Source organism: Suncus etruscus, chromosome 2 (genome assembly GCF_024139225.1).
Source record: "Suncus etruscus isolate mSunEtr1 chromosome 2, mSunEtr1.pri.cur, whole genome shotgun sequence".
NCBI lineage: Eukaryota > Metazoa > Chordata > Mammalia > Eulipotyphla > Soricidae > Suncus > Suncus etruscus.
The window spans coordinates 35,292,565-35,436,743 of NC_064849.1; the positions used below are offsets into that span (position 1 = coordinate 35,292,565).

Consider the following 144,179-nt stretch of genomic DNA (forward strand, 5'->3'; position numbering starts at 1 on the left):
ATGGGCGGGTCTCAGGTAGGTACACCTAAATCCAGGGTGGAGTTACACTAGTCCATATAATATGGAACATAATAATACCACACACAGTATATGATACACAGTAAACATCACATACACAGTATAAACTACACAATATACACCTCTTAGCCTTGCGTGGTATGAGGGGTGTGTTGTAAGGGGAAAGTCCAGTTTTTCCACCCTCTTGAAAAGCAAAACCGGTATCTCCAAAGAATTCACTTTCACCCACTACCTGGGCCAACACCCTGAGGGTGGCTCCTCCTCAGTCCCTCCATCAAGGTCAGTAAAGAGGTCAGCAGTCAGTGCCTGGGCTCTTGGATTCCTCAAAACAGGTTAATCATGAAAGGGAAAAAGAGAAAATAAGTCTTAAAGCTCAGCTAAACTGAAATTAGACTGGTCAGAGAGCAAGGATTCAGGAACTGCTGTTAGTCCTGGAGGGATGGACTGCTCTTGGCTCTAGAATCCTGCAATCAGTATGGAAGCGAGGGGCCAATTCAATAGGCCAGGTCAGACTTTGATCCCTAGTACTGCATGATCCCTGAGATCTACAGGATTGAGTTTTGAGCACTGAGCAGGAAGCAGGAAGTAACACCTGGGATCCATTGGATGTGGCGTGGTCCCCAAACTAAAGATATTTATTTATTTAGGTTTTGGGGCCACATCTGGTATAGCTCAGGGGTTACTCCTGGCTCTGTGCTCAGAAATTGTTTCTGGCAGGCTCAAGGGACCATGTGAGATGCCGGGAATCAATCATCAACTGATGAATTGATGCCGGGAATCAATCATCTTGGGTTGGCCACATCCAAGACAAATGCCCTACTGTTATGCTATTGTTCTGCCCTCCCCCAAACTAAAGATATATAAAATACCAGGAGATTTCCAAAAGTAAATGCTTCCAGGTGGCAGATTGGCAGGACCTGGGGATGAGTACAAGGTCAAAACCCTCTAAAAGAAGGTGCATTTCTGTATTGGGGGTAAAATTTAAAGATTGGAAGGGCCCAGAAAAATAGTTGAGCAAGTAGAATGCTTGCCTTGCATGCCGCCAACTGGGTTCAATCCCTGGCATCCCCAAGCACTGCAAGAAGTATTTCCTGAGAGAAGAGCCAGGAGTAACCCCCAAGCATCGCCAAGTATGCTCCCAATCCCATAGAACAAATAAACTAGGTGGATGTTGCCAGGAAGAACATGGAGACAGGCAGCTGGAACCATTCGAGCATGTTCTTCAGGCAGCAGGCTGCAAGACAGGCTTGGAGAGAGGAGATGGAGATAAGAGGAAAGCTGAGAGAGAAAAACATGTGAGTGTAGCGCAGAAGGTTCCAATGACAGCCAAAGACAGAGTACAGTAGGTAGAGCACTTGCCTTGCAGGTGACCAACATAGGTTCAATCCCCAAAACCTCATATTATGGTCCCTAAGTCTTGCCAGGAGTGATCCTTGAGCCCAGAGTCAGAAACACACGCTGAGCATTGCCAGTTGTGCCCCCCCCAAATAGAAAAAATAATTTGAGCCGAAGTGATAGCACCGTGGTAGGGAGTTTGCCTTGCACATGGCCGACCAGAGACAGACTTCGGTTCGATCCCCCGCATCCCATATCCCAAGCCTGCCAGGATTGACTTCTGAGCATAGACCTGAGCATAGTCCAAAAACAAAAATTCAAGTAAACTGCAGTCTGTGGACCACTTACGGTAGCAAGGATGAAGGACCCCAAAAGAGGCCTGACTGGATTTTCCATCAGCTCAACTATAAAACTTGGGCTCCAGAAGCTTTCTGGCCACATATTAATATTTAAATCCCATAATTCATTGAAATGGTGAATATTTTAGCACTGAGAGGAATAGAGAATAGTTGGCCATGTATTTGAAGATAGTGCAAATTATGAGTAAACTTTTCTTTTTTCAGCAAAAAAATTATCTCATGAATTTTTGAAATACAAAACAATTTTCAGGGTTTGTATCCATAGCTAGCAGGACACTTACTTGCCTTGCATGTAGCCGATCTGGGTTTGACCCCTGGCACCCCATACTGTCCTCTGAGTACCACCAGTTGTGCCCTGAGTACAAAGCCAGGAGTAAGTCTTGACTAAAGCTGGGTGTGGCCCTACCCTTCAACCCAACATAATAAAATATTTTCTCTCTGATTCTTATCACAGAGTGCCCTGGTCCCAGGTCAGGACCATGCTGTTTCCAACCAAACCCCTCCTATGAAGGACCCCATTTCCATTCATATTCCTGTGGAGAGAGGGGATAACCCCATCATGGTCTGAATTTCCCGCACATATGCAGAGCAGACACTTGTGTTCACTGCACCCACCCTCCTGGGGTGATGTGAAAAGTATGTGAAAAGTATGACTGAATGCAGTCTCTCAACTCCTCCAGGCAGAGGACAGGCCAGAGCAGGCCTGGAAGAAGTTGGGAGGGTGGTTTAGGAATGCCTACAGCCCCTAGATTTATGGTTTCGTGCCCTGTCATGTTCAGTGTGAATGTGCCCGAGGCCTCAGGCAAGTCACATGCAGGAATGGACAGAGGCCTCCTTGTCCATCATGCTCTCTGTAGCTCCCCTCACCTCACCAACAGGCAGAGATCTCTATGGGAACCTCGGAGACAACCTTCCTCTTCTCACATTGACAGGAGTCAGTGACTTAACTGCTCAAGTCTGGGCCTGCCCCCCACCCTGCCCCTCTGGTTGCATAGACCCTTTGGGTAGGCCCCATTTGTCTCCCATTGCTTCCCCATGGGCTGAGTTGCAGAGAACAGATTTTGCTTTGGGGGCCTAAGTTCCTTTCTTTAGAGATGCTGCTGCTGGTTGTCCTGCTTTGTAAAGAGACAGGAGAGATCTGCAATAGGGAAACTTACTTTTGGTTTCTGGCTACCAGATAGATATATCAGCTTGGGCTCTAGACAGCTTCCAAAATCCCCTGGACACGTGGAGGGTCCCTTAGGTATATGGGCTGCTCCAAGTGCATTTGTGGTCATGCTTTACCTACGTGGCCAAATGATCAGGTAGAAACTTGTTTCAAGTAGAAACTATTCTCTGTGATCACCAAGGCTCTGTGATCAAACAGGGGAAGCTATGCTTTCAGTATAGGTCTTACTGCTTCCCAAGCCTAGAGAGCTTCCAAAACCTGGACAAGATGACTGAGCTGGGTTTCTGGATGGGGGCAGAAGGAGGTTATTTAGACAAATATCTTAGACAAGAAAAATCTGTCAAAGTACTGGCTTGAGCAATCAACCTTATGTCCTTCCCCAAGAGCACAATTTTTCATGAACCATTTAATTCTAGCTGAGATTTCTTTTCCCTCCTGGGACTAATTTTCCCCATCTGCCAGCTTCAGATTTATAAAAGTGAGGGCTAGAGAGTTAGCTTTAAAAGTTGAGGTGAGGGGCTAAAGCAATAGTACAATGGGTAGGGTCTTTGCTTTGCATGCAACTGACCCAGCTTCAATCTCCAGCATCTCATATGGTCTCTCAAGCCTGCCAGGAGTGATTTCTGAGCACAGTGCCAGAAATAACCTCGGAATGCTGCTGGGTGTGGCCCATAAAAAAAACAAGTTGAGGGATATGTTCTAAGAGGTCTGGGCTTGATGGCTTGATCCCCAACACCACTGTGAGAAACTCCTTAGCACTGAATTGAGCACTACAGGTGTGGCCCCCAAACAAAAAACAAACAAAAAAAGATAAGAAAAGATGGTGATGAGGAAGGGAATGAGGATGGATGAAAAATTGCAAGGCCTTTTGGGGAAACAGGTAACTCGCCAATTGACCTTAGTGAGAGCTAAGAAGGAGGTAAAGGAACCTAAGAAGGGCTAAGAAGGAGAATGAAAGTGTGCTTTTCAAGAGTTAACCTTGTGAGCAGATTCTCCAGTAGCAGTAAATATCCAGAACCCCAACGGTCAGTTTCTGTCATCATTCTCTAGAAAAATTAATCAGCTCCTTGGAATTAATTTTCTACCCCAATGTTTAGAATTGGGGTAGGAAATAAAGAACTAGGAGTATTCTGTAATAACAGAAAATGCGAAAATACTCAGAAATTAAAACTATTATTTTAAAAATCCTAATTTGAGAAGCACATGCAAAGTCACATGAAAGTTGAAAGAGTTGTCACTGAAGAAAGCTGGGGAAATCTATGTGTTGGGAATGTAGCTGAGTGGAAAGCACTTGCTTTGCACATACAGGGTCTGGGGTTGAATCCACAGTGCTGAACAATAAAGTAAAAGAGGTAGCAATGATTTTGAAGCCAAGTCTAAAACAGATAGCCATAGCGTTTATTGGTTTTAATATATGCTATAAATTACAATATTACATAAATACACAAACAAATTAATAAATGGAAAAGAAGAGCTCTAGCTCACGTAAGCAGTTCACAAATGATTTATATACTTCTCTCTCAAGGAGGAGAACATAACCCATTCCTTTGTGTGGGTTGCGCAGAATAATTTTCTTCCAAAACTGGGGTCAGCAAGGATGGCTCAAAGGCTAGAGCACACACTTTGCTTGTAGGACTCCTAGGTATGAACATGAGCACTGCAGAGTTCCTTTAGAACTACCAGGCAAAAGAACTAATGGAAATAGGTGCTGCAGAGCTTGCTATGTCCTTAAACCTCTTCCCTTTCTCACAAGGGTGCCAACTCTCTTGATAGGGTTCCCCCCCCATCCTGATGACCTCATTTAATTGCCCAGTCCTTCACAGAACCCTGTCTAACAGATGAACTGTGGGAAGACACAAATGTTTAGTCCATAACACTACATATACACAAATGCAATGGCATACTAATATCTTATGGACTGAAAAATAAAGTCACAAAAGAAAAGAAAAAAAAAAGCCTGCCTCGAATACAGGTGTGGGTGAGGTGGGGAGGAGGGAGATTTGGGACATTGGTGGTGGAAATGTTGCACTGGTGAAGGGAGGTGCTCTTTACATGACTGAAACCATGCAACTACAATCATATTTGTAATCACGGTGTTTAAATAAAGATAATAAAAAAACTGTACTATCCACAGTCTTAAATAGAGAAGAAACTCACAGTTTCCCACTAACTTCATGTCCTCATGAAACCATGACAGTGGGGTCTGCAGAAGACAGAGACTTGTCATCCATTTGTTTGCTCCTTTCGTAGTTCTAAGCTACCCCAGGAGACCCACATAGAATAACTTTCAACTGTGTTATCGATGAGCTGTAGTTTTCAATTTCTATTGAGATATTTTAATTTATGAAATTGATGATGCCTTATGATTCTGGGGCATTTTAATCTCTGTGTCTCTGTGACAGCTGCAGAATACGAAAACCTTTATAAGTGAAACAAAATAGTTTTTGTTAAAAGAAATGTATAGAAATGTGAAGGGAGAGAACATGCATCAAAGTGAGAACCAGGGCTTCTTCAGAGGAGATAAAAAACTCAAGGGATACTTTAAGTGTCCCATTTAAGTTAAGTTTAATAATGAAAGTGACACTGAAGACTGAATTTAACAACAAAACCATATAATTAAATTTGGATCTTGCAGTTTCTTTTGTGTGTGCCACCCACCCACTCCCTGCCTCTAAGACTAAGTTTCTAGGCTCTAGCACAGATCTTCAGTAACAATTCCTGGGAGCGAAGTCACATCCCCCAGCCAACATCCTCTGTGAAGACCAATCCTCAAATGAATGTAAGAAAGGGGTTCACTTTCTTTGCAAGTGGCTAACCAGTTCTGCCAGCACCACTTGTTGAAGAGATTTTCCCTGTTCCACTTAGAATTTCTTGCTCCTTTGTCAAAAATTAGATAATTGTATGTCTGGGGAACATTCTCTGAGAACTCAAGCCTATTCCACTGATCTGAGGGTCTGTCTTTATTCCAATACCATGCTATTTTGATAACTATTGCTTTGTAGTACAGTTTAAAGTTGGGGAAAGAAATGCCTCCCATTTTCCTTTTCCCTAGGAGTGCTTTAGCTATTTGAGGGTGTTTATTGTTCCAGATGAACTTCATAAGTATTTGATCCACTTCTTTGAAGAATGTCATGGGTCTTTTTAAGGGGATCACATTAAATCTGTATAATGTTTTGGGAAGTATTGTCATTTTAATGATGTTAATCCTGCCAATCCATGAGCACAGTATGTGTTTCCATTTCCATGTGTCCTCTCTTATTTCTTGGAGAAGGGCTTTATAGTTTTCTTTGTATAGGTCCTTCACGTCTTTGGTCAAGTTGACTCCAAGATATTTGAGTTTGTGTGGCACTATTGTGAATGGGATTGCCTTCCTGACTTCCATCTCTTCCCTATCATTATCGGTGTATAAAAAGGCCATTGATTTCTGTAGGTTGATTTTGTAGCCTGCCACCTTGCTATATGAATCTATTGTGTCTAGAAGCTTTTTGGTTGAGTCTTTAGGGCTTTCTAAGTAGAGTATCATGTCGTCTGCAAACAATGAGAGCTTGACTTTTTTCTTTCCTATCTGGATTCCCTTGATATCTTTTTCTTGCCTGATCGCTATAGCAAGAACTTCCAGTACTACGTTGAAGAGGAGTGGTGAGAGCAGACAGCCTTGTCTTGTACCAGAATTTAGAGGAAAGGCTTTTAGTTTTTCTCCATTGAGGATAATATTTGCCATTGGCTTGTGGTAGATGGCTTCAACTAGAATGAGAAAGGTTCCTTCCATTTCCATCTTGCTGAGAGTTTTGATCAAGAATGGGTGTTGGGGGGCCGGGCAGTGGCGCTAAAGGTAAGGTGCCTGCCTTGCCTGCGCTAGCCTTGGACGGACCGCGGTTCAATCCCCTGGTGTCCCATATGGTCCCCCAAGCCAGGAGCAACTTCTGAGCACATAGCCAGGAGTAACTCCTGAGCATTACCGGGTGTGGCCCAAAAAAAAAAAAAAAAAAAAAAGAATGGGTGTTGGACCTTATCAAATGCTTTCTCTGAATCTATTGCCAGTTAACATCATGTACGAAGGTAAAATCCAAATGAATTAAAGACCTTGATATCAGACCTGATACCATAAGGTATATAGAACAACACATCAGTAAAACACTCCATGACATTGAGACTAAAGGCATCTTCAAGGAGGAAACTGCACTTTCCAAACAAGTAGAAGCAGAGATCAACAGATGGGAATACATTAAACTGAGAAGCTTCTGCACCTCAAAAGAAATAGTGCCCAGGATACAAGAGTCACCCACCGAGTGGGAGAAACTATTCACCCAATACCCATCAGATAAGGGGCTAATCTCCAAAATATACAAGGCACTGACAGAACTTTACAAGAAAAAAACATCTAATCCCATCAAAAAATGGGGAGAAGAAATGAAGAGACACTTTGATAAAAAAAGAAATACATGGCCAAAAGGCACATGAAAAAATGCTCCTCGTCACTAATCATCAGGGAGATGCAAATCAAAACAACAATGAGATACCACCTCACACGGCAGAGATTGGCGCACATCACAAAGAATGAGAACAATCAGTGCTGGCAGGGATGTGGAGAGAAAGGAACTCTTATCCTCTGCTGGTGGGAATGCTGTCTAGTCCAACCTCTATGGAAAGTGATATGAAGATTCCTCCAAAATCTGTAAATTGAGCTCCCATTCGACCCAGCTATTCCACTCCTAGGGATATACCCTAAGAACACAAGAATACAATACAAAAACCCCTTCCTCACACCTATATTTATTGCAGCACTATTCACAATAGCCAGGCTCTGGAAACAACCAAGATGCCCTTCAACAGATGAATGGCTAAAGAAACTATGGTACATATACACAATGAAATATTATGCAGCCATCAGGAGAGATGAAGTCATGAAATTTTCCTATACATGGATGTACATGGAATCTATCATGCTGAGTGAAATAAGTCAGAGGGAGAGAGAGAGAAAGAGAGAGAGAGAGAGAGAGACAGACAGAAAGAGAGAGAGAGAGACGAAGAATAGTCTCACTCATCAATGGGTTTTAAGAAAAATAAAAGTCATTTTTGTAACAATCCTCAGAGACAATGAGAGGAAGGCTGGAACTTCCAGCTAGCTCACTGCATGAAGCTCACCACAAAGAGTGGTGAATACGCTATAGAAATCACTACACAGAGAACTACCATAATCATGTGAATGAATGAATGAGGGAACTGGAAAGCCTGTCTGGAGTACAGGTGGGGGTGGGGTGGGATGGAGGGAGATTTGGGACATTGGTGGTGGGAATGTTGCACTGGTGAAGGAGGGTTTCTTTACATGACTGAAACCTAATCACAATCATTTATGTAATCAAGATGTTTAAATAAAGAAAAAATGAAAAAAAGGGGGTTCACACATAGTTGGTCAGAAAGCAATCCCCGCCCCACCGCCCTGCCCCTTCACACAGAGGCTGTTGATCTATGGAAAGGATAGGAGGAGATGGGAAGAACCATAATTCCCCTCAGGCTCACCACCAGGCCCTGAAATAACTTGCAGCACAAGGTGGAAATTTGCTGTCTCAGAATCTCCTGTTAGCCCTACTGGCACTCCTTAAATCACCAAGACTCCGAGTATCATTTGCCTTCCAAGTTTCCCCAGAAAAATTCACCATTGAGCAAATTAAATAGGACAGAGTGGTGCTTCTCAGGCCTGAGCAGCAGGAGCAATTTCTGAGTGCATAGCCAGAAGTAACCCCTGAGCGTCACTAGGTGTGGCCCAAAAACTGGAAGAAAAAAAAAAAGTAAGCTCTGGAGTGGAAGTTGTGGCTCTCCAGGTCTTCTTTTACAATAACAAAGCATGATGCCCCACTCCATGACTGTTCTCTAGCAGCCCCATTTTTGAATGTGAGTCCACTTGAAGGAGGGGGGTGAGAAAGCACTGTGGAGTGAAGATTCTGGGGTGAAAATAAACATACCAATAGAAGTGAGTCATGTCATTCAGCCAGCTGAATGACCAAACTGCAGAGTCCCTGATACAGTCACAGCATCTTCCTTTTAAAAGGGGCCCAAGGGAATACTGCAAGAGAAGACATTCTCAGGGCCAGAGAGATAGCATGGAGGTAAGGTGTTTGCCTTGCATGCAGAAGGACGGTGGTTCGAATCCCGGCATCCCATACGGTCCCCTGTGCCCACCAGGGACAATTTTTGAGCATAGAGCCAAGAATAACCCCTGAGTGCTGCTGAGTGTGGCCAAAAAAAAACAAAGAGAGAGAGAGAGAGAGAGAGAGAGAGAGAGAGAGAGAGAGAGAGAGAGAGATTCTCTTTGGCTTACAAACAGTAGTGGCCCAGGGGCTTGATGCATTGCATCTTCTGCATTTGCTTACAGGATACAGCAGACTCTTCTACTCTTCAATTTCAGACAAAACCCAGGAAACTGAGCCACAAAACAGGCTTTGCATTTATTCTTCCATGGTATGTACAACTGTAGATGAGTTACTCACCTACCACATGCACTTAGTCACTTATTTGCTATCCTGGTTCAGGGCTTCACCTGAGGGACCCAGGTGGTTCTATACAACAATGACACCAATTCCAAGGTAGACTATCAGGCTACTTTCTCATGGCAGGGTCTTTGTTAAATAATTCCCTTTGGTGTCCTAAATCTCAGAGAAAGTCTCTGAAATACTATTATCATCTTACAGAAGGCTGATACATATAAATTATTTGCATGCCATAGGTCCAGGTTTCATCTCTGGTACTTCATGGCCCTCCAAACACCAAACCATGTGTAGCCCAGCCAAAACAAAAATGAAAGAATCCTTCAGGATGTTTGCTCCATAGTCTTTTCTTTTCTTAAAAGAGATGGAAATTGTGAAAAAAAAAAAAAAAAAACATGAGTATACTGACCCATGCAGTGGAAAGCTGGCAATCTCAGGAAGAGAAGGCAGGCCAAACCCCTCCCCTGCTGAAGTCATACCTGCTGCATCTATCACCCAGAATCTCTGCTTTGCCTATGACCCTTCCTCACAACACCTCAACGATTCTCTTCAGGGACATCAATCTAACTAAACTTTAGGAACATGACTATTTGGGCTGATATCACTAAGGCTTTTTGGAGCACCCTTCCCACTGCATCCTCCTTCTTCTGTGAGACCTGGCAACTGAGAATACACTCCGAAAAGTTGCAGTATCATATCCTTTGGATTTCTGGACAACTTCATTTGTTTGATGTTGTCATCCCTATAGGAAGACAACAATTTAACAGAATGGACAGCTAACAAAGCTTACTAAACCTTCTGCCACTGTACTAATGAATTATTTGGAAAGACAATAACTTTCAAATGTTCTTACTACTTCATTTTTAAAATTTTCTTTCTTCCCTCCCTTTTCTTTTTTTATTTTTTTCTTTGTATTCTTTTTCAGATAACTTTGCTCTTGCTTATCTGGAAACAAATGTATTAGTTCAACTATGACAACTATGTGATGCATTTTTTTAAAATAAAGTTTTAAAAAAAGAAACTTTCAGGAACTGGAGCAATAGTATTGCAGGCAGGCATTGCCTTGGCAGCCAACTGTGGTTTATTCCCCAGCACCATTTATGGACCTCCAGCAATACCAGCAGTGATTCCTGAGTGCAGAACCAGAAGTTAGTCCTAAGAACCACCATGTGTGGTCCCAAAACAAAATGAAACCTCAAATTAAAAGAGACTTTATCAATTGTCTCTTGTGCAATTCCCCAGTATAAAATTTGCATGGCATCTCTAGCACTTGTACTTTCTCACTTCTTTTATAACCATAGTCTACCTAGGAAGCAAAAGGGCCATATCTTTATATTTTACTCCACATATGGGAAGATTTGAGACTAATAGAAGTGGAGGGACTTGATTTAAGTCATTCACTATAAGCATTTAGAGAGCATTGCAATTCTCAGTCCATTTTCTAAAGACAACAGCTATCTCCTACCAGGAGATGCTATAATACTTCAAGGTCACAAAGAGGAAGGGGAGGGAGGGATCCTTTGGATCCTCTTATCAAGCCAACAAACATCTCTCTGGGATTTTCCCTAATGACTGAAATTAGTAATTTCTTCCAATCAAGCCTCCCCTAATGGGGCTGGAGAGATAGCACAGCGGTAGGGCATTTGCCTCGCACACAGCTGATCCAGGACTCACTGTGGTTCAAATCCTGGCATCCCATATGATCCCCCATGCCTGCTAGGGGAGATTTTTTTTTTTTTTTTTGGTTTTTGGGTCATACCCAGCGGTGCTCAGGGGTTACTCCTGGCTGTCTGCTCAGAAATAGCTCCTGGCAGGCACAGGGGACCATATGGGACACCAGGATTCGAACCAACCACCTTTGGTCCTGGATCGGCTGCTTGCAAGGCAAATGCCGCTGTGCATTTCCCAGCACTGCCAGGTATGACCCCCTCCCAAAAAATTTCCCTAAATCCTTTGTTCCTTTAGTTATGCAGTTCTCCCCTCTCCCAATCTGATCTTATGCTCAGAGCACAAGCCCCCAGTGGAATAAACATTTCAGCCACTAGAGGGCCAGAGAGATAGCACAGCGGTAGGGCATTTGCCTTGCACGTGGCCAACCCTGGGGGAACCCTGGTTCAATTCCTGGCATCCCACATGGTCCCCTGAGCCTGCCAGGAGGGATTTCTGAGTGCAAGCCAGGAGTAACCCCTTAGCACTGATGAGTACAACTCAAAAGCCAAAAAGTAAAAAATGAAAATAAAAAACAACTTGATTTAAAAAAAAAAAGAAACCCACACATTTCAGCCCACCAATTCCTTAATATTAACAGAGTTCAGAGGTCTTTGGGGACTGAAAGGAAATGGGTTAAGCAAAGATCAGTTAGGTGAGGGCACAGTAAGACAGCTTCATCATTTTGCCAAGATCAGTCCAGCCAACTGCAAGTCACTGACCAGGGCCTGGAAGGCCATCTCCTTCTTCTGACCTTTGCTTCAATCTTCTCTTCTGGTTTCTCTCCCTTAGGTTCACCTGGTATATCTCATTCTTCTGGACTTAGCAATAAGAAAGGGTGCCAGGGATCAAGGGAGGCTAGGCGATCAAGGAGTATGTGGAACTTTCTTGAAGGAGTGAGTTCCTTGCCAGAGGCAATCTGGCTATAAATAAAGCCTTTGTTCCTTCAGGACCCTAGAATGAAAGGTGTAGGAGCAAAGCTTGAATTCTCACAGATATCCCTCTTATTCAGCCAGGCTCATTTACCAGCTCCTTTATGTGACCTTGTAAGTTGCCTGCTCTCTCCCAATTCATTTTCCTACATTGCAAAACGTGGCTAGGAACAGAAACCACCTCCAGGGTGTTGGGAAAAGATCAAACAGAACAGACCGAGCACTTTGTCAACTCTAAGCTAACAGAATGGCCCCTAGTCTTCATTCACTCATCACCTTTCACCCTTATTGGCTGCTGTACACACAGAGTGAGTCTCAGATTTTTCCATGAAATTATTTTGTTGGGAAAGATAAAAGGACACACATGCACACATACACACACACACACACACACACACACACACACACAAGCATACACATACAGAAAATCTAAGAGAGCAGGCTTGGAGAGTCAGTCCCAGAATGAAGGTCATGGTCAGAACCTCAAGAGAGACATAACAGATTCTCTGATCTTTGTACCACACTTCAAAGGGCATCAACCCCTGGCTTATAGGTAACACAAATATTTTTTTACTATCCAATGTATTTCTTTGTTCAATACACCCATCCCACATTTCCTTGGTGCTCCTTACATTTATCAATATTATGTCTCCCTTTTAAGCAACAACTCTCTAATTTCAAAAAAAAAAATAACATAGGCACTTTTTAAAATGCCTGTTTTTGGGTGACACACCAAGATAATTTGGAACATGCATTCTAAGTGCACATAATAGATCAGCTCAGATACTCACTCAAGACCCTGCTTTCCAATCATCTGCTTTCATTTAGTTCAATCCCCAAGGCACAAAAGTATCACTGCACTTCTTGGCACATCAGGAATGCTCAACTCTCAGAAAAGTTGCTTGCTGAGACACGAGAAAGATGTTAGTCTGAGCACTGACCTGTGTTTGCTTTTGTTTGGAGGCCACACCCAGCAGGGCTTGGGGCTTACTCCTAGCTCTGCATTCAGAGATCACTCCTGACAGGTCTCAGGGGACTGTATGTTGGGGATCTAATCTATGTAAACCATGTGCAAGGCAGCCTAGCACTGTACTCTATGTGGCCCCTGAACACTGACTGCTTTTTTTTTTTGGTTTTTGGTTTTTGGGCCACACCCGGCGATGCTCAGGGGTTACTCCTGGCTGTCTGCTCAGAAGTAGCTCCTGGCAGGCACGGGGGACCCTATGGGACACCGGGATTCGAACCAACCACCTTTGGTCCTGGATCGCCTGCTTGCAAGGCAAACTCCGCTGTGCTATCTCTCCGGGCCCACACTTACTTCTTAAAGACATTAATCCCAACATTCTTTCACAGCTTTCACCAGCTGCAAGACTCCACCCCTTCTTTCTTGTGTGTTAGGGGTGGATGGGGCTGGGATATTAGGCTACTTCAGGAAGTGCTTGGAGCTATTCCTTGCTCTGCACTCTGCAGTGCTCTGGAAACCATATGCAGTGCCAGGGATTAAAACTAGGGACCTGTGGGATGCACCTTACCTCTAGCGCCACCTTCCTGGCCCCTGATTCTACTTCTTAAGAATAAAGACGTCTGGAAGAAAATGACAAGCTGAGATTGGTTCTTGAAAAATGGAGACTTTTGGGGCCGGGCGGTGGCGCTAAAGGTAAGGTGCCTGCCTTGCCTGCGCTAGCCTTGGACGGACCGCGGTTCGATCCCCCGGTGTCCCATATGGTCCCCCAAGCCAGGAGCAACTTCTGAGCACATAGCCAGGAGTAACCCCTGAGCGTTACCGGGTGTGGCCCAAAAACCAAAAAAAAAAAAAGAAAAACGGAGACTTTCACCTCAACCAGGGTTTGTGGTTTTTGTGAAAGTGTTTCATGAAATGGGCATGGCTGGATAGTATAAAGGTTAAAAGTGCTTGTTTAGCATATGGCTATTGCCTCAACCCTGACTCGAACCTCAGTATTGCAAATAGTTCCCTAAGTATAGAACCAGATGTGACCCTGAGCATCACTAGGTGTGAGATTAAAAAGGAAGCATTAATAGCTACCTTTTCTAGGACCAGAGATAATACAGCAAATTGGGCTTGAAGCCAACCTTGGTTCAAACTCTAGCACCACCTATGGTCTCCCAAACCCCATCAGGAGTGATCCCTGTGTTGATCCCTTCAGTTCTACTTCTCTCTCTTTTCCTTCCTTTCTTCCTTCCTTCTTTCCTTCCTTCCTTCCTACTTTCCTTCCTTCCTTGTTGCCTTCCTTCAGAGCAAAGCACAAAGCTAAGAGTAAGCCTGAGAACTGCTAGGTATCACACACACACACACAGACACACAGACACACACACACACACACAACCAAAATAATAACCAAAATAATAATAAATGGGCATTAATAGTTCCCCATTGTAATGCAGAAAAGGGTCTTTAGCTTTTTGTACCCATGTTGACATTTAGGGGTAGGTGTTTTTCCATGGGCTCATGACCAAAGATTTCTCATTCTGGAATATCTTTGTACAGCAAATTGCCATACAAGGCATTGCTCCTCACCACTATCCAGGCATCTCCAGTAAGGAATCACGCTCACCCACATTGTTGAACTCCCCTACAGCCATGTGGTTTGCTTTGGCTCAGAAGTGTGGACAAAAATTACATTGTGGACACCACTTCCCAGCAGATGTCATGAGAGATTTGTTTGGGGCTACCTGGGTTCAGGATAGGAAACCCCAGGCTGCAGAGAGCCTCAAGCTAACTCACAGTAAGTGCATAGCTATTTCTGCTCTAAACTCAAGTACTTAGGAGTTGTTCCTGTAACCTCATTTGGGCTTGTATCCAGATGATCATACATCTTTTGTTTAATGGATAGATGTGTTCACACACAAGACTGGTTTTGTGATGTTAGAAAGGGGCCTGTGAGATAGTATAGTGTGTAGGTAAGGTACTTCTTGCCTTGCATGTAGCTTATCTAGGTTCAATCCCCAGCATCCCATATGGTCTTCTGAGCACTGCTAGAAGTAATTCCAGAGTGCTGAGCCAGGAGAAACCCCTGAACACTGGCTGCTGTGCCCCAAAACCTAACAGAAAAAGGCCTCCACAGCCTCACAAACCCATGAATAATTATAAAATAGAGAGAAAGAAAAAGAGAAGGAAGGAAGGAAGGAAAGAAAGAAAGAAAGAAAGAAAGAAGAAAGAAAGAAAGGAAGAGAAAGAAGAGAGAAATAAAGATAGAAAAAGAAAGAAAGAAAAAGAAAGAAAGAAAGAAGAAAGAAAGAATGAAAGAAAGAAAGAAAGAAAGAAAGAAGAAAGAAAGAAAGAAAGAAGAAAGAAAGAGAAAGAAAAAAGAAAGAAAGAAAGAAAGTAAGAAAGAAAAAGAAAGAAGAGAGAAAGAAAGAAGAAGAAGGAAGGAGGAAGGAAGGAAGGAAGGAAGGAAGGAAGGAAGGAAGGAGGAAGGAAGGAAGGAAGGAAGGGAGGGAGGGAGGGAGGGAGGGAGGGAGGGAGGGAGGGAGGGAGAGAGGGAGGGAGAGAGGAAGGAAGGGAAGTAGAACTGAAGGGGTCAGCACAACAGTACATTCTATATATATTGCTTGCCTTGCATATGCCCCACCCAGGTTTGGTCCCTGGCACCAAATCTCTGCCCTGAGTGCAGTCAGAAATATGTCCTGAGCACAGCCAGGTGGGGCCCAAAACCAACAAAATAAATAAAAGCAGACTTGATGCATGAGAAGGACAAGACTGATTTTTCCCCAGGGCACCAAACAATGTGCTGTGTCCTCTTGTATTTTTCCAAAAGTATCCCACCCTTCCAAAAGTATCCCACCTACAGCTCCGCACCCTGCTTCAGGGTGTTCCCCAACCCTCCACTCAACTCCCTACCAGGCCACTAAATTCTTATTCCTTCTCCAGTGTCTCTCCCCAGCTGATCTTGGCCCTTGCTCAGTGCTGCTGACTCAACAAAGAAAAGCAGACCCCTCGGGCAGTGAAGCTTGGCACTGGGCCAGAGCCTGCAGGAGTGGGAGGGAGGGTAAAGGAGGTGGGGGGGCATCAATCAGTCTGTCACCAGGTCTTTGCTGAGTCCCCATTACCTCCCCTCCCTGGGACTTGGCCCCAGGCCAAGCTGAGCTTCATGGTGGGGTCCCCGAAAAGGCCAGGGAGAAGACAGGAGTCTTTGAATTAAAGCTGTTAAGTTGAAGGTCTTTCATTGAGGGGTTCCTCAGAAGACTATTGTTTAGCCCTCCCAGCCCCCTCTAAAGAAGGAGGTTTGAATGTCAGCAGGTAGAGGTTCCAACCATGGTTGAGCTGGAGGTTAGGAAGAAGTTGGTGGGGATGGGGAGTGTCTTATTCTAGATTTGCAAGGTTTTGGAGGGTGGATTAAGATGTCAGTTGTTGGGGCCGGGCGGTGGCGCTGAAGGTAAGGTGCCTGCCTTGCCTGCGCTAGCCTTGGACGGACCACGGTTCGATCCCCCGGTGTCCCATATGGTCCCCCAAGCCAGGAGCAACTTCTGAGCACATAGCCAGGAGTAACCCCTGAGCATTACCGGGTGTGGCCCAAACCCCCCCCCCAAAAAAAAAAAAAGATGTCAGTTGTTTAAAGAAAGGCAGAATTTAATGGAAATTAAGGAAGTTAAAGCCCTGAATTTAAACTCTTGGCTCTGCTGTGGCCAGCAGTCCAGCACGTGCTTTTTCCACAGGCTTGCTTGGCTGTCCACCTCCTTTGCTTTTATGCATATATTTTTTGAATTGTTCCTGCCCCACAATGCACTTACAGAATGGGTAACAGAGATCTTTCAAGGAGGTAGGGGTAGACTGGAGAGAGAGAGAGAGAGAGAGAGAGAGAGAGAGAGAGAGAGAGAGAGAGAGAGAGAGAGAGAGAGAGAGTGATAGAGAGAGAGAGAGAGAGAGAGAGAGAGAGAGAGAGAGAGAAGCAGTAGTAGTAGTAGTAGGAAACTAGTCTTGCATGCAACTGACCTGGATTCAATCCCTGGCATTCCACATGGTTTCCCAAGTTCTTCAGGAGGGATCCCTAAGTGCAAAGCCAGTAATTAATAACCCCTGAGCATCACTGGATGTGGCCCCAAAACAAAAACAAAAGAAATATGACATTCGGGTAAGGGGGGAGTGTTGTATTTCAAAATCCAGAACCCTAAAAACAGAGACCCTGACCCCAACACGGTCTCATTCCAGCAGCAGTTTCGTTGGTGCCATGCAGAGAACAAGTGCTAGGACTTCCGTGGTGAAGAAAAGGGCGGAAAAAAAACAAACTATGTGAGGGAAGCAGAGGAAAAGGTCATAAATTCTGGGTCCAGAGTAACGAATAAACGTTGTCCAATACTCCCTCTGCTGGCCATTTGCTGTACAACCCTCCTGTCTGGGTTCCCCAGGATGACTCCAACTGGAGGCAAGTGTCTGCTTTCCATGATGAGCATCCTATTGGCGCTCCACTCATACTGGCTCTTGAAAGCATTCTTGCTTCCCCCTTCTATTTTCTCTACCCTCCTTTCAATCCAAACGCTTCTCATTTCTCCAAATCCTCCAGGGTGACTACTTTCAGGAAACCAGTCTCTTAACCTGGAGAAAAATAAGATCAAATAAACTTTCTCTGGGTTCACACTCACAAAAGAAAGCCAAACCACAGAACTTTTGGGTCCAAAGCTCCTCCTTTCTCCACACTGCTACTACCTTAAAGCTCTAAGGTGTGTCTCTAAGCTGCTGTTTTCTGGGCCATGAAATGGGGATATGTTCCTAACCTTGAGTGAGATGTAAGGAGGAGCAGAGACAATGAAGAAAGATGAAAGTAAGAAAATCTGCATGCTGGGAGCACAGTGTTCATATCACAGAGAGGCTGGTGGGGAGAGGAAGCAAGCACTCCCTCTTATGTGTCCAGTCAGTCTGATCAGCAGGAGTAAGACTATGAAGGCCTGACATGAGGGGCCAGTGATTTGAGACAGGTTGAACTTCCTTTGGTCACAGCCCAGCTCATAGCCAGGCCTGTGCTTTAGGTATTCCTAATAAAACCTTCCCACAGCTAATCAGGACTTAAAGAAAAAGCAGGAAAGTGTCCCAGAAATGAATCAGAGGGAGAGGAACAGACATACAGTGATCACATTCATTTGTGTAATATAAAGAAACACACAGTGTAATACCAAAATACAATAGAAATGAAGGCCAGGGGCTGGAGAGATAGCATGGAGGTAAGGCATTTGCCTTTCATGCAGAAGGTCATCGGTTCGAATCCCAGCATTCCATATGGTCCCCCGTGCCTGCCAGGAACAATTTCTGAGCCTGGAGCCAGAAATAACCCCTGAGCACTGCCGGGTGTGACCCAAAAAACCACAAAAAAAAAAAAAAAAATGAAGGCCAGGATGTTTCTTAGTAGGAAGCTTGCATTATCAGAGAGAGGGTATTTAGATTAGATAAGGGACCATTATGACAATGACAGTAGGAAGAGATCACTCTGGATAAGAACTGGATGCTGAAAGGAGGTAAAGATACCCCTTTAGTAACAATAATACAGACTATGGTGCCCAATAGGGAAAAAGAAGTGTCTGTCAGAGGCATGCTGGGTGGGGGCAGTTGGGAAAACTGGGAACACTAGTAGAGGAAAGTGAACACAAGTGAAGGGATCAGTACTTAAATAGACTGAAACTCAATCATGAACAGCTTTGGAACTTCATACCTTATGAAAATTTAATACATTGTTTAAATGGGGAGGTGGCCTTCTCGTTTCTTTCTTGTTTGATTTTTGCTCCCCACCTTTTTTTTTCTCTTTCTTTTTTCTTCCCCTCCAAACAGAACTACATAACTGAACCATCTTATTCTGCCTCACAAATTGAGGAGGAAATAATGGAGGGTACCAAGACCAAACAGGTGTATGAACATTGAGCAGAAATAAAAAATGCTCAGACTTAAACACCAAATCTAAAGCCAATGACAATAGAATCAAAACCCAATCTGCAACAAGCTAAACACAAAGGGGACCACTTACACTAAAAGCATGGGGGTCAAAGGAGGGGAATATGGGATGCATGCTGGGAACATGGGTGGAGGGAGAACAACACTGGTGGTGGGAATGCCCCTGATTCAATGTCATGATGTACCTAAAATATTACTGTATAAGATTTGTAATTTACTTTGGTCAAAATAAAAATTATTTAATTAATTAAAAAGGATGTTTTATAATTTGGTGAATAATTTCTGAAGCATTAAAATAAAGTGTTAATGGTGTTTGCCTTGCAAGCAGCCGATCCAGGACCAAAGGTGGTTGGTTCGAATCCCGGTGTCCCATATGGTCCCCTGTGCCTGCCAGGAGCTATTTCTGAGCAGACAGCCAGGAGTAACCCCTGAGCATCGCCAGGTGTGGCCCAAACACCAAAAAAAATAAATAAAATAATAATAATAATAATAATAATAATAATAATAATAAATAAAGTGTTGGGCCCGGAGAGATAGCACAGCGGCGTTTGCCTTGCAAGCAGCCAATCCAGGACCAAAGGTGATTGGTTCGAATCCCGGTGTCCCATATGGTCCCCCGTGCCTGCCAGGAGCTATTTCTGAGCAGACAGCTAGGAGTAACCCCTGAGCATCGCTGGGTGTGGCCCAAAAACCAAAAAAATAAAATAAAATAAAGTGTTAATATTAAAAGAAAAAGGGAGGTGGAAGAATTGTTACTTGAGGACCAGAGGGATATTATAAGAATAAAGGCTCTTGTCTTGTATCCCTCTGTAACCCCTGTTGGAATCTCCAGTACAATGGATGGTCCCCTGAGGACCACCAGATGTCACTTCTGAGCACAGAGCTAGGACCAGCCCAGGCACTGTGAGATGCAACCCAGCTTCCCTCTTCTCGGCTCCATGATAGTTGAAGGAAACTAGAGTCCTAGAGAAAGACATCAGGGAGGAAGTGCAGTCACCAGAAATCAAAGCCAGGAGAACAAACATGTGCTCTAACACAGATCAGTGCTGTCAACGTGTGTGGGTGCTACAGCACCACCCTATCCTACTGGCTACCTTTTCTTTTTTTTCTTTTTTTTTTTTTTTTTGGTTTTTGGGCCACACCCGGTGACGCTCAGGGGTTACTCCTGGCTATGCGCTCAGAAGTCGCTCCTGGCTTGGGGGACCATATGGGACGCCGGGGGATCGAACCGTGGTCCGTCCTAGGGTAGCGCAGGTAAGGCAGGCACCTTACCTTTAGCGCCACCGCCCGGCCCCAAAACTAAGTCTATATTCTTTTTTTTTTTTTTTTTTTTTTTTTTGGTTTTTGGGCCACACCCTGTGACGCTCAGGGGTTACTCCTGGCTATGCGCTCAGAAGTTGCTCCTGGCTTCTTGGGGGACCATATGGGACGCCGGGGGATCGAACCGCGGTCCGTCCTAGGCTGGCGCAGGCAAGGCAGGCACCTTACCTCCAGCGCCACCACCCGGCCCACTGTACCTTTTCAATCCAACTTGAACTAACCACCCTATTGGTTCTGCTCATTGGTGTCACCATTAGGGAGTTTCCTTGCATTTGTGTAAAGTTGTGATCTATTTTTTACAGGGTGGGTGTGTCATGGTCTCATTTAGTTCCCCACATTGGAGCTATCTCTATTGATTCAATGGCAGTTGGACTTGGATGTGCCCATTGGATAACCCCACTATAGTGACAGTTAAACCTGGATATGCCCCCTTGTCATGGAGGGTATAAAAAGAAAAACTTGAATCAATGGGGGGAGGTGATCTAGGATAGTGACCAGAGCAGTGCCTTCTAGTCAGAGGGAGGGGGAGATAAAGCATCAGCAAGATGCTGCCTCTATATTTATCCCTCTATCTTTCTTTCTTTTTTATTTTATTTTATTTTTGGTTTTTGGGCCACACCCGGCAGTGCTCAGGGGTTATTCCTGGCTGTCTGCTCAGAAATAGCTCCTGGCAGTCCTCACTGGATATTTGAAATGTCTTTTGGTGCTGGTGGAGTGTTCCACCTTCCCTTTCTCCTCCATCCCCCAAATCGATGATGAGAGCCTCTGGAAGGACTCGCCCATTTTCGGGGTATTAGACTCTTACCCCAGTTTATTACTTTTCTCTTTTTCAGGCAAAACCACGCAACTTGAAATAGCTAGTACTGCCTCCAGTTAGAGGGGGAAATAAGGGAGGCGTCAAGTCCAAACAGGTCCAAGACTACTAAGTAGTAGGTTAGATACAGAGGGGACCACATACTCTAGCCACCCTGGGGGTGAGGGAAGAAGAAATGGGAGGGAAAACAAAAACGGAGGAATAGGGAGGACAATTTGGTGATGGGAATCCCCCCTGATTTTATGTAAATATGTACCTAAAATATTATTGTCAACAATATGTAAGCCACTGTGATCAAAATAAAAATTATATTTAAAAAAAAAAAAAGAAAAAAGAAATAGCTCCTGGCAGGCACAGGGGACCATATGGGACACCAGGATTCGAACCAACCACCTTTGGTCCTGGATCGGTTGCTTGCAAGGCAAAAGCCACTGGGCCCTATCTTTCTTGAACCCTGGACTCCCCTGGCTACCTCTGGCCAATGGCTCTCTCTCTCTCTCTCTCTCTCTCTCTCTCTCTCTCTCTCTCTCTCTCTCTCTCTCTCTCTTTTCTCTCCCTCTCTCTCTCTTTCTCTCCCTCCCTCTCTCTCCCTCACTCTCTCTCTCCCCCTCTCTCTCTCTCTCTCTCTCTCTCTCTCTCTCTCTCTCTCTCTCTCTCTCTCTCTCTCATTCTCTCCTCTTGTTAGGTTACACCTTATTTTACCTAAAACAGGTGTCTCAAACTCAATTTACCTGGGGGCCGCAGGAGGCAAAGTCGGGGTGATCCTTGAGTGCAAAGTCAGTAGTAAGCCTTGAACTTTGGGGGATGTGAGCCAAACAACTAAAACAAAACAAAACAAAAAGATTCCTCTAGGGCAGGGCCACAAAATGTTGTAGGAAGGCCGCAAACAGCCCGAGGGGCACAAGTTTGTGTCCCCTGACCTAAAACAAAGATCATTCCTGGTTTCTTTGTTTACAAATTGGATTTACCCAAAACAGACTATCTTACTTGTAAATCTGGGTGGGTCTGGCTCAGGTTAACCTGAGCTATCTGTTCTTACACTGTCCTTACTGCCCCACCTAGGGGTGGTCTCTTTACTCAATAAAAAATGGCAGTTCTGGCAGGCAGCTGGCTCTCAATACGAGGTAGAAGACTGCCAGACAACATGTGTTTCATTCTCAGCCTGGTCTGGATTATTTCTTGCATGACCCTGATTCAGATTCATTCAACTGGGTGTAAAGTAACCTGTTCTTGTTGTTGTTTATTTATTTGTTTGTTTGGAGCCATATTCAGGGACGCTCAGAGGTGACTCCTGGCTCTGAACCTCTAGATATTATTCCTGGCAGGCTTTGGGAGACCTTATGGAATGCTGGGGATCGAAACCGGGTTGGCTGCATGCAAGGCAAAAAAAAAAAAAAAAAGCCCTATCCTGTGTGCTATGGCTCTGGGCCCCCAGAGAGAAAGGAGCAGAGAAAGGAACTCACTGTCCTTCAGAGCAGCAACCACATCCTTTCTAACTGTGGGCTTGGCAGAGCGCACCAGAATTTGAACTGGAGGGTAAGCAATTCAAACTCACACTCCTTGGCCCTGCTGCCTTCACTGCTCCCCTGCACATGACTCCTTGGACAGCTAGAGATTGTGCCGTGCTTCTGAATCCTATGGCAGAACAACTAGTAGTTTACAGTCACTGCAAAATATTTACAAAAGAGGGCCAAGAAGGTGGCGCTAGATGTAAGGTGTCTACCTTGCAAGTGCTAGCGTAGGACGAACCACGGTTCGATCCCCCCGCGTCCCATATGGTCCCCCCAAGCCAGGGGCGATTTCTGAGCGCATAGCCAGGAGTAACCCCTGAGCGTCAAATGGGTGTGGCCCCAAAACCAAAAATAAATAAATAAATAATAAAAAATATTTACAAAAGAAAAGTTGGGTCATGGTACCTAAACTTCCAATGTCTCAAGTCTTTTCTGGACTCCAGGACATTGTTAATTTGTACATTTCTAGAGGAATAATGTGAGTGGGACATACTATTCTAGAATTGATAGAAAAACAAAAAAAATACAGGGGCCGGGCAGTGGCGCTAAAGGTAAGGTGCCTGCCTTGCCTGCGCTAGCCTTGGACGGACCGCGGTTCGATCCCCCGGTGTCCCATATGGTCCCCCAAGCCAGGAGCAACTTCTGAGCACATAGCCAGGAGTAACCCCTGAGCATTACCGGGTGTGGCCCAAAAACCAAAAAAAAAAATACAGTTTCTTTTTTTTTTTTTTTTTTTTTTTTTTTTTTGTGGTTTTTAGGTCACACCCGGCAGTGCTCAGGGGTTACTCCTGGTTTCATGCTCAGAAATTGCTCCTGGCAGGCACGGGGAACCATATGGGACGCCGGGATTCGAACTGATGACCTTCTGCATGAAAGGCAAATGCCTTACCTCCATGCTATCTCTCCGCCCCCAAAAAAATACAGTTTCTAATGCACATGATCCCCCACTTGTGCTCGGTGTTAATTTAATCCTCGAGCAATTGGCTCTAAGTGACAGATACTAAGGGGTCATTTTATGTAAAAAAATATTTATTTATGTATTTATTTTGGTTTGGGGCACACCTGGAGGTGCTCAGGGGTTACTTCTGGCTCTGCACTCACATATCGCTCCTGGCAGGCTCAGGGGACACTCACTTTTCAACTGTGCTATATCTCTGGCTCCCAAGGGGTCATTTTAAAAGGACAGACCCATTTTATGGCAGTTATGGCAGTGTGACCCAAGAAGTATCATGAAATATTTTTGTGGATAATGATGGAGGAATATGTCCATTGCCTAATGAGATTACCTCATGAGCCGAAATTGCCCTCCAATGAACCTTGGACTTGCTTACCCCAGACTGGCAAAGGGGGTATTAAGTATATTTCTTTACATGTATTTCTTGGGGGATTCCTATGTATCAGGGATCATAGAAAATAAGATTTAACTGAGGAATAAATACTACAACCTAGCAATAGTTCTCTGGTGCCCCAAATAGTACTTGGTGGTAATATCTCTTTCTCCTTTTTTGCATAGATCCAGTAAAATGGGATATCTTTTTTTTTTTTGTTTTTGTTTTTGTTTTTGGGTCACACCCAGCAGTGGTCAGGGGTTACTCCTGGCTGTCTGCTCAGAAATAGCTCCTGGCAGGCACGGGGGGGGGGGGGGGGGGGGGAGGCATATGGGACACCGGGATTCGAACCAACCACCTTTGGTCCTGGATCGGCTGCTTGCAAGGCAAACACCGCTGTGCTATCTCTCCGGGCCCTAAAATGGGATATCTTACTGAAAATAAAAGAAAGGATTTCCCATCTAGTAGACCTAAGAACTCCAAAAGTTGAAAGTTCAGATGGGTCAGACCTAAACCCTGAACATTTGTCATATTGGCTTGACTTAAGCTTCAATTGCTCTGAGTTTGGTTATACACCCCAAAATATAGTCCCACAGAGGGCCTTAGATAGAACTGGGGCAGGCTATGTGTCGCTCTGGTAATGTCTTAAAACTTGAGAGAGCCCAAGAGCTCAAGTCTGATGTCTTATAACAGCCACCAACTAGAAGAACCCTCTGGAGTTAGGCTAACTAAAGACTGGCCTAAAGTCTACAGTTTTAAGTTGAGACAAAATGCTTCCTGGGAAAGGTCACCCTGCTGTAAATCTATCTAGGTTAAATGTTTTTAATCCCAGCTTTTAGTGTGCCTATGCAAAATAACAGCCACTTTTTCCACTTTGCTTTAAGCTCTGATCGGGGGTTCCTGGGGTCTAGTAGGGATGTGCAGCATTGACACTTTAGTTGTTGGCTCACTGCTGCTCCCGTGTGGTCATACAGCCCCTACCATCATTTACTAAAGCCATTCTCATCTATCCCATGGTTAGGAAATAAAAATCCTATGAGATGTGGCTGGGACTGGATCCCCTAGCTCCTAAAACTCAACTTGTAACTCCCAGAATAATCAGAGTCTAATACAGAGTCTCCAGTAGCTAGAAATATCATACATTACAATATGTATTTTATTAAGGATTCAAATTGAAATAATTTTTGTTTTCTGCCAAACACACTTCATTCTGATCAGAGCATCTTATGCATTGCCTAAACTATGGTCAGATATCTTGGAAGGCAAGTGCCATCACCTCGGTGCTATGTGTCTGGTCTTTAATATTTATAAACATATTATTTAAAATTGAAGGGTCCTCCAATAATATAATATTAGAATTCTTAACTATTTAGAGATACCATATTCTTTGATTAATTATATTTTTTTCATATGCCAAGAATCTAGGTTTGCTTCATGGACCTTCCCCTTTATGTTCAACTATTTATCCATAAAATGGAAATAACTGTACCTGTGTCATGACATTTGACGAATTAAAGGCTTAGAACACAGCCTTGCCTATAGTAACAATTGTAAGTTTGACCTCTCCAAGGGGAGATGAAGTCTTGGCAAGATGAAGATGTAAGGAGTCCTCAGATAGAAGATGTTTGTCTTCACTTGCTCATCCTGCTGCTTTGGTCTAGCTCCTCGAGGAAAATTTTTTATCTAAAAACCTCAAGTCATGCCTTAGGGTGAGTAGGGTAAAGTAGTGGTGGGATGGAGTAGATGAAGTGGAAAGTAGAGAGGCACAACCTTGAGGATATCTAGGGCTATTTCCCTTGTTTTTATCAAGTAAAGCCAAGTCAGTCCTTGACCTTACCCATACCTATTCAGGAAACATTTTCAAGAGGACATGAGAGTTTAATTAGTATTAGGTTTTCTTTGCAAATTCTGAAGAAGGTCTGAGAGAGGAGAGAGGAGCAGAGAGAGAGAGAGAGAGAGAGAGATAGAGAGAGAGAGAGAGAGAGAGAATGTGTGAGCTTCTCAAAGTCAGATAGCCAGTACACAATCCAGTATTAAAAAATAAATTTAGGGGCCGGGGAGGTGGCGCTAGAGGTAAGGTGTCTGCCTTGCAAGCGCTAGCAAGGAAGGACTTCGGTTCGATCCCCCTGGCGTCCCATATGGTCCCCCCAAGCCAGGGGCAATTTCTGAGCACTTAGCCAGGAGTAACCCCTGAGCATCAAACGGGTGTGGCCAAAAAAACCACAAAAAATAAAAAATAAAAATAAATAAATTTAGAGGGGCCGGAGTGGTGATGCAAGCAGTAAGGTGTTTGCTTTGCATGTGCTAACCTAGGACAGACCACAGTTTGATCCCACCCCACCCCCGCATCCCATATGATCCCCCAAAGCAGGAGTGATTTCTGAGTGCATAGCCAAGAGTAACTCCTGAGTGTCACTGGGTGTGGCCCAACAAGCAAAAAAAAATGGATTTACAAAAGTCCATCTCTCAAGAGGGGATTTGAACCACCATCCTTCTGCATGCAAGGCAAATGCCTTACCTCCATGCTATCTTTCTGGCAAGGCTACCACTCTTAAAGGGCACAATATCCTCAGGTTGTAATGGCCACATAGTACTCCTGTCAAAAGGAAAAAACATAACTTCAAAGCCTCTGACTTAAAGAAGGAACACACCATGGTCTGCTTGACCTTTTGACTAGATTCAGAATGGATCAACAAGGACTCAGATTTATACAAGAAAAGATTTGTGGAATCACAGATGGTCAAATAATCATATATTTAAATATACATCTCATTTCCTGATTGAGTGATGAGAATCCAACCAAATGCTTGACACATCCACTTTCTATAACCAACTAAAGTTAAGTGATAAGGACAAAGAAGCCAATGTGCACTACACTGGCATTTTACAGAAGACCCTGTAACCATGACTGTAAGAATAAATTTGAACATCCAGCCCAGGGGATATAAATTTGAACTTAGACACCAATGGCTATAAGACAGCAATGGCACTTGCTTATAAGACCCCTAATGATGACATTTAGCAGGAGTGAGAAGTGACCAGGAAACAAAGAAAAATTAGTGGCTACAACAATCATCTTAAAAACAGAAGTGCACTAGAATCATGGGACATCAGAATACAAGGTTAAGATAATTTCTTTCTTGTTCACATCCTGTGAAGACTGAGCAGTGGAAAGCACAGGAGCATTGAGGCATTTTAGTACAATATAGAATTTAAACATGCTAAAGTTTTACAAGAACCTCAGAATTCAGGCTGAAGAATGTGGAGGGAGAGGTCAGGAGAGCAGAGGAAAAAGAACCTTTCAAGGGGCCGGGCAGTGGCGCTAAAGGTAAGGTGCCTGCCTTGCCTGTGCTAGCCTTGGACGGACCGCGGTTCGATCCCCCGGTGTCCCATATGGTCCCCCAAGCCAGGAGCAACTTCTGAGCACATAGCCAGGTGTAACCCCTGAGCATTACCGGGTGTGGCCCAAAAAAAAAAAAAAAAAAAGAACCTTTCAGAATTCAATCCCTGTTCATCACTGGGGCTGTGTGGGAAGTGAACAAATGAGAAGTTTCCTAAGATGGAAACCACACATTTTAAATATCCTGAACACCAATGTGGACAGAACTCAAACCTGGTAGTAATACTACAATGTCAAAGGGTGGCTCACAGGCCTACTGAGGGGAATTAAGTATGAAGCATTCACTACCGTGTCTAAGGATATCACTCATGCACATGCCATTGCTATATGAATATCAACAAAGAGGCAAACACTCTATCACTGTGCTATCGCTCTGACTCAATGCCCATTTTTAATTTCCGTACATTACTCATTGTTTCCACATCTATGTATGTGTCATTTGACCTTTTTATCAGTCCAACCCTGTGAATAATGACGATGGAATGAAATCTGTACACCATTATCCCATGGTGTACCTACTTTGAGTCTATCACCAGTGCTCATTGTTGGGAGTTATTTACCTCCTCTTTTCCATTTGTGCTCTGGGCCTGAGAAATGCATGGGATTCTGTTAGTTACTACAAGTGTCATGTGTCCAAATCATGAGACCAGGGCTCTTCTATTTTAGTGATGTTTGGAAATGCCAGGGCCACAATGGTATGCTGGATTGTGCGCATGATATTGTTGGTATATCATTATGTGCCCATTTCATATAGGAAGTCTCCATGCATGAATTTTAATTATGCATTGACTGTAGTCTCTATTGTGTAGTGGAGGCAGCCATTACTCCAAACGGATTTAGTCATTTAACTGACTCACTATATGTGATTTTAGAGAATGAAGTTCATCTGTATAGATTTTTATCATCTATTGCTTGTGTTAATGAATTCTGGTGTCATGATTTGCCACTTTCACATGCATGTTAAAATTGTCCCTCTTCAACAACTTTGGGTTTGCTGTACTATGCTTTCATTCTCACTGCATTGTGTAGGTATAGTGGCATGCTTTTTACTTTGCTTGGAGTATTAGTAAACTGTGTCCATGTTAGGGTTTTGATCAGTAAATCCTCCATTAATGCTTGTTTTTCATTTCACTAAATGCCAGCTTCCTGGAACATCTGAAAACTCATTCCTTAGGATGGATGTTTATAGTTTATATGGGTTGCCTGATAGTTGGTTGATTATTCTTGCCACAAAAACAAATCTCCTTGCATTTTCAAGAATTTTAATTATTTCTTTCTGTTTGTAACAATCCATGCCAAATGCTAACTATGATGAAGGTTCTTTCGCTTTTTTTCTTTGACAAGATTACCATATCAGAATATGTATAAAGGAATATCTAGTTTACCATCACTGGTCGTTGATGATTTGTGTTTTTCCCATTTATATGTTGTATGAATTCTGCTGCTATGGAGATTTATGTTCTTTGAATATTATCTCTGATTGCTACAGGGTGCATTACATTGTTTGATTGTATGTGTTTCTTTATATGTCTGTAGTACTTTTACACAATGAAGCTCTAAATTTCAATAAGCATCCCATAAGATTCTCCATTCTTAGCTATCACAATGACAGATGCATAGCCTGCATTGTTCTCCTTTTTTTCTAATCGATGATCAGGATGCCCTCTTATTTGGCTAGTTTATTACCCTCATTAATTTTAGGGATAGCATTAAGACTGTAGTGAGCGGGGCCGGGTGGTGGCGCTAGAGGTAAGGTGCCTGCCTTGCCTGCGCTAGCCTTGGATAGACCTCGGTTCGATCCCCCGGTGTCCCATATGGTCCCCCAAGCCAGAAGCGACTTCTGAGCGCATAGCCAGGAGTAACCCCTGAGCATCACCGGGTGTGGCCCAAAAAAAAAAAAAAAAAAAAAAAAAAAAAGACTGTAGTGAGCATTGCCTTAAATTTGTAATTCAGTTCTTTTTTAAATGGTGTGACATGCATGTCTAATGTTTTTGTTTTGGGTGGGTATTTTTGTTTTGGTTTTTTTTTTTTTTTTTTTTTTGGCTTTTGGTTTTGGTTTGGGGGCCACAACTGGCTATACTTAGGTTGGGCTGTACTGGATGGGGCCTTCTCAGGCCAGTCCTCTAACTGCCCAAAGGTGGATTCTCCACTTGGTGATCCTCCACTCACACTTCTCTGATTTCAGATGTGCAGTGTTAAGCCTGGAAGATAGCTGCTCACTTTTCTATCATGATGTTTATAGGAGTTTCTTAAAAAGAAAGAAGAGGAAGCAGAAAAGAAGACATGGAATGATGCCTTTCTACCCAGAGTTCATAGACCCTCTATCTCCTCGGGTGCATCTGGACTTTCTCCACACTTGTACCTTGTTCTGATTTTTCTCCTGCTGCAGTCAGTCCTGCTGTGTCTGTCTTAGGGAGTAACTGAAAAGTTCCCACGTTTTGTGTGTGTGTGTGTGTGTGTGTGTGTGTGTGTGTGTGTGTGTGTGTGTGTGGTTGGCCAAGAGAATGCTTTCTTTTGCTCAAGAGACTGTGACTTTTTTCTGAAGGTACACATACCAGAATGATGGTAGAAAGGAGGAAAAGTAGCTGGGGCATAAGATTGAGAGGCATTTTTCACTCCAATTTATTTCCTAAGGCCTTGTTTATGGGGGTAGCAGTGGCCATTTCCTCTCCTGACCTTTTTTTTTTGGATTTGCTTGATAGGCTGGACAGGCATTTTGTCCCAGGGAGATATGAAGTGCAGTATTAGATGACAGTTCTGCCTAGTTTGGGGTATATCTGTCCCCAAGTTGCAATGATTGGAAAACACTTCTGTTCCCCATATCATGGTGCCTTTAAGAGTTGATGTTTCTGCCACCATAATCAAGGTAGTAAATTTGGGGGACATTTATTTCTTTTTTTTCTTTTTTATTATTTTTTATTTCATTTTATTTTATTTTTTATTTTTGGGGGGTTTTTTGGGTCACACCTGGCAGTGCTCAGGGGTTACTCCTGGCTCCACACTCAGAAATCGCTCCTGGCAGGCTCGGGGGACCGTATGGGATGCAGGGATTCGAACCAATGACCTTCTGCATGAAAGACAACCACCTTACCTCCATGTTATCTCTCTGGCTGGGGGACATTTACCCCAGATTACCATGTCTAGTTTTGGGATAATTTTTGTCTCCATATTAATACTGAGTTTGAGTGACATTTTGGTGCCCTTGATTGAACATTCTCTGCCTGCCTCGGAAAGATATTTTTTTAATTATCTTTATTTAAACACCGTGATTACAAACATGATTGCAGTTGCATGATTACAGTCATGTAAAGAATACCCCCCTTCACCAGTGCAAGATTCCCACCACCAATTTCCCAGATCTCCCTCCTCCCCACCCCACCCACACCTGTACTCAAGACAGGCTTTCTACTTCCCTCAATCATTCACATTGTTATGATAGTTCTCCGTGTAGTTATTTCTCTAACTGCACTCATCACTCTATGTGGTGAGCTTCATGTCATGAGCTGCACCTACCAGCCCTCATCTCTCTTGTCTCTGAGATACTGCTAAAAATGTCTTTCATTTTTCTTAAAACCCCACAGATGAGTGAAACTATTCTGCATCTTTCTCTCTCCCTCTGACTTATTTCACTCAGAATAATAAATTCCATGTACATCCATGTATAGGAAAAATTCATGACTTCATCTCTCCTGACAACTGCATAATTTTCTGCCTCTCTGATTCAAGATGACTCTTTTAGGATATATTTCTGCCCCCTTCATCAACTTATCAAACTTGTGGCTCCATCACCACCTCCCAAAATAAAACAAACTGAGATCACAGTTAACTTGCTCTCAGGTCACTTGTAATCTGTTGCTAAAGTCTCTTCTTGGGCAAAAACAGCATGTTCATGTGCTCAATGTTGTGGTCTCTCTGGATCTGCAATTGCTTTAGTCATGTCTTTTGTGACAAGAAAATTCTCTCATCATTTGGTATGAGGCAAACTGAAGCCAAATCCTTTCCTCTTCTTCTCACAGCCTTTGGTCTTTATATCTTTCCTGTTAAACTTTGTGTGTGTGTGTGTGGTTTTTGGGTCACACCCGGCAGTGCTCAGGGCTTATTCCTGGCTCCATGCTCAGAAATTGCTCCTGGCAGGCACGGGAGACCATTTGGGACGCCGGGATTTGAACTGATGACCTTCTGCATGAAAGGCAAATGCCTTACCTCCATGTTATCTCTCCAGCCCCTATCTTTATATGTTTCCTTTAGCCATTTCTCATGGCATGCCTTGGTGACCTGTAGTCACTCTAGACAGATCCCCACCTTACAGTTGTCTCTAGAGACATCGGGAGTCAGGAAATGACATCCTTGGGGTTAAATGAATGCTATTTTGAGTAAATCTTCAGCTAATCAACTGAAATAAGGAAAACAAGTTGAACATGATAGGAAGCCTGTCATAGCTTTTCTTTCAAGATCACATTTTCTCCTGAGTGACAGTCTGTATCTTGATGGCAGAAACCACAACTTCTTGTTCCAACCAGAATTGAGATTAGTTCCAAATCTTCCTAGACACTGATTCTCTGCTTTCTCTTCTTCCTACTGGGTCTCAGTCTCTGCTAAAACTCTGTGCAGAATTCTAGCTGGGGTAAGATGCCAGATAGGGTGAGCTTATGGTGATTGCCTTAAGGAGGATACACACTTCTGGGCCCCTAACTGAGTACATGGGCTTGAAAGAATGTGGGGCCCAGGAGGTAGGAGGCCCATTGACTGGAGGGAAAGGTAGTTGGAGGTTGAGATAATTACAGGAGTTAAACCAAGATACACGATGTGGCACCCACGGAACACAGAAAGACTGTTTGGCTCACCACTTTCTCTTTGGTGTCCAGGTCACCTGGCCAATTCAGCTTTCTTTTTTTTTTTTTTTTTTTTTTTTCTCTTTTTGTTTTTTGGGTCACACCTGGCAGTGCTCAGGGGTTATTCCTGGCTCTATGCTCAGAAATTGCCACTGGCAGGCACAGGGGACCATATGGGATACTAGGATTCGAACCACCAACCTTCTTCATGAAAGGCAAACGCCTTACCTCCATGCTATCTCTCTGGCCCCTAGGCCTTTTTTTTCAATTCAGCTTTCTTGATGCTCATTCTACCTTTCCCACCTTTCTCACCGTTTCTACTTCTTCCTCCATAACAATCTCATTTGCTGCTGTGGAGCCCCAGAGATCAGACAACTAAGGAAGGTGGAGCAGTGTTCAGCAGGGATGTTTGGTGCCTATACTCAGAAACCTCCAAAGTAAATTCTCCATCCAGAAGACCAGAAGCTCACTCTTCATGGGAATGAATATTGTGTTTACCCAAACCTGGAGCATTTGATTGTCCTCTTTGGTGGTTCTGCAGCACCATCTGCTGGTCCAGCTGCTCCTTCTCAGAGCTCAAGCTGCAGGGAGGTGGCCAGGGGGGCCACTGGAGGGTGATTAAATACTGGAGAATATTGTATTGCTCTGTTATTTTCCTCATATTATGTGACACAACACAATGCTTCAGAACTTCTACCTGTGATCACAAGGATGGGAGTAGCACAGGCCACAGGGACCTCAGGATCCCAGCCCTGAGATACAGGGGGTCTAGCACAGACTCCCACTACCCACCTGGTGCCATCTGTTCCCTAAATGTCCCTTACATTGAGCCAAGACTCCTTCACTATAGCCTCTCCTGTATTAGGGATTTCCTTTCTGGCTTTAAGTCTCCCAAACTCAGCGCCAGGGATGAACAGTGAGTGAGTAGTGAAGCTCAGGTCCAGCCCCAGATCTCAGAACCACCACCCCCCACACACACTATTTCTTGTTATCTTAGATCAAGAATTCTCACACTTTTTAAACAGGGACTTAGTTCACTGTTCCTCAGACAGTTGGAGAAATATAGTTTTTAAAAAACCATGAACAAATTTCTATGAACACTGAACATATTTTATTTTGAAGTTAAAAAAAATGGAACAGGGGCCAGAGCAGTGGCACAGAGCGGTAAGGCATCTGCATTGCAGATACTAGCCTAGGATAGACTGCAGTTCGATCCCCCGATCTCCCGAAAAAAAAAAAGGAACAAATACAATATTTAAAATGAAGAACAAGTGAAGTTAAATGGACAAATTTACCAGTGTTTTAATGAACTATCGAACTGCTTTTGGATAATGAGATGGCCAATGTCTGGTACCATATTTGTCACTGCTAGTTGGAACAAGTGATACAAGTGTGCATCAGTTAGTCTAGATCTGGTTGGAGAGTTCAGATATTTCATTCTGAAAAAAGTCTGTTCACAGACATAAGTATTGCCTAAGATGGTTGCCATCTTGAGTGCATGGTTCCTGAGATTAGGTATCTGGGTGATGGTGAAGGAATGACCCACAGGCAATCTGGTGAAGTCAGGAGACATGAAGCTTTATTTAGGCCCTAACCGCCATGTGCATATATCTCTCTCGTGGCTTCTAAGCTAAGCAGCCTCTGAATCCATGCTATCTCTCCTCTCTCCTCTCTCTCTCTCTCTCTCTCTCTCTCTCTCTCTCTCTCTCTCTCTCTCTCTCCCCCTCTCCCTCTCCCTCTCTCTTTCTCTCCCTCTCCCCCTCTCCCTCTCTCTTTCTCTCCCTCTCCCTCTCTCCCCCTCTCCCTCTCCCTCTCTCTTTCTCTCCCTCTCTCCCTCTCCCTCTCTCTTTCTCTCCCTCTCCCCCTCTCCCTCTCTCTTTCTCTCCCTCTCCCTCTCTCCCTCTCTCCCTCTCCCTCTCTCCCTCTCTCCCCTTCTCTCTCCCTCTCTCCTCCTCTCTCTCTCTCTCTCTCCAGCATCCTCTTCTCACTCCTACTGTTGCTGAATCTCTCTCTCACCCTTTCCCCAGGCGACCCCTTAAATTACCGACCAGACCTCTCCCAGCTATGGAGGGTCTCCCTCTCTGAGATAGAAGGAAGTTGGGGGAGGGGTTACAGTCTTGGTTGTGATCAGTTCTTATATATTGATTTCATTTGGGTGCCCCCAAATCCTGTTCACATTTTTCACTCCTTAGAAGTGACCGAGCATTCTGGGGCTTCATCTTGAACTGATGGATATAATTGCTGAAAGTCTGCTGAGGTAACTCAGAGCATACATTGGATCTGAATAAGATGATTCCATTAGTGATTTTACTTTTGGGGGGGTTCAGAGGATCAAATGTGTGTGGCTCACATTTAAGGCAAGAGCTCTACCTGCTTTACTATCTCTGCAATCCCTCAGATTTTTTTTTTTCCAGATTTCTTTATAAAAAGACAAAACACGCTGCCGGTTATTTTTCAAGTATCATGAGCTCAAGTTTGATAAGCTGATTCAGGAGGAGTTGATTAAAAGTAAATGACACAGCTGTCAGTGGAGTAAATGCTCCCAGCATTCTTTTGGATCAATAGGGCCCCTAAAAGCCTAAAAGTATGTGGACTCTTGGGGGAAAATTGCTGTTAAGGGTGTGGGGTGGAGTGAATTTTCATTTTAATTTCAAGTAAAATTCAATTATCATCAATGCATTGCCTGGTTAAAAAAATATTTGTTTGGGGGGGCCAGTGAGATAGCATGGAGGTAAGGCGTTTATCTTCCATGCAGAAGGACAGTGGTTCGAATTCCAGCATCCCATATGATCCCCCATACCTGCCAGGGGCGATTTCTGAGCCTAGAGCCAGGAGTAACCCCTGAGCGCTGCCGGGTGTGACCCAAAAACCAAAACCAAAAAAAAAATGTGTTTTGGGCCCGGAGAGATAGCACAGCAGTGTTTGCCTTGCAAGCAGCCGATCCAGGACCTAAGGTGGTTGGTTTGAATCCCGGTGTCCCATATGGTCCCCGTGCCTGCCAGGAGCTATTTCTGAGCAGACAGCCAGGAGTAACCCCTGAGCACCGCCAGGTGTGCCCCCCACAAAAAAATGTGTTTTTCTCAAGAAGCAGCAATCCATTTCAATACCTGAGAGTTGGAGCTAGAGTGGTAGCATGGTAGTGTGTTTGTCTTGTAGATGGCTGACCCAGGTTCCATCCCGAAATCCCATATGGTTCCTTGAGTCTGCCAGAGTTGAGTTCTGAGTTCAGAGCCAGGTGTAACCCCTGAGTACCATTAGGTGTGGCCAAAAACTAAAAATAAATAAAGAAATAAAAGAAACAGAGTATTCATGTCCCATAAATGGTCAAAGAGAAAGTCAGACAATTACATCACCCCACCCCCAAGTTTAGCTGCAACCCAGCAGCTTCCTGGAAAAGCAGCCAAATCAAGAGAGTGAGAAAACAAGTGACTTGGGCCAGGTCAGCAGAGAGTGGGTGAGCTCACAGACTTTTGCTAGTGCCAGGCAGAAGCTGAGACCCTGGGGCCTAGTCCGAATCTCCCAGACCACTCACTCTTCTCTGGCTGTGAGTACAGACCCTGGGACCCTACCAGGGATTTCCATATCCTGTTTGTGCCCCCAAGGAAGCCTGTTGTGAGAGCAGCAGCTGCAGGACCTGGGATTTCTGAGATCCTTTATTCACCACGAGGAAGAACAGCCTGAACCACTTCCCTTCAATAGGGACCTCTTATCCATGGGGTGCAGGGACACCTTCAAATTAAGTCTAGCCGCTTCTCTTGGAACACGACATGGTCATTTCTCCTCCATTTCCAGTGTGAGAGCATCCACCACACTAACCCTGTGTTACTCACAGTTTCGAGATTCCTCATAGCAGGCTGACTCCTTCCCTTTTGGTGGTGGAAAGAGTTGGGCCACATCCCACGGTGCTCTAGGCTCACTCCTGCCTCTCTGCTCCGAGAGCCATCATCCTGATAGTGCTGAGGGACCATATAGTGCCGGTTATTGAACCTGAGTAAGCAGCTACATGTTAGGTTAGTGAGCACCTCACCAGCCTTGCTCTGGCTCCCACTCTCCTCCTTTGGGGTGGGTGCTGCCCAATATTTTGCCCATTTGTGAAATGACTTGCTGGTCCTCATTGAATCATTTCAGTAGCCTTGTCGAAAATCAGTCGTCCATAAGTGTTTCTATTTCTGGGATTTCACTTCTGTCAATCGATGTTTGGCCCTGAACCTATGCCACGCTGACTTGACCTTGGCTTTGTAGAAAGCTTCAAGAAGGCAGGTAGGACTCCTTCAGCGGATACAGTTCAGTATGGCCCTTGCTGGCTTCCAGTTTTGGGGATTCTTCTGTCTTCATGGCCATCCTCTCCCCTGATTGGATCTTAGTGAGCTAAGGAACATTCAGTACTTAAATTTTTATTTTCTAGAAACAAAATCTCATTTTGCAGTTTGCACTCAGGTCTAGAATCTCTTGGGACTGTGTGTCTCCTGCAAAATGTGGTGTGAGGGAGGAGATGTCTGCTTTTTCCAGATGCTTGTTCCAGCACTGTTTTGTTTTTTGTTTTTTTTTGTTGTTTTTGGGCCACACCCGGTGACGCTCAGGGGTTACTCCTGGCTATGCGCTCAGAAGTCGCTCCTGGCTTGGGGGACCATATGGGACGCCGGGGGATCGAACCGCGGTCCGTCCTAGGCTAGCGCAGGTAAGGCAGGCACCTTACCTTTAGCACCACCGCCCGGCCCGTTCCAGCACTGTTTTCCTATTGTTTTCAGTACGAATTTTATTATTTAATGCCAATACTTTCATTCTTTACTTTTTGTTGTTGTTGTTGTGTTTTGTTTTTGGTCCACACATATTGGTGCTCAGGGGTTACTCCTGTTTCTATACTCGGCGTCATTCCTGGTGAAATTCTAGGAACCATATGGGATTCCAGGTATAAAAACCATGTCAGCTGTGTTCAGGCAAATGCCCAATCCACTATACTATAGCACTGGCCCACATTTTATTTTATAATGAGAATACTCACATTCTCTTTTATTTATTTATTTATTTATTTATTTATTTATTTATTTATTTATTTATTTATTTTGGTTTTTGGGTCACATCTGTCAGCGCTCAGGGGTTCCTCCTGGCTCTATGCTCAGAAATTGCTCCTAGCAGGCTCAGGGAACCATGTGGGATGCCGGGATTTGAACCACCATCCTTCTGTATGCAAGGCAAATGCCTTACCTCCATGCTATCTCTCCAGCCCACATTCTCTACTTTTGAAAGATTTTTTTTTCTTTTTTGCCTGTATGATTGAAGGAATCTCTATCTGTCTGAGAGAAAAACTACTTCTCCAACCCAACCTGCTCTAGAGATTCGGTTACCCTCTTCATGTATGAGGAGAACCCTCCTGCCCGGTGCCAGCACTGACTTGGTGTATGTGGACTTGGGGATGTGCTGATTGATAGACCATTTTGGGGCAGAGCTGCTGGATCAGGGCCATGGCAGTTTTGCAGTAAGGGCCAGAGTCGCCAGCACAATGGGCACTTACAGAAGGCAGATATCCTAATGCCCATACCCACCCCGGCCTTCCTCCCACAGCAGTGCTATCTGGGCAGCGACCAAAGTAGCTTTTACAATGCAGCCAAGGGTCTATTGTCTCTGTACAGAACCATGCTCTGATCTTTGAGAAAGATTTTTGGGTGCCAGTGCACTCAGGTGATTGAGGGTAGGGGATAAGGAGCGTCTTCACCATTGAACTTAGCTGTCAGCCTACCTACTTTCCTTTGTTCTTTCATTTGTTTTTTCCTTTTCTTCCCTCCACCCATCCCTTCATCCATCTTTCCTTCATTCCTCACTTCCTTCCCTCTTTTCTTTCTTTGTACCTTTCCTTCCATTTTTCCTTCCTTCCCTCTTTCTTTCCTCTCACCCTATTTCCCTCCCTCCTTTCCTCCTTCTTTCCTTCCTTCTTTCCTTCCTATCTTTTTTCTTTCCCTCTTTCCCTCCATTCCTCAATACTTCATTTGTTCCTTTCCTCCTTCCTTCCCTTCCTCTCTCCTGCCCTCCTTCTAGCCTACCTCACTTCCTTCTTCTTCCTTCCCTTCTTCTTTTCTCCTCTTTCCTCCTACCTCACTTCCTTCTTTCTTTCCTTCTCTTCTTCCATCCTTTCCTACTTTATTTCTTCCTTCCTTTACCTTCCTCCCTTTCCTCTCTCCTTCCCTCCTCTCCTCCTTCCTCCCACCTTCCCTCCCCTCTTTCCTTTTCTCCTTTCCATTTTCCCTCACAACTCCCTCCATCTACCCTTACTTCCTTACCTCCTTCCCTTCCTTCCTTTCTTCCTTCTTCCTTCCTTCCTTTCTTCCTTCCTTCCTTTCTTTCTTCCTTTCTTCCTTTTTTCCTTCCTGCCTGCCTGCCTGCCTTCCTGTCCCATAGTGCATAGGGGTCAGTCCCGGCTGCATTTTGGGGATTATATGTGGTATTGGAAATTGAATTTGTGTCTCACATGTGCAGGCCAAGAATCCTGCCCACTATTTATATTTCCAGCCCATCTTCCTGTCATTTGATTGTACTTTCAGCTTCATTTTATAGTCTGCCCATTGCCTTGAGGCCCTCCTGATTCAGTGCCTTGTTTCCAGCAAGTGGCCAATATGATGATCAGGATGGAGAGAGTTTACAGGAAAGTAGTATTCAATACTTTCTGTTTTCGATAATCTCCTATTGCTGGATCAAAATTTGGATAGCCCCTCACCACTCAGCTGACATAGGAAAGACTCATTGATGAGTCTCAGATAGCACTCAGAATAGAAAGTAAAGCGATGTGATTTCACTTACAGTGCATCTAATTTAAAATGTTCAGAAGCAATTGTTTTTGAAGAGGCAGACTTGTTGTGCCTGTCAAAGAATCTCTGAACATATCCAAACATTGCCCTGCAGCCTAGAGGTTACTGCCCTTGTGAGTTGGGGTGGCCCTTGTCAAGGTTTAGGTCTCAGGAAGCAGAGATTGATGGCTCTGGACAAACAGCCATGGGGTGAGTTTACAGACAGAAACACACAGACATACCCACAGATACATTCATGAGAGAGATGGTGCCCATTTGGTGGGTTGAGGCTGGATCATGCAGGAGTTGGATATGGGACCCAGTATGTCTGGAGGCGACGAGGCCCATGTAACCCTAGAGGCTTTCCACATTCTGATTTCTGTCTTCTCTTCAGAAATCCCTGGAACCCCAGAACTTAGTCCCTGGGCCAGAGCACAGGAGAGTAAACCTGTCTCCTTCCCAGCATGCACCTCTTGGACAGCTATCCTAAGATTCATTTCATTGGTGCAGGAGGACCCTGAGCCTGGTGCTAAGGACTCCCCCAATTCATGGTGGTTCTGTGAGACCCCTGGGAGACCTTAGCACAGTTTTGGGACAGGAAAGTACTAGGGACTTCTCCAGGAGGAGGAGAGGATTTGCGGGAACTTGTGGCTTCTTCATAGCATACATTTTTCTAAACCAGACATTTATTAGGGATATTGAAAAGGGGACATTGAGCTTTCTGTGACCCTCAGCTATGCTCAGGGGCTCACCAGGGTTCATGTGGGGCTCTGAAGAGAAAATCAGCCATTCAACAGTGGGCCGCCCCTCTGTTTTGAGGTGCTGTCATGTGGGGTTTTTCTGATCTTGCACTTTTATTGCTCCACTCAGACCCACAGTGTTAGAACTCTGTTAGTAAAGATGTTTCGGGGCCGAAGAGATAGCATGGAGGTAAGGCATTTGCCTTTCATGCAGAAGGTCATCGGTTTGAATCCCGGCGTCCCATATGGTCCCCCATGCCTGCCAGGAGCAATTTCTGAGCATGAAGCCAGGAATAACCCCTGAGCACTGCCGGGTGTGACCCAAAAACCACAAAAAAAAAAAAAAGATGTTTCCAGGACAGTGGTTCAGGCTGTATGCTTGGAGATTCTGAGGTTTTTTGAAACTTCTGAAAAGCATTTTCTTGCCAGGATCACTTTCTTTCCCCACATTCTGTGATGAGTTCTTTGTTCTTTTTTTCTCTTTTCTCTATTTTTGCCAAGCCTCACATTGCTCAGACTTATTCCTGGCTTGACACTCGGGAATCATCCCCTCCTAGTGCTTGGGAGACCATGAGATGATGGGAATCGAACTTAGGTTGGCCACATGCAATGCAAACACCCTCCCTATTGTACCATCGCCCCTGATGCAGGAGCTTTTGTTAAACTTAAGATTTTTAGCACATATCCCATTGCTGGGAGTCAGGCTAGGCAGCACATGGAACCTGAAGGTGCCGGAACTGAACCCAGAGCTCCCACACAGCCAGTACATCCTCAACACTTTGGCCCATCTGTCTGGACCCACAGCAGTAGATTTGACAGCAGGATCCAACGTTTACCATACTGACAGGCATTTGTGTTAAAACGAACAAATGGTGCTTCAAAAACAACCAGATTGGGGCTGGAGAGAGAGCACAGCGCTAGAGTGCTTTCCTTGCACATGATCGACCTTGGTTTAGTTCCTGGTGCAACATCTGGCCTCCAAGTCCCATCAAAGAACAGAGCCAGCAATAAGCCCTGAACATCACTGGGAGTGGTCCCTAAAACAGGAAAAAAAAAGAAGGAAAGCCAGCTCCACATCACTTATTGACGCTTCCTGTGCCGAAGTGTTTCTAGTCTCCTGTCTGGAGGCTCTTGTCCTTGCTCGAGCACAGGGCAGACCTTGGGACGAGCCTGGGGAGTGGGTTTTTGTTTTGATTTGATTGGGGTTTGGGGCTACACCAGGTAGTCTTCAGGGGTCACTCCTGGCTCTTTGTTCAAGAATCACCCTTTACTAAGCTAGCACCCTAAGGGGTACAGGGATTGAACCCTGGGTCAGCCGTGTGTAAGGCAAGCAGCCTCCCTACTGTCCTCTTGCTCCAGCCCTGTGTTCAGAGTCACTTCTGGCTCCACAACCTGGACTCGCTCCTAGCAGGACTCAGAGTCCCTCTCATGTGCTCCAGGAATGAGCCTCAAGATGAGACCAGTGGCTGGCATGACATTGGCAAGATGTTTCCCGAGGCAAACCCAAAACCACAACATCAACTCCTTCATTTTCTGGGTACAGTCACTTACACAGGCGCCAAGGGCTCCAAATCAGGGGAGCCTGTTCATATCCTGCAGGGAGCAGGCAGGTCTTCTGGCCACAGCTACTGGGCTGTTTGCTAAGCAGTTTTGCTAGTAAGTAAGGCCAGTGAGGATCCCTAGCCAGACTCCAAATGCACGACATCGCAGGAGCCTTCTCCTTCAAGAGGGCTCCCTTGTCCCTGCGAAGGTCCTGTGTTCAAAGCCTCTCCCCCATTCTAACCTCCAACTGCCATTTCTAGCTCTTTGGGAGACTGGGAGAGTCCTAACTCCAAGCTCCTCCCGGTAGGGATGTCTTTCATAGTGTTTTAACTGTATTTTTCAGTTTATAAGTGGTTTTTAATTTTTAGTTGGTCTTAAAGTTTTGTTGATTTATAGTAATTTGTTTCTCTCTCTCCTTTCTCTCTTCTTTCTCCTCTCACCACTCTTTCCCTTCTCCTCTCTCCTTTTCTCTCTCTCCTCTCTTTTTTCCTTTCTCTCTCCTCTCTCTTCTCCCCTCTTTTCTCTCCCTCTCTTCTTCTCTTCTCTCTGCTCTCTTCTCTCCTCTCTTTCTAGATCTCCTCTCATCTCTCGCTCCTCTCACTCCTCTCTCTTCTCTCCTCTCTCTCTTTCTCTCTCTCTCCTTCTCTCCCTCCCTTCCCACCCAAGGGCTCAAGGCCTCCCACCAAGATCCTCAAACTCCAGATCTCAGGGGGGCCTGTGGTAGGTATAGGGAGCTTGGGTTCTGGGTGGGTTATCCTGAGAATTTCCTATCTTGACCATCAGTCCCTTCACGTGCTAGGAACTCCCAAATCGCACCCTTTTAAAAGTCTTTCTCATGAAGGGTTTGCCTATCAGTGATGGCTAACCTTTTTGAGCCCGAGTGCCCAAACTGCCACACAAAAACTTTGAGGAAATCCTCAAAGTGCCAGCACGTCAATTAAACCTTAATAACAAGATTTTAGTACTTAAAAACTCTTTATACATTTTATAAATTTATTGATTGTGGGCCTTCTCATTTACCAGCTGCAAGGCCTTCACATGCCACAGCTGGCACGCATGCCATAGGTTCACCATCGCAGGTAGGGCATGTGCCCCCTTCCCACATTGTCTCTGCAGGGGTTTCCATACAACATTTTGTGGCCCTGCCCTACAGGAATCTTTTTTTGTTTTGTTTTGTTTTAGTTGTTTGGGTCACACTCCCCAATGTTCAAGCCTTACTACTGACTTTGCACTCAAGGATCACCCCGACTTTGCCTCCTGCGGCCCCCAGGTAAATTGAGTTTGAGACCCCTGCTCTAGAGGGAGTTTGGGTGAGCGCCATCATATCTCCTGTTCACAGGAGCCCCCACATTTGACGTGCTGGGGTGAGGGTCATATGTGTATGTGAGTATGTATATAAATGTGCATAGCGAAATTATGGGAGTGTTTGAGTGTATCAGTGTGAATTGTGTGGCCACATGTGTGTGCATATGTGAGTATTTGATTGTGCGAGTGTGGGTGTATAGAAGTGTGTCTATGGGAAAGTGTATGCGAATGATTATGAATGTGATGATGTGGGTGGGTATATGATTATATTAAGGCGTATGAATGATTGTGAGAAGGAGAATGTGGATCTGTGAGTCTAAGTGTATATAGTGAAAATATGTGAATGCGTTTGAGTGTTAAGTGTGAATATGTGTGGAAACCTGAGCACCTGAGTGTGGGTGTCCGAAGCATGTGTGTATGTGAGTGGATGAGAAAGTGTTTGTATGTGAGTGAATCTGAGTGTGAGAATGTGGGTATGTCTGTGTGTATGTGAACACAGGTGAAAGTGTGACTACCAATGTGGATATGGATGAGCATGTTTATATCTGTTGGTATGTGAGTGAGACTGTGGGCATATGTCTTAACTGTATGTGACAATATGTGGGGGGTATGTTGGAAAATGTGTGAACGTGTAAATGCATGTGAGAGTATGTGAATGTTAGAGGTGTGGGTGTGTCTTTGTGAATCTGTGTGTCTTTGTGTGGGTCAGAGACTGGGAGTCACAGAACTCAGTTGGGCCTCTGAGCCACAGTCACTCTCCATGTCAGGAGGGGTATTTGATCACTGTCCTCGTTCTTCTTGTCCAAAGATACTTTTCCTGCCAACTCAAGTATGGTGTGTTTTCCCCTGAGCACAGTCACCAAAATTAGCTTTCTGTACATGATGGCAACCGACCCTGCCATGCAGCCTGTCCACCTCCTCCCTCAGCTCTGTGGGCTCATCTGTGAACAACAAAGTCAACAACACAGGACTGACTGGGGCCAGGGTCTCTCCCATGGGAAGGGTAGGGAAGGGATGAGGGTTGAGGAGGGTGACAGGAAGTTGGAGCCAGGTGACTGGAGCAGGGAAGGGCTTTTTCTTCAGAGGCTGGGTCAGGGTGTCGGGACCCTACACAGCTTTAGGAGAACAGATGAGGGCCCAAAGGGGTTCTTGAGCCATAGCGTGCCACCTCTGGTGGGTCTGGACTTTGCTTTCCTTTCAAGAACTTGGAGATGTTCTGAGTGAAACATCAGCAGGGGTGGCGACCAAGTTTGACACAGAGAGCCAAAATTTTAAACTGTGAGTGAGAGTCAGAGAGCCACACCACGCAGTGACCTGCCAAAACAGACACTCACACAAAAGCATATAATTTTAACAATAATATATGAAACACATATTGCATTTTGCCATTTTGAGTGAGGGTCAAAATCCTTCAGTGATGGTGAGGGTGTGCTGTGTCCTCCACACTAAGAACTAATGGCAAGATGTGACCCAACATGTGCCACACGGGTCCCCCACTCACTGGCCCGTGCAGTTGTTTCCGAGGGATGGGAGACAAGATGCCGCAGCCTGGGGGCGGGACTATGCGCTCTGAGATCTCTCCTCAGAGGTCCCTCCTCAGAAGCAGCAGAACAAAATCCAAACTCGGCAAAGAGCCACAGTATACAAAATAATGATAAGAGGCAAAGAGCTGCATTCATTTTGGCTGGGAGCCGCATGCTCCAGGTGGAGCTCAGGTTACTCCTGGCTCTTCACTCAGAAATCATTCCTGGCCAGTGTTAGGGCAACTAGCATAACTGTCTGGGTCATGCTGGTGATGGTCACCCCCACCCTGCAGCAGTGTGACTGACACTGACACCTTCTGTCCTGCCTCACGCCTTCTCCCTCTCTAGTGAAGCTCACACCCCGCACCTCCCCATCTTCTGTCCAGGGCACACCTGTACCTCCTATCCTTGGGTCCCTTCGCTGGGCACAGTGTCTTTGTTGCTTGCTGCTCTGTGCCGGCCCATTCCGCTACTCTGTTGTTCTCTTCCTTTTCCTCTCACTGACTAGCACAGACCTAACTGGAACGAGGCCACATGAAAGGAGCTCAAATAGAGCCTTCTCTGGCTCTGAGCCCCAGAACATGGCAGTTCCCATCAGAATTAGCCTGCAACCAGTCAAGATGCCCATCCACACCCCTAACAAAGTTGCAGGTGCTTGAGGGGGAAAAGAAGTGAATTCAGACAGGGACTGATGGCTTCAGTCAGATATCATCCTTTTAGAAATCTGGCTTTGGGGAATAAATTTTTATTCTAATGCCTTCTTTTTCTCTTTAGTTTTTTGGCCACATCTAGCAGTGCTTAGGTCTTATTTCTGGCTCTGCCCTTAGGGTTCACTCCTGGCAGTGATCAAAGGACCATGTGAGTTGTTGGGGATCGTACCAGATCAGCTGTGTGCCTGGCAAGCTCCTTCGCTCCTCAATTGTTGTACTTTCTTTCTGGTCTTGCCCACACACTACTCCAGAATGTTCTGATGATTCTTGGCAACTGAACTAGCAGTTCCATGCAAGGATTCTTCAAGGTACGGCTTGACCCTATGGTTCAATGGATTGCCCATGCCAGCACAGTGGTGCTCAGGTCTCTCCAGGGCTGCGCACGGCAATGCTAAAAATCCTGGTGGTGCCAGGGCTCAGAGCGGACAATCTCATGTAAGGCATTGCACCTTACCCTGTACACTCTCTCCAGTACAATACTGAAATATGAAGTGCTTTTGAGTGGGAGTATTTATGGTGTCCAAGGTTGGGTTTTTGTTTTGTTTTATTTGGGCCACACCCACCCAGTGATGCTCAGGGATTACTTCTGGCTCTGCACTCAGGGATCACTCCTGGATGAGCTCAGACTGTTGGGATGCCATGGATCAAACCCAGGTCAGAAACTTTTGATGATGTCATGTGGCTGGTGAACTTCAGGAGTTAGGAGTTCTGTGCATTTTAACCGTTCATGTGTGTGTTTTTCTAAGAACATGAAGTGGAGAAAATGTTTACACTCAAAGGAGGCATTTATCAACAATATATATTTATATATATATTGATATATTTATCAAAAATATACTTTGTTTTGTCAGCCCCAGGCTTGAAAGTATAGACAGAATTGCTGAAAACATGCTGAGGGAACTCAGAGCTTAGGTTGGTCCCAATAAGATGATCCCACTCACTGTTTTAGTCCTCTTTATTCCTTTTGCAAGTGCTATAGAACATGGACAGAAATGGAAGTGTGTCAGAAAAAAATGAGAAACTGGAGTGCAAGAAGGATCAGGTTAAGGGGGTTATATGTAAACCCCTTCTTTTGGGACAGCAAAATGTTGGCAGTAGAAGGACACAAATTTGTTTTGTTTTGTTTTGGGGCCACACCTGACAATGCTCAGAACTTATTCCTTCTCTGCACTCAGGGATCAATCCTGGTGATTCTCAGGGGATCATATGGAATGCCAGAAATTCTGCATCTTAGAGAATTTTGAGGAACAGGAGTAAAGGTGTCATCTCCAGAAAGAGAAAGGAGTTTTTAGGACCTCACAGCCTCTTCATAGCATATTTCTCTAAGTCAAACATTTATGAAGGAGCATTGAGCTTTTCCATGACCCTCAACTGCGCCAGGGCTCACATGGGGCCCTGAAGAGAGAATTGGCCCTTGGACAATTGGCCGCCCCTCTGTTTTGAGGTGGTGCACTGTGGAGTTTTCCTGACATTGCATTTTTTTTCTTTGCTCTGCTCAGACCCACAGTGCTAGACCCCAGGGCTGTGTGCAGACCGTAGCTCTGTCTGCTAGGTTGAAAGTTCTGATTTTGAAACCTCTGACAAGCATTTTCTTTTTTTTTTTTTTTTTTTTTTTTTTTTTGTTTACAAGCATTTTCTTGCCAGGATCACTTTCTCTCCCCACATTCTCTGATGAGGAGGTCTTTATTCTTTTTTTTTTTTCTATTTTTATTTTATTTTATTTTCCACACTTGTCAGTGCTCAGGGCTTACTCTGATTCTTCTCTCAGGAATCCCTCCTATTAGTGCTTAACAGACCGTATAAGACATTGGGGATTGAATCTGAGCTGGCTGAATGCAAGGCAAACACAATGTCCTGCTCTGGCCCCCAATGCAGGAGCTTTTATTGAGCTTTAATTTTTAGCATTAAAGTGCCAGGGGTCACGCGGGGCCACGCACACGGGACTGGAAAGTGCCAAGACTGAACCCAGAGCTCCCACCCACTTAATATCCCCTCAGCCCTTTAACCTGTCTGTCTGGACTCCTCAGCAGTAGATTTGATGGCAGGATCCAGCATGTGCCTAGGCTTATAGGCATTTGTGTTGAAACTGGAGCAAATGTTTCTTTGAAAAGAACCAGCTAAGGGGCCGGAGAGATAGTATGGAGGTAAGGCATTTACCTTGCATGTAAAAGAACGGTAGTTCAAATCCTGGTATCCCATATGGTCCCCCGTGCCTGCCAGGAGCAATTTCTGAGCGTAGAACCAGGCCTCTGAGTGCCGCCGAGTGTGACCCAAAAACAAAAACAAAAAAAAAAAAAAAAAAGAATGAGAAAGAAAAGAAAGAAAGAAAGAAAGAAAGAAAGAAAGAAAGAAAGAAAGAAAGAAAGAAAGAAAGAAAGAAAGAAAGAAAGAAAGAAAGAAAGAAAGAAAGAAAGAAAGAAAGAAAGAAAGAGAGAGAGAGAGAAAGAGAAAGAGAGAGAAAGAAAGAAGAAAGAAAGAGAGAAAGAGAAAGAGAGAGAAAGAAAGAAGAAAGAAAGAAAGAAAGAAAGAAAGAAAGAAAGAAAGAAAGAAAGAAAGAAAGAAAGAAAGAAAGAAAGAAAGAAAGAAAGAAAGAAAGAAAGAAAGAAAGAAAGAAAGAAAGAAAGAAAGAAAGAAAAGAAAGAAAGAAAGAAGAAAGAAAGAAAGAAAGAAAGAAAGAAAGAAAGAAAGAAAGAAAGAAAGAAAGAAAGAAAGAAAGAAAGAAAGAAAGAAAGAAAGAAAGAAAGAAAGAAAGAAAGAAAGAAAGAAAGAAAGAAAAGAAAAGAAAAGAAAAGAAAAGAAAAGAAAAGAAGGGCCCGGAGAGATAGCACAGCGGTGTTTGCCTTGCAAGCAGCCGATCCAGGACCAAAGGTGGTTGGTTCAAATCCCGGTGTCCCATATGGTCCCCCGTGCCTGCCAGGAGCTATTTCTGAGCAGACAGCCAGGAGTAACCCCTGAGCACCGCTGGGTGTGGCCCAAAAACCAAAAAAAAAAAAAAAAAGAAAGAAAGAAAAGAAAAGAAAAGAGCCAGCTAGGGGACTGGAGAGAGGGCACAGCACTAGGGTACTTGTCTTCTACATGACTGACCTTGGTCTGGTCCCTGGTACCACATCTTGTCCCCTGAGACCCACCTGAGCACAGATTCATCAGTAAGCCCTGAGCACCACTGGGAGTCAGACCCCCCCACCCCACCCCCCAAAAAAAAAAGGAGAAAAGAGAAGTTGTGTGACCGTACAATCCTGAAAGAATAAGACCTAGCCTTGAAGAGGGACATTTCTATCTGGGAAGCCAAGATTAGAGCCCGCCAGAAGTTACACTGTATAAGTTAAAGAAAACCAAACGGTGATGCATCTGGTCAGAAAACCCTAATGCTACATTTGCTTTGTACCTTGGCTTTGCTTTAGATAAGGTAGGAATGTGGCCTTGTCTTCCCCATCCTGTGCAAGGAAAGTTGATAATGTATGTAGAAAAACTTCTTGAGGCTCTTAGAGTCTCTTTGACACAGGTCCTCAGTGCTGGCTCTCAGAATTCCTTTGGCTCCAGGGTCCTCAGTACTGAAGTCTAATACACTTTCTTTACTTTCACCCATTTCTGTTTCTGGAGTCTTTGTTGAGTGATGGCCTAACAAAGGAAAGAGCCAGCTCCCCCCACCCCCAAATTCTCACACTTCCTGTGACAAAGTGTTTCTGGTCTCCTGCCTGGGGGCTCTTGTCCCCAATGCTCATGTTAATCTGTTTGTAGAGACTGGGCAGCCCTGGAACCAACCTTGTGAGTGGGTTTTTTGTCTTGTTTTCATTTGGTCTTTGAGTCACACCAGGTGGCGCTCAGGGGTTACTCCTGGCTCTTCTTCACTCAGGATTCACTCCTGGCTATTGTCCGGGAAACATGGGATGCAGGGCTCGAACCTGGGTCAGCTATGTGTAAGGCAGCGCCCTCCCCGCTGTCCTCTTGCTCTGGCCCTGCACTCAGGTCACTCCTGGCTTCACAATCAGGACTTGCTCTTGGCAGTGCTCAGGGTTCAGACATTGGTAGTTCCTGGCTCAGAGTTTGAAGATCAGGATGTCAGGTCCTGAATCCTCCACTGAACCCAAGTTAATCCATGGTGGCCACATTTGGGGTAATATGTGGGATTAAACTCAGTGAGAGGTCCCAAAAGGTATTGGGGTGCTGGTGACTCTGCCAGGGGAACTGGTGCAGGGGTGAATAAATTCTTACCAATATAGCTGCAGAGCTTGTGCAATAGCTTAAATCTGTTTTTCAGCTTGGGTTGACCTCCTGGGGGCCCAGGGCTTCAAGGACCACCTTGTTGGCACAGAAAGGCCAGACTAGGAAAGAGGGTGAAAAAAAACATCTTTTTGTTGTTATTGTTGTTGTTGGTTTTTGGGTCAAACCCAGCAGCTCTCAAGGGTTACTCCTGGCTCTATGCTCAGAAATCACTCCTGGCAGGCTCGGGGGACCATATGGGATGCCGGGATTTGAACCACCGACCTTCTGCACGCAAGGCAAACGCCTTACCACCATGCTATCTTTCTGGCCCCTGAAAAACCATCTTAAATTACATCTTCATTTATGGCAAGTACAGCTGTTTAGCCTGATATACTACAGATAGTATTGAAGTTATTTCTTGTTTGTTTTGTTTTGGGGCCACTCCTGACAGCACTCAGGGTTTATTCCTGGCTCTACCCTCAAAGGTCATTCCTGGCAGGCTTGGGGGACTATATGCAATGTTGGCGTCAACTGTGTGCAAAGATGTGCTGATTGCTTTGGTACTTCACTTGTTACTTTAAATGGAATTCATTTTAAATGTCTCAGATTTAATGGTAGTGATTCAGTGTTTTTGCCTAGTTTGGTGTGAGGATGTTACTGACTTATAGACTAAACGTAGGTATATTTCCTCTTCCTGTTTTCCAAGTTTAGGTGGAATCACCAGTATTTATTTTTAAAAATGTTTATTAAATCGCATGAATCAGAATTACAGAGTTACTCATGAGTGACTTTCAGGTGTACAATGTTCCAGCACCAATCCTTTCACCAGTGCCCTCTTCCCTCTTTAAACTTTTAGATCTGACTACCATGTAATTGGTTTTCTCTTAGGTAATTTTTGGCATTTTCAGAGGTCACCGGATTTGTCTATAGCACATCCGGGAACTATTGTGGGTTTCAGTTTCCGAACATCATAACCCAGTGGCTATCCCATAAAGTGATAAAAAAATTGTTTTCCATTTCCCAGCACATAGAAGAGTTGTTGTTGCCCATGGCTGGTGGGAAGCATGTTTCTGAGCCCCACATGCAGCTCGATGTTGGGTCCTGTCAGTGGCAGTACTCAGGCTGTCACTGGAGCCATGGTTCCTGGTCTCCTGCGACTGACCAGCTCTTCTGCAACCCGCAGAGGCTCCTGAGCTCTGAGACAAGGAAGTGAAGGAGTGGGAGAAGCAGCTGCTGTCATGGACCACCAGGTGGCACTGCAGCCCGAAGACCTGCAGGATACTGGAGAAAGGCTTCATCTGGGGAAGGGTGGCCCATCCTGGGCTCAGCTGGCTCCGGAGATTCGGAGATTCGGGGTGGTGTGAATTGGGGTTAGCACTGCACATTAGAATCACCTGGAGAGCCGATCCCAGAACACTGCAGGGAGGGCGCTTGCCTTGCACGCAGATGACTCAAAATAAGTTAATTTTAAAAAGTCTCAAGTTTCATCTACACTGCTAGTAACTAGTAGTGTCAGCTGTCAGTCCTCCCCGGGTATCCCCGTCCTCAGTCCTCATGCCCTCTCAGAACCATCAGCCCCATAGGGACCACCACAGAAAAGATGGGAGGGGGTTGTCTCTAGGTTGACACCTGCCCCAAAAGTTGCCATAATAGTGTGGGGGGCTTCTAGGGGCTGCCCTAGGGCTCCTGGACAGGAATGACCCCTGTGCCCTTCTCCCTGATCCCCTACCCCAGCCTGGTACAGGGGAATCCAGAGGTGGTCGTGGACTGTACAATGCACCTGAGTAAGCACAGCAGGGTGGCAGAGTGGGCCCCGGTCACACCACCTGCCCACATTGGAAAACCCAGCTTCCACCTGACCCTAACACTCTGGCCATTCCCAGGATCACCCGTGAGACAAACACAGTAGGCTGCTGACCCCCACCAGCCAAGACTTGGGGGATTTGGTTTAAAAGGATACGGAAAAAATCGTGGGCCTTTGGGCAAGGCTGCTGAACCCAGAGTCCTGGTCAATAAAAGCTCCCTTAGGGCCTTCTCTAGCATAAATAGCTCTTCTCCCTGAGAAGCTCCTTTGGCTCAGTCTGGTGACAGCTGCATCCCTTGTCACTTCCTTCCGCCCTGCAGCACCTCCCTTGATCTAGGTGGTAGGCTTCTTTGGTAACACCTGAGCCCTGTGAGGGTTCCATTAGCAGAGATGCTTTTCTGGACTGGCCTCCATGTCCTGAGTGTTCTTAGTCTTTTTTGGTGGATCTTCCTCCCTGTCCCTGAGAACGACTGACCCCCTGCAGGGCTAATTCTGGCTGAATTAGCGCCTCCAACCTACTCTTCGGGGCATCCCCAACCAGGATACTTCCCCCATCAGAGGGAATCTGAGTCATCCAGCTCACACCCTGACCCACTAGTGGCTTTGACCCACTAGCACCCAGTCATGACCCAAAGGGTTAGAACTCTCCATTCCTGAGCAATGGATCATGAGAAACACCCACTATTTGCACTGCCAAGTCTTTGCTACATGTCTACCTGCCAGCCTCAGCTCTGCAGGCAGTACCATCTGTAGGCCTAGATCTGTGCCTTCATACCTACCTGCATCCAACCAGCAATGAAGGAGAGAGCCAGGCGAATGCTTTTAAGGATGGGCCATCTGAGGGTACCAGATGTCATGTCAGTTTGGAGACCCACAAGATTGTCTCTTCAAGCTGGGATGCGAAGAGTATCTGGGTGTTTGGAAAGCCGGTGAAAGCTTTGGTCATTACTGGGATGTGGGAGGTGGGGAGGTGGCATGTGGGAGGTGGGGAGGTGGCATTTTGCTGCTTGTTCCATCCAGGCAGGAGGCAGGAAGGAAGGATTCATGCTGCTGGAACAGTGTGTGTCCCCTGTTCGGGGAGGCCTTTCTGAGCAATGACTATTCACGACCCAGGAATGGGTCTACAGAGAAACCAGGAATGGGTCTACAGAGAAACCTACCAAGAAATTTTGGAAAGAAGCATGTTGACCTGGACTTTTTAATCACCTCGCCCCGAAAGCAGGCAGCCATCCTAGACATTCTCATGGTTCTCCCACCTGTAGAGACAAGGTTCTGAACTGAGTTCCAGCCCAAAGGCCTTGTGTATGTGGAGGGGTGGGGATCCAATCATGACCCACATAGGCTGTCAACAACCTGACCATGGGTTTGGGCTAATGGGTCATGTTTTTTCTCTCAGGAGTTAGTCAAACAAGCCCAGAGGGATCTGCAGCAATGGAACTAGAACCAACAAAGTCTCTGTGGCTGGAGGCAGGTAGGCAGTTGAGGCTCAAGGAAGGGATGCCTGCATGGTGGCCCCGATCATCCCTAACCCTAATCCTAACTTAATCTTAACCCTAACCCAACCCTAAATAGGCATTTCCTTTTTGGGTTTTTTGTTTATTTGTTCTTGGGCCACACCCAGCAGTGCTCAGGGGTTACTCCTGACTCTTCACTCAGAAGTCATTCCTGGCACGCTTGGGGGACCAAATGGGATGCCAGGAGTCAAACTCAGGTCTGTCCCAGGTCATCCACATGCAAGGCAAATGCCCTACCACTGTGTTATCACTCCAGTCCCCAGACATTTCAATATAATGAAGTTACAAGTAAGATAAATACAGAATAGTATCACACATGTATGGTATTTAGAATAACTGCATGAAGGGCCCAGAGAGATAGCACAGCGGCGTTTGCCTTGCAAGCAGCCGATCCAGGACCAAAGGTGATTGGTTCGAATCCCGGTGTCCCACATGGTCCCCCATGCCTGCCAGGAGCTATTTCTGAGGAGACAGCCAGGAGTAACCCCTGAGCACCGCCGGGTGTGACCCAAAAACCAAAAACCAAAAAAAAAAAAAAGAATAACTGCATGAAGAAATGCAATGGTTTAAATAGGATTTGTAAAAGCACTCTAACCCCAAACACAGTCAGAGCTGCCTTCAAGGTCTTCCCTCAGCCTCCTTCTGGGTTTTATCACCAGCCTGGTTGCCAGCCTCTCACAGCTCTTGCAGGCCTGTGTCTGGGTACAGAAAGAGACCCTCTTGTCCCTCCCATCAACCCTCCTTTTCCCAAACTATGTGGACACTAGCTCAGCAGGGTGAGTAAATCATATCAGTGATTTAATTTTTTACAGGCAGGAGTGAGTAATGGGGGGAGTGTAAAAATGCAATCAGATGAGTCCTTTAAAAAGAAGCATAAGTGACTCACCAGCTAAAGCATCTCACCAAGATAAGATTGAGTTTGGGGCGGGGCAAAAAAAAAAAAAAAGACTAAATCTGATCCTTGATGTCACTTGCTCCAAGCACAGCCCCAACAGCTCTGTTGTGGGGACTTTCAGTGCCACAAGAGTGTGATCTCGGGGCCGGGAAGGTGGCGCTGGAGATAAGGTGTCTGCCTTGTAAGCGCTACCAAGGAACAGACCGCGGTTCGATCCCCCGGCGTCCCATATGGTCCCCCCAAGCCAGGGGCGATTTCTGAGCACATAGCCAGGAGTAACCCCTGAGCGTCAAACGGGTGTGGCCCAAAAACCAAAAAAAAAAAAAAAAGAGTGTGATCTCAAGCCTTCCTCCAGCTATGAGAACCACAGCTACAAAATGTCTGAGCCTCTTGGGCACCACAACTAAAAGCTATGAGCACTGTATCCAGGAGTGCTAGTCCCCTGTGAGATTTGTGTGAACAAGACGACCCTGAGCCAGAGCTACAGTCAGAATTCACAAGCATCACAAACAACTGAGCATGTTGGCATCTCAATGTAGTAGCAGCAGCAATAGGACTGGGGAGAAACTGGCAAAAGGCCTATGACGATACCAGGTACATGCTAAAGAATGGGCTGAGAGCCAGTTGAGTGAAAGGTCAGGTTGATTAGGTGTAAGTGGTAGAGCCATGAATACCTCCTGATTAAATCCAGTTATTCATTAAATTACTCGAGGTAATTTGCGTGTGACCTGTAAACATTGGCTGTGTGTCTGCCAAAGACACCTGGATTTTGATGAGATCTTTCTGCTCTTCAGCAGTTTGTTCCCTTCATATTAAAGACTTTTCCAGAAGATCTTTCTACAGCTTTATGTGGTCTGATCCTTCAACTGGGAGACCAGCATCACGTAGGAATTTGGATTGTTTTTGTTTGTTTGTTTGTTTGTTTGTTTGTTTTTTGGTTACTCCTGGCTCTACGCTTAGAAATCACTCCTGGCGGGCTCGGGAGACCATATGGGATTCCGGGATTCGAACCACCGTCCTTCTGAAAGCAAGGCAAACACCCTACCTCCATGCTATCTCCCCAGCCCCATCACCTGGAAATTCATTAGAAGCAAGTGTGTTCAAGATCACACATTTTGAATCCTGGTCCTCATTTTACATATATACACTTAGTATTTAAAAAGCATTGCTCTACAGCAGCACTGAATAATGAGAGTAATGTGGTTTTAAGGTGTTTTGTTTGCTTGTTTTTAGGTACTGAGGAAGGGGAAGGGAGAAGATAGAAAAAGAGTAATGTGCTTAATCTTCAGTTTTAGGATTTCCAAAAATAACACTGAAAAATAAAAGGGCCAGAGAGAAAGTATCTGGGTAGGGAATTTGCCTATCACATGGTAAACCTAGGTTTGTGCTCACATAAGTTTCCTAAGCACCACCAGGAATGAGACCTGAGCACAGCTGAGTGTGGGCACACACACACACACACACACACACACACACACACACACACACACAAAATAATAAGGGCTAAATAAGAACTGGAGAAATAGCTCAAAGAGAGCACATGTCTAGCTTGCATAAGTACCTGTGCTTGAGAGCACAGAACAGGCCTCCAGAGCTGGCTATGGATTGCCAGAAGTGCACACACGCGCACACACACACAGTGAAAATAGATCGTACTTATTTTTGAAGCCAGAAACTGAACCCAGGGCCTCATACATGTGAATTATTTGCTCTTCCATTGAACTGGCCCAAGTATAATATCTAACTCAATATATCCCCAAGCTTAGCTTCCACATGACATCAGTATGAAAACAGGGAAATGGAGGGCAGGAAAGGAGGAGTTCCTGGAGGGTCCTACTTGAATTCAGGCCTTTGACCAAGGTAATATAATGGAGCAACTTTTAACAAACTAATACATTCCCTACAAGAAACTAGTAAGACCTCTTTGAATGTGCTCATTTAAGGTGTTACAGCAGTTTTCTATTAAGACCCTACCCAAGCAGCTTCTGTCTACATGAGAGAAGCAGGCTGAGGGGCTTAAAGCCCAGACAGCAATGGTAATAGACAAATTCATATTTGCATGCTGGGACAGCCAAGATGCCATTTGTGCGAAGTTAAGTCCTGCAAGGCTAGAATTGGAGGAGCTGTGCCTCCAGCAGGAACCCTCCGCCCAGCTGGCCTTATCTGTTTGTCCAGAGGTGGCTGGGTGAATGAGGCAGGAGTCTGTGAGCTCAATCCCTAGGACAGGATTATTGAGGGAAGGCCTGGCTTCACCCCTACCCTCCCACAGTACCTTGGTGGGACCTCTGACCTGAAGAGACAGTAGTCGCCCAATAGAACAGTTTTGCTTATGTTTGACCAATTGGCAAGTGATTGAATTTGGCAATCGCAGAAGTACACCAGCCAGCCTCTTTGTATAACTTAATATTTGAGGTTTCAGTACATTTTTATGGCAAACTTTTAATGTCAGCTGGGCTTGAAGGAACATAGGGAAAGAATTCAAATTGTACAGATGATTCTGCCCCATGGAGTAGGAGGTGGATCTGCCAGTCCCCAAGACTCATGCTTGGCACCAGCCTTTCCCACCACTGCACATTACTTATATTGTGCTGGGAAGGGGGTGGGGACCATGGTTTGGGGCCACAGCCTGTTGTTTGTTCAAAGGGCGTTGTATGTAGTGTTCTACCCACTAAAGTCTGCAGGCTCAGCCACCTTTATTCAAAAGGCATTTTAGATGAGTTCTGAAGCAAATGTGTTTTGAGGCCTGCTGTCTGAATTCTGAGGGGGAGGCTTTCTAAAGAGCTGGAGCAGAGCCACTCACAGGGGCAGTTGCAGCTGAGGCAGCCACCGACTTTAGGGACAAGAACAAACGAACCATCAGATAGGGGTGTTGCTTAGCGGTGGCTTTGCCCTAACAAGTCAGGTCTGAATTCACTGGATGTCACCCAGAGAAATGTCTGCTCTTCCCATGTGGGAGTGCAGCCCCTGGTGATAACTATCATCTCAGAATAAGGCAAGTGGCAAGAGAGAATGCATGTGTCCCCAGCTCAGAAATGGTAACACCAGTTTTTCTGGTCAAGGGAGCAGACACCACCAACTTTTCCGAGTGCCAGCACTATTTGTGTCATGAGATTCCTGATAGGCAGAAAATAGGTAATGAGTGCTTGGTGCAGTCTATGGGTTATAGAAAGGGCTTTGGCGGAGGCTGGGTTTGCTCGTTTCTAAAAGCAGGTGGTGGGATGGAGAATGAACAATCTGTCGAGTGGAGGAGGAATGAAAGTAATTAAAGCTACAGGATATGCCTGGGAAGTCACAGAAGACTGTCCAAGGTCAGATCAAAACTGTTGCCATTTTTGTTGAGGCCTCCCTAGAATTTGTCCAGCTATCACCCATAAGCCCCTTGCTGTCAGCAATCTCAAAGCAGTAATAGGGTCCTGATAGCAGATGCCATTTTCAGAGACAGCTGTCAGCCAAACTCCATGGCTGCTACGGAGGCGTCCTTAACTAACACCACTCCCACAGGACCAGCTGTGACAAGAGGGAAAAGTTCGCCTACATCCTCTGCCTCAGCCTTTCAGATTTCTTATGATTTAATGCAAAATTTCAGGAAGGCCCATGGCTTACTCTCAGAACCTCCTGCACCTCTCATGGGACAGCATTCACTGGCAAGGGTTAGGCTCAGTGGCCAAGGGTATGTGGAGAGTACAACTGGCCCACAATGAAATAGGTCAGAGATCCATACGCCAAATGGGCAAGTGGTGGCATCATGGAATAAACAATGGCATAGAGTGGCACCCCAAAGTTGATGCCTTGTAAGCAGTGACAAATGTGCCCCCAGGGGCTGGAGCCATTTTTCTGTTTTTGTTTTTTTCACCAACTACTGATTTCCCATTGGTTCATAATACTGTGAGTTTCAGGACCAGAGCTTCCACTTCTGTATCTTCTATGCCTCAGGGTGTGATCCATACTGAACTATCAGTTGAGATATTGGCAGATACCAGGGGAAAAAGCTGATGTGGGGGTGGGAGTAGAGGTTGGAAGGGTTTCTCTTTCTGGGCGGGAGGGCAAAGCTCCACCTAGGCCCCTGGTGTCAGTGCCAGCACCTGAAGCAAAGCAAGAAGGCTGAGCTCTTTTCTGCAGAAATGAATGAGGCTGGTTTCCCCAGCTTGGCACTAGGGGGCACAGTCTCTTTCTTCTAAGAGAAAAGCTTTAGTTCAGACAAATGTAGAGCAGGAAGAGGTGGCACCCACTGAAATCCTCTCTTATCACCCACAGCTCTAGGTACTGCTTCCTGCCAGAGTGCAAAAAGGACTCTCTGATTTCTGAGTGGCTTGTGGTATTCTCAGCTTGTTCCACCTGAAAACCTACTAATCTGAATAGGTTGCCTAGGGAACACCAGCCAGGAGAGTGAGTTGCTTATCAAAGGCGACTGTAGAGAAAGGAGCACCCAAGGGCAAAGCACTTTTCAGCAGTCAAGTGATAAGGAAGGACTCTGATGGGCTCAGGGCTATCATGGATGAATCCATGAGCCTGGGGGCTTGAGCCTAGCACATAGAGAGATCTCACATGTGCTATGAGGGCAGAAAAGTTCAGCAGTGACACTTCACTCTTATGGCCCCTTTTCAGATAGCAACCCCTCCAAGTCCAGTGACATCCCCAGGCCTCTCAAGGAAGCACTGCTCCTGTGGCTGACCTGCTGAAGCTATTTGGTCCCCACCCCCAAATTTCCCTTTAATGTCTTCCCCTGAAGTAACTGTCACAGGTTCATCAAACTCAAAGACTAAACTCAAAGCTTAGAATGATTGAAAGGTTTTTGGTTCTACACCATTACCACTTTTCTGAGGGCCTAAGCCTCCCAGCCTCACCAAACATTACATTCACACAAACCTGAAAATGTATTCAGAAATTTTTGAATGATAAATGATGCCTGGACAAGTCATAAGAATATGCTAAATCAGAGATTCCTAAATTCACCTGACCATGCACATCAGAAAAAAAAATTAAAACTCAGGGCTGATCCCTTGAAACATACCTTCTTACAAGCAAACAGAAACCACCTCCAACAGCTGTATGCAGTTGTCACTGTACACCATTTCGAATAATACCTCCCACTTTGGTAAAAAAAAAAAAAAACTGTCCTCGATGCTACCACATCCAACAGGAAATGGTGCTGCACAGACAAGGAACTCAAAATATGCTAAAGTTGCAAAGATAAAAGCTTAAATGAGGAAAGTCTTTTCCATGACCAAAGAAAAAACTTCCAACCCAAAACATTTGAAATTCTTCTAATTCATAACATCTTTCACTATTACCTCGTAAAAAGAGGTGAAAAAATTAGCAAAACTCGGATCCCATTTAAGATGCATTTTATTGGTTAAAAAATTATAACCAGACAATAGACAAGAATGTTATAATCTGAATATATATATATACTATTCTCTCATTCCTTTGTTTTGTTTTGGGCCACACCCCATGGTGCTCAGGGGTTACTCCTGGTTCTGCACTTACTGACAGTCCTCAGGGTATCATATGTGGTATTGGAGATGGAACCCAGGTCAGCTTTGTGTAAGGTGAGTCCCCTAGCCACTATACAATCACTTTGGCCCCAGTAGTATTCTCTCGTTCTTGGTGGATCACTAAAATAGAATAAAGGATTCTTCTCTAAGCGAATTTAAAAGTTGTCCAGCTTAACCATTATTTGGTATTCTCTCAATAGATTTTTTTATTTTTTATTTTTTTGGTGTTTTCTGGGCCACACCTGGAGGTGCTCAGTGTTATACTTCTGCCTCTATGCATAGAAATCACTCCTGGAGGGCTTGGGAACCATATGGGATGCCAAGAATAGAACCCAGGTTAGTCTGCACTTGTGCAAGGCAAGCATCCTACCCTCTGTACTATCTACTCGGGCCCTCAATAGGTTAACTTGCTTAACTATTTTAGAGTTTCTTCTCAGAAACATTCATATATTATACAGGAAACATTCATAGTTTATTTGGGAAACATTCATATTTTATACAGGATGTACAAATTTAAGACAATAAAAAAACACAATTGTAGCCGCAACACTATCCTAGCTGCATTGTGGAGATTATGATGTTCAATCAGCTATCCATTATATACAACTTGGATTTAATAGTGTCATATACAGAGGGGCCAAAAGCACTCATCTAAGGTAAAGGCGCTCAGGGTTTAATGTGCACTTTCATAGCCCTATGAAACACAACCATTATATACACTGTAAACACCACAGGGCATGAACTCCATCTCCAACCACAAACATCAATCTCACAGGATCAAGCATACAAGGTTTAAAGTAAGGTGCCTGCTTTTCCTTTTTAAGCATATTTTTCTCCTAAGAGCATTGCTTTTTTTCCCCCCACAGAACACTCTTTACTTGTATCAAATATGGTGCCAGTGCTCAAAACGTTTCTGAAGCCCCATTTTTGGGGACCGCCTGCACAGTCTGCCATGAATCCTTCTGAATGTCTTATGATGGTGGCAATTGCATCTTTGTTTCTTTGAGGATGAATTCAATTTGGGAAAACAGGCATAAATTCACAGCCAAGTGAGTCAAATTAGAAAACCACCCTGGATCAAATGTGAGGCGTCACTGTACAACAAGAGCCATTTTCTTGTACAGCTTGCAAATTAAGTTAATAAAAATAATGTATAAGCAATAGCAGGCATGATGGAATACGACAGAGATTCTCCTGAAGGGCTCGGAAGAGGCAACATTCCCTTGCAAAACAGAGTGAGGTGGGGTTGAGTTTTAAATTCAAGTTCTTTTGTTGCCTTGCACTAGTATTCCTCTTCCATTTCGGTCCCTTTTGCTTTCTTATGGATTGCTCGATTAAAGCTATGGCAAGCAGGAACCCAGTGATTGTCGTGTAGCCCTAGCTTACAGCCAGGGAAGCCCTTCTGAGACCGGTGGCAGCACATCCAATACCCTGGTCCATAGGGCAGTGCCTGGCAATAGGGCTTGGGGTGCCACCGGCATAGGGACACATCCCCCTTCACATATTTTTTCTTGCACTGCTTGCAGGGATCCTCTCTATAGCGTGGATCTCGAACCCAACGAGAATCTGCAGGCCTGATATTGTAATATTCAATGATAAACTTGAAATAGCAGCAGGTACATTTAAGAGCCACTAAACTCTTGGTGGGAAGTAACCTGAAGATTTTCACCATAATGTGATGGGGCAAAAAAGCCATGTATTGCTGAGGCTCTAAAAGCTGCTGGATTTTAAACCTGGTCTCCAGAAAGTCATGAGACACCTGTTTCTTCCAACTGGATGCCTCGAGCACCAGTGACGTGCTTTCCACAGGAGAGACGGAAACACTTCTTTCCTTGGAAGCGCTGTCATCCTCAACTACGCCTTTAAGCTGGCCAGCCTCGGAAGACTCTTCTATTGTGCTTTTACTAAACTGGGAACAGTCCGACTGGTGACCAGGGGACAAAAAAAACAACATTCCTGGAAGTGGGTCTTCACCAGACTTCAAACTGGAAGCCTGGTCTTTCTCCACTTTGGACACAGTGATACTAATGCACAGAGACTCTTTCCTTCGCTGGTCTGGATTTTGGTTGGTATGCAGCACATGCTCTCTGCTTATGCAATCAAAAGCATCTGTGGGCAATTCAATGGCCTGAGGACAGGTTCGAGAAGGAAAAGGTGAGCCAACAAGTGCCTCGATCATTTCCACAGCATATCTATTGCTGGTTTTCATGGCAGTTGACTGATCTGGCTCCAAGTCAGCACTGTCCGTGTGGGAACTTACATCTGCGGGCATAGAGGGGCAGCCCTGAGGAGTACCATCCCAGATCTGGTCCCCCTTAGAACAAGGGCCAGCTCTTGAGAGGTCGCAGTCCACAGACTCAGACCCCACAGCACTCGCCTGAGAGTCAGGAGTTTCCAAAGCACCCTTGTTCGTATTGCCTTCATCAGCCTGAGTACCATTTGCAAGCAGCACCCGGCCCACATTCCGACGAAAGCTATTATTCCTTGAAAGGTTCCCAGGTTCACGCTGGCCCTGCCGCTTTAGGCACTCGGACTCCAGCCTTGCTACCATGTCAAGGACACGGACTGGCTCACTTGGTGGCTCACCCACCTCAAGAGATCCTCTTTCTGTGGGCTCTTCACAAGCTCCGGTGGTGGAGAAAGGTTCGGAGGCAAGGGGCACGTTCCTGGATTGCCCAGAAAACCTTATTGCAGCAGGTGAGTTGGTGCAGTTTTTCGTACAACTGGCCAGCAAAGCACTAGCTCTTTGTTCCAGGAAGGCGACCATCTGTATGACGGACAGAGGTCTTCCGGCATAGATACCATTCCCACTGTCATTCACATAATGCACAGAACAGTGCTCAATGCCACAGGCAAAAGGCTCAGGAGGGGAGCACCTGTTGCTGACGTCCCGCATCCTTTCCAACTGCGTTTTGGCTTCTTTAAGATCCCCTGATTTTTTTCTTCTTTTAGTAGCTCTCCCATCAATATCCCAGGAGCTTTTTATTTTCATTGATCCTATTCTGTTACTACACTGGTGGGCAGCAAAGAAAGCGATTTTCTCTTTTGTATTTCCCGGCTTCACAACAGCCCAGATATCCAGAGGTCCTTCCCCGTCTTCACCCTGGTGGATTGTTGCAGATGGTACATTCTTCTTGGTTTTAACATTCAAGCTGCTTTCTACAGGGCTCTTTCCACTCATGCTGCACAAAACATTTGGAGAAAGGATCCCAAAAGGCTTCCGAGATGATGCTTTACCAAGGGTGGGATTTGAAGAAAAAGTGCTTGGCTTCATGTAGTCAGCTTTGCACTTTTCATCACGGAGACCTTTTTGGTGGTTCACAAGTCTTTTTGAAGTTTCCTTGCGGATTTCTAGAGGTTGCACTTTCTTCTGGAGTTTCCAATATTGCTTTAGGTGCATAACAGAGGCTCTATGAGAAAGAAACAAATATTTGATTAGAAATAGATTTGTTTAAAGAAAAAAATTACTTAGTCTTTGATGTTTATAGCAAATAAATGAAATAGGTTTTTTTTAAATCAGTTTTCCAGTGGAATGTCTTCATTAACTCTCATTTTGGTTTTTGGGCTACACCCAGTGACGCTTAGGGGTTACTCCTGGTTATGCGCTCAGAAATCGCTCCTGGCTTGGGGGACCATATGAGACGCCAGGGGATAGAACCGCAGTCCATCCTAGGTCAACCACGTGCAAGGCAAACGGTCTACCACTGTGCCATTGTTCTGGCCCTGATGCACAAATTCTTTTTTTTTTTGGGGGGGGGGAGGGGTTTGAGTCACACCCGCCAGCACTCAGGGGTTACGCTCAGAAATCACTCCTGGCAGGCTTAGGGGACCATATGAGATGCCGGGATTCAAACCACTTTCCTTCTGCATGCAAGGCAAATGCCCTACCTCCATGCTATCTCTCCGGCCCCAGATCCACAAATTCTTTTAACAGATAAATAGATTAGTTTCTGATCTATAGAAATTTGTGTCCCAGGTATGTAGGAACAGTCCTTGGGGGAGGTGGACCCTAAATTTGTTGATAATCAGGAGTTATTCCTGGTACTCCATTCTTTGCAGTCTTGGGGGCCCATATGGGATGGCAGGGATCAAACTCAGGCTGGCCATATACAAAACAAGCACCCTACCAGCTATACTCTCCCCCCAAAACCAGTACCTCCTTCTGTAGTGTTTTTAATAGCTTTTCATCATTATATTCTATAATTAAATCTTACAGAAAAAGCTACCTACATTCATAACAAGATGAAGATACATGAATAGATAATGGAGTAAGAAAGGCACCTCTAACTGCTACTTCTCTGTGCCAATTATTATCTCTGTTTTATTTGGTTTGTTTGGGGAGGGGCATTCCCAGCAGTGTTCAGGGGTTACTGCTAGCTCTGCACTTATTACTCCTGGAAGACCCAGGGGACCATAAGGGATGCCAGGGATTGAACCTGAGTTGGCCGTTTACAAGGCAAAACACCCTACCCACTGCGATATTGCTCTGGCCCCTTTTCTTTATCCCTTCAAACCCTTTATAATTAAAAGGGAAGTTGTTTTAAAAGTCTAATAAATTCTTGCATAATGATATAATATTATTACAGTCTGTGATAAATTAAGACTACACCAATATGTGTCTTATTTTTCCCACTGTACAATATGTTCTCTTTGACTTCTTCCCCCATATATTATTTTAAATGTTATTGATAGAGACCTTAAAAAGAAAATATGATTACAGAAAGCTTTTGTTTGCATTTATTAATCTATAAAGTCAGCTCAACAGACACATCACTATCAGGTTATTTTTAAGTAGGAATAAAGCAGGAGTTATCCTAGGGAACAGAAGTGAAGGAAGGTTAAGGAGAAAAGCAATTAAAGGCATTCAATGCACTCAGAATGACATTTCAAAGGTGAAGAATCATTCTGTGTAGTTCCTCTTCACTTTAGAAAGCAATGTTAGGCATTGTTGGCACGAATTAAAGGTTGTCTGGGGTATTAACTTCTCCCCATCCCAGGCATAAAGTAAAAAAGTACTGCAAAGTGAGAAATTGTAAAAATATAGTATTGGTTGAAATCAGTTCCAATGAACCAGAAGGTCAATTCACTTAAGACTTCTCACTCCTTACCCTATCTACATCATATCTAGGCACCAAGCCACTAAAATGTCCCCCGCTTCTCATTATTATCTAATGGTCTTTCACTACTATTTTTCAGAAAGCCTAATTAGGCCCCTTTTCAAGGTAGTTAGCTCCTCATGGACACATCAGCTTCTTTCTTTTTGGTTTTGGGCCACACCCAGTGATGCTCAGAAGTTACTCCTGGCTATACACTCAGAAATCACTCCTGGCTTGGTGAACCATATGGGATGCCGGGGATTGAACTAGGTCTGTCCTGGGTTAGCCATGTGCAAGGCAAACACCCTACCAAAGCGCCACCGCTCTGGCCCCAAAGAGGACATTTTTTTGTTTGTTCTGTTTTGTTTTGGGGCCACACCCGGTGACACTCAAGGGTTACTCCTGGCTATGCACTCAGAAATCGCTCCTGGCTTGGGAAGCTAGGACTGAACTGAGGTCCGTCTTGGGTCAGCCACGTGCAAGGCAAATGCCCTACCAGAGCGCTATCGCTCAAGCCCCCCCCAACATCAGATTATTTCCTGCTTTGCTCTACCACATCCTTTGAAAGCTTATTCACCAGAATCATTACTACAAGATCCATAGATGAAGATGAATCATGTTACTTAAAAAGCAAAACTTAAGAGGGCCAGATGAATAGCACAGCGATGGGGCATTTGCCTTGCATGCAGCTGACCCTGGAGGGACCAGGTTCAATTCCCGGCATCACATATGGTCCCCCAGCCTGCCAGGGATGATTTTAAGTGTAGAGCCAGGAGAGGCTTCTAAATGCAGCTGGGTCCAACCAATCAATCAACAAATAAAAATAAAAACAAAATTTAAAAAAAGCAAAACTTAAGGCAATTAAAACAACAAAACAAACGGGGGACGGAGCTATAACACAGAGAGTAGGGCATTTGCCTTGCATGTGGCTGACCCAGGTTTGATCCCTGGCATCCCATATAGTCCCCCAAGCCTGCTAGGAGTGATTTCTGGGTGATGAGCCAGGAGTAACCCAGGTATGGCTCAAAAACATAAAACAACCAAACAAAAACATCAAATAAGGGTCAGCAAAAAAATCAAACAGGGGCCAGAGTGACAGCACAGCAAAGTAAGGCATTTGTTTAGCACATGGCCGAACTGAGTTATATTCCCAGCATCCCATATGGCCACACTCCACCCAAGCTTGCCACTGGGTGTGGCCCAAAAACAAGCAACCAAAAAAAACCAGCTTAAACTTTAAATGCTAATCAAATGGGACTACTTTAAACTAGGAAGTTTCTGAATATATAGATAGTACTATTACAAACTCGGGAAAAATGTATGTAACAGTAAGGAGCCATCAGTTTTAGACTCTACTTGAGTTTTAGACTCTATCTACATCATGTGCCCCATCTTTGAGTTCAGGGAGGACAGTCAAAGCTCAGAGAAGGAGTGAGAAGGAGGTGAGAAAGTGAACCAGAGCAAATTCTTTCACAAAATCTGAAATTCTTTGACTCAATCCTTAAATTCTTTCCAGGAAAATAAGGTGCGATGTTACAATGAATATATTAAAATGTAATAACTTTCCTCCAGTCCAGGCCAAAATACTGCTTTCAGATAATGCCAGTGATCCTTTGGTCCTTTTAAACTTGTTTTGTTTTGGGTCACATCTAATGGTGCTCAGGAAACATACTCAATGCTGGAGACCAAACTGGAGCTAGTGGTGTGCAAAGCAAGCCCCCTCCTGTGCTCTATTTCCGACCCCCCCCCCACTTTAAACTCATCACGTGGTTTTAATTCCCAAAAGCTAGAAAACACTAATTTAAAGACTGTGAACTGTTGCAAACTTAAGTTATGAAAAAATATTTTAACCTGACTTCCTTAAAAGTGTTTGGATTTTGGTTAAATCTCATGTCTTGAAAAAAAAAATCAAGTCTTTGCATAGGGGTGAATCTGGTCAATAAAGGATTAAATGAGGACCAAGAGGGATACTGCAGAAGCTTAGAGTACATGCCTGCAAGTACAAATCACTGCTGTCCCATATGCTCTATGCATGATCCTGAAAGCTCTTGTGTCTCCCAAATACTCCCGGATCTGTAAGTGACTTCTGGGTGCACTATAAGTACTACAAAAAAACCATGGACAGGACATATAAGCACATAAGCACTGCAGGGACCCCCAATTAGCACTATTACCTTTTCTTAAGCTTTAACTAAGAGAACCTGGGGTGAGTCCTGAAGGTGAAGGATTCAGTGAGCACTGCAACTGGGTGGTGCCCAGGGCTTACTCCTACGTCTGCACCCAGGAATTACTCCTGTAGGAGTCAGAGGATCATTTGAGATACCAAAGATTGAACCGAGGTCAGCCACCGGGCAAGTGCCATACACGCTGTACTCTCCATCCCCTGGACTTTGTTACTGAGCCAAGTATCTAAACCATAGACAGGCAGTGAACAGACTCACCCATTAACACTGCTACGGGTAACTGAATTTTAAAACAGCTTATTCCTTGAAGAAAGAAGAGATTAAAAAAATTTTAATTCAGGGGCCAGAAAGATAGTACTGTGGGTAGGGCAACCCAAATTCTATCCCTGGCATTCCATATGGTCTCCCTAGCCTGCCAGGAGTAATTTTTGAGTGCAGAGCCAGAAGAAACCCCTGTGCATCACTGAGTGTGGCAAAAAAATTATTTTTAATTCAGGGCTGGAGCAATAGTATAATGGGTAGGGCATTTGTCTTGCATGTGGCTGACCTGGGTTTGATCCCCAGCTTCCCATATGGCCCACCAAGCCTGCCAGGAGTGACTACTAAGGATAGGGCGAGTATTAACTGGAGCCTGCTCGGTGTGATTGAGACACACACACACACTCGGTATGACTGTGACACCACACACACACACACACACACACACACACACACACGCACGCACGCACGCACGCACGCACGCACGCACGCACGCAAATTCAGATTAAATAAATATTAAGGCACTGAACAAAACAGTTTTTTTTTTTTTTTTTTTTTAACAAAACAGTCTTACTGAGCCTGCTTGGTGTGACTGTAGACACACACACACACACACTTAAATTCAGATTAAATACTTTTTGTTGTTTGTTTATTTTTGTTTTTGGATCACACCCAGCGTCACTCAGGGGTTAGTCCTGGCTCTGCACTAAGAAATCTCTCCTGGCAGGCACGGGAAACCATATGGGATGCTGGATTCGAACCAAGTCAGTCCTGGATCAGCAACTTGCAAGGCAAATTCCCTACCACTGTGCTATCTCTCCGGCCCCAGACTCAATAAATATAAAGGCACTGAACAAAACAGTCTTTACAGCATCAATGTTGACAAAATGAGCTGGCAAATCAAGACTTTCATTAGTCATCTTGGAAGGGGGTAGATAGGTAGAAGATAGATTTCAGAAATAGAACTGCCACGTTCCCATAAAATAAGGCCTAAACCAGAGTCCTGTCTGTGACCAGCTGTTTAGCACTCTTTCTTCTTTCCAAATAGAACTCTTAATAATCATTGACGAAGACTGTGCACTCACTGGATAGGGTACCATTTAATATGAATACTACTCTAAAAACTTTTTTTTCAAGCTAAAATTACACTTATAAAAAAGGCTTATGGTGGGCCAGAGAGATAGCATGGAGGTAAGGCATTTACCTTTCATACAGAAGGTCGGTGGTTCGAATCCCGGTATCCCATATGGTCCCCTGAGCCTGCCAGGAGCGATTTCTGAGCATAGAGCCAGGAGTAACCCCTGAGCGCAGTCGGATGTGACCCAAAAACCAAAAAAAAAAAGGCTTCTGGTGTCAACAAGATACTGAAAAAAAATGGCTACTTTGATTTTTATCAAAGTCAATCTAAACATGGGACCTAAAATAAATTCCAAGGAGTAAATGTGAGAAATCCACCCTACAAAACAAACAAACTCTCTAGTCACTGAGGAGTTCAACTGTAATCTAACTGGGACTTATGTCTCATATACTAGAAGGTTTGTCTCACCTCTCTTGTAACACTTTTCCTTAAGGAATTGGAAATTTAATACAGAAGGTAAAGAACTTCCTTGGAGCCAGCAACAACCAAAATTCAGAATCAGTCACTGGCACCACATATAGTTCCAAGTATCACTAGGGTTCACTTCTAAGCCAAAGCCAGTAATAGACTTTTAAGCAATAAACGTAGTATACAGCAAAGCTCCCTGGCTCCTCTAAAAAGAACTATTCCCTGACTATACAGAAAGTTCATCCATCTATAAAACCCACTACCATCCATTCTGTAGTGTAGAATCTGGAATTCCTTAAGCAAAATATGAAAGGTGATGTTTATAACAAGATATACAGAACTGTTTAAGGATAAATTCAGGGCCTGGTTATTAGGCCTCTGCACAAATACAGTTAAAAGACCCCAGAAGGCCTATCCTCTAAAATCCTGACTTATTTGTATGACTTCACATACATCACCAGTAAACTTTTTTTTTTTTTTTTGGAGGGTGGACAAACTCGGACACACTCTGCACTCAGAAATCGATCCTGGCAGGTTCAGGGGACCATAAGGGATGCCAGGAATTGAACTCGGATTTGTCCCGGGTCATCGACGTGCAAGGCAAACACCCTACTGCTATGTTATCTCTCCAGTTCCACCAATAAACATTTTCTATTTTATTTACATGGTCTCCAAAATCCATTAATTGCAAATGTGCAAGTTCTAGAGTTTGAACCATTCCCTCCAACCCTGAATGTTATAATATACAATTTTATGAATGTAAAGTTATGCATTTCAAGAAAAATGCCTGCCCTTAGAGACTCCTAGAAGTTAAATTCTGAGGTAAATTATAGTATTTTTATAACAAGATATATCTTAGTAATTATACCAAAGGGAAAACGCTAATTTACACTGCTAATACCAAGAAAAACATTCTAATTTTCTAGTTAATTCATTTTATTTATTTTGGTTTTGGGGCCACACCTACCCCTGGCTCTATGCTCAGATTACACTCCTGGTAGGCTCAGGGAACTATATGAGATGTGAAGATTGAACCCAGGTCAGCCCTATGCAAGGCAAACACCCTGCTCCATGATCTATTGCTCTGGCCCTGCCAACTTGTTTTAATGCTTGTGGGGAAAAATGTAGATCTTGAGATACTCAGAGGTTATTTTGGCTCTGGTGACCACATGGGATGCAGGGGATCAAATCAGAGCTGGCTGCATATAAAGCAAGCTTTTCAACCTCAATACAATATTTTTTATGTAATAAAAATTTCCTAGTTTACATTTTTTTTTTTTTTTTTTGGTTTTTGGGCCACACCCGGCCATGCTCAGGGGTTACTCCTGGCTGTCTGCTCAGAAATAGCTCCTGGTAGGCACAGGGGATCATATGGGACACCGAGATTCGAACCAACCACCTTTGGTCCTGGATCGGCTGCTTGCAAGGCAAACGCCGCTGTGCTATCTCTCCAGGCCCTAGTTTACAATTTTTATTAAAGAGAAAATAAATTTATTTGAAACCAATTGAGTGATGAATGAGCCTAAAAGTGTTTATGATGTTATTTTAGCAAACAGGGATGCATTCTTGTGGTTTATCTGAGGATTTCCAGTGGGTCCCTACGTAGAGCAGTCTTACAGGACTCAAGTTAAGTCCCTCAAGGCAGGACTCAGACTTTTGGATGCATTATTACTTCTTCCTGGTTCAGATATAGGGCACCAAGTTCTTCCTGCATTACCCAATACCTATTACTGGAAATTAAACAGGAAGTAAATAGCAAGCAACGAAACAAAGATTTTAAAAAGAGATAGAAAAAACGTAAGGCAATCAGTGGGGGGGAAAAAAAAGACCTGAAGGGCTAGTAGGTATAACAGCGGGTAGGGAACTTGCCTTGCACATGGCAGACCTGGGTTCAATCCCCTACATCCCATATGGTCCTGAGCCCACCAGGAGTGATTCCTGAGCGCAGAGCCTGGAGTAATCCCTGAGCACTGATGGGTGTGGCCCTAAAATAAAACATGACAAAAAAAAAAAGAAAAGAAAAAAACCCTGGAAGACACAGCAGTCAAGACCAAAACATGGATAGCTTTCACTATCATCAAAATATACTTCAATGAGCAAGGACATGCAAAATAGTGTGTAAGCAAAATACTGCTACCAACATGTATAACCCCCAGACATCACAGAAATAACCACACAAAAAGGGAACAAAATATATAACAGATGGCTTTTGATTTCTCACTCAGTAACCTGAGTCCAACTAATGCCTGAATCTATCTTGCATAAAATATATGTAACATTTACAACTTTAAATAAGCATTTAAATAAATTCATGAATTGTTATTTAAAGACATCACAAACTTTTAAAAATAACAATTTGGGGGCCAGAGCAGTGACCCAACGGTAGGGCAAACTGCCTTGCATGCGGCCGACCCCTGTTGCCAGATGTGGCCCAAAAAACAAACCAAAAAAATTGGGGGGCTGCACAGCAGCAGGGCATTTGCCTTGCATGCAGCCAACCCCAGACAGACCCTGGTTCGATTCCTGGCATCCCTTATGGTCCCCAAGCCTACCAGGAGTAATTTCTGGACATATAGCCAGGAGTAATTCCTGAGTGCCACTAGGTATGACACAACCACCCCCCAAAATGAAATAAAATAAAAATAATTAGGCCCAGATTCATTCATATGAAAGGGAAAAATAAAATTAAAAATCACTAACAATGTAACCATTGGTATATATTAGCATACACATAAACATGCCAAAAAGCTTTATTATATATATATTTCATAACTTCAATTTCAGAACTCTATGAGACACTTTATTACTCTCATTTCACAAATTTAGAAAATGACTTGGGGCCAGGCGGTGGCGCTAGAGGTAAGGTGCCTGCCTTGCCTGCGCTAGCCTAGGATGGACCGCGGTTCGATCCCCGGCGTCCCATATGGTCCCCCAAGCCAGGAGTGACTTCTGAGTGCATAGCCAGGAGTAACCCCTGAGCGTCACAGGGTGTGGCCCAAAAAACCAAAAAAAAAAAAAAAAAAAAAAAAAAAAAGAAAAGAAAAGAAAATGACTTAAGCATAATGAATATTTTTAAATGACTGATTATAGAAGCAGCAGTTCACCTTGATAAAAGCTAGGTCATTTATAAATTTAGATAACCTGCCCTGTTCAGAATTGAATCCTGAGTCTTACACATGCAAGATTTGAGCTTTACCACTGAAACACATGGTCCTCTGTACAGTACTTTAAACAAAACTGTGTATGTGATTGATTATACAATAATCAATAGAAAATTTAAAAGTTTTGCCAAAATGGCACCAAATCAGCTATATAGAAATTTTTAATTAGAAATAGTTTATTTATCATTGAAATCTTTATGCCCTCAAGTCCCAGTGGTATTCCATCTTGAAAGAGAAAAATAAATTACAAACCAAAGTCAATGCAAGTTCATTTTGAAAGAAATGTTTTTCTTTGTCCAGAAATAGTCAAAGATATAATGATAAATAAGCATATGCAGATCCAAGCTAAACAAAAATCAAAAAGAAAACTTTATATATCATGAACATTTAAGGTTAAGAGGTGGGAAAGGAGATGGGCTGGGCTACACTGGGCTCAGGGATATCCCTGTGCTCAAGGAACCTATATGTAAGGATTTGAACCACTGTTGTTGCTGCTCCAGCCATGTGCACAGCAAGTGATATACCTGCTGTACTACCTCTCTGGGTCTTTCATGAAATCAATGGTTCTTACCCTTAAAGATTTTGATTTGGGGGGCTGGAGAGATAGCATGGAGGTTGGGCATTTGCCTTGCATGCAGAAAGATGGTGGTTCAAATCCCGGCATCCCATATGGTCCCCCCCAGCCTGCCAGGAGCGATTTCTGAGCATAGAGCCAGGAGTAACCCCTGAGCGCTGACGGTGTAACCAAAAAACAAAAACAAAAGCAAAAAAAAGATTTTGATTTTTTATATCACCCATAGGATCAAGCAAAGAACCGATTACACATAAAAGGAGAGTGATGCAAAGTAAACTTTACTTCCAGGGCCAGAGGGACAATATGAAGCTAAGATACCTTGCATTGGCAACCCCTGCTCCATCCCCAGTTCTACTTATGGTCCCCTCAAGCACCAGTATTCAGGAGTAATCCCTGAATACAGACAGAAGTAAACCCTCAACACAGCTAGTGTGGGGAAGGAAAGGGGAGGGGAGAGAACAAGAGGAGAGAAAAGGAGAGAAACTGTTCACACAGTAGACCCTCAATCTCTCAAACTCACCGCCCCTACTGCGTGTGTGCGTGTGTGTGTGTGTGTGTGTACTTTAAACACTTGTATACAGAATTTTGGGAAATCTCATGGCTTCTGATTAAAGGTTTCTTGCTTTGGTTCCTCCCTTTGTCATTTCCATTTACCTTCACTGTAGTGATTAGCCCTTTTTCTCTACCTCTTAACATCTTAACTCACTGGAAGTACTAAAACCATTCAGTCAACAAGGCCCTTCCCTATCCAAGTCACATCCACTGCCCACCCATCCATATTCTAAAATGGCTACTCTACACACCTCCTTGTAATTCCTAGATAGTGCCTCCCTTAGGACACTTCGCTAATTTTCATCTCCCCTAAGACACTATAGACTCTTAAAAGATAAGTATACAAACTTCTTTCTTTTTTTTTTTTTTTCAAACTTCTTTCTTTAGTTCAGAGCATGCAGCCTTGAACATGGCAAACATGTTATCAGAATGCAATGTTAAATCTAAGTACTTAAAAGAAACTAGTGAATCAAGCAAGAAATCTCTTAAGTATACTATAATGAGTATCTGACTAATCAATATTTGGACAGCCCAGGAAGTAGGTATAACTGAGACACCACCCATCATTTCTTGATTTAGTTTCTTCTCTACCAGAAATGAGATAGAGACAGAGTATGTTTCCAGGACATGGTCACTTTTAATACTGATTTCCTTTTCTACAACACAAAGTGTAATGTCTTGAGCATTAGCTCCTCAAGTACATCCCAAAACTCTTATTACCTAAACATTCCTATGGAGTATCGGATTTGTTTTCAAAATCTATACTCACCAAGCATACGTGAACAAACACTTCCACGATAAGTGAATACTATTAGTTTAATGTCAAAATAATTTTCACATTGCTAATAACCTCCAGACAGACGAGGTCAACTTTCTTACTTTTTAGATAATCAGTATATTAAATACTATAATACAAAGTAAATTTCAACAAGAAACACTGACCATCTCCTTTACTGTATTAAACACAGCTGTCTTAGGTCATTGTTTACATAGATATTTTTGAAAAAAGCCAAATCAGCACTGAATCAGCACATAAGAAATTTCTGATAAAACAGATTCTAACATACCCAAAGGAAGAGGACACACCAATAAGTGTAAAATACTTTTATCTTTAAGAGTTACAGATATAAATTATGTTCTATTGATTGTTTTAGTTCTTTCCATATAATAGTTTTACATTTAATAGTTTAACATTTTTAAATCCAACATTGTTTCATTACTTTAATAGAAAACCCTAAGTTCCCTGAATTAAGTCTACGCACCCTGTTATTTTAATTATTAACAAACTTAATAACTACTTTAATTATTAACAAACAAAATCACAAAGGAGAACATGATACCCAAAGATCATATTTTAGTGTTGTTAAGAGGTGGCAAAACTATGCATACCAAAACACCAAAACAGCAAAGGTAAGAAAGAGGGTTTAAATAAGCCATTGAGTCAAAAAATAAATCAAGGAACCGGAGCAACAGCACAGCAGTAAGGTGTTTGCCTTGCATATGTGACCTGGGACAGACCCGGGTTCAATTACCATCATCCCATATGGTTCCTTGAGCCTGCCAGGAGCAATTTCTGGGCATAGAACCAGGAGTAACCCGAGTGCCATTGGGTATGGTCCAAAAACCAAAAAAATAAAAAGTCAACAACAAAAGTGGTGAGAACTGGAAATGTTACAAAATGACCCAAAACTTCAGATCACCACACCCTCACACCCTTTGCCAATTTTTGCTACCTTTTTGTTTGGGGGTGTCAGCTAGCAGGTGCTCAAGAGACAATGCAGTGCCAGGGCTCAAACCAGGCATTTGCCTTGTATGCAGCCAACACAAGACAGACCCCAGTTCAAATCCCGGCATCCCATATGGGTCCCCTGAGCCTGCCAGGAGTGATTTCTTAGCACAAGCCAGGAGTAGCTCCTGAGTACCACTGTATGGGACCCAAAAACCAAAACCAAAATAAACAAACAAAAACCAAGAGGAACAGAGTCAGGAAGCATCTGAATACTAACTACTATGTGAAGGCCAAAAATCAAAACAAGAACAAAAAAACTCAAACTGAAACTTATTCAACATCACTATAGTGATTGAAATGATTTATCTAAAATTATCATTTTCAGAACCACTAAAATTTAATACATCAAACTGAGTTACAAAAAAATTTATTAAGTTGAATCAGTTTTCCCTATGAAAACATTCTACAATATATCTTATTTCAAAAAATGACACTAAATTTGCATGGAAAGACAGAAGAATGTCATGGCTATCTGGTGCCACTCAGAAATTTCTTACAAGATTAAAGAAGACATATATCAAATCCACAGATAACTACACCACAAGTTCTCCTGTAGGAAGATGCAGAAGGGAGGTAAGTATTTAGGAAATAAAACAAAACAATCGAACAAAAAATAAAAAAAATAAATAAAAAAAAAACTAAGAACAAACAAGTGAGCAAGGAAAATAATCATTTAACATGAAAACAAAGGTTAGTTATGAAGTAAAGGAAAATAACATTAAAAATCAACCTTTTCTTCCTTATTTTGAACAATATAGGAAAGAGGAAGCCCTGGCAGGATAAGAGAAAATCTTAAAGCCAGACACATTTTTTTAGAAAAAAATGTCAGGGCTGGGGCCAGAGCAAAAGCACAGCGGTACGGCATTTGCCTTGCATGTGGCCAACCCAGATGGACCCAGGTTGGATCCTGGCATCCCATATCCCCCACCCCCTTGAGCCTGCCAGGAGCAATTTCTGAGCTCAGAGCCAGGGGTAACTCCTAAACACCACAGGGTATGGCCCAAAAACCGATAAAGAAGAAGAAATGGGGCCAGATCATTACTGCAGCAGTAGGGTGCTTGCCTTGCATGCACCTGACTCAGGACAAACCTCGGTTTGATCCGGGTGTCCCATATGGTCCCTCAAGCCAGGAGCAATTTCTGAGTGCATAGCCAGGAATAACCCCTGAGAATCACCAAAAAAAAAAAAAAAAAGAACAAGAAGAAAGTCAGGGTTGGTCCTGTGTCCTTCACTCCTCAAAAAGGAAGAAATGTTAGTAAACAGCATCCACTAAAAATCTTTTCAGTTTACTAAAAGAATCCTTACTCTCAAGGCCATAATAATAATAGAGCAGACAGGGTACTAGTTTTAATCACAGCTGATCTGGATTTGATCCTTGGCACCCCCATATGGTTCCCCCAAGCACTGTGAAGAGCGATTCCTGAGAACAGATTGAAAAGTAACCCCAAAGTACAGTTGGGTGTGGTCCCCCCTCAATATGTAGAATCCCTACTCTTGAAACTATAAATTCTGAACATCAGAAAGGAATCAAAATGACCACCTAGTTATGATTACATAACTAGGAACAGAAACCCACTTTTATCACTGCTTGTTCTAGATCAGGGGTCTCAAACTCAATTTACCTGAGGGCCACAGGAGGCAAAGTTGGGGTGATCCTTGAGTGCAAAGTCAGTAGTAAGCCTTGAACATTGGGGGGTGTGACCCAAACAACTAAAGCAAAACAAAACAAAACAAGACAAAACAAAAAAAGATTCCTCTAGGGCAGGGCCACAAAATGTTGTACGGAGGGCTGCAAACGGGCCTCGGGCTGCTAGTTTGAGACCCCTGTCTAGATTATCACTGATAATTTATTAATTCATAATGAGACCAAAATTCCAAATCTGAGCCATCTATTTCTATTGTTCCATCTCCAGGAATCAAAATCAAGAAGAAGGCTTGGATTATTCATAAGAGTACATAGCTAGGAGCTACCCCTGAGAATGGAGCTAGGAGTAGACCGAAGTACAAGTGGGTATGGGTGGCTGCCCCACGAAAAGAATTGTTGTTTTGATACACATATGTAAAGCTATACTATGAAAAGGTTATAGTATGAAATTTTATTTTTCTTTTTTTTTTTTTATTTTTTTTGGGCCACACCCGGCGGTGCTCAGGAGTTACTCCTGGCTGTCTACTCAGAAACAGCTCCTGGCAGGCACGGGGGACCATATGGGACACCGGGATTCGAACCAACCACCTTAGGTCCTGGATCGGCTGCTTGCAAGGCAAACACCGCTGTGCTATCTCTCCGGGCCCTGAAATTTTATTTTTCAAAAAGGTTGATGGAAAAAAATTGGGGGGGGGGTGAGGGTAGAGGAAGTAAGTCATACCCAGCTGTATGTACTCAGGTATCACTCCTAATAATGTTCTCTGGACCCACTGTCAACCAGCCACATGAAAAGAAGCAGAACTATTTCACTGGCCTTCATGCATGTCTTCCTTGCCTTTACATGTAAATGGCCCAGGTCCAACTCCTGGCACAACATGGTCATTCGAACACTCCCAGGAACAACCTCCAAGCATAGACAGTAAATATAACCAGGAGTGGTCGGAAGTCAAATATAAATAATGGGGTTGGAGCAATAGAACAGAGAGTAGGGCACTCGCCTTGCAAGTGACTGATCCAGGTTCAATCACCAGCATCACAAATGGTTCCCGAAGCCTGCCAGAAGGAATCCCTAAAACCAGCTAGGAATAACCTCTGAGTACTACCAAATGTGGTAAATAAAAATAAACAAAAAAATATAAATAACAAAGAAATAAGCCTCCCCCTGTGTTTATACTGCTTTTCTATTCTGTACCTGAAATTATCTTGATAATTACTATTTATGTATTTTGACATCATCATCCATAACAAAACTGATAGTCCAAAATAAATTACTTTTCTTTTTCTAAATGCTCTAATTCTATCACAAACTAAATGATTAGATAACCCTTAATATTTTACTAGCTGCCTAAAAATCAAGTTTTACTTTTGACATCCTTCAAAAATTAAGACTGATGTTTCAAGCAGCAATTCTCAAATCCTTTATCTATTCCTTTTTCCTCACCAGCCCTCTCTCCTCTAATCTTAGAGCTTTGAACAACTGTTAAATGCCAAAAAATGCAACAGCAAGATCTAAAATAGGCATTTCAAAATCTATCCACAATTTACCAAAGATTACTTAAGAACTGTGAACCAAATCTAAAGTCGGGGCCGGAGAGATAGCATGGAGGTAAGGTGTTTGCCTTTCATGCAGAAGGTCATCGGTTCGAATCCCGGCGTCCCATATGGTCCCCTGTGCCTGCCAGGAGCAATTTCTGAGCATGGAGCCAGGAGTAACCCCTGAGCACTGCCGGGTGTGACCCAAAAACCACAAAAAAAAAAAAAAAAAAAAAAAAAAATCTAAAGTCACTTTTAAATTTTGCCTTATTTATTCTCAAATCTCCCAGACCTTTCCTACTGTCTTTTTTTGTTGTTGTTTTTGTTTTTGTGTTACTTCTGTTTCTACACTCAGAAATCGCTCCTGGCAGGCTCAGGGGACCATATGGGATGCCGAGATTCGAACCACCGTCCTTCAGCATGCAAGGCAAACACCCTACACCTCCATGCTATCTCTTCGGCCCCTTCCCCACTGTCTTTAAGGGGGAAGATAGAGTGGGTGATAAATGAGCCTTAATAAGGAGATGCTTAATTATACCAAAGGCAGAATGTAAAGCCCAGGGCCGGGCGGTGGCGCTAGAGGTAAGGTGCCTGTCTTACCTGCGCTAGCCTAGGACGATCCCCCGGCGTCCCATATGGTCCCCCAAACCAGGAGCGACTTCTGAGCGCATAGCCAGGAGTAACCCCTGAGCAACACCAGGTGTGGCCCAAAAACAAAACAAAAACAAAAAAAAAGAATGTAAAGCCCATTTGGATATGTTTGGTGAATTTGTAATGTGAGCAGCAACTGGGATTCTTGTTCCTACAAATTTATCTCAAACTGCCTTGTTTATGCTGAGGATATTTAGAAATACCTTGGGCAAGTCTGGTGTCTAATCAACAAAAAGATATTTGGATTGTGTCAAATTCTTCTGAAAAGCAATGGGCCAACTTCCTGCCTCACCTTTAAGAATAAGTTGGCTTCTTGTTACTATGGTTATATGCACCCTAAAGAGAGATAATTTGCCACTTGACTGAATATTCAAAGTATTCTCTAGCTTTTTTATTGTTTTAACAAGGAATGAGGTGGGAGGAACAGCAGAACCAATTATGGAGTATATTTATAAACGTATAAAGGAGTGTATTTCTTGACTCTGAAAATAACAGGATTTTAAATCGTTTAGCTTTTAGTGAGGGAAATATAAGGATTCAGAGGGCTGAATAAGGGCTGGAATGGCTACAGTGGCTCTACAGCGGCTGTAAATAATTTGCTTTGCATACACTTGGCCCAGCTTTGATCCCCAGCATCCCAGCGATTCCTAAGCATAGAGCTAGGACTAACCCCTGAACACTGCTGGGTGTGGCCCAAAATCAAAACAAACAAAAAAAGAGGATTGAATAAGAGAAACAAAGCCATGAACTATGTATTCTAGCATGCAGATCTCAATACCACCATTCAACAGAACACTACAGATTTTCCAGAACAGAGGTTCTTAGACCTGATACACACACAAGGAATGTTTTTGCATATTAGTGATCAAGTGTCTAGAGAAGAAAAACTTGTTTAGTGCTTACTCAACAAAAACAAATAAAGCAAGTCCAGTGATTCTTAAACATTAGCAGTTTAAAGAAAAATCCCTGTATCAAGGTAGATTCTTTTTTTTTTTTTTTTTTTTTTTTGGTTTTTGGGCCACACCCGTTTGACAATCAGGGGTTACTCCTGGCTATGCGCTCAGAAATCGCCCCTGGCTTTCGAATCGAGGTCCGTCCTAGCCAAGCACTTGCAAGGCAGACACCTTACCTCTAGTGCCACCTCTCAGGCCCCCAAGGTAGATTCTTAATTTTTCTTTTCTTTTTGGGCCACATCTGGTGGAGCTGAAGAACTACTCTTGGTGGTGCATGGGATCATATAGGATGCCAGGGATGAAATCTGGTTTGGCCACATGCAAGACAAGCAACCCACACATTGTGCTATTCTGTGCTATTGCGGTGGCCCTTAGTCCAAATTTTTTTTTTAAAAAAAAAAAAGAACCCATACTTCGTGAAAAAACAGACAGGAAAGGTCATATTGTGTATGATTCCATCAGCAGAAAACATTTAGAATAAACCTATGGATACAAAAAGGTAGATTAGTGGTGTCCATAGTGATATCTAAATGGGCTGAGTACATGCTTTGCATGCAGGAGGTCAATCCCTAGCACCATAAGGTACCTGACTGTTGAATTATATCCTGTTTTACCCAAAACAAAGATTCACCAGCTTCCTCCTTCCTTCTCACCTACCTCTTCTTACAAGCAAAAGGCCCATCTATACTGGATTAGCTTGAGAAAGGTGCTTTGTCACTGGACCCTTTCTGCCTCAGTTGTGGATTGAGCTAGTCAAAAAAGAAAAGTCATTTAGCAGGTTCTGGACCAAGAAGTTGGAAGCCACAACACTCCATGCCATTTCTCCCATATGAGTATCTTGGTTTATTAATTCTGACTACCTTGACTACAAGGATCAATTTACCACCCCATGACAGAGCCATTATCAGCCCCCAAAACCACCAAGTGTGAACTTAAAATAAAAAGCAGCATGGCAATTTGAGAAAACTGGGTAGTTGAGTCTAAAGGTAAATGCTAATTTTATCAAAAAAAAAAAAAAAAAAAGCTTAGGGCCAGAGCGGTGGCACAAGTGGTAAGGCGTTTGCCTTGTACACATTGACCTAGGATGGACTGTGGTTTGATTCCCCAGTATCCAATATGGTCCCCCAAGCTAGGAGCGATTTCTAAGCACATAGCCAGGAGTAACCCCTGAGCATCACAGGGTTTGACCCAAACACACACACACACACACACACACACACACACACACACACACACACACACACACAGCTTAAAAAGTGTCAGATGAGGGCCCGGAGAGATAGCACAGCAGCGTTTGCCTTGCAAGCAGCCGATCCAGGACCTAAGGTGGTTGGTTCGAATCCCGGTGTCCATATGGTCCCCCGTGCCTGCCAGGAGCTATTTCTGAGCAGACAGCCAGGAGTAACCCCTGAGCACCGCCGGGTATGCCCCCCCCCCAAAAAAAAAAGTGTCAGATGAGTAAAATGTAAAATGTAATAATACATTTAAGTATAATAAAAATTATTTCAAAATCTTACTAGGAAGTAACTTTTTCCTTAACAAATGCTATAAAATACTACAATAGGGGTCAGAGAGATAGCACAATGGTAGGGTATTTGCCTTGCATTCGGCCAACCCAGGAAGAACCCAGTTCCATTCCCGGCACCCAATATGGTCCCCCAGCCTGCCAGGGTCGATTTCTGAGTGCAGAGCCAGGAGTAACCTTGAACACCACTGTGTGTGGCCCAACAAGCAATCAATCAATCAAGTTAAAAAAAAAACTAAAATATCTGACAAAATAGAAATTTTGTTTGTTTTTGGGTCAGACCCGGTGACTCTCAGGAGTTACTCCTGGCTATGCGCTCAGAAATTGCTCCTGGTTTGGGGGACCATATGGGACGCCGGGGGATCGAACCTCAGTCCAGCCTAAGCTAGTGTGGGAAAGGCAGACAGACGCCTTACCCCTTGCATCATGGCTCCAGCCCCAGAAATTTTTATTATTAGAAAAAATATAACATTAAAATGTAAAAGACAGGCAAGTGAAAGGGAAAACATTTTCAGTGTGTTATATAACAAATGATTACTTTCCAGGATATTAAATATTAGTGAATCCACCAAAACAAGCCAATGGTGGAGGTTGGGGAGGGAGAAACGACAATACTTGGACACAATATAGTATTTTGCTATTAGCAACTACTATTAGTACTTTTGTAAAACAAACAAACAAAACCCATCATTACCACCAGAGCATACTACCAGAAAACAGTGGATAGGGAACTTGTAGTTTACCAATACAGAGATGAGTATTTTATTTTAGTGATGAGGATCAAATCTAGAGCCTCATGCATGTAAAGCATGTGTTCTATTATTGAACTTTATCTCAACCCTTAGAAGGATGTCTTACATAATTCCTGAAAAATGTAGAAATGTTAGGAATTATGAATGCATATTACATACATGCATGCAAATATATGGAAGGCATACCTGCTGTACTATCTCTCCAGCCCCACCAATCGGATTTTTGAAGAACTGGGGTCTTGGAAACACCCAACAGTGCTCACAAAGTCATTCCACGTGGAGCCTGGAGGATCAATGTGGTGCAAGCACATGAAAAGCAAGTGCCCTACCCACTGCACTCTGGCAGTATGTATCTGTATCAGTATGTGCTGGTGGAATTTGGGGGGGAACAAGAGGAGTCTTACCCAACTGTGCTCCACGCTTACCCCTGTGCTCAGTAATCATTTCTCGTGGGACTGTATGTGATGTCAGAAATCGAACCCTGGTCAGCCATGTGCAAAGCAAATGTCCTACCCACTGTCCTTTCACTCTGACCTCTACAGAAGAATTTTAAAGAAAAAGTAGTCTATTTAGTACTTTGTACTAGTTGATAATACCTGTTTGGTATTAGAACTTTTGACAGATTCCTATAGCAGCTTTGAAAGAAATGAAGCTAAGAGGCACCAGTTTAGAACCAGGTATCGAATACTACTCCATTCAATAAACCTTATCTTGGGCAATGTCTATGATGTCATCTGTGGATATCCCTCTGGTGTCCGAAGAATTTCTGTTAAGTTTAAAGCATCTTTTACTAACTCCCTGAATACAAAAAATAAAATGTCTCTTTCAGCATCATTTGTATACAAGTTAACACTCCTTTTTACAAAGCTCTTATACTTTGGAAAGTCCACATCCTAAAGAATCTGAAGAAATATCAATGCCACTTTGGTCATTTGCTCTGCTTGCTTCCTCTAAATCTTTTTTTTTTGTTTGTTTGTTTTTGGTTTTTGGGTCACACCCGGCGGTGCTCAGGGGTTACTCCTGGCTGGCTGCACAGAAATAGCTCCTGGCAGGCACGGGGGATCATATGGGACACTGGGATTCAAACCAACCACTTTTGGTCCTGGATCGGCTGCTTGCAAGGCAAACGCCGCTGTGCTATCTCTCCGGGCCTGCTTCCTCTAAATCTTTTCTTTTTCTGGGAGGAATAAAAAGGACATGATATTTCTAGCTAACCCAAAGAAAAAACATTTTAGTGAATTATTAGAGATATTTTTAATTATGATTTAACCCACATAAATTTCTTTTTATAGTTTGCATGGTTCCATTTTATCACAGCCATCTGCCATTTCAACAGCAAGTCAGTTTTTATAAAACCTTTAATACATGACCATCCATAAACTGTACTCATTCATCTTAAAAACTTTAAGTGTTGGGTCAGACTTATAGTACAGAGGGTAGGGCACTTACTTTGCATTTAGCCAACCTGGTTTTGATCTCTGGCATCCCATATGGCCTCCCAAGTACCACCAGTGTGGGTGCCCTTCCTGCAGAGACACCCCAGTTAAGATGTGGTTATTTCTTGGAGGGAGACGCAAACACAAAGATACAAAGACATGGGGCCGGGCGGTGGCGCTAAAGGTAAGGTGCCTGCCTTGCCTGTGCTGGCCTTGGACGGACCGCGGTTCGATCCCCCGGTGTCCCATATGGTCCCCCAAGCCAGGAGCAACTTCTGAGCACATAGCCAGGAGTAACCCCTGAGCGTTACCGGGTGTGGCCCAAAAACCAAAAAAAAAAAAAAAAAAAAAAAAGATACAAAGACAGACATGATGACAAAGACAGACACGGAGACAGACAAAAGTGGGAAAAGGATTTCAGCCAAGACTGACCCCAATTCCAATTTATTGAAACTCAAGGCCCGGATTATATATATTTTTGTGGGCATAGTTCTGCTCATACCTATAGAACAGGCATAACAAGATCCATTAGCAAATGAGATAATATGCAGATAATGAGATCTGTCTCTACTAGGTAAACTGATAATGGAATCTATCTCCAGCAGGTAGGGTTAATCCTTGAGGCTACCTGTTTTGCTTATGGCTCTCCTTTGGTGCCCTTAAGTAACATTCAATTTCTCAAGGCTATCTGCAGGTGGGATATAAGGTGATCTTAAATGTTTTACATTTAATTCCTGAGGTTACCTGCTTTGAGCAAAGTCACAAGGTCCTTCATTTTAACTAAGTATTCTGCCTTTTCTAAGAAGCTCCCTACACACCAGGAGTGATCCCTGTGTGCAGAGCCAGAAGTAATCCCTAAATATGACTGGGTATAGCCTCAACATAAATCAAAAATCCCCTTGAGTATCCCCCATGTGAAAAGCAGAAACACAAATCAGATGTTACATTTGGGGAAAAAAACGACAACAACATAACACCTCACCCCATTTGGCACAGTGCATTTAAAACTTTTAAAGGGGAGGAGTTTGTGACAGCAGTTCCAAATTATATCACTATTTATATGAACTATTTCAAGATCTAGGACTGGAGAAAAGGCTGTTCTCTGAGATTACTGGTCAAGCAGGCAATCAATCACCAACCTCCTTGACAAAGACAACTACCAAAGAGGGCTTTTCTTAAATCTACTCTAATGCCCCCATTGGTTTCCTCAAGTTATACTAAGCCAGGATCTCTTCAGCGATTTTCCACTGAATTCAAGCTGTAGGAAATGCCAAGGCAAATGAGGGTCCATTTCTGAGGAGGAAATTCATAAAATTTGAATAGTTCTATGTAAGATAACGACATGGTGACCTAAATTATACTCTTGAAATATATAACTTTTTTTGTTTGTTTGGTTTTTGGGTCACACCCAGCAGCGCTCAGGTGTTAATCCTGGCTCTAGGCTCAGAAATTGCTCCTGGCAAGCTCAGGGGGCCATATGGGATACCGGGATTTGAACCACTGGGCAAATGTCTTACCTCCATGCTATCTCCCCGGCCGAAATACATAACTTTTATAGGAATAAAGCCCAAACCCCAGAAAATACTTTTCAGTCTCTAATACTGGGAATAAGCAAATAAAAAATAAAATCCTCGCATAGTTCTCCCAAACCCATTCTGTGAAAAGACCTTTCCTCCCTGTCAGATCACCAACAGAAATTGTAAAATACAAAAAACTCACAAGCTTTTTTAGATCTCCTGAATCAGCTGATCCTGTAAGGGTTTTCTGAGGGGGAGGCTCTAAATGGCAACAAATAGGATACAAAGATTGGAAATTAGGGCAATAAGCAATGTTTGCTGAAAGAACTTTTTGTTTAGTTTTTGAGATCTACACCACCATGTTCAGGTCCACTGCACATTTAACTTATTTGGGGGTCTCCACTGGCAATGCTTGAGGGGATAGTGATGTAGCCAGGGATTAAACCCAGGTCACTAGCATGCTAAGCATATGTAGTATCTCTATGAGCTATCTATCCATGGATTCCCTTTTTAGATGGTCCCCCAGGAGTGTTGCCCCAAAAGCAAAAATATAAACTACATATTACTCTATCGTAGATCTTTAAAATAATTCCTCGGGGCCGGGAAGGTGGTGCTAGAGGTAAGGTGTCTACCTTGCAAGCGCTAGCGTAGGACGGCCCTCGGTTGGTTCGCCCGGCGTCCCATATGGTCCCCCCAAGCCAGGGGCGGTTTCTGAGCACCTAGCCAGGAGTAACCCCTGAGCGTCAAACGGGTGTGGCCCCCAAAAAATAATAAAAAAATTAATAAAGGGCCCGGAGAGATAGCACAGCGGCGTTTGCCTTGCAAGCAGCCGATCCAGGACCAAAGGTGGTTGGTTCGAATCTCGGTGTCCCATATGATCCCCTGTGCCTACCAGGAGCTATTTCTGAGCAGACAGCCAGGAGTAACCCCTGAGCACCGCCGGGTGTGACCCAAAAAAAAACAAAAAAAAAAGAAAAAAAGAAATAATTCCTCGATTTTTTATTTTCATAAATGTAAAAAAAAGTTTCAACTGGACACTGAATCTACTTCACATGCACTGTGATCAAACAAAACTTGATCAGATATTTATTCTTGCTATAGATAAGATAGCTTGGGGAAACTGCTATAAGACATACAAATGCCGATCTCACGTGCCTAAAGAAAATTAAAGGCTTACCACAAAGGGAGGTGAGTGCAGTTAAGAGTAATAACTGGGGCCGGGAAGGTGGCGCTAGAGGTAAGGTGTCTGCCTTACAAGCGCTAGCCAAGGAACGGACCGCGGTTCGATCCCCGGCGTCCCATATGGTCCCCCCAAGCCAGGGGCGATTTCTGAGCACATAGCCAGGAATAACCCCTGAGCGTCAAACGGGTGTGGCCCAAAAAACAAAAAAAAACAAAAACAAAAAAAAAAAGAGTAATAACTACACTAAAAACTATCATAACAATGGTAATGAGTTTGAGAAGTACAATATCTGTCTCGAATATTGGCAGGGATTGGGGGAGGACGATGGGGGAAATTGGTGGAACTGTTGCATAGGTGAAGGGGACTATTCTTTTTATGACTGAGGCCCAACTGCAAACATGTTTGTAATTTTGAAGAAGGAAGTATTTTAAAAAATTAAAGAAAAAGAAAGGGTCCTTAATACCCCAATCAGGTAGCCTTGTGATTATTCTTGACAAAATGAGGACTCTGGAAAACCATGTCCAACCAGCTACTGGAACATGCTTAGTAATAAATAGCACCTGATCTTATTTTACTTTTCTCCTCATTAATCTTAAAATACATATTAATTTACATAACCCAGCTACATGATTAAACACTAAGGATATATATGGAATATGAATAAGCACATACCCCCTTCTGAGCATGTACAACTATAGCAACACTCCAATCATGCTATTCATCAGCTTAGTTCACTCCTTAAAAAATTATACCCAGCTTATGACTCTCCATTAAAAGCACTCACAACCACACCTCAGGTTTGTTTTGTCTCTTTAATAATGACCTTATCCCAAACCTAGTGTGTGAGTCTCCCATGAGAGTGCCCACAGATTGTCTCAGGCATGTTCTATCTCTTATACCTGTGTCTTTAATACATTTCTATTTACTATATAGTCTGGTTTTAGAATTCCTCTCTGGTAGCATTCTTTTCAATCATTTGGTGCCATGAGTTAGATGGTAAGTTATATCTCCTAACTGCATTCATTCCTTTAGGAAGACAAACCCTATTTTTCAAGTTGAGAAAACTTGCCCACTTTTCTGGAATCCAAAGAGTTAATTTCCTAGTCTAAATTTCAATAGTGCACTCAGATTCATGGGGCAGAAGTTAATTCCGTGGCCACACAGATCAAGCGGGTCTTATGTGTAGCTTGACATTATGGGACTGGAGGTAACTGCCCACAACTAAACTGGAACTCTCCCAGGCCGTCCTTATTTTTTCATGAGGTTCAAGGGTGCTCACCTAGAAATTCCTTTATCTTTAAGACCTCCCCTGGTAACAACTTCAACTAACTGCAATATTGGTCCTTAGCTATAAAACTTTAAGGGACTGGAGAGATAATGCTATGGTCAGGGTACTTGCCTTGCATGCAGCTGACCTGTGTACCATCCCTAGCAATCCACAATCCCTCAAACCCACCAGGATTGATCCCTAAACACAGAGTCAGGAGTAAACTCTGAGAATCATTAGTGTGGTCCAAAACCAAATCAAATCAAACCATAAGACAAAATAAAATAAAATCCTCACTTCTTTTTCATATGTGATATGCAACCATTACTACGAAGAAATCTAGGAATGTCTTAGGGGCCAATGTCTCTCTTTGACCTTCATCAAAAGGCAACAAACAATAAGGTAGGAAAGATGTAATGGATTATTAGTGACCTGCCAAGCCAATCAAATATCTAAAGGGGGGACACTGAATTTGAGCAGAAAAGATTAAGATAAAATAACAAAACTAACCAGCCACTAACAAGATGAGAGAACAATAAATGACTGCCAGCTTCAGAAGAAATTAAGTGCGAGGTCACCAGATATTTATAGGCAAATGGAATCGCTACACATTTGGGACAACAAAGTACACTTGTTCAAGTTCTCTTCAAGGCCAGGTAAATGATTTTAAACTCTTTTATGTTTCTTTATATCCCCATGGGTCTACATGAAAAACAGAACATTTGGTTCAAAATCTACATAAAGAGTGCTATTTCTTCCTTTATGAAAGTGAAAAATATTCTAGGATCAGTAGAATATTTTCCTAATTGCTTTTGTAACTGATTTTGCAAATCAAAACTGGCTACACGTACTCAGGAATTCCTTAAATTGTTGAGGCTATTTACCCAATCTTTTCAAGGATGGTAGGATAAAAACCAAGCAATTTTCTGTTTGTTTCTTCTTTTCATCACCCCTGGTAGTGCTGGGAGCTACTCCTGAGTCTGCTCAGGGGACCAAGTGGTTCTGGAGATCAAACCCAAGCCTCCTACAGGCAGATGCATTCAGTCTACTGAGCCAAGACATTTTTTTAAATAATATAAACTCAGAAGAATGCAGAGAACTGGGGCCGAAGTGATAGCACAGGAGTAGGGCATTTGTTTTGCACGCAGCTGACCCAGATCAAACCAGATCTGGGTTTGATCCCCAGCATCCCATATAAGTCCCCTGAACCTGCCAGCAGCGATTTCTGAGCACAGAGCCAGGAATAACCCCTAAGCACCACTGGGTGGGGCCCAAAAACCAATAAATAAATTAAATTTAAAAAAAAATGAAGAGGGCCAGAGAGATAGCATAGGGGCAAGCATTTGCCTTGCATGCAAGAGGACAGTGGTTCGAATCCCGGCATTCCATATGGTCCACCGAGCCTGTCAGGAGCAAGCCCTGAGCGGCGCCAGGTGTGACCCAAAAACCAAAAAAATAAATAAATAAAAAATGAAGAGAACTGAAGATTACAACTACAGATATTGCAAAGTAAAACAATAATCCCGGTATTATCTCTTGTCCTGTAGCCAGAGACTGTGTTTTTTATTTTGTTTTTGTCTTTTAGTCACACCCAGTGGTGTTCAGACCTGACTCTTGGTGGGCTCAGAAGAGTATGGGGTGCCAGAGATCCAACCTGGTAGTTCATGTGAAAGGCAAGTACCCTACACATGCTGTACAATCTCTATGGTCCAGTAAAAAAATTTTAAGAACCTGAACATTAATATATAAGAGGTAAAGGAAGCAAAGATTCAAGAAAACAATCTTAGTATACTGGTACAAATATACAAAAAGTAAAGCAGGTTTATAAAAAGGGATTGGGGCCAAAGAGATAGCACAGCGGTGTTTGCCTTGCAAGCAGCCGATCCAGGACCTAAGGTGGTTGGTTCGAATCCCGGCGTCCCATATGGTCCCCGTGCCACCTGCCAGGAGCTATTTCTGAGCAGATAGCCAGGAGTAATCCTGAGCACCGCTGGGTGTGACCAAAAACAAAAATCAAAACAAAAAAAAGTAAAATAAAAAAATAAAAAGGGATTGGGGCTGGAGTGACAGCACAGCAGTAGGGCATTTGCTTGCATGCTCTCCTACATCCCATATGTCCCCCAAGCCTGACAGGAGTGATTTCTGAGAGCAGAGCCAGGAGTAACCCAAGTGCCACCAGGTGTAGTCCAACCCTCCCAAATAATAATAATAATAAACAAAATTTTATAAAGATATTAACAGATAAACATTGCAAGATAGTATGATGAGTAAGGCCTTGCATTTACCTGTTTGGGGTTCAATTCCAGGCATCCCATATGGTCCGCCAAGCACCACAAGGAGTGATCCTTGAGTACAGTCAGGAGAAAGCCCTTAGCACCATCATGTGTGCCCCCATATTATACATACAGCATTAGTGTTCTCAGAAACACTAAGAAAAAAGTACAAACATAAAGAATATACTGTTGGATTTGGGGAGGGCAGGCGCTTAGGTTAGGGGCACACCCAGTGGGTGCTCAGAGAACCATATGGGATGCTGGGGTTTAAACCTGGGGTAGCTGTGTATAAAGCATGGACCCTACTTGCTATGCTACCTCTCTAGTTCTAGAACAATAAGATTATAACAGCTATAGGTATGCAGGTGTTTGGATTGATATACCAGGACTTTTTTGAATGAGGGCAGTCTCCTCCTCCCCTCTCAACCTCCCCATAACTTCTTTTTTGTTTGTTTTTTTGTTTTGTTTTTGGATCACACCCAGCAGCGCTCAGGGGTTCCTCGTGGCTCTATACTCAGAAATCACTCCTGGCAAGCTCAGGGGACCATATGAGATGCCAGGATTCGAACCACCGACCGTCTGCATGCAAGGCAAACGCACTACCTCCATGCTATCTCTCTGGCCCCCTACCCATACCTTCTAATACTTCTGGAAACCCTGCCCCACAAAAGTTGCAGTATCAGCAATAATGCCTGGAGTTATGCAGTCGCATAATTTTTGATACAATTTTTGATATTGTCATTCCCATAGGAACACACCAATTTAGACAGCAATGTGTATCTGAAGCCACCTAAAATTCAAAACAACAAAAGTAACAGAATGATCAACTAGCAACAAGAGCTTACTAAACCTTCTGACAGACTTAATGACCTCATTATGATACAATACTTTTATCAAATTTTCTTGTTGCTGTACTGCTGTACTCAGGTTTTTTTTGTTTATTTTGTTTTGTTTTTTTGGGCCACACCCGGCAGTGCTCAGGGGTTACTCCTTGCTGTCTGCTCAGAAATAGCTTCTGGCAGGCACGGGGGGGCCATATGGGACACTGGGATTAGAACCAACCACCTGTGGTCCTGGATCGGCTGCTTGCAAGGCAAACGCTGCTATGCTATCTCTCTGGGCCCAAAAAAAAAAATTTTTTTTTTTTTTTGGTTTTTGGGCCACACCCGGTAACGCTCAGGGGTTACTCCTGGCTATGCGCTCAGAAGTCGCTCCTGGCTTGGGGGACCATATTGGATGCTGGGGGATTGAACCTTGGGTCTGTCCTAGGCTAGCGCTGGCAAGGCAGACACCTTACCTCTAGCGCTACCACGCCAACCCCTTGTTGTTGTTGTTTTAATAATTTCACTCTCACTTACCTGGAAACAAATATATGGTGACCAGCTATGTCAACTATGTAACAATACAAGGTCTTTAAATATTTCAAAAAAAAAAAAAAAAGGTAAGAAGGGCCCGGAGAGATAGCACAGTGGCGTTTGCCTTGCAAGCAGCCGATCCAGGACCAAAGGTGGTTGGTTCGAATCCCGGTGTCCCATATGGTCCCCCGTGCCTGCCAGGAGCTATTTCTGAGCAGACAACCAGGAGTAACCCCTGAGCAACGCTGGGTGTGGCCCAAAAACAAAAACAAACAAAAAAAAAAAGGTAAGAAAAAAGTGTGGGGTTGTGGCTCAATGGTGAGAGCAGATGCTTTGAATTTAGAAGGTCCTGGGTTTGATTCCCATGGTACCTAATGACTTCCAGGAACTTGCCGGATATGGTCCTGGTCAGTTGATCCAAGCATCACTGGTCACCACTGGGAATGAGCCCCTATAAAAAATTTTCCATTTTAGGAATGTGGGGGGACTGTTTGGGGAATATACTGAGTGGGTGATGATCAGGGCTTATTCCTGGTTCTGTGTTCAGGAATCACTCCTGGCAAGGCTGGGTTTCGAACCAAGGTCAGCCACGTGCAAGACAAATGCCCAACTAGCTGCAACTATCTCTTCAGTCTCAACAAAAAAAATTTTTTTTTTGGTTTTTGGGCCACACTGTGACGCTCAGGGGTTATTCCTGGCTATGCGCTCAGAAATCGCTCCTGGCTTGGGGGACCATATGGGATGCCAGGGGATCAAAACATGGTATCAAACCGTGGTCCATCCTAGGTTAGCCCATGCAAGGCAAATGCCCTACCACTTGTGCCACCGCTCCAGCCCCAAGTCTCACCAAAATTAATGTCTTCAGCTAGTCTAATATACAGGATACAGCTGGAGAACCTAGGAGTAGTAAGAAAACAATTTTCCTCCCCTACAAGAATAAGCTATAAGAAATTAATGTTTGACTCTAGGAGGAAGAAGTGGAGGAATGACAAAACTGTTGCTTTTCCAAACAAGTCTTACAGTTACTACATCTATGCACACAAACCCTAATAAAAATGTAAAATAAGACTATGAGAAGAACTAGTGGAAAACCTCAAAATACTTTAGTTCATTATTCCCAGATTAGATTACTCATTTTTCTCACAGAAATTTTTCTCCTTTGAATTGTTATAGTTTTGCAATTCTGTCCCCAAAACATACATGACTTACATAATAAAACTTTTATAATTAAAAAAAATACGTTTATAATTGGGGCCGGATAGCACAGGGGTAAGGTATTTGCCTTGCATGCAGAAGGACTGTGGTTCGAATCCCAGCATCCCATATGGTCCCCCAAGCCTGCTGGGGGAGATTTTCTTAATATAGAGCATAGAGTCAGGAGTAATCCCTGAGGGCTGCTGGTGTGACACCCTCCCCCCCCCCAAAAAAAAAAACAAAAACAAAAAAACAAAACAAAACTTATAATTATCTTTCTACCTGATACTCAAAATCATTTATAAAACCAAATAGGGATGTTTTATATCATAATACCCAACTTGAGGAAAATGGCAGTGGTTTATATTCCAGGAGTTAGCTAATATAATGCTTTTCAGCATTTTTACACTTGTAGATTAGCAACAATCATGGACCAGTAGTTGAAAACCACTGCATCAAGAGGAAAATTTTGGGGTTATTTTGTTGTTTTTTGGGGGGCCACATGCATTTGACACTCAGGGTTTGACACTGGCTATGCACTCAGAAATTGCTTCTGGATATGGACACTGGGGATCGAGCCATGGTCCATCCTAGGCTAGTGCCAGCACGGCAGATGCCTTACCACTCCATGCCACCACCACTCCGCCCCCCTTTTTTAATATATGTAATTTTTATTGTGACCAATGTGAATTACAAATCTTTCACATATTTAAGGTACATAGTGACAGTGAATCAGGGCCATTCCCACCACTAGTGTTGTCCTCCTTCTACCCCTTTTCCCAGCATGCATCCCAATCCTCCTCCTGGACTGCTATAACAGGTCCCCTTTGTGTATAGCTTGTTGTAGATTGGGGATCTTAATTCTGTTGTCCTGGACTTTGGGTTTGGTGTTTTGGTGTTTGATCACTTTTTATTTCCACTCAAATTTCAAGCGATTGTATGTTCCTAGTATTCAAACGTTTTTTTATTGCTCCTGCTGCTGTTTTCTTCTAAAAGTTCAGGAACTTAATTCATACATCACACAACACTGTTCTATCTCCTCATTCTCAATATACTTGAATAATGTATTTATACTCAAGAGAAGGTTCTACACATTTAGATATAAATTGAATTCAAATATGCTTATTTCTATTTTCAAAGCATTATATTAATTCTACAGTAGATTTTATAATTAGTCTCCAATCCAGCTACATTCAAAACTGGATTATATTTCCTGGGTTTTCTTCATTTGGGAAAACTATTTTTGTATATTACATACTGACATTGGTCTGTAAGCCAGCCAGTTAAGAACTACTGATCTAAAATAATTCAATAGCTCATGTTTGGTTTCCAGGGGCATGCCTAGTTTTAAAAAGAACTACAAAGAAACTTTCCCTTTAACACACTGAGAAATTAAAATGAACTTATGGTAAACTCTAGAATGTAATTATGCCTATGTCTAAAACCTAACTAGAAAAAACGATATGCTTTAGTAAAAACAAAAATATTTTTTAATTCTAAAATATGTCTTCAGGAGACAACAATCTCAGTATCTTTCTTATCATTATTATTACTAACACAAATTTCAAAATGTTCAATTTTATGTACCTTGGTTATATCTATTAACATAATTTCACTGCTATTTATTCTATCCTTATAAAGCAGTTTGATTCTTTTTTTTTTTTTTTTGGTTTTTGGGCCACACCCTGTGACGCTCAGAGGTTACTCCTGGCTATGCGCTCAGAAGTTGCTCCTGGCTTCTTGGGGGACCATATGGGACGCCGGGGGATCGAACCAAGGTTCGTCCTAGGCTAGCGCAGGCAAGGCAGGCACCTTACCTCCAGCGCCACCGCCCGGCCCCAGCAGTTTGATTCTTATATACAGAAACAAATTTCTATGGTTTGAGTTCAGATATTGTTCAGAGTAAATCCTGTTATATCCTTTATTCACCTCCAGTTTGGATAAATACTTCTCCCTGCACTGAGTAACCTCCTACCAACCAATCCCAACACTGTTGGGTGTGGCAAAAAAGAAAAAAAAAAACAAACCTAGAATTAAAAAATAAATAAAATTCCATTATACTTAAAAACTGAAGTGGGGGGCCGGGCGGTGGCGCTAGAGGTAAAGTGCCTGACTTGCCTGCGCTAGCCTTTGACAGACCGCGGTTCGATCCCCCCAGCGTCCCATATGGTCCCCCAAGCCAGGAGGGACTTCTGAGCGCATAGCCTGGAGTAACCCCTGAGCCTCACCGGGTGTGGCCCAAAAACCAAAAAAAAAAAACTGAAGTGGTAGGAGATGGCCTACATTTACCATCTTTACCTTCATTACAAGCTATTAAACCTTGGTATGGTAGTAATGTGACCTGCAGGATCATTTATCATTTAATACCAGTAAAATATAACTTTAGCACAAAATACTACTTAAATTTTTCTTCCAAACTGAACAAATCAAAATGCTACCAAAAATTTTCCCACTAAATTCAAATTGTTTTCCTGCCAATAAAGACAAAAGACACATTTCCAAATTGATGGCGGTTAACCAACTTAGTCTTAGGACTCTCAAAACTTCATGTTCATACCAGAGTGCTACAGAAAAATATTATTTATTTCTTCAGGCTTCTAAACATCCCAAGACAAACTCATCTGGTTTCTTACCACCACCCTTCATCCCTCTCACAAGCAGCCTCAGTTTTTTGTTTTATTTCTAAAACAGCTTTTTTTTTTTATCCTAAATTTCCCAAACTATTTCAGGGTTCTGACAATTTAGTCAGTGACTAAACCTCCTCCTGGGAACAGCTGCCTCATTATCACTATTAAAAACAGTCACTCCTAATGATGCCTGATAAGAATCTGGAAACTCATTGTAACTTCAGGAATGCAAATCCCACCCAATCCAAAGATAAATGCATTGCAAATAGAATAAGAGGCTCACAGCAGGACAGAAATCCAGAAGTCTTCGTTTTATTTTAGGTAATGAGTTTTGTGGATATTTCTAATTTTTCCCAGTATTAAATAATTGCTACTGTTTCCTTCCTCATAATCAATGGATATATAACAATAAAAAGTCAAGCAAGCCAAAAAAAGAAACAGGTAAAACAAAAATTCAGTAGTAAATGTCCTAATGTTTTAATAGATGATAGCTTTCCAGCTAATCTACTGTTTACAGAAATATTTTTATGCATATAGGTGTTATGTGAGTAAACTCAATCTTGGCAAGCTAGTTCAACTGGAAAATCAACTACAGATAACCCCAAATAAGAGGTCATTTCCTAAGAGCCCTCAAATGGAACAATACACTTAAAACCTTGCAAATAAACCCAATTTCTCAGTGTGTTAAACAAGTTAATAAACTTGTTTCCATCAACACCATTTTGAAGTTTGCTCCTATGACTGTAAAGTTGCATAATCATGGTTTATTTTTTTAAAACCTGGGTGAGCAACCACCCCCATTCATAGTCAACCCCACACCAAAAACAGCAGTGTCCAGCTGTTCTTTCATAATCATACAGACTCAACCTAGACAATTTTATACTCATTAAAGTGATGCAGTTCAGGGGGCCGAAGAGATAGCAAGGGTGTTTGCTTTGCATGCAGAAGGATGGTGGTTCAAATCCCAGCATCCCATATGGTCCCCAGAGCCTGCCAGGAGTAACTCGGGTGCTGCCAGGTGTGACCGTTTTAACCAAAAAAGAAAAAGTGATGCAGTTCAGCAATATCTTAATCTTTATTATTCCAAATATTCTGGCAATATGTGAAGTCAGTATTTTGGGGCTTTGTTTGTTTTAAATAAAATTGTTGCTGGGCCAAAGGAATAGCACAGCATGTAGGTTATTCGCAGTTACTGTTTGGTGCCCTAGCACCACCATCAGGAGTGGTCCCAGTGTAATGAGACAAGAGTTACTGGAACACTTCTGGGTGTGGCCCCAAAACAAAACAAAAATAGTTGTGGGTTTTGTTTGGATGGATGGTGGGTTGGTTGGTTTTCTTCTTCAACACAAGAGACAGTGCAGGGCCTCCTACATGCAAAGTATGTACTCTACATCACTGAGCAATATGCCTGACACATCAGAATAGTTGTAAAACAAAAACACACAGAGAACCACTTACACTAAAACAGGATCACCAAAATACTTTCAAACATATTTATTTGAGCTTGAGGTAGTATGGTGAGTAGGACCTTGCACTTGTTTGACCCAGATTCCATACCTAGCAACCCATATGCGTTGGTGGTATAGTGGTGAGCATAGCTGCCTTCCCTAGCACCCCATATGGTTTCTGGAGCTCCACCAGGAGTGATCACTTATATATAATACATATATAATATATTCTAATAGATAAAATATATTCTAATTATTATTAACTACCATAATTTCCAAAACAAAATCTAATTATGTTAAGGATATATGTAATAAAGATCATGCCACTGGGGGCCGGGAAGGTGGCGCTAGAGGTAAGGTGTCTGCCTTACAAGCGCTAGCCAAGGAACGGACCGCGGTTCGATCCCCCGGCGTCCCATATGGTTCCCCCCCAAGCCAGGGGCGATTTCTGAGCACATAGCCAGGAGTAATCCCTGAGCGTCAAACGGGTGTGGCCCAAAAACCAAAAAAAAAAAAAAAAAGATCATGCCACTGCATAAAAGTGAACTCAGACCTCTTTAATATCCTGCACAAAAGTCAAACCAAAATGGATTAAAAACCTTAATATTAGGGGCCTAAGTGATAACACTCAGGGTGTTTGCCTTGCATGTTGTCTATCTGGAACTGGCCCAGGTTTGATCCCTGGCATCCCATATGGCCCCCTGAGCCTGCCAGGAGCGATTTCTGAGTGCAGTGCCAGGAGTAACCCAAGAGTTGCCACGTGTTGCCCAAAAAACAAACCAAATAAAAGAAAGACCTTAATATTATACCTGAAACCATAGGTACATAAAGGAAAATGTAGGCAGAACACTCCATGACATTGAAGCTAAAGGCATCTTCAAGGCTGAAATACCACTAGTCAAGGAGGTAGAAGCAAAGACAAACAAACTGGACTACATAAAACTAAGAAACTTCAATTGGACTACATATAAAACTAAGAAGCTTCTGCACCTCAAAAAAAAAAAAAAAAAAGGTTAAGAGAACACAAAGGCCACCCACAGAATGGGAGAAACCATTCAGGAAATAACCATCAAATAAGGGTCTAATGTCTAAAATATACAAGGTACTAACAAAACTTAACAAGAAATAAACATCTAACTCTATCCAATAACGGGGAGAAAAAATGAACAGACATTTCCTTAAAGAAGAAATATAGATGGCCAAGAGGCACATGAAAACAAGTTCCACATCACTAATCATCAGGGAGATGCAAATCAAAACATGAGATATCATCTCAGCCACAGACACTAGCTAGCACAAAAATACAATGCAAAAAAGCCTTCTACATTCCTATGTTCCTCATAGCACTAGTTACCATAGCCAGAATTTGGAAACAACTCAAGTGCCTGAGAATAGATGAGTGAATAAACAAACTTTTGTACATATAGGCAGTGGAATATTACACAGCTATTAAGAAACACAAAGCCAAAAAAAGAAAGAAGAAGAAACACAAAGCCATCAAATTTGTTCATACATGAGGATACAGAATATTATGCTTAGTGAAATGAGTCAGAGGGATAGGGCTTGACATAAAATGATCATACTCTTTTGTGGGATATATACATTAATAAAAGATAGTATGGTATTAACATCGAGACAATAAAAAGGAAGAAACGAGCGTCAAGAGGACCAGTCCATGTTAGGAAACATGATTAGGATACCCATGCAATAGGCGAAAACTATTCACCCAATACTCATCTGACAAAGGGGTTAATATCTAAGACAGTGTTTTTCAACCTTTTTGTGCAAAGGCACAATTTTCATGAAAAAATGTTAAAAAAAAATTAACTCGGGCCCGGAGAGATAGCACAGCAGCGTTTGCCTTGCAAGCAGCCGATCCAGGACGAAAGGTGGTTGGTTCGAATCCCAGTGTCCCATATGGTCCCCCGTGCCTGCCAGGAGCTATTTCTGAGCAGACAGCCAAGAGTAACCCCTGAGCACCGCCAGGTGTGGCCCAAAAACCAAAAAAAAAAAAAAAAAAATTTAACTCTGTGCCTATATTGACTATATATAAAGCAATTTTCTTGAATAGGAATCAAATAAACACAAAGAAATTATTTTATAATTACTTTATTATAAAATAATCTAATGATTAGTCTATTTGTGAGCCAAAGCCACATGTTACAGATGAAATTGGAATTTTCCCACAGCACACCAGAAAATATCTCACAGCACACTAGTGTGCCAAGGCACAGTGGTTGAAAAACACTGATCTAAGACATATAAGGTACTGGTAAAACTTAATAAGAAAAAAACAGCAGCAAGTGCTATTAGGGCAGAGAATGAAAGTTGGAAATGATCACTCTAGAAAAGATCTGAGTACTGGAAGGACATGCATGATGATACCCCTTCAGCAACAATATTGCAAAACTGTACAAGAAGTGGGGGAGAGGAGAGAGAAAAAAAAATACTTGCCACAAAGGCAGGCAGTGGGAGGCTGAGAGAGAAACTAGGTTAGTGGTGAGAAATGTGCACTGATCAAGGGTGTTGTGTTTGCCTTGTACACAGCCGATCCAGGACGAATCTTGGTTCAATTCCCGGCATCTCATATGGTCCCCCAAGCCAGGAGAGATTTTTGAGCGCATAGCCAGGAGTAATCCCTGAGTGTCACCGGGTGTGCCCCCCCCAAAAGAAAAGAAATACAGTATTAAAGTATCTGTACAATGTCATGGGTTGCTAAATGCTAAGATTTGGAGGAAATGCACTTTTTCCTCTTTTAAGTTTATGAAGACAAATTCAGTGACGCAGATAAATATAGAAGCACATGAGTTTTGTAAAGAGTCATTTAGGGATTGGAGGAATGGCTCAAAAATGCCTGCAATGAAATGCTTCAAGGTCAATGTCCATGTATTGATGCTTTCCTGGCCACTCTGCTTTTGTGATCCCTGACAAAGCAAGAAATTTCCATTCATACTACAGCCAGTTATATGAGCACCAAAGTTAAAATGTGCAACAATTCTTAAACATCACAGCCAAGTGTGACAGCACTGCAACCCCTGGTAAGCACAACTAAAATGAATAATTATTATAGCCAAGCAAGAAACTCCATCCCCCAACCCACCCTCCATTTCTCAACCCCTAGCCACCTAGTTGTCTCAACAACAGAAAGGGAAGGGGACAAGGATCTAAAAATAGTTCTCTTCTAGAAGAGTAAAGAAATAAAATGAATAATAAATAGGCATTTAGAAGGCAATAAGCTCAATGAATCCATTTTAAAGGCAAGAGAAACAAAAATAAATTAACACTAATACCTGTCCCAGTTTTCTTGATAAAAATCACTGGCTTTTATATTTTGGTTTATATTTTGCTGAAGATCAAACCCAGAACCTCAGACATACAAGACAAGTGCTCTACTGCTAATATTTAGCAATCCTCACCCATGAGTTTTGTTTTTTTTTGGGGGGGGAGTGTTTTGTTTTGTTTTGTTTTTAACCTGAATACAGCAACATTTAGCACTTAGAATACACCTTCGAAGAGCAAGCACTTCAAATTTGCATTTCGATTTCAGATCTTGTATTATGAGATAACCCAGTATGGAAGAGTCTTAATATGAAAATCAAATTGAAATATACAGGTTCGAGGGGCCAGAGCGGTGGCACAGGCGGCAAGGTGTCTGCCACGAGCGAGGTTCCATCCCTTCCCCACCCCAGCCCACGTCCCACATGATACCCCAAGCCAGGAGCAATTTCTGAGTGCATAGCCAGGCGTAACCCCTGAGCGTCCCCAGGTGTAGACGAAAAACCAAAAAAAAAAAAAAAAAGAATTATACAAATTCAAGAGATAGTACAGCAGGTAGGGTACCTTCATTGTAGGAAGGGGACTCAGGTTCAATCTCTAGTATCCCATATGAACCCCCAGCATTAACAAGAGTAATTCCTGAGTGCAGAATCAGGAGTAACCTCTGAGCATTGCCAAAGCCTCAATAAGAAAAAAAAATCCATTTTAAAAGTACTATACCACCAGGAGTAACTCTAAAGGCATGGTTACTAGCATCAATTAAATCCACAAAAAAACCAAACATGATTTATTCTTATTTCCTAGATACTTACTTTTTGATTTATTAATAAATTCACAATGTATTAGTAATGATTCTAACATAGATGCTAAAAACTGATCATAATGTAAATGCTAAATTCTCTTCCTTACACAATAACATTTTTACTATTTGAAAAGCACTAGTTGAAAATAACTCCATTTAGTAATACCGGTAGCTCTGATTTATTAATACATTCACTATTTTATACCAGCCCTAGATCCATTCTCAGAAGTAATTCGTAAAGGTGCTGGAGGTGGAGTGGACCATATGCAATGGTAGGGATTGCTCAGGGTCATTGGCCAATTGCAAGGCAAGCACCCGACTCTCTTCAAACTGTCTCACATGCTGCCAATAGGTAGTCCCACAGTCCTCAAGCAACCCCAGATATGACTTTCAAACAGTCAGGAATAGTAGCCTTGGAACACCACCAGTTGTGGCCTCAAAATCTAAACAATCCAAATGTACTATTATTACTGCATGCCTAAATTTCTTTTTTTTTTTTTTTTTTTTTTTTTTTTTTTTTTTTTTTGGGCCACACCCTGTGACGCTCAGGGGTTACTCCTGGCTATGCGCTCAGAAGTTGCTCCTGGCTTCTTGGGGGACCATATGGGACGCCGGGGGATCGAACCGCGGTCCGTCCTAGGCTAGCGCAGGCAAGGCAGGCACCTTACCTCCAGCGCCACCGCCCGGCCCCTGCATGCCTAAATTTCTAACCCAAACAAAACTTAACATTTGGAGAACAAGGATCACATAAAAATGATTTAAATGCATTATGTATTTAAACATGGAAATGCCAGTCAGTAGAAGCAAGATCACTCAACTTCCCACAAAAAAGTTTGCTTTGTATGAAAAAGGCAGTGACAACTAAAGGAAATGAAAACTATATAGACATATCAGTTAGTGTACATTACCGGGGCCGGAGTGACAGTACAACAGTAGGGTGTTTGCCTTGTATATGGCCAATCCGGGTTCAAACACCGGCATCCCATATGGTCCCTAGTGCCTGCCAGAAGTAACCCATGAATGCTGCAGGGTGAGGGCCCAAAACCAAAACCAAAACCAAAGTAACAAAAAACACAAACATTTCTGTTAACTAAGAATATACCAAAGTTGAAGGATTCTGTTGATCATAACTGTTTCAATAAAATAAAATTTTAAAATAAATATTTTTAAAAAAGAATATACCACAGTACAGTAGGTGAAATCTTAGGGAACACAAAAGACTAATAATACAAAAGCAGATTTGTTAGTGGAAAAAAGAACCATTATCTACCATGCCCTTCTGTCACACCCTTTTTATTTGTAGTCATAACTGCAAGCTGTTTTAAAGACAATGGCAATGTTATTAAGGGAGCCTTCAAGCTGTGCCAAAGCACATATACATAGCAATTCAGAACAATCAGTCTTACTTTCATGAGAGCAAAGGTTGTAGCCAAATGAAATGGGTGGATACCATATAAAACAATCTTGGATTAGCTAATAGGATATAGGAAAAAATGATCCTAACGTAGATGCTAAATTCTCTTCCTCCTTTACACAATAAAATTTTACTATTTGAAAAGCACTAGTTGAAAATAGTTCCATTCATCAATGGCCTGTCAGTAAGCATAAAGATCCTTTTTATTTTTTTGTACAATCTGTAAAGGTAAAATACATGCACTAGACACATTAGATTTGAAATAATATTCTAAAGGATGCTGTATAGAAAGTAGTGGAAAGCTATAAACATATATGTACCTACATATATATACTTACTTTAGAGAAAACCCAAGAGCTTATAAACATGTAACCAAGTAGAAAATGACAAAAGCAACAAATGCAAGCCTAAAGCTTGACTGTTAGTCCAACAATTTTTGTTCAGGAAACATAATTGTCTTATTCTTCAGGAAACAAATATTCTTCCACGCAGTTTTATTTTTACTCCATTTCCCTAATCATAAAGTTCAAAATATTAAGAAATAGTATTTCAAAGTTTGATAATCATTTAATTCAAACTACATGAAAACTTATTTTATAAATGATTGGAAAAAGACTATATATAAAATAATCATATATAATCATATATATTTAAAGAGGTCCTTCAACTAGAATGTAAACTATTAGACCACATCAGTTTAAAATGCTACAAATGGGCCAGAGCAATAGTGGGTAAGGCATTTGCCTTACATGCAGCGGGCTCAGGTTCAATCCCTGATATCCCATATGGCTCCCCGAGCTTGCCAGGAGTAATTTCTGAGTGCAAAGCCAGGCGAACCCCTGAACTTTGCCAGGTGTTGCCCCAAAAAACAAACAAATAAATAAAAAACCACAATAGGGCCAATTATGTTATTCACATAGCAACATATTCAAGTGCTACAATATCACATCCAAAGTCAATATTATACCCAATTTCCCTCCAAACTAAGAAACCCTGCCTGGGTAAAACGCAACATCAGCATCTCCTTCCTCAGGACCCAAAGTCTCATTATAGATACTTAAAGCAACAGCAACAGACAAAGGAAGCTGCCTGTAGACTTCCTCGGCATGAGGCAAAGCAAGGGTAATTACAACAATGATGCCCAGTTGACTACGGCAATGCTCACATTTGTTTGAGCGATGCTGATTCTTGGAAAGCTGATTGAAAAGAAGTCCTTGTCTTGGCAGAGCAGGCAGAATGCCCAGATGCCTATGAACAGTATGTTGATATATGACAACACCAGAGTGATTTCATAATTAAGATTTTAAGAAGGTCAACAATAACAGCACTACATGGATCAGGAGAATGATGAGAATGACATACCACTGCTTCTCGCAGCCATCAAAAAACACAATGCGGGGCCGGAGAGATACCACAGAGGTAAGGCGTTTGCTTAGACGCAGGATGATGATTCGAATCCCGGAATCCCATATGGTCCCAGAGCCTGCCAGGAGCGATTTCTGAGCATAGAGCCAGAAGTAACCCCTGAGCGCTGCAGAGTGTGACCCAAAAACAAAACAAAACAAAAAAAACCCACAATTCCTAAGAAGGCACTATGTGGCCAACATGGGTTAAGGCCGGCGTGGTGGTGCTAGAGGTAAGGTGTTTGCCTTGCTAGCGCTAGCCTCGGACGGACCACGATTTGATCCCCCGGCATCCCATATGGACCCCCAAGCCAGGAGCGACTTCTGAGCGCATAGCCAGGAGTAACCCCTGAGCGTTAACGGGTGTGGCCCAAAAACCAAAAAAAAAAAAAACCCTGGCATCTCATATGGTCCCCAGAGCACCACCAGGAGTAACCCCTGAATACCACTGAATGTGGTCCCAAAACAAACAAACTAAAATGGCCATATTATTAAGACCTAAGATAATACAGTACAATAGGCAGCGGTGCCTTGTGCATAACCAAGCCAGGTTCCTCCATATCCCAGTATCCCATCCACTACCTAGAGCCCTTCAGGAGTAATTCTTATTTTTTTCTTCTTCTTCCAGTTTTTGGGTCAAACCGGCGGCGCACAAGAGTTACTCCTGGCTCTGTGCTCAGAGCTCCTGGCAGGCACAGGGAACCATATGGTATGCCAGGATTCGAACCACTGTCAGTCCTGGGTTTGCGGCTTTTAAGGCAACCACCTTACCCCTGTGCTATCTCTCCAGCCCCTTCAGGAGTAATTCTTTAGTGCAGAGGCAGAAGTAATCCCTGAGCATCAACAGGTTTCACCACTACCTCAGAAAAAATTTTTTTCTAAGTTACATTATCTTGTCATTCTAGCATATTAGCATTTTACTAAATTTAAAATATACTAAGGCATATAATTTTTTCAAAGCAAAACCAAATAAAGAGATTTTATTAAAAAAAAAATGTTTTATGGGGGCCGGGTAGGTGGCGCTGGAGGTAAGGTGTCTGCCTTGCAAGCGCTAGCCAAGGAAGGACCGCGGTTCGATCCCCCGGCGTCCCATATGGTCCCCCCAAGCCAGGGGCGATTTCTGAGCACATAGCCAGGAGTAACCCCTGAGCGTCAAACGGGTGTGGCCCAAAACCAAAAAAAAAAAAAATGTTTTATGATAGCTGGAGAGATAGTACAGGAGTAGGTGCTTGCATTACACATGGCCAATCCAGGTTCAAGTCCTAGCAGAGTAAGAAGTAAGCTCTGTCCAGTGCCAGATATGACCCCAAAACAAAAAGTGTATTTAATTATTTTTATTTTGGGGCCAAACTCAGAAACCCTGAGGTTCAAAGGTTACTCCCTGGATCCACAGTAATTATTTCTTGCAGTGCTCAGGGGTCCATAAGGGATAACTGGGGATTGAACCCAGTGTGCAAGACAAGCATCAACCCACTGTACTACCTCTCCAGCCCCTAAGAACCAAAAGGATTTAAACTAAAATAAACTATGACTTTATAATAACATCAGTATATTCCTACAGTACTATACATATAGTAATTCATTAAGATGGAGGAAAGATGAAGAATAAAATTCAGGTTTTGGAAAAAATTCCTGAGGGGAGTAAATTCAAGTAGTTTCCTTTTTATTTGTTTTCTTTGTGTTTTTGGGGTCCTACCCTGTGTTTTGTAGGGCTTACTTCTAGCTCTGCGAAGGGATCATTCTTAGTGGGACTCGGGTGACCATGCTCAGCTCAAACCTGGATCAGCTATCTACAAGCAAACGCTTTATACTCTGAACTAACTCTCCAGCCCCTAAGAACTTGCTTAATTTAAGACTCATACAACTTTTTTTGGTTTATGTTTTGGGTACATACTTAGCCATGCTCAGAAATTACTCCTGGCTCTGTACTCAGGAATCACTCTTTAGCAGAGCATCAGGGAATCACAGGGGATACCAAAGGCCAAAGCCACACGTTGGCAATAAGCAAGGAAGCATCTTATCCTCTATATTACTGCTCCAGCCCCAAGACTCATAACTTTTTTCAGAAGCATTAATTAGAACTTATATTTTTGACTAGTCCAAACTGCTAGCAAGAGAAATCTATTTCTCATACTAAAATGAAAGGGACATGTCTTCTAAGCACATACTGTTTTAAAAAGCCCCAAAAGTTTGGGCCAGAGAGATAGCATGGAGGTAAGAGCATTTTGCCTTTCATGCAGAAGGTCATCGGTTTCGAATCCCGGCGTCCCATATAGTCCCCTGAGCCTGCCAGGAGCAATTTTCTGAGCATAGGAGCCAGGAATAACCCCTGAGCACTGCCGGGTGGGACCCCAAAAAAAAAAAAAAATTCGGGGCCCAGCAGTGGCGCTAGAGGTAAGGTGCCTGCCTTGCCTGCGCTAGCCTTGGACAGACCGCGGTTTGATCCCCCGTGTCCCATATGGTCCCCCAAGCCAGGAGAGCAACTTCTGAGCGCATAGCCAGGAGTAACCCCTGAGCGTCACCAGGTGTAGCCCAAAAAACAAACAAAAAAAAATTCACAACAGTTTAAGCTCTTGGGGCCGGAGCAATAACACAGCAGAGTAAGGTGTTTTGCCTTACACTCAGTCAACACAGGATGGACCCCAGCTCAAATCCCAACATCCCATATGGTCCTCAGAGTCTGACAGGAGTGATTCTGAGCACAGAACCAGGAGTACCCCCAAAAACAAACAAACAAACAAAAAAATACTATAAAAAAATTTAAGCTCTTTTTGGGCAAATCCTCATGTCAGTTTATTATATACTATGCTAATCTGTTCTAAGAAAGGAACTACATTATGAATAGCATTAAACTATATTTAAATGAATTAATAGCCTGTTTTTGAATAATATTCAATGAATCCATTATTTAAAATCACGTATAAGTAGACAAGAGATATTACAAAGGTTATGGTGTTTGCCTTGCATACACCCAAACCTGGATCAATCCCTCACTATGTATATGGTCCCCCAACACCGCCAGGAGTGATTTCTAAGCATAGTCAGAAATAAGCACTGAATACTGCCAGGTAAGCCTCCAAAACATAAAATAATGATGTTCACAAAGTATGATGGTGAAGCACAGAATATCAAGTAAATATATAAAAGGAACCCTAAATTAATTTGGGAATCAGAGGAAAATTACTAGTAGTATAAAGAATTCAAGAATAGTGGAGTAGAATGACAAGGGAAGAGTACTAATACAGCTTATTTACCTATGTAACATTTACCTATGTTCCAGGTATATTAATCCTACACCATAATATATTTAATTCTAATAGCTCTTTGAGGTATGATGATTATCTCCATTTTAGTGAGGCAAAGTGAAATATAACTAGCTCAAGGTGACAGCAAGCAGTATTATATCATTTTCACATTGAGAGTACCACTTCACAATCCAGTTTTTCCTGGAAATTGCTTATCAGTTACAACAGACACAGTTTTGCGCAGTCAAGTCTATATGATAAGCAAATACATTCCATGTTTACACACAAATTTCTTTGGTTGAGCACTAGATAAAATTCTTAAACTCGGGTTTTTAAATGTGTGTGTGTGTGTGTGTGTGTGTGTGTGTGACTCCAACATAATCCAAGAATGAAACTCAAGGCCTTATATAAGCAAAGCATGCATTCTAAGTCTTTGCATAGCTTCCAGCCCATTATTTGTTATTTGTAACCTTAAACTCTAGGATCACTCTCAACAAGATAGGTTTGATCACTCCTGAGCAGCTCTAGAAACTGAAAATTCTCTAAGACATTTCTAGCGCAGGGGACCATGCTAATCTTCTCTGCATCATTCCAATTTTAGTATATAAACTGCCAAAGTGAGCACGCTCTAAGACATTTCTAAAAGAACTCTATCACACTTAATTTGGCACGCAGTTAATCACTATTTATTAAAATTATTGCTAATATTTGTATGTAGGAAGTAAATGTATGTACTAAATCAATTAGGACAAATTATTTGTGTAATAACACATCAACTTCAGTTTTGAATGTGAACACCTGTGTAGATGATAACAGTAAGGATAATTGTGAGAAATCATCTAAAAATTCAGTCCTGGGACCGGAGAGGTGGCACTAGAGGTAAGGCATCTGCCTTGCAAGCGCTAGCCTAGAACAGACTCGGTTCGATCCCCGACATCCCATATGGTTCCCCCCAAGCCAGGAGCAATTTCTGAGCGCATAGCCAGGAATAACCCCTGAGCATCAAATGGGTGTGGCCCAAACAAAACAAAACAAAATTAAATAAATATAAGTTCAGTCCTGGACAGGTTGAGTTCCTATCCAATTATTAGGTCAAGATTGGTAGTTACCTGGGGTCCTCAGAAATAAACAGAGGAAATAAATTTACAAGTTTTCAAATTGGTTTTCAAATTTCAGTGCATGTCAAAATCATCTGAAAGTCTAGTTAAAACACAAAATGGTAGGAGCCTGTTCCTATACTTTTGTTTTTTGGCTACACTCAGCAGTGCTCTGAGCTTGTTCCTGGGTTATGCCAGGGATCATTCCAAGTAGTGCTCAAGGGACCAAGTGATGACTGGGAGCAAACCCAGGTCAGCTTTGTGCAAGGCAAATGCCCTATCTATACTATCACTCTGACTCGTGTTCCTATACTTTTTAAGTACCTATATACTCAAGTATAAGCTGAGCTTATCCGGCACAAAATTTGTGCCAAAAAAACCGATCTTGGCTATACTCAGGTCATACAGGTTATTTGATTTGGTGCACATGCACTGAGTCAAATGCAGTCTCCAGTTGTCTTCTGCGTCTGCTGGAGGGGGGCGGTGCTTCAAGTCATGGCCGAGCTGAAGGGGTAGGCGGCCAAACTGAACTGGATGCCACTGAACTATTTAACCCACAATATTCTGAACTTTGTATGAGACTGACAGCAGTGATGATATCTGTGAACTGAGTGATGATGACGATGTCTATGCATACCCTCAAATCAGATACACCTGAAGCTCTGTTTGGACATACAGAGGAGGAGGAGGAATCCAGTTTGAAGGATTTTAACCTGTGATTAGCTTGATTACCCTGTTAAGCTATGGTTTTTCTGCACTTTTAAAGTTTAAAGTTATTGTTGCTAGTTTACAGTTTTTCTTTAGCAATAAATATTGAAAAAATACATTTAACTACTGATTCCTCAATTATTGAAATTGGGGGGGTAATATATTTTTATTTTTAAAATTTACCAGTGGCTGCTGCATTCATCCACCTCGGCTTATACTCAAGTCACTAAGTTTTCCCAATTTTTAGGATAAAATTAAGGTGTTGGCTTATACTCTACTATATGCAGTAAGTCTAAAGGGGCCTGAGAAGTTTCATTTCAACAATGAAATTTCCTGGGACACTAACTTGGAGAATCAAATGATGTACTTTTTTCACCTGTGACTGTGACCAAGCAGCAAGCCTGAGAGTTGACAATCACTCAATGGGTTAAAGCCAAAATGTCTCTTTTTTGTTTGTTTGTTTTTGGGCCACACCAGGCCAAACTCAGGGGGTTACTTCTGGCTCTATGCTCAGAAATTGCTCCTGGCAGGCTCAGAGGACCATATGGGATGCCGGGGATCAAATCCAGGTCTGTACTGAATCGGCCACATGCAAGGCAAATGCCCAACTGCTGTGCTATCACTCCCAACCACTTAAAGTCAAATTTCTTCAACTATAGTTATGACACAATATGGGGTTGCAAGACTTCCTTATGGGTCACATCCAGTGTTGCTCAGTGGTTAATCCTGGCTATGCATTCAGAAGTTATGCATGGTGGCACTCCAGACACTTTTTTTAATAAGGGATAATGGGGATTGAACCAGGTAGGTCAAATGCAAGGCATAATACTCTACCTGCTGTACTATCTCTCCAACACCACATGACATTCTTTATTTTTTTAAATCAATTATTTATTATCAGTAAATGTTTACTTTATTATGCCTATTTTATATAGCCAGGGTGTAAGAGGGGTTGGGGTTAGTAGAGTAAACGAGCACTAGCCTTGCACAAAGACAACTTCCAGCATTCCAAATGACCCCCAAGTGGCCAGGGATGATCCCTAACAACAAAGCACTGAATGGGTATAGCTCCCAAACAAAAATTGTTATTAATATGTAAAACTGCTGTCAAAAATCAAATCACCTAAGATTTTTTTTCTCAAGTTTCTAGTCAAAACCTACTAAAAGTGTTCCTAACTCCCTCTAAAGGTAAACTTAAAATTTAGATTCAAAATTCTATTCCCAGCTTTTTAGATATCACTTGGTATAAATCTTTATGGTTGATTTATAAAAAGAATAGTAAAGCTATTAAATATAGCACTGAAAACGTGGCATTCTGACTTAATTATAAATAAATTAATTCTGGATAAAAAACATAAATCAATGAGTAGCAACTATTGTTTCAGAGCCATTCACTGAAACATTGGTAAGCCATAAAGGAGTGGGAAATAGAGAAAGGTAATATATTCAAATACACTAATACAGGGGGTCTCAAACTCGCAGCCCGCAGGCCATTTGCAGCCCTCCATACAACATTTTGTAGCCCGCGGGCCATCGCTGTATTTGCAATTATTCACTTACTGAATAATCACAATAAAAATCGCATTAGTAAGAAAAAAAATCACATTAAACATTCCATACCCCGAGCAATTCCCTTCGGGTATGCAAATGTTTAATGCGATTTTTTTCCTTACTAATGCGATCTTTTATTGCGAATATTCGGTAAGTGAAAATCCCTTATGTGGGCCTGCCTCACCCCGACTTTGCCTCCTGCGGCCCCCAGGTAAATTGAGTTTGAGACCCCCTGCACTAATAGAATAAGTCCATTATAGAACACTATGTCACCTGAAAATGCTTGCAAATGAGGTATTCAACTCTGAAGTGATATCAAAGCACCCTTATATCTCTCTCTTTTTGTGGCTATTTTAGATTGTGAATGCTTTCAAAAGGGAATGACGAAGCTCTTATCTTTCAAAGTATAATGCATTGTTTGTGCCCCTTGCCCAGTGATGTTAGCAAACCTTATCAACTTTTTCTTGAAAAGATGTGCAAAGATGGACAAATGGTGAGTTAGTAAGTTCATTTAAGGCTATAAACTTCTATCATTCACCCATGGTAGCCAGTTTCTCATAAATTTTAACACAAAAGAATTTCTTGCAATTAACCTAAAAATTAACCTTGATATGGACAAAGAATAAAGCTACTAAACACTGAGATTAGTATAAGAGTTGGTTTATTTTGGTTATTACTGCTTTACTTAAAACAGATAGTAATTTATGTTAAGGAAAATTAGAATTAAGCTATACAAAAAAAAATTAAGCTATATGCTTAAAAAGTATATGCAAATGCCAGTGAATTATATAAACACACTAAAAGACAACTAAATATAGAATGAATTAAAATAGCTAGCTGCAAAATAAAAATGGCAAGCTGCAATGAAATAAATGAAAATATACCTTTTTTTATATTTGGTAATGCAATTACAAAGGTATTTGATGGTATAAAGTAAAGGAAGTTTACACATACACCTTTTTTAAAGTTCTCTAAAGAACTCAACCTGTGTAAAAATGTTTCCAAATAAAAAGGAAATAAAGAAATGTGATAACATATAGGTGAGAAATAAAGAAAATTTTAAGAAATTTTTTCCAGTTTTTTTCTAAATTTGGACTGATCTTTAAATTTCACATTTTATAAATTAACAAAAGTGCTTAATATTTAACAGTTATCTTATGTCAGGGTCTAGAGTACTAGTACAGCTGGTAGGGGCATTTGCTTTGCATGTGCAAACCAGGTTTGATTCCGTTACCTTCCTATATGGTTTTGGACACTAATGACGGAAAACATTCACTGGGTAAAGGGTGGTATACATTTTTTGACTGAAAATCAATCAGAAACCAGTTTGTAACCATGGTGCTTAAATAAAGTAATAAAAAAAAGAGAAAATATTTATTTATAGACAAACCTGATAATATATAAGTGAGAAATAAGGGTAAGAAATTTAAAACTTTTTCCAGGTTTAGTTTTCTAGAGTTGGTAAATCTTTTAATTTCACATTTTATAAATAAACAAACTTTATTCTCTATCTAAGAGTTAACCATTTCAGGCGCCAAAGTAATAATACATCAGGTAATGTGCTTGACTTGCATATTGGCCAACTCAGGTATGATTCCAAGCATCCCATGTGGTTCTCCAAATAGTGCCAGTATTAATTCCTGAGTGAAGAGCCAGAAGTAACCCACTGAATATTACCCAAGTGTGGCCCAAAACCAAAAAAATTCATTTCATTTCATTATTCTACTAGCTATATACACAACAAAACATAACTTCACCTGCATAAAAAAAAACTGACCTTCAGTTATACGCATAGGTACTGAGATACAAATTCCTGCAAATTTGTAAATTCTAATTATTTCCACACCCCCTACAAATGACCATGTTTTAGGATTGAATTTACTGTAGTGCAGATTACTAAGTAAAACCCAAGGCTCCTTAAGACAGCATAGAAATATTTTTATGGCACTGGAGGTAAGGTGTCTGCCTTGCAAGCGCTAGTCAAGGAAGGACTTCGGTCTGATGCCCTGGTGTCCCATATGGTCCCCCCCTAGCCAGGGGCAATTTCTGAGTGTTTAGCCAGGAGTAACCCCTGAGCATCAAATGGGTGTGGCCCAAAAAAAAACAAAAAAAAAAAAAACAAAAAAAAAAACAAAAAAAAAGAAATATTTTTATGGCAATAGAAATAAAATACATAGGAGAAAGTGCTAAAAAAAAAAAAAAAAGGTTCAACAAGTAATTTACACCAAAAATTGAAAATTTTGCAATGAAGAGCAAGATAGCTCATTCAGCTAAACACAGGCTTTGCATGCAGGAAGCTTTGATTCAATCCCTCATAACATATGGGCTCTATGATACCAAAAGGAGTGACTAAGCAAGCCCCTGAGCACTGCTGGATGTGGCCCCAAAACAAACCTAAAAAAATAGAAGTTAAATGACTATTTGGTGAACAAGAGATAACTTCTAAAATATCCTACAAATTTGTGTAATATCCCATAAATTACAAAAAAAATATTTCCCTTTTGAAAGTCTAAAACGAGGAGCCGGAGTGATGGCATAGTGATAAGGCATTTGTCTTGCACTGGGCCAACACAGGACAGACCCTGGTATCCCATATGGTCCCTTGAGCCAGCCAAGAGAAACTTCTGAGTACAGAGCCAGGAGTAACTCCTGAGTGCTGGCATGTATTACCCAAAAACAAACCAACAAAAAGGAAAGTCTAATGGGGCCCGAGAGATAGCACAGCAGAGTTTGCCCTGCAAGTAGCCGATCCAGGATGTAGGGTGGTTGGTTGGAATCCAGCGTCCCACATGGTCCCCCGTACCTACCAGGAGCTATTTCTAAGCAAATAGCCAGGAGTAACCCCTAAGTGCCACCGGGTGTGGCCCAAAAAACAAAAAAGGAAAGTCTAAAACAAGCAGGAATGATAGCTCAAAAATTTGGAGGAAACACTTACATGTGGGAGCTGCTAATTTGATCTCCAGAGCTAGTCTTCCTCCCTGGACACCAGTAATGCACCAGAACACTGAGCTAGGTCATAGCCAAACCCCACACTCCCAAAAACCAATAAACTTCCCAAAGAGAACAGAGAAATAGCTCCAGTGGTAGAGGAACTTCCTGCCATGTGCAAAGTCTTAAGTTCAATCCCCAACGGGGCCAGAGTGGTGGGGCAAGCCATAAAGCGTCTGCCTTGCTCGCATTAGCCTAGGATGGACCACAGTTTGATCCCCTGGTGTCCCATATGGTCCCCCTAGTCAGGAGCAATTTCTGAGTGCATAGCCAGGAGTAACCCCTGAGCATCACCAGGTGTGGCCCAAAAACAAAACAAAACAAAACAAAAACAAAAAAAAAAATGGTTCAATCCCCAAGACTGCATGCATCTCTCCCCCACTGATAGGTATGGGTCCTGATGCCTCCCCAAACCATGCTAAATATAATGTACCCATTCGTTGTTGTTTTTTCATTTTTATTTTAACACACCCTGATTTACCAAGCTGTTCGTACCCAGGTCGTTTCAGGTATTAAATATTCAAACTGCGGGGCTGGAGAGATAGCACAGTGGTGTTTGCCTTGCAAGCAGCCATCCCAGGACCAAAGGTGGTTGGTTCAAATCCCGGCATCCCATATGGTCCTCCGTGCCTGCCAGGAGCTATTCCTGAGCAGATAGCCAGGAGTAATCCCTGAGCACTGCCGGGTGTGGCCCAAAAACCAAAAAAAAAAAAATTTCAAACTGCAATCCTACTACCAATGTCACCAATTTCCCACCCACCAGCCTAACCTCCCCTTGCAGGCACAAATTTACTTCATATTGCTTTTTATAACATAAAGGCAATGAAATTACCTAAACTTGGCTCAAGGGTCAACTGAAGTGATTGTTATCTCTCACTGAGGATTTACTGAGCTGTTGATGGTGCTACTTGAGCCTACTGTGTTACTGTTTAGGCTCAAGGACCTTGGTAGATTTCTATGGAACTTTCCTGATAGATTTTCTGTGATACTCCTCGGGCTGACACTATCCATAAAATTTCGAGGTGTCTTGATGCCATGTGGTCCAAATCTACAGATCTGAAACAAATGTGGTGGTTTGGCAATTTGATATGGATAAGCTGTGAAGCTGGGCCATGTCTGTCAAAGGGGTGTGCTGGTGTGGGCTGCATGTGGGGAAGGGGGGGGGGACACAAACCATTGCCATTACAAAAATATCCCCGAGTATTTTTAGCCTGTAGTCTGGTCCCATCTAAGAAGCTTCATCTGCTCATATTGAATTCAGTTATGGAGTTGGATTGTTTCTGTCTGAGGGTATAAGGTGTAGCACTAGGCTGGTACTAGCTTTAGGCAGAAAAAGGAATCTGCCCCTATCCATTCTGAGAAGACCCCCAGGGGTATAAGACTGACCAGACTCTACCTGGGAGAGCTAGTGGGCCATTATTTTTTTTTTTGGAGCTTGGTAAAGGAGCTGTTTCACAACACCTGTTTGCTTTTCTCTCAAGTCCATAAAAGCAGACCAATCCACCAGTTATTCCCTTGTCCTCCAATTAATTCTACTTTATATAACTATATGTTAATTTTTGCAGCTCACACTCCAATTTTTCAAGGAAGATGAAGGCAGGTTCTACTCAGTATATGCAAGATTGTTAAGCAAGCTTTAGTCTAAATAATAATAGATGTAGATTTTTAAAAGTAGGTTCTCCCTTATTAAAAAATATTGTTTATTTCAGGCCAGAGTCAGAGTGTAGCAGGTAGAGAGCTTGCTTTGCATGCACCCAACATGGGTTCAATCTCCAGGCACTTCATAACTCTCCAGGAAGTGATCCCTGAGCACCAATGGATATAGCAACCATCCCCCCAAAACACACAACACAATTTAAATTTGCACTGGCTAACTTTAACATTACTGTTTCAGTCACAGCAATCTTATTCAATCTCCTTGAATCATGGCAAGCAGTAAATAAAAGATGTATTTGTATCCGAAATATTATCGTTTTATTAAACTTCTGATATCTTCATTTCTAGCTGTTAGGACAGTACTTAGTGAAGTTTCATTCCTTGTTTCCCTCCCTCCCTTCCTACTTTCTTTCCCTTTCCCCTCCCTCCTCCTCCTTCTTTTGGTATAGTGACATTTTCTATGTTCATATATAGAGGTTGAATTCCAGCTCCAACACAGTATCTATGAGCATGCTACTCTACTTCTACTATGATAGTCCTTTTAAGGGGAAAAAAAAAAAAGGAGTACAAATACTTTCCCCCATGGGATTGTTAAAATAGTAGGATTGTGGGAGGGGAAAAAAAGAGAGAATAATACTAATTCAAAAGTCTAGCCACCTGGAGAGGAAGAGCACAAGAGGGAGAGGTATTTGGCCAGTTGACTGGCTAGTTGATACACCCCACTTTAAGCTCTTTCCAGTAGAAAAGCAAATGAGTTTCATCTGCACATGAACAAAATCATGACTAAAGGGAGGGCTGGAGAGATAGCATGGAGGTAGGATGCTAGCCTTGCATGCAGAAGGATGGTGGTTCGAATCCCGGCATCCCATATGGTCCCCGAGCCTGCCAGGAGTGATTTGTGAGCATAGAGGAACCCCTGAAAGCTGCTGAGTGTAGCCCAAAAACCAAAAGGAAAAAAAAAACGAAAAGAAAACTTGGCATGACTATAGAGGGACCTTTGCTCTTTCTTACATTAACCGTTAAAAGGATTGATCACTGGAGATCAATGAGAACATTGGCAACAAAGTGGAGCAAAGAGCCCTGAAAAGGATGGGTAAGGATAAAGACAAACTCAAGGGCTCACAAATGGTAATAATGCAAAAATATAGGCAACTACCATTGTAAAAACTCAGAAGAGGGGGGCCGGAGAGATAGCATTGCAGTTGGGCATTTGCCTTGCAAGCAGCCAACCTAGGGCCAATGATGGTTCAAATCCCGGCATCCCATGTGGTCCCCCATGCCTCCTAGGATCAATTTCTGAGAAGAGCCAGGAGTCACCCCTGAGCGCCACCGGGTGTCGCCCCCAAAAAACAAAAACGAAAACCAAAAAGAAAAAACCTCAGAAAAGTCCACTCAATATCTGTGAATTTAAGTCTAAGAACATTATTCAAGTCCTAATCCACTTATTTAAAATGTTCAGTAAAGATACTTTAAATTAAAGATACTTGTTATTTAGCACACATTAATTTAGGTTTTGTATCATTAACACCTCTTAACATGTACCAATATGTAAAGAAAAAATCAAGTGTAAAGTGTAAAGAAAAAATAAGCAACAGAATATGCAATATGCTATCATGTATGTTTTCTAAAAAAGTAGAGAAAATAGAATACATACCGGAAGAATATATAAGAAACTAGTAACATTGGTTGCTTCCAGTGAAAGAAAAAGTAGACCTGAGGAATAGAAGAAAGAAGAAAATTCACTTTTTGTGCTTTTGCATTTGTACCACATTCTGAACACATTTTGAACACAACACCTATTCAAAAGTAAATATTCTCACATTCTATTAAATATTACATTGTTAAAAGTTTTGGTAACATTCAGTTTTAATGTTGACTTTAGTTTTAAGATTACCCCTAATAAGATTACCGAGAAACCACAAATACAAAAATGACATAAAAATGTTGGAAGTGGAAGAAAAGGAAAATGTTAAGCTCTCTTTAAAAGTAAAAAAAAAATGGGCCCAGGGAGATAGCACAGCGGTGTTTGCCTTGCAAGCAGCCTATCCAGGACAAAGGTGGTTTGGTTCGAATCCCGATGTCCCATATGTCCCCCGAGCCTGCCAGGAGCTATTTCTGAGCAGACAGCCAGGAGTAATCCCTGAGCACCGCCGGGTGTGGGCCCAAAAACAAAACAACAACAACAACAAAAAAGTAAATAAAATAACAAAATAAGGGCTGGTAGAATTTTTGCCTTGCATGCAGTCAACCCAGGTCAATCCCTGGTATCTCATATGGTCCCCAAAGCCTTTCAGGAATAATTTCTGAGTACAAGGCCAGGAGTAACGCTGGAGCATTGCTGGATGTGACCCCCAAAACAAATGACAAAAAATAACATAGAAAACCAACACAAAACCTTTGTACCATAAAAGGAAACACAAATAACTATGGTCCACTGCATGCAAGGCAAGTGCTTTGCCCCTTTTCTATCTCTTTGGCCCCAAGAATACATTCTAACTAATAAAAATTACCTTGCAGACTCAACATATCTGGCATATATGTTTAAATAAAAGAATAAAAAGGATTCAAGTTTCACTGATCAAAATATAGGCATACTCCTTCACACCACCAGATGAGGTCCAAAATTCTCTATAACGATGCTAGTGAATAATTGTTTTTATCAAGGTAACATGTTAAGATACAAAGAAACCCTTAAGTAAACTAAATTTCTAATATGTAAAACTGTGAGAAGTCCTATGTGCTTTGGAATCAATTTTCACACAATCTTGAAGTTCTTCATCTAGCAGACTGCCTTGAACTAGAGAAAGTGATCACCTAGGGTTAAAGTAAATAATGTGAAGAAAGTACCAAGAACCTCTAGAGAATAATCCTCATGAATGAACTTGAAATAAAATCTCTTGTCCTACTTTGGAAACAATTTTGTCTCCCCTGGCTCCTGAACAATACACAATAAATGGTGTCCTTTGAGATTTCTTTAGTCAACAATATTTGATCATCAGATTGTCAGTTAATCAATAATTTCTACTGTAGTTTCCAAGAATAATCCTCTAAGCTCAAAAATAATCACTTTCTATAAATTAATGTTTACTTTTAAAAAACATTTGAAGATTCTAAATTAATTAAAAAAGAAAACTAAACAGAATTGAAAATAACTTTTTTAAAGCACAAATTAAATATTTTTGGAATGGCCACAAAGGGGGGTAAGCTACGTTTTTGATTACTTTCTACAAAACTTGGAACAAAGGGTAGGAGGCTCAGAATTTGGTGGGAGACATAATACTATTATGCAAAAATAATGAAAGCAATAAACTGCTTATATTGAAATGCTAAAAGGCTAGTATTTAATGGTACACAGTAGAAACTGGGAAGACTACAGGGCTGGAGAGTATTACAGAAACCAGATTCTTAGAGATGATTATATCTGAAGAAATATAAAGAGACAAAACTAAGAAAACTGCCTGAGCATCAGGTCCGTCACAGGCAGCAACAGCTGATAAAAAATGGAACCTCCACAGTCTTACAAACTACTTTTCCAAGGTCCAGAGATAGGGAGAGGAAGAGGATAAAAGGACCTTGCTTTGCACACCTGGGTTCAATCCCCAGCAAACCATGTGATCCTCCTAGCATGACCATGAGTGATCCCTAATCAGAGGCAGGAATACCTCTGGATATGGACCAAAGCTTAGCAGAGGATGTAAAGGGGGGAAAGAACACGATTTTTTCAGGCCAGAGGTAACTAAATAGTTTGTAAAGAATGCTTTTGCATTGCAAGAGGTTGGGGATCCATCCTGCACACACGTGACCCTAAGAACACAGTCCCTCCCTCAGTTCAGAGTCAGAAGAAACCCCCAACCACTGCCAGGTTTGGCTCAAAAGCAAAGAACAAAAACTATTTTATAAATATTTTTGCACAGGAGCTGGGGGCCCGGGGCAGTGGCGAAAGTGGTAAGGTGTTTGCCTTGCATGCGTGAACCTAAGACAGACCACGGTTTGATCCTCCCGGGTTCAATCCCCCGGCATCCCATCTGGTCCCCCAAGCCAGGAGTGATTTCTGAGCGCATAGCCAGGAGTAACCCTGAGCGTCACCAGGTGTGCCCCTCAAAAAAAAACCAAAACAAACAAAAAAAAATTATACACAGGAGCCAGAGAGATAGCATAGCAGTAAGGCCTTGCACGCAGCCAACCCTAGACAGTGGTGCAAATCCAGCATCCCATATGGTCCGCCGTGCCTGCCAGGAGTGATTTCTGACCACAGAGCCAGAAGTAATCCCTGAATGCCACCAGATGTGATACCCCCAAACCCCAAAATCCATTATGCAAAGGGCCAAAGAGATAGCACAGTGGTAAGGCAGTTCACCTTGAATGCAGCTAATCCAGGACAGACAGTGGCATCCCATATGGTTCTTGGTGCCTGCCAGGAGCGATTTCTGAATACAAAGCCAGGAGGCTTTGGTCACACCTGAGTGCCACCAGGTGTGACCAAAAACAAACAAAAAACCAAAAACAAAAAAAATGCACAGAAACTTACTGCCAATTAAGGAGAGCAATTATCCCAGTGAAATTTTTGTTCAGCTAACCTATCAACTGTATGCAAAAAGAATGAAGGAAACAAATAATGGATTTGTAAAAATTACCAAAGAAACAAAGTATCTCAGAGCCAGAGCAGTAACACAGCAGTAGGGTATTTTGCCTCACATGCAGCTGACTCTGGACAGACCGGGATTTGATCCCCAGCATCCCATATGGTTCCTCCGAGCCTGCCAGGAGCGATTTCTGAATGCAGAGCCAGGAGTAACCAACCCCTGAGCACCACTGGGAGTATCCTCCCTCCCCAAAAGAAATCAAATAATCTAAACTCAGGAATATCAACACCAATGTTTTCCATTTGGGGGCTTATGGCCCTCTGTGGGCCCCCAAGTATTCCCAAAGCAGATTCCCTTTATATTGATTCTACAGTTAACTGCTGGGTATCCTACAATTTAACTCAATTCTGACCATATCTACCAGGAGAGGAGATAACTAACAGGAAACTAAGGGTTAGTAATTCAGTCCTGCAAAACTGGTCTGCATTCAGATGCCAATCACAATCCCATATTGCACTTCTAACCAACTAATTACAGCCCAGAATCAAAGACCTTCTTGAGTACCACTATTTTGCTAAAATAGCGCACAGAACTCAGTAAAGCATTTTATTTACCACTTACCAAAGGAAATAAATGGGGAAAGCCATATGGAAGAGACATGAAAGACAAAATATGCCCAGAAAAGGCAGGGTTCTGCATTTTCTCTCTAGAAGAGCCCGTCCTCCTACAAGGCCTTATACTAACCAACTTAGAAGCCCTATGAACATCTTTCTGTAAACCTTTATGAGGGCTTCAGTACATAGCACAAGTGATTCTTTGACTTTAAATGACTAAAATCAATCTCTATCCTCTCACTGTTCCCTGGAGGCCAGAGGGTGGAATAAAAAGCTCCAACTCTCTAACCACTTGGTTGGCTATATAGGTAACCAAACTCATTCCTTACTAACAATAAAGACATATTTCATAGCTCATTATGCTTAAGAAATCTCAAGGGTTTTAGAAGTCAGTACCACAAACAGATTTTTCTTTTTATAGATCACACTATCACACTACAGGACAATAAAGGTGTTTTTAAACTTTATCGACTGATTGATTGAATGATTGATTGGTTTTTGGGCCACACCAGCAGTGCTCAGGGGTTAATCCTGGCTCTGCACTTAGAAATTGATCCTAGCAGGCTGGGGGACCATATGGGATGCGGGAATAAAACTAGGTCTCTCCCAGGTAGGCCATATGCAAGGCAAACAACCCTACTGCTAAGCTCTCTCTCTCTCTCTCTCTCCAGCCCGAACAAAGGTATTTTTTGTTTTGTTTGGTTTTGGTTTTTGGGTCACACCCAGCAGCGCTCAGGGGTTACTCCTGGCTCTATGCTCAGAAATCGCTCCTGGCAGGCTCGGGGGACCATGTGGGATGATGGGATTCGAACTGCCATCCTTCTGCATGCAAGGCAAATGCCTTACTCCATGCTATCTCTCTGGCCCCCAAAAAAGGTATTTTTAAAAGATAAAATATTACTGGCCCAAGAGATATGGCTCAGTGAGACAAGGGCAACGAAGACTGGGAGGACCAGGACTAGTAGGACAAGGAGGACTTCCTGATAGGACGTTTGCCACAAATAGAGGGGAAGTACAGTTAGGGCAGAGAAGGAACCACTGTGACTATGATAGTTGGAAGTGATCACTCTGGACAAGAACTGATGATTGAAAGGAGATAAAAGTGATAGACATAATCCTCCTTCAGTAACAGTACTGCAAACCAGTTTCTTAAAGAATAAAAAAAGATCAAAGAAAAATGTATGCCAGAAACAGGCAGGGGAGAGGGTGAAGGACAGCAAGAGATAAACTGGAAACACTGATGGCAGGAAATGTGTACTGGTGAAGGGTGTTGTACATTGTATGGATGAAATGCAATCATGAATAACTTTGTAACTGTGTATCTCATGGTGATTCAATTAAAGAATTTAATTTATTTTGGGCCGGAGCAATAGCACAGCAGTAGGGCATTTGCCTTGCACACAGCCAACCCCAGAAGGACCCCAGTTTGATTCCCAGCATCCTTATGGTCTCCCGAGCCTGCCAGGAGTGATTTCTGAATATAGAGCCAGGAGTAACCCCTGAGCGTGGCTGGGTGTGACCTAAAATTTTTAAAATGAAGAATCTATTTATTTAAAAAATGTTGAATCCCCTACACTATACCTCCAAACTACTTGTCATTCCCAGTGTCAAAATTTTGTCAGTCCTGGCACACTGCAACCAAGTGTTTAGTTTCAAGATACTATGATGATTACTGGAGGGGTTTGAAGAAGGAGGTAAATGAAGACTGGAGATGAAAGAAAAACCATTACTCAAAAAGGGGTCCTTTAGGTGTCAGGGTGCCAAATGTCTATGAAATTAAAAATGGTGATGGGAATAATCGCTCATCAGTAGAGAGCTCCTGCATTCCATGTGAGGCCCTGGGTTCCATTCCCAACACTGCAAAACAATCAAAATTCTCTTTTTGAAAAAGAACGAGGACCTGTTTTGAGGTTGGAGAGATAATATGGGCGGGTACTTGCCTTGCAAGAGGCCACACCTAGTTCAATCCCCAGACACTTCACATAGACCTGCAAGCACCACCAGGAATGATGTCTGTGTGTAGCCCCCCCCAACTAAAAAAGAAATCTAGGGGCCGGAGCAATGGTGCAGCAGTAGGGCATTTGCCTTGCATGCAGCTGGCCCAGGACAGACCACCGTTCAGCATCCCAAATGGTCCAACCAGGAGTGATTTCTGAGCACATAGCCAAGAGTAACCCCTGAGCGTCACCGGGTGTGCCCCCCCCAAAATTAGAAATCTAAATCAGGGTTCCCGAGTGGATGATACCATTCCCTTTGGGGTGCTGGAAAGATATTGGGGCATGGTTATCAGTAATACTCTGGGAGCAAATAAGGAACAATTTCTGATTACTTACTGAAGGAGCCTAATTTCCAAGAGGGCAATGGGTGATTACTTTTGAAAATGGGGCTCTAGGGCATATAAATTTGGGAAATTATGGTCTAAATAATATAGGTGATTCTAGTTCATAACATTAGGAACATTAGGAATATTAGGAATATTAGTGCACCAATGCACAGAAATGGCAAAGTTAAGGCCAGATAAATGGCTCAAGTGATGACGTAAATGCCTTCCATATGCAAGGCCCCGGGTACAATCTTGAACAATGAATCCTGTTTCAACAGTTCTGAATAAGGTCCTGGTGACAACACCACACCCCACACATCAGGCTCACAGGGTGTGGCTCCCAACAATTTTTTTAAAAAGTTTTAAACAGCAGAGGCAGAAGACATAGTACAGCAGGTACGGCACTTACCTTGCACGCAACTGATTGATGCTCAGATATAAACAAATTGCAACCACTGGCCTAGCAGACCTATCTAAATAATAAGCCAGAGTAAAGAAAGTAACCTGTAATGATGGTTCTGACCAAGGAAAAAAATTGTTGCCAACTATGGTGGCAAAAGTTTTCTGATTCAACACCAGGGTCTGTAGGGCTGGCAGTACCAACCTTAGTGGGCTGTTCTGCAATTGTGTTTTGAGGTTTATTCATAGAAGCTCAGTCTAATCTGTTCTTCCAGCCCACTCAAAATTTGCCAGTCTTTCTTAGAGTAAATCCCATTTGATACTAGTTAGAACAATACTCCTGGTTAAGAATTCTTCAACAGGGGCCAGAGAGATAGCACAGTGGTAGCGCGTTTGCCTTGCAAGCACTGACCCAGGACCAATGGTGATTCGAATCCTGGCATCCCATATGGTCCCCTGTGCCTGCCAGAAGTGATTTCTGAGCAGAGCCAGGAGCATCGCCAGTGTGGCCCAAAAACCAAAAATAAAAAAAGAATTCTTCAACAGCTAAAGCCAGAGAAATAGCATGGAAGTAAGGCATTTGCCTTGCATGCAGAAGGTTGGTGGTTTGAATCCCTGAATCCTATATGGTCCCCTGAGCCTGTCGGGAGCAATTTCTGAGCATAGAGCCAGGAGTAACCCTTGAGCACTGCCAGATGTGACCCAAAACCAAAAACCCAAAAAAAAAAAAAAAGAATTCTTCAACAGGGGCTGGAGTAATAGCACAACAGGTAGGGCGTTTGCCTTGCATGTAGGCGACCTGGGGTTTGATCTCCAGCATCCAATATGGTCCCTCTGGCCAGCTAAGAGTAATTTCTGAGCGCAGAAGCAGGAGCAACTCGAGCGCTGCTGGTGTGGGCAGTAAATAAAAATGCACATAAAAAAAGAATTCTCCGGGGCCGGGCGGTGGCGCTGGAGGTAAGGTGCCTGCCTTGCCTGCGCTAGCCTAGGACAGACCGCGGTTCGATCCCCCGGCGTCCCATATGGTCCCCCAAGAAGCCAGGAGCAACTTCTGAGCGCATAGCCAGGAGTAACCCCTGAGCGTCACAGGGTGTGGCCAAAAAACAAAAAAAAAAAAAGAATTCTCCAACAATATATTAAATACAGAGTAACTAGGTATACAAAAAGGATTATAAATACAAATATAGATGCAAATGACCTAGAGGAAATTATAATTGAGAAGCCTAAGAAATAACAAATTACAAGGAGCACAATAGTTTGGATCTTGAATACAAAAAATGTTAGTGATGCTAAAAACTCAGGAGTGTTAGGTAGAATCAGAGATGAGAACACTCAAGGTGAGTAGGCTCAGGCTGGACCAATAGTACAGTAAGTAAAGAGGGCTCCTACACACAAAATCAGGTAAAATTCTTGGCATCCCATATAGTTCCCTGAGCCTACCAGGTATAATTCTTGAATGCAGTCAGAAGTAAACCCCCCCTCCCAGAACCTGAGGATGTAACCAGTTACCATCCCCGTGCCATATGCTAATCTCACCTAGATGGTGAGACCCACCCACAGCAGGGAGGGGTCTGTGATTGGTAATGAAGGGGTTGCCTGGGGGATGGGGAGGGAGAGATGCAGAAGGGAGAGTTCAGACACAAGAAAGGGTGCTTGCAGGGCAGCTGATGGAGGCTGCTTAAAGCTTAGCTTAGAGGACATCTGAGGAATATGCACAAGGCAGTTAGGGCCTTGTAATAAAGCTGGATGTCTCCTGAAACTTCATCTGACTGTTGTGGACCATTTCTTCACCATCACCCTGCTCCTACAGACCCACAGCCAAAGGGGCTGCAGGCAGAGAAAGGCCTCACCATCCATCCATCTACCACTAGGACTCATTAATTTATAATTAATGCAACAGTGACACAAAAACAAATTTTAAAAAATGAAGAGGCTCTTCTATATATTTATATACAAAAATGATAAATAGATATGTATAACAAAAAAAAAAACACATTTTTGTCAAAGCTAGAGCAGTACAGTAGGTAAGGCACTAGCAACTGACCTAAATTTGATCCCCAGCACCAGGCACTGTGGTCTTTTTGTTTATTCTTAAACTTGAGAGGAGGGAGAAAAAAGAGGGAGAGAGGAGTGAAAGAGACAGAGGGAGGGGCCAGAGCAATAGCACAGCTGTAGGGTGTTTGCCATGCACACAGCCAATCCAGAATGAACCCAGTTCAAATCCTGGCACCTATATAGTCCCCCAAGCCAGGATCCATTTCAGATGGCATATCCAGGAGTAACCCAAGGGTCACCAGGTGTGACCTAAAAACCAAAAAAAAAAAAAAGAGGGGTGGGGGAGAGGAAGAAGTGAAGGAAAGGATTAGAGGGAGGAGTGTTAAGGGAGCGGTACAGAGGAAGAAAGAGGGCTAGAGAAAGAGAAAGGAAGAGAAAAAAAGAGAGGGTGAGAGAGAGGGAGGGTTGCGGTCTTTAGTTATCTTCTAAACACTATCACAATACACTTACATGTTGCTAACAATTTATTTCAACAGGAACTTCAAAACATACTGTCGAACTTGTTGCACAGGTTAAAAAAGCTCATTAAATTGACCTTGAAGGTGACAAAAGGAATTTTTTGCAATGAAGTAATATTACATTCTATAGTCACATGCTAATGATTTGTATAAACACAACAATGTTTGTTGTGTGAACATCATAATGTATACATACATAAAATCTAGACAGTATAGCTCAAGACACACCACAACTATCTATAGAGCCCACCCTTGTTTATAAATGACCAAAGTATTCTTATGTGACACATGACTCTACCTTGAAAGGATTTAGTTACACATGTATATGAACTAGTCTAGGCTAAAGAAATAGTAAACATAAAATTTTGTATTGTATATTTTACTATATGAGCATTTTAACATTTTTAAAAATAGGGTATTGTTTATGGCAGACCAACTGCAAGTATCTTGGAAGAAAATTTACTCTGAAATACAATAAAAATTAAGAAAGGACAGTAGGAGGGTAAGATGAAAAAACAGATTAATATAGGAAAATATAAATCACAAAATATAAGTGTTGGATGTTTAAGAATTTAATGTATAGGGGCCGGAGCGATAGCACAGCAGTAAGGTGTTTGCCTTGCATGCAGCCGGTTTGTATCCGGGCATCCCAGATGATCCCAAACCTGCCAGGAGTGATTTCTGAGCACAGAGCCAGGAGTAACTCCTAAGTGACACTGGGTGTGACACAAAAACAAAGAATTCAAAGTATAAATAATTCTATTTTACTATGATAGTAATTTGCACCATAATTTAAGAGTGAAAATTAAAGTTGTGAGAGATGGTTCAGAAGCTTGTCAATTAATGAAAAAGACTTTATAGGAAAATAAAGGTAGAAACATGCCTGAGGCAGGCATTTGGGCTACCCACCCCTCTTTTACCTCTAGTTTTAGGCTGCCTTTACAGACTTAGTTCTAGAGTTTTTCTTGCCTCAAAAACAAAAAATACTTCACTCAACTAAGCCCCATTCATTCTAGGACATTTCAAATCTGCCCTTTGGACCTTCGATCTATAATTTATTCCCCAGCCTCTTTACCCGAGTTTTTAATACCTCCTTGACCTAAGCTTTAAATGAGATCTCAGGCCAATCTGGACAAACATTCCAGTTTGATCTAATTCTAGTCCCTCAGAACTATGGGCCTCTATTCTCTTTACAAAGGTTCCTAAATTTATTTGGCATACTGCTCCATTTCAGAAAACTAATAGCTCACCCCCCTCCCCCTTAAGCAAACAGAAAAAGCACCTTAAATGTACCAAGGCTTTTATCACCCCCCCATAATTTTGCTGATCAGATATTGGCCACTCTGAAAAACACTGTATGACAAAGGAATGTTTAAAGCAAAGGTCCAGAGTCCATTACAGCAAAGATAATTCAGCTGTGTATCAGAGTCCAATACTGCAATACCCAGCATAAAAGTACAAAAAAAAAAATGCTTCTTGGGTAAGTAAAACCTGTATCTGATAATAATAACCACATTTACCCAGTGCTTAGCTCTCTATTTGCGGCCACATGTGCTAAAAATAAGAAAGGTTCATGATAGGACCCAATTGTTCATTTAAAAAGGAAAGATAAGGGGCCAGCGAGGTGGCACTAGAGAGAGGTAAGGTGTCTGCCTTGCCAGTGCTAGCCTAGGACGGACCGTGGTTCGATCCCCCCGGAGTCCCATATGGTCCCCCAAGCCAGGAACGACTTTCTGAGCGCATAGCCAGGAGTAACCCCTGAGCATCACCGGGTGTGGCCCAAAAACAAAAACAAAAACAAAAAAAAAGGAAAGATAGGGGCTGGAGAAAGAGCATAGAAGGTCGGTGGTTCAAATCCTGGAATCCCATATGGTCTCCCGAGCCTGCCAGGAGCAATTTCTGAGCATAAAGCCAGAAGTAATCCCTGAGCGATGCTGGGTGTGACTTCCCCCCAAAAAATAAAATAAAAATAAAATAAAATAAATAAAAAGGAAAGATAAGGGACCAAAGAAAGAGTACAATGAATGGATAGGTAAGGTGTTTGCCTTGCATGTAGCTGACCTGGGTTTGATCCCCAACATCCCATATGATCCTGGACTGATTCCTGAGTGCAGAGCTAAGACTGACTCAGGTGTGACCCCAAAAACAATAAAGAGGGAAGATACAGACCTCTTTCTGTGGAGATAAGAAGACAGAAACTAAAATACAAAGTCTGTTATGGAGCAATAGCACAGTTTAAGGCCTTGCATGCTGCGGACACTGGATGGACCAGGTTCGGTTCGCAGAATCCCATATGGGTCCCGAAGTCTTCCAGGAGCGATTTCTGAGGGCAGAACCAGGAGTAACTCCTGAGTGCCACCAGGTGTGGCCCCAAAACAACAACAACAACTAACAAAAACACCTATATTCCATGGCCAGAGAAATAAAGGATTAGGTGTTTGCCTTGAATGCCACCAATCCCTGACACCACATATATTGCCCGAGGAATGCCATGAGATCACTGAGAGAGTCAGGTGGGTGTACCCCCAAGACCAAAACAAAGGAAAAAAGGTACATCTGTATTTTAACTACTAATGTTTCACTGGATATAACAGTATAACTATAAACAGGAACTAGAGGGGGGATAAATTATGCAAAGATAGGATTGACAGGAATTCAATTTCCCGATGACCTAAATACACTTGATGTTAATCTTTCCTTTTTTGTTGCTGTTGTTTCCACAGGACTACAGATTATGCCCCTGCTGAATTTTGCCTTTGTCACACATGACCTAACAAGGCAGGCATTCATTATACCACAGTAGCTTCCCTCATATATCTGGCTCTAAACAGCTGCAAATTTTGGGAGATAACAATAAATGATGTCTCTGTCGCTTAGGATACTCTCTCCCTAACAATATTTAAAATAAAATAACAAATATTTAAAAACAAGATTGATGTTTATTAGAATATCAAAACTGTCCAAGTTATATTGGCTGTGCATAATTTCAAATTTAGAAAATAAAGTAAAACATTTGTGTAAAAAATCTGGATTCTGTGTAACCTAAATAGCAGTGAGTTAAGAAACCTATTCCAGAGAATTTCTTAAATATATAACATTCACTCCTTGATACTTTCTTTTATCTATCAAAAAAATGCTGTATCATCAATGACTGGTTGATTTTGTCACTTCAAATATTATAACTGAAGAAAACGACAAAATATTTTATAATAACAATAACCTCATCTCAAATAAATATATAAGAAGTTAAAAGTTGGTTGCTCTTCAAGCCCTTGTTTTCACCTGCAACATGAATCTCACTTGCTTGACGATTAGTTTGCTTGCCTATTTCCACTCTGAAGAAGCCTGGTGTTTTCTCTACAACACATTTCCTCTTTCCTTTCATATCTTTCTACTACATTTAATTAAAAACTGCTTTGCTTCATGGGGCTTGAGCAGTAGGACAGAGGATGGAGTGCTAGCCTTGCATGTCTCTGGACCCAGTTTCAATCCCTGGCACTCCATTAGGTCCCCAGGCCCAGCAGGAGTGATCCATGATTGAGCAGAGGCAGGAATAAGCCCTGTGCACACAAATCTGGCCCAAATACAAACAGAAAGCCTACCTTGCTTAACTAAAAGTTTTTTTAAGCAAAGGCTAATTCCTGGACCAAACCTGCAAAAGCATAAAAATCCCAAAAGTAAAAAGAAACTGTAAAAAAACTACAGTAGTTATTGTTTGTTAATAATTACACAATATACATGTAAAACAAATGTTTTGATCAGTCATATTAGAACACATTAAGTCATACATTGTTCTCCACCTAGTAACCCATTTTTCGTTAAGGAAAAATAAAATTCACACAACTGCTGAAAAGGTTAACAAGTACTGTCACAAGCAGGAACTATTTTATTATCATTTTTCTACCAATACACTTAACTTTTACTTTCATCCCTTTCTACTTACAGGTAGTGAAGTTTCAACCAAATGAAAGACTACTTAGAAAAGACATACATGCAAGTGTCATATACTTCAATCTCACCAGTATTATCTTGCCCTTTTCCTTCTCCCTTAAAAGCATATTGACAAACCCAATATCAGCAGCTGCATGCTAATTTGTCTTGGTAACTAACCTCTCAATCTCAAGACTCAAATTCTGTCTAAAGAATCTTTGGGGAGTCGGGCATCCAGCGGGGTTAAGGGGTTACTCAGGGCTCAGAGGTTACTCAGGGTTACACAAGTGCTCAGAAATCACTCCTGACAGGCTCAGTGACCATAAGGGATGCCGGGGATCAAACTCGGGTCAGTACCCTATGTGCTACAGCTCTGGCACCTTTACAGAATCTTCATTCAATATTGTCACCATGTAATTTCTAATTTCTTTCAGAACAAAAAAGCCAGAGTCTAAGTAGGGGCTCAGGATTTTAGAAAGCAAGCTTCAGAGGATATCACTAATAACGGAGCATAGAAATCACAGAATTTTGGGGCCAGTGAGGTGGCGCTAGAGGTAAGGTGTCTTGCCTTGCAAGCGCTAGCTAAGGAAGGACCGCGGTTCGATTCCCCCGGCGTCCCATATGGTCCCCCCATACCAGGGGCAATTTCTGAGCGCTTAACCAGGACTAACCCCTGAGCATCAAACGAAAAACCAAAAAAAAAAAAAAAAAAAGAAATCACAGAACTTCAACCACAAAAATAATTTTTTTTAAAGGCATGCTGAAAAGTATATGGGGGGGGGGGAGAGCTAGGAGAATGAAACTTGAGCGCAAAAGAAAAACTATCAAATATCAAAGTACCAGTAGTACACTAACTAATACTGGTCACATTTCCTAGGTATAATTAAGATGGAGAAAACGATTTTCAGGAAAACCTTGCTGAGAACTGTTGTCAATCTATCATTAAAGAGGTCAGATTTTACCTTTCATGTTATGCGGCATAACATAACTTTCATCTGTAGGCTGCTACAAAATCCAGAGAAAATATCTTAGCACCTTTAAATACTTCCTAAAGTGGCAGTATTAAAATACAAGCAAATGAAAAAAAAAAAGCCACTACAGATCAAGGTCAGTCAGGAAGGGCCGAGGACTCCAATCCAACTTCGTATTCTATGAACCAGAGAAAGCTAAAATTTAAGTCTTTCCAACTGGTTTTAAATATTGTGAATATTTGTTATTCCAGAGCGGGAGAAATGAGGATGAAATCATTGATTTGCTGGCATGACAGCACGATCTCTTGGAAGCTTTGGAAGAAAAAATAAATACCCATAGAAAAAGCACTTCTTAAAATTCTAGTTTCGGGCCTGAGCAATAAGTAAGAGCTGGTAGGGCTTTTCCCTCGCACAAGGGCTTTTTTGCCTTGTTCCATCTCCAGCATCCTGTAACAGTCCCCCAGCACAAATGGGTGTGGGCCACCAACACCAGCATCCCTGCCAATCAATAAGGGATTAATTCACAAGCCTGTCCAATCCAGTACAATTTTAAATTTTTTCTTTTTGGGGGGGGAGGAGATGAGGTTTGGGCCATACCTCGGCGGCACTCCGGGGTTGTTACTCCTGGCTCTGTGCTCTAGAAATCAAATCGCTCCTGGCAAGCTCGGGGACCCTATGGGATGCCGGGGACCGAACCCACATCTGTCCTGGATCATCAACAGCGTGCAAGGCAAACGCCCTATTGCAGTGCTAACACTCGGGCCCTCAATTTTAAAATATTTTCAAAGAAGCTCTGTTGTCCATCTTCCTGACCCTTCATCTGCCAACAGATGGATCGTGCAGAAAATGCACAGAAAGTGTCTCATGATGGGCCGGAGAGCTAGCATGGAGAGAGGGCATCTTTGCCTTGCATGCAGAAGGACGGTGCTTCCAAATCCGAGCATCCCATATGATCCGACCCCCCCCCCCATCCCAGCCTTCCAGGAGCAATTTCTGAGCATAGAGCCAGGAGGAACCCCCTCACTGAGAGCTGCCGGGTGTGACCCCAAAAACCTAAAAGGAAAAGAGAAAAGTGTGTCATGAGCAGGAAGTGGAGAGAGCACGGATCTGAGAGTCCCTCCACCCCAAAACAGGCCTTGGGGTGGGGTGGAGGGGGTGAAAGAAAAGTCCAGCCCCAAACCTCCCCACCCTGACATAAACACTTCAGAAAGATCGGAGCTTCAATGAACCCCAGAGCGAACGTCTGTTTGTTTGTTTGTTTGTTTGTTTTTTAAATAAAGTTGGGGCGACGGTTCGAAAACAAAAAAACATGTCTAAAAAAAAAAAAAACAAGTGAATGACGACGAAGACACGAAGATCGTGCAGAGGCCGCCGAGCCTCGCGGAGCCCGGGGCAACTTTCGTTCCCAGCGCGGCGCCTCGAAGAGCCGGGCTGGCCTCGGGCCTCGGTGTCACAGACACACACACACTCTCGCACCTCCAGGGGCCTCGGCCCAGGGCCGCAGTGACGTCACAGAGCCCCGGCGGGCGCCGTGACGTCACAGGCACGCGCAGCTCCAGCCCGAGCGAGGGCCCCAACGGCAGGCGGACGTCCTCGGCCTGAGGCGGCGGCGGCGGCAGCGTCTGGGGACTTGGCGCCAGCTCACCTGCGCGGCCGGGCGGGCGGGCGTGAGGGCGGGAGCGACTTCCTCAAGCCGCCGCCGCGGGTTCCCTGAGGCGGGCGGGCCAGTCCGGTCCGGTCTAGTCCGGTCCGGCGCGTCTCCTCACGGCCTAGCGTGAGGGGAGGCGGAAGCCGCCTCAGGGACGACCCGACCCCGCCCCGCCCCCACTCGCCCCGCGCCCGAGCGCGCCGCGCGGGACGGACGGAGGGAGGGAAGGAGGGAGGGGGCGGGGAGGGCCGCGGTGGCCCACGGCCGCCACGCCACGCCGCGCCACGCGCCGCCCACCCACCCACCCACCCCGGCCCACCGCGGCCCACCTGCGCTCCGGCCCCGCTGCGCACGACTCGACACCACGCGGCCCGACACGCCGATCACCGCGGCACGGCGGCAGCGCCGAGCTTGGCCCCGGCCCGAGCGAGCGCTCGCCTGGCGCGGCGCGGCCGAGTCTCCGCGACGCGCGGCCCGGAACCCATTTGTGGGGCTCCGGCGGCGTGACGTCACGGGCCAGCCCGGCGGCGGTTGGCCGGGGGCGGGGCCTCGAGGGAGGGAGGGAGGGAGGGAGGGAACTAACTCGCTCGCAGCGAGCGACCCCTGCCGGCCGCTCTGCGTGGCGCTCTACGGGACGGTCACCGGCATAACGAGCCAAGCCCCGGCCTTATGGCTCAGGGTGTCTCTGGATCGAGAGTCGCTGTGTCCTGCTTCCAGCCCCGCTTAGAAAAGATGTGCATTGCAAAACGTGCTCATTGGAGCCATTCATCCAGACATCACCTCTGGTTAAAGAGCCAGCTCAAGTTACTTTATATATTTTTGTTTTGCAGGTTCAAGTTTTTTCTTTAATAAAGATGCTATTTACTGGGCCCGGAGAGATAGCACAGCGGCGTTTGCCTTGCAAGCAGCCGATCCAGGACCAAAGGTGGTTGGTTCGAATCCCGGTGTCCCATAGGGTCCCCCGGGCCTGCCAGGAGCTATTTCTGAGCAGTCAGCCAGGAGTAACCCCTGAGCACCGCCGGGTGTGGCCCAAAACCCAAAAAAAAAAAAAAAAAAGATACTATTTACAGGTGCACGGGGGAGGTGCAAAAATGTTTTCTTCTTCCTACGGGGACATGACAGAAAATAATTGAGAAGCACTGCTCTATCTTCTACCCGGACCTGGACTAAAAGCAATAGGCCCTCGGGCTAGCCAAGTGGGTAGGTAGGAAGGACAGTCTGCTCCCACCACTGGCGTGGCAGAGCTGTAACTGGTATTGGAGTACCGTTCCAGGGGTTCTCGGTGAGTTCTCTACGAATGCCAATTTTTTTTTTCTGACACACTGCAGGAATATCTGCCAACAAAGAGATAAACATGCTGTCATAAAATATCACTGTGAGGGCCCGGAGAGATAACACAGCAGCGTTTGCCTTGCAAGCAGCCGATCCCGGACCTAAGGTGGTTGGTTCGAATCCGGTGTCCCATATGGTCCCCCGTGCCTGCCAGGAGCTATTTCTGAGCAGACAGCCAGGAGTAAGCCCTGAGCACCGCCGGGTGTGGCCCAAAAAAAAAAAAAATCACTGTGAACCAAGATGCCCTTCAATAGATGAATGGCTAAAGAAACTGTGGTACATACACACAATGCAGCCGTCAGGAGAGATGAAGTCATGAAATTTTTCCATACACGGATGGACATGGAAACTCTTATGCTGAGTGAAATAAGTCAGAGGGAGAGAGAATTGTCTCCCTCATCTATGGGTTTTAAGAAAAAAGATATTTTTGCAATAATCCTCAAAGACAAAGAGAGGAGGGCTGGAAGGTGCAGCACACAACATGAAGCTCACCACAAAGAATGATGAGTACAGTTAGAGAAATAACTGAGAACTATCATAACCATGTGAATGAATGAAGGAAGTAAAAAGCCTGTCTAGAGTACAGGCTGGGGTGGGGTGAGGAGGAGGGAGATGTGGGACATTGGGAATGGGAATGTTGCACTGGTGACGGGAGGTGTTCTTTACATGACTGAAAGCCAACCACAATCATATATGTAATCAAGGCATTTAAATAAAAATAAAAAAAAGACTACGGAAAATATCACTGTGAAAGATCTGTCATTTACTTTGGTCATAATAAAAATTTTATTTAAATAAAAAGGTAAAAAAAAAAATGCTGTGATGGGCCAGGGGTACAACAGATAGGTAGGTTTGGCGTTTGCCTTGCACAAAGCCAACCCAGATTTCTCCCCCCGACCCCCCAGTGATGCCTATAATCTCCCCCAAGCCCAGCAGGAGTAATTGCTAAGTGATTCCTGGAGATGTCCAAATTTATTCTCAGCTTTAATAAGATCTTTTATATGCACGTGAATTTGAAAAAGCACACTTGAAAAAGTTTCTTACAATTCAATTTTTTGAACGCTAGTTAAAGCTCCCTGCCTTTCATTACGCACTAGTGAAAACAACCAGTGTTTTCTTTACCTTCAACCCATACAAGTTAACTATGCTCCGAATTCCTGTGTGAGATTTCATCTGACTGGTATCAAACTTCTAGAATACACAGGCAATACTAGAGGCCTATTTAAGGCTGCTTGGGGTCACATCAAAACACGGAACTAGAGTAAACAAGTTATTCAACAGCAAGGTAATAGATTCCATGTGGCTAGAATCAAGTTTAAAAAAAATGATGCAGGAGCCGGAGCGATAGTACAGTGGGAAGGGCGCTTGCCTTGGTATACGGCTGATCAGGTAATCCCTGGTATTCCTTATGGTCACCTGATCCTTCTAAGAGTAATCCCTGAGCACCACCGGGTGTGGCCATAAAACAGAGAGAGAAATGCAATGATGCCTGAAATTAAAAAGAAATGGACATAGGGGCCAGAGCAATAGTACAGCGGTAAGGCGTTCACTTTGCACGCTGCAACTAACACAGGACAGATCCTGGTTCAAATCCCAGCATCCCATATGGTTCCTTGAGCCTGCCAGGAGCGGTTTCTGAGTACAAAGCCAGGAGTAATCCCAGAGCGCCACCGGATGTCACCCCCCTCCAAAAGAAATGGACATACAGTATGATCTGTCATATGGAATATAAAAAAAATAAAAGGGAATAACAACGCCAAAATAACAGCACCTGAGAACTGGTTTACAGAACTGAGCTTACCATGGCTGGAGAAGGGATGTGGTGGGAGTGGACACTGAGACAACAGTGGTAGTGGACACTTATGGAGGGTGTGGGATCCAGAAGAAACCCTATCATATAAAGTATTGTAAATCATGGTGCCTGAAATTAAAAAAAAATGTGAAAAGAAAGACAAACTTTTATATATAGGTTACCAAAGTATTGACAATAAAGTCTGTAGAGTTGAATAGATTTCCTAATTTGCTGCATAACAATCAAAATTTACTGTCAAAGAAAAAAACAGTACAAGAATAAGATTTGGGACCCAGATGACTCAATGTCACAAGCACATGCCTTGCCATCATAAGGCCTGATTTTGATCTCCAATTCTTTCCTCATGCTCTGAATATAGTCTCACCAGTGCCTGGATCCCTAACCCCCAGTATCCAAGAATACCATCTCCAGTGCTCAGCCAAGTATGTTCCAGAATATCTGGCAGCACCACAACTAAGAAAATAGCGCTGTAAACAGCACTACTTCACAAGTACCTCAACCAGATGTGTGACCTCTATGAGCCCTCAATCAAGCATGTGATCTGCAATCATTGAAATAACGCAGGGAATGGAAAGGAGGTGGATGAGTTTATGACTCAGCCAAGATATAGACTCTATATTGCTCTTCTCAGGAAACACTATAGTCAAAGCAATAACAAGCTACGTTAGAGATTTTTTTTTCAACTGTTGTATGGATCTACCCAGTGATGCTACAGCAGGCAGTGGCAGGGACCTACAGTGTGAGATATCAAATTCAAGGCCTCTCACAAAGATTATACTCTACAGTCTTATATTGTAAATGCAATAAAAACAACTTAACCTTTCTACTGTAGTTCTCAAAGGAAAAAATGTTGAGATATTGGTATCTACTTCTTAAATCATAATTTCTATGTTGTCCTTTACCCAGGAGCCTCCCTCTTTATTCCCTTCTGCCACCGGTCCCCTACAAGTTATTTTCGTGGTCCTGCTGTTGGGGTGAATATTCTGGTAGATGGGAAGAAATTGTAGAACTAACGCCGAAAATTAAGTTACTAAGTAAAAAGGTTCTTTATCAAGCCTCTGTGAGCAGCTAAGAGGCAGCTGAATCTTTTTGGGAATTGTTTTCTGTGGATATCTGAGAAAACTGGAGGGTCAAGGTTGGGTTAAGCTTTTGTGATAAGTCCACTGGAAGCCCAGTAACCACTTGAAATGTTTTTGTGATAAGTCCACTGGAAGCCCAGTCACAACTTGAAATGTCTAGATCTTTTTTTTTTTTTTTTTTTTTACTTTAGAGGGGAAGGTAATGTTCTCATTGCTAAAAAGTAACCTGGAAAAGACTATAGAGCTCAGAAAATTGACACATAAAATTACTCAAATTGGTAATAAAGTTTCTAAAACATTCCCCTTTTTGGGTCCAAGCAGATAGGGCTAGTGTGCATGAGGGAGTCCCAGATTTGATCTCCAGCACTTCACAGTTCCTCAAGCACAGAGCCAGGAATACCTTAAAATAAAAGCAAATTATTTTTTAAAAAGGAAACAATCTCTCTTTCAATTTCTGTTCTTTTCCTGGACTTGCTATAGACTTATCTGTGGGCCACACTTTGAACAGATCTAAGAAAAAGAGAAGACTAGCAGACATTAAAATCACTTAAAAGTATTTATTTTTCCTAGGACAGACTAAATATCCAAGCCAAAGTTAATACCATTAGAATCAAGAGTCCCAACCGATGACATTCTAAACTTAAAAAGGGCCTGTTAAACTGGCAGGCCAGGGGCTAAAGGTAGAATGCATGCTGGGAACTTTGATGGAGGGAGGTTGACACTGGTGGTGGGAATGGCCCTAAATGACTGGCTGTATGCTTGAAATCCAACTATAAAAGACTTCTAATTCACATTAGGTTCAGTACAATTTTTTTAAGTATTTTGTTTCTTTCCTTTTACATTTTCGTGTCTGTGTGTGTGGTGTGCGTGTGTGTGTGTGTGTGTGTGTGTGTGTGTGTGTGTGTGTGTGTGTGTGTGTGTGTTCGGGCCACAACCAACAAAGTTCAGGGCTTATTCCAGGCTCTTTGCTCAGGATCATTCTTGGTGGTGCTGAAGGAACCTGCTCTCTTAGAGATAGAACTGGAATCAGTTGCATACAAGTAAATGCCTTAATCCCCTGTATTAATCTCTCTAACTCTTGAAACCACTTTAAAGAGGTGTGGTCCTGGGGTCAGAGCAATAGTACAATGGGTAGGGTATTTGCCTTGCACAAAGCCAGCCTGTGTTCAATTGAGCACTTTACTGATGTGGCTGAAAAAAATAATAAGTGTGGTGCTTAATTCTATTTTATAGTTTTGTTTGGATCACTCTTGTGTTCAGGGCTTATTCCTGGCTCTATGCTCAGGGACTACAACTGGGAGGGGTCTTAGGGAGCAATTTGGTGCCAAGGATTGGACCCAGATTGACCATGTGCAATGCAAATCCCTGCTCACTGATTATCCTCCTGGTCCCCTTAGCTTTATTCACAATAGGAATTATCCCAAGAAATAATGCATGAAGCCAGTACAGTTCATGACTGTATGACAGGTTGGTTCTCTGTAAGGAATTTCCCAGATGAGCATCAGTGTGACTCAGAGGCTAATGGCCTCATAATCTTAAAGAGAAATAAGATTAAGGGAGCCTGAGGTGGCATAAGCTGAAAAAAATATCTAAATATGGAATTTATAACCTTGGTTGTCCCACTTAGTCATCTCAAGTCATAAAATATATTTGATTAAAACCCATCTTGTAGATCTGTTTTTATTACTACTCTACACTCAGTAAACAACCAAAAGCCTTTCTTAATTTATTAACAAGTTCACTCCTACCTCCAAAGGAAAAATACTATCTCTTCTTCCTTATCACATCATCTCATCTTCCTCTCTACTCTATTCTCTTCGAACTTACTTCCTCCATTGCAGGAGAAAAGTGACCAACAGACATACCACTGGAGTTTGCATCTACACCCATCTTTCCTAAACCCCCCAGTTACCCTTCACTACCTATTTAACTGTTATTATGAATTATTTAAAGATGGCTACAATAAAGTCAGTGGTACACACTTGCAGCCCTGAGTTGAATACCTGGATTGTGTATGAAACTCAGTGGGAGGCTGAACAGAGTCTGCTCAGCCATGATAAATAGCATCATCCCAATAAAGAGAAAAGTAAAGAGAAACCCTATAACTGCAGGGCTTCAAAATACAATGTCTATAAGCAGATCTTTTTTTTGTTTTTGTTTTTGTTTTTTGTTTTTTTTGTTTTTTGGGCCACACCCGGCGGTGTTCAGGGGTTACTCCTGGCTATCTGCTCAGAAATAGCTCCTGGCAGGCAAGGGAGACCATATGGGACACCAGGATTCTAACCAACCACCTTAGGTCCTGGATCGATTGCTTGCAAGGCAAACACCGCTGTGCTATCTCTCCAGGCCCCTATAAGCAGAACTTGTCATTGAGATGTTGATTATGGGAATAAAGTGGAAACAAGAGGGAAACCATAAAAATATCAGAATATATTATGTCCTAGCCATCTTTTAGATCTTGAGACCCTAGAGAAATTTGCTAGAAGATAAAAACCAAGAATCTATATTTTAAATGAGTAAAAAAGCATATCCTTATATATATACAATTTTAAGAATAAGTTAAATTTAATATCTTCAAAAATGTTTTATGTGACATGCTTGCTTACAAAAGAATAACTCTCTCTCTCTCTCTCTCTCTCTCTCTCTCTCTCTCTCTCTCTCTCTCTCTCTCTCTCTCTCTCTCTCTCTCTCTCTCTCTTTCTCTCTCTCTCTCTCTCCCTCCCCCCTCCCATTTGTTTCAGGTCACACCTGGCAAACCTCAAAGCTTATTCCTGGGCCTGGAGAGATAGCACAGCTGCATTTGCCTTGCAAGCAGCCAATCCAGGACCTAAGGTGGTTGGTTCGAATCCCGGTGTCCCATATGGTCCCCCGTGCCTGCCAGGAGCTATTTCTGAGCAGAGAGCCAGGAGTAACCCCTGAGCACCACCGGGTGTGCCCCCCCCCAAAAAAAAAAGCTTATTCCTGGCTCTTTGTTCAGAAATCACTCCTAGTGCTCAGGGAGCCATATTTGTGCCAAGAATCAACCCAGGTAGTTGCTTAGAAGCAGTGCCTTTACCACTGTACTATCTCCTACCCTAAGTTCCTTTTCTATGTTCAGCTTTTACTAGCAATGTAGGTATAAACAACAATTTGATTCATGAAGTTCCTATATTAGCATCTCTAGTATAGAGAATACAAGTGCCATTCAACAGTAAATCATAAAAGCACGGAGCCAGTGAGGTGGCGCTAGAGGTAAGGTGTCTGCCTTGCAAGCGCTAGCCAAGGAAGGACCGTGGTTCGATCCCACGGTGTCCCATATGGTCCCCCCAAGCCAGAGGCAATTTCTTTTTTTTTTTTGGTTTTTGGGCCACACCCGGTGACGCTCAGAGGTTACTCCTGGCTATGCGCTCAGAAGTCGCTCCTGGCTTGGGGGACCATATGGGACACCGGGGGATCGAACCGCGGTTCGTCCAACGCTAGCGCAGGTAAGGCAGGCACCTTACCTCCAGCGCCACCGCCCGGCCCTGCCAGGGGCAATTTCTGAGTGCTTAGCCAGGAGTAATCCCCTGAGCATCAAATGGGTGTGGCCTGAAAAAAAATCATGAAAGCACTTTGTTAGCTCTTCTGTCAAGTCAGGCAGTTTATTAATTTCCAAGGTTTTGGGGCCTGTCATTCCATTAGATATTCATTTTCTCTCTCTACACTGATACTACCATAGGTGTTGGGTCAAATGGTACTCAGAGCACTAAAAGTGCAGAATATTCAGGAAAGAGCTTAGAAAGAAACTGACATAGCTAGGAACTTAAAATTCATTCAACTATGGGACCGGAGCCATAGTACAGCAGATAGAGCATTTGTCTTGTATGTGGCTGACTGGGTTTGATTCCCGGCATTCCATATGGTCCCCTGAGTCTGCCAAGAGGGATTCCTGAGCTCAGAGCCAAGAGTAACACTTGAGCACAGATGGGTGTGCCCTTGACCCCAAAAAATTAATCACCTAATGCATCCAGTTTTTTACTTAGAATTTTCTTTCTTTAGGGATGTTATTGGGAGATAGCTAATGCTTCTTTAAACCAGAGTCCTAGCCATCTTATCCAATCTCCTCCCAATTATCCTTTTGCTTATGACCATTTCACAAATTACATAAATTAGCATAAATTATTTGTTTCTTACTCATTACCACATCCCTATAGAGGAACAGCTTCTAAAAGTTGTGGACTGATGGGCTAGAGAGATAGTATAGCATCTAGGATGCTTACCTTGCTTGTGGCCAATCTATGTTCAATCTGTGGTAGCACATATGGTCCCCTAAGCCCTACCAGGAGTTATCCTTGAGCAGAGAAGCAGGAATAAGTTCTGAATATCTCTGAGTGTGACCCCAAAACAAAACAAGCCCAAAAAAAAGTTTTAAGTAAGTGGGTGGAATTCTATTCATAGCTATATCCTAATGCCAGACTCACTTAGAAAAGATTCAGTAAGCACTGATCTATTTTTCAATGCTAGAAAGATTGTTCTGCAAGGACAGCAATGATCTATATTAAGAATGATTTGATCTCTGTACTAACAAGAAAGGGAGGAAGTTTCTGAAAGGGAGGAAGAGAAATAGGTCCATCTTCTTCTTCCCAGAGTAAGAAATTAGTACAGTGGCTAAGGTTGTTTGCATTGTATTCAGTAACACAAGTTTAATTCTTGACACTCCATATGGCCTCTTGAGCACTTCCAGGAGTAATTCCTGAGTATAGAGCCAATAGTATCCCCTGAGCATCACCAGTTGGAGCCAAAAAAAAAAAATGTTTTTTTCCTTCTGGGATTTTACTTGGAATTTGTTCTCTCCACAGCCAGTGGGGAAAAAACAAAAGAATCCAAAGATGTCCCGAAAGGTCCCAGAACCACTTTATCTGGTGTTCCAGGTCTGTGAGACTGGGATTTCTTAAAACTTTTCTTCTTAAATTATGGATCCAGGTACCATATGGAGTTGAGTAATTGAATGTGGAAGTCATAAAAAATTCAGCAATAGTAAAAAAAAAAAAGTTCCTGAATGTGCAACAACTAAAATATGAACTCAAAATTGACTGACCCATGAATTTGAGGTGTTTCTGGCATCATGCACCAGTACAGTCAGTGTAGAACAAAATTAAGAAGTGGGTCTTAAGATCAGAAGTACCAAGAGCAAAAGAGACTGGTAGCCAAGACAACAATGTTGCCTTAAGCAGAAGGAGGAAATAACAAAAGAAGAATGCAGATTTGCACATCCCACTAATTATTACAGCACAGATGGACTTAGACCCTCTGGTGGATGCTGCATTCCAAGTACAACAGGTCCTCAAATAATGTCATTTCACAATAATGCTGCTGAGAAAAAAGTCAGTCCGTGGCCAGGACCACTGTCTGGTGGAGTTTATTCATTCTCCCTATGACTGCACAGATTTTTCTCCTTTACTTAGGTTTCTCCCACATGTCCAAAAATGAGAACATTAGGTTCACTGGCTTGCCTTAATTGTCCAAGACTGAGTCTGAGTGAATGTGAGTATGAGTACTTATGTGAATGAATATGTCGTGTGATATGTGAGTATGAATTTGTTGTATGAGTATGTGTGTCTGTGAATAAATGTGAGTGTGAAAGGTAAGTGAGAGTGTATGGTGTACCTTTGCAATGGAAAGGAATCTTGTTCAAGGTTACTTTCTACCTTGAATCCTGAGCTTCTAGAACAGGCTTCATCAACCAGAAACCCTGAACTGGAATAACTGGGGTGTGAAGTGAATACAAATTATTGTTTAGTGGCCAGAGAGATAATACAGCGGGTAGGGAGTTTGCCTTGCACATGGCTAAGCCAGACTCAATCTCTGTCATCCCCTATGATCCTTCAGCCTCACATGCTGTATCTCTGAGTGCAGTCAGGAGAAATCTTCGAGCAGGGATTGCCAGGTGTGCCGCCCCAAAAAATTATTTTATATTATGTTTTGGATCTTTAGAAGTTAATGATATTTTTGTGATCACAAATACATTGAAGGAACTTGACTCTTAATTATATCAGCTTAGTACAAGGCTTCTTCAAATTTTTCTTGAGAAATATAGAAAATAATTTTTCAAATATATTTAAAATATGTATTTCAAATCAAATACTGATAAGAAAGGATAAATAAGTTCATTTTAAAACAAAACTTTAATATTTATCATTATTCTCACATGTGTCTCATATGTGACCACATATGGTGTCGTGATTCACAATTTAAGAAGCTCAAAAAAGTCCTTTTGCTTGAAGTTAGTTCCCAAATGCTTATGGGTAACATAAAGTGAGAAAAAAAATCCCATGGCCCATTATTGCCAAGCCAAACCCATCAATTTTTGCCTTGCTCTAAGCATAAAATAAAAACTCTCTCCTGGGGATGGGGGAGGACATTTGCCTTGTGTGCCTCCAACCTAGGTTCAATCCCCCTGCATTCCATATAGTCCCCCAAACCTGTCAAGAGATTTCTTTTTTTTTTCTTTTTTTCTTTTCTTTTCTTTTTTCTTTTTTGCTTTTGGTTTTTGGGTCACACCAGTGGCACTTAGGGGTTACTCTTAGCTCTGCACTTAGAAATTGCTCCTGGCAGGCACGGGGGACTATATGGGACTGGGGATCAAACCTGGATCTGTCCTGGGTCGGCCGCCTGCAAGACAAATGCCCTACTGCTGTGCTACCACTCAAGTCTCCTTCCAGGAGATGTCTGATCCAGGACTAACTTCTTAGCACTGTCAGGTGTGGTTCAAGAAACAAAACAAAACAAAAACCCTCCCTCCCTATGATCCATTATAATCAGATAAATCCCCTTGTTTTCTTTCCACTCTCCTTGTCATAGCTACAATGCTACCTATTCTCCAACATATTTCAGTCTTCTTTTTTTCCTTCATAGTACTTGTGGCTGGCACATCATTCACACCCAGTAAAAATACGTGAATTAAAAAATATTCTTGGGGGACTGGAGAGATAGCATGGAGGTAGCATGTTTGCCTTGCATGCAGAAGGACAGTGGTTCAAATCCCAGCATCCCATATGGTCCCCCATGTCTGCCAGGAGCAATTTTTGAGCGTAGAGCCAGGAGGAACCTCTGAGCACTGCCAAGTGTGACCCAAAAACCAAAAAAAAAAAATATATATATATATTTTTTTATTTATATATATTCTTGGGACAGAGCAATAGAACAGCAGGTAAGGCATTTGCCTTGCAAGGCCATCTCAGGTTCATCCTCCAGTTTCCCATATGTCCTGGAGCAAACCAGAAGTGACTCCTGAGAGCAGAACTGGGGGTGGCCCAAAAACAAAAGCAAGATAAAAATCATACTAAGGGGATAAAGTGATATACATGGTTCCCCTTTATTAGCAACAGTGCAAATCACAGTATCAAAAACAGAAATATATGGAGAAAAAGAGAGAAAGAAGTAAAAGGCCTGGAAGAGTGGGTGAGAAGGAAATTGGGGATATTGTTGGCAGAAAATGTGCACTCTACTAAAAAAGTGTCTAAAGGGGTGAAGGAGAGAGAAAAAGAGAGGGAGAGATAAACAGAGAGAGAAAAAAATTGTATGCCCCAGAGACAGAAAGGGAAGAGGGCACTAGGGAGGGTGAGAGGGAAGAGGACATGACTCTAATTCAATCATGAATAACTTTATCTGTGAAAAAAACAATTGTATTATGAACAACTTGTAACCATGGTATTTAAATAAAAATAATAATACTAAATGTTCATACTCTCTCACCAAATGACTTACTTAGGCTACAAATATTCATTAGCAAGTGGGTCACTAATAAAAGCAATAAGTAGAAAATCTTGGGCCCCGAGAGATAGCACAGCGGTGTTTGCCTTGCAAGCAGCCGATCCAGGACCAAAGGTGGTTGGTTCGAATCCCAGTGACCCATATGGTCCCCCATGCCTGCCAGGAGCTATTTCTGAGTAGATAGCCAGGAGTAACCCCTGAGCGCCGCCGGGTGTGGCCCAAAAACCAAAGACCAAAAAAAAAAAAAAAAAAAAAAAATCTTTTATGGGGACTGAATAAAAGCAGTAGCAAAGGCAGAGCTGCAAGATTATGACCACCAGTAAGAACACTGGAACTCTATAAACCCCACCTAATCACCCAGTCATGATTTTGATGGTCCAACACACACTACCCTTATTTATATTGAGTATAAGCCTAGTTGGCTTCTGTATAGCCGCTTGACTTCCAGAAAGAATATGAAATAAGATACCCTCTCCAGACTTATGGAGTAGTGATTGATCTGGTACTCAATGGGGTGATTGGTTGATTTTGTCTACTAGGGGACATATAGTGATGCCTGGAGACATTCATATGTGTCACTAATAAAGAGAGAGACCAAATGATACTGAACACTCAACAACTATCTTCACCCTATGCCTCCATTAAAACAGCGTCTCATCTCAAGTACCAAACAGAGCTGCGGCTGAGAAACTTGTCTCCGTCTCATCCTCCTGGTCAATGATTGGTTCAGGTAAAGGTGCATGATGTAAATCTAGCTTCTTAGTTACAATGGGAATATACTGAGATAAATTTTAGGAAAAGTTTCTCTTCCCATAAAAAAGACATTCTTGGGGTCATAGAGTATAGCAGGTAAGGCACTTGCCTTGCACATGACCAACTAGGGTCTGATTCCCAGCATCTCATATGATACCCCCAAGCCCACTTGGAGTGATCCCTGAGTATAGAATGAAAAGTAACCCCTGAGTGCCCCGGGGTGTTCCCAAAAGCAAAACAAAATGGCAACAAAAACAACAAAAGACATTCTTTTGTGGTGTTGTTTGTTGCTGAGAAAAATCACTTTCTCAAATTGATAGTTACCAATAAAAAGAGAGAGAGAGAAAGAGAGAGAGGAATATACAAGAAGAAACCACCGGCATTGCTAGATGCCACCATTTTTTCATGGATGTTAGGCACTGTGACCTTGATGCCACCTCTCATGACCATGAACATTGTTAGCTGAATGAAGAGAACAAGGCAAAAAGACTAGTGTGTCCTGCATCCTCATTGGCATCAATGACTCTGTACGATCGCTAATCCCATAGTTTTGTCGAGAAAATATGTATCTAACACCACATGTCATTTATAGAACTTTCTAAAAAAGAGGCGGAAGAGAAAGCACAGCAATAGGGCATTTGCCTTGCACACAGCCGACCCAGGATTAACAATGGTTCTATTCCCAGCATCACATAGGTCCCCTGAGCTTGCCAGGGGTGATTTCTGAGAGCACAGAGCCAGGAGTAACCCTTGAGCATTGCTGGGTGTGGCCCTCCCCAAAACAAAAGAACTTTCTAAAAAAATTGTTGATGAAAACTCTGTGGTGCATAAATAGATTTTATAGACTTATATATTTAATTGGGGGAAGGTTGTTGTATAGGAACTAAAATATGTGGTTGTGGGTGGAGGTGAGATACTAAATTGTGCCTTAGCAGCTATACTTCCTAGAGAAACTGAAATGAAAGCTACCAGAAGTTGATAAAAATCAATAAGAAAAATAATCACTGTCTGTTAATGCATGTATGTGTGTTCGCTATAAATGAGGTAGAAATTCATGACATTTAGCAATCTTTTTTTTTTTTTTTGGTTTTTCAGGTCACACCCATTTGATGCTCAGGGATTACTCCTGGCTAAGTACTCAGAAATTGCCCCTGGCTTGGGGGGACCATATGGAACGCCAGGGGATCGAACTGCGGTCGCGATCTTTCCTTGGCTAGC

General features: G+C 42.9%; 1 protein-coding gene and 1 pseudogene across 1 annotated transcript; both read right to left on the minus strand.

Moving 5' to 3' along the window:
- Positions 1 to 58,447: 58,447 nt before the first annotated feature.
- On the minus strand, positions 58,448 to 114,982 carry FBXO34 (F-box protein 34). The gene is made up of 2 exons (XM_049767157.1): positions 114,927 to 114,982; positions 58,448 to 62,024 (listed from the first exon to the last, which is right to left on the minus strand). Exons 1-2 carry the CDS (start codon positions 114,953 to 114,955, stop codon positions 59,897 to 59,899), a joined length of 2,157 nt encoding a protein of 718 aa, XP_049623114.1. The 5' UTR covers positions 114,956 to 114,982; the 3' UTR covers positions 58,448 to 59,896.
- Positions 105,798 to 105,893, minus strand: LOC126002379 (uncharacterized; annotated as a pseudogene).
- Positions 114,983 to 144,179: the final 29,197 nt, after the last annotated feature.

What these genes read in the sequence shown, in the direction of transcription:
- FBXO34 (XM_049767157.1), bottom strand. Translation starts at nt 114,955, where the DNA reads ATGTTACTAGTTTCTTATATATTCTTCCG. An exon ending in GTTTCTTATATATTCTTCCG is followed by an intron (nt 62,025 to 114,926) that starts GTATGTATTCTA and finishes TCTTTCTCATAG; the next exon opens with AGCCTCTGTTATGCACCTAA.